Consider the following 144,179-nt stretch of genomic DNA (forward strand, 5'->3'; position numbering starts at 1 on the left):
GGTTTGGCTGGTTTTGGCTTTTTCCATTCCGCTGCACTGGCTAAAATTGGTTATGAAAATGTAGATTTTATTACTGGCTGTCGCCATTCGACGCTCGTGTTTATTTCGACTTTCATACTTTTCACACTCAGCATTTGGCAATGGCATTAAAGTTTTGATTAATGTGCCACAGGAAATGGCTGCCAGTTTGTATTTCGGATATGTTGTTGTGGTCCATTCTGGGGTCAGAGTTGTGGATTAGAATGCAGCAAACTCGATGCTGGATTCTATTAACAGCAGCCAGTAGCAGCGGCCTTCTTTCATCTTTCAACTACCACTCGCTTCTGCCGTCGTTTGGCTGCCATTTTCGTTGGGCCTTGTTCTGTCTCCCCAATTTCCTTGTGATGTCTGCTAGCAACACATGTCGCCACTTAATGTGCCAAGTGCATACACAATGAGACAGTGGTGTAAGTTTTATCTGTATTTTTTGCCGAGCGTTTCCCTTGGGGCAAAACATGTGGCAACATTGCGTAGCTGCTTCAAGTAAGCCAAGTTTTTGAGTGTCACATTCAAACCACATATCAAGATTTCACAATAACTATTCAATTATAGATCTTCTTAAATATTTAAAGAGTAATAAAAAATTGTAGGAGTAAAAAAGAAAATACATATTACATTTTTATTAACTTGATCAATTTTTCAATTTTAATTCTTTTTTTTGAACAAGATGTTCATTTTAAATACATTTAAGGACGTGTGGTATGTCTTTGTTGCTGTTTACAGCAGCTTAATTACGAGTAAGCCGTCGAATTGATGAACTGTTTATTGGCTTCAATGTAATTAAAAAAGAAAAAGTGCCAAAGAGGCTCAAGGCCTATCGCATTATTTGCTGTGCATGCAATTAATTTGAATTGTTTGACCTTCTCATTCGATTGCCTTCAGCCACATGAAACGCTGTTGGTTAAAAATGGTTTTGATTATTCTTAAGTTGAAATATTGATTTTAAATAAGTAAAATATTCGTAAATGTTGTTTGTCAACAGTCGCAAATTAATAAATACTCATGAGGGTGAAGAGGAAAGCTATTCATTTTAAAAGTCGGATTGAATCTACATTTCGTCTGAGCTTAAATATACTAAATAATTTTCTTTGCTCCTTTGATAAATATTGCTATTTATCTTTTTAGCCTCCCAATGCATTAATCAAAAGTATGATAGATTTTTCTGAACATATGCTGAAGCACAAATTTACTATGCGGTAAGTTATAAAAAAACCCAGCCTTATTGCACAATGAAATTGTTAAAGTTTTACTTTGTAAAAATGTTAGCTTTTTGACTCTTAGCTTTCGTGCTTTATGTTCTGGATTCGATTGTCAGATTCAGTACAGACAAGCAGAATGGATCTTTGTTAATTGTAAAAACAAGTGCTTTAGATGCGTCTCTTGTTAAGATCTTGCAACACTGCAAGACTTTGATCAACACTTGGTACTGGGAACTTCAAATTCAATTAATCGAAACGTCGAAAAGGGACAAACACATACTTCAAAACTCTCACGTGGAGTCAACACATTAAAAACAGCCAGGCCCCCAAATCGCTTTATAAATTGTTTGTGCGTGTGTGTGAGTATGTGAATGAGTATCAGTTTCGTATTGCCATGGACAACAATGGGGGACTGACTGCAGCTAGGCAGGAAATTAGAAATGGCCACTTGATGACCCTGCCACCTAAAAAAGACAGCACGAGCGAGGCACAACCTGAACTGTAAGCCGAGCCAATGTAATGGGTTGCATTTCCTGATCGGGGTGTCTGTGTTGCTCTAATGCCATGCATATGTGTTGTGTGTGGAATGGAGTCCATGCTAAACGAAATCTATGCGAATGCAGTTTGGATTTGGCAAACACGTTTGACTGCCGCTTCCGTTTATGTATTTGCCAGTATAAACGAGAACAACGATGCGGGAGGGAAATTCTGTTCTGTTTCGCAGTAGATTTTCCATCGACTGATGAGTGAATGAGAATGTGACAATTGCTTTGCAGGCACCTTGAACAGCATTGAGCGAGCAGTGCGATAGTTGAGCCATAAAACATGGAATTCAATTACAGCCAAGAGTTTTGTCAGCCAGAATTTGGACAATGGGGCGCCTAGCAGCAGGCAGCAGACAGCAAACAACCAACCAAGCAAAGAAAAATTGTGCTTGTCGAAGGAGGTGGCAAAATGTTACATGACGCCCCAGACGCGGCTGCAGCTGACAACAACAACAACAAGAAAAATGAATGAGTTGCTCCACATGTCGTCCTTTTGGTTTTCGCCACTGCCAAAAGGCGGCAATATGCTTATGGCAAAAGTTCAAAGACTTTTGTCGCGTTTTGTTTGTCTTTTGATGGGGTGCAAATTGAAATTGAATTTGGCCACGTTAAGCAGCTCCCCTCCAACCCCTTTGTGTCCACATCTTCCGCCACAATGCACTTTTTCACAGGCCTCAGAGCAAACACAAAAGTGTGTGTATGTGCGGCATAAAAAGGCAAAACATTCGCAGGAAGCGCGCCTGAAATATTTCTGCCCTATAAATCATAACAATGGCCATATGTAAAAGTGCATGTAGCATTGTGCTGGCTACGATGTTGCAGCCCATGTTGCAGTTTGCCGCAACAAACAAAAATCAAAATCAAATGTAAAATAAATCTAACAAACTGCCCTCCAGCCAATGCTTTGGAGTAGGGTCAAAGTGTGGCCATAAGGCAATTGTTTCTCTATTCATGCTTGCGATTAAATTTCTCTTTAACAAATACAAACAAATTTAAAAATATTGCACTAAGCAAACTAATGATACTTAGATGATTTTCAGTAAATTGTAAAATATTTTCTCAACAAATATAAAGAATACATTAAATAATCACACTTATTTATTCAGTTTATTAGTAAATTACCCCCAGGGAATAAAAAATACCCCTCAAGATACAATATGCATGAATGAAAAAATTAAGAAATTATTGCAGTTTATTAAGATAATTCAAAGAATAAATTAAATAACTACTGAACAAATGAAATCAAAAGTAATAATCTATTTAGAAGTTTTATTTGAAAAAATGAAGAAACATTTCTTGTTAAATTAAAAATATGCATCATTATGCAAACTGTAATATTGATATACTACATATTTTTTTATTAAATAAAATTTAAAAATTTACCTCGATGACTTACCTATAGCAACATTTTTACATCACCTGAACTTCAAATTCGAATCACTGTTATTTGTCTTTTGATTTTTTTTAACAGCCTTTTTTGTGTTTACTGTTCTTTTTGTTTTTTCGCATTCAGGCAATAAATTGTCAATTTTTGAAATGTTCGCCATGAACACAAGCAATTTTATGGCCATTTTGGAGCTGATTTAATGCGCTAAGCGCACGGGATTAGCCAGAGTCATAAATTTGGCGTTAGACGTGGCGTATGCGCAACGTGAAGAGCAGGCAGCGCACAAAGTGCAACGTGTAACGTGTAGCGACACTCGAAGCGGCCTTTTTCATAATTAAGTGTCGTCTTGTTGCGTTCAACGAGATGACACTGTAGCATCATTAAGACACGTGGGTTGTTGGATCATCATCTTTTTAACAGCCACTTGAACATCATACGAAATTGCATGCAATTTGCGCACCAACAACAGACAGAGCTGCAAGCGAAGATGCCTCTGCCACAGCATCTGTAACAAATGTGCCGGATAAGCCGCGAGCAATGCTATGCCACGATGTGGGGCATGCAACTGGGTTGCAGAAGCAGACGCAGCCGATGATGATGACGATGCGTCGCTTTGGCTTTGGGGGCTGCAAGTTTTTCTCCGCCGTTGAGCAATGTGCAAGAGCTGATGATGAGCGCAGCTCGTTAAGATGCTTGTTTCGCCAAGGCAACACCAGGTTGCGAAACATCAAGTGCTGCTGTTGCTGTTGCTGCTGCTACTTCTGTGTGTTGCATACGCTTAGGCGCGAGGCCACTCAAGTGGCCACAAAACCGAGCCAACCAACGAAACAAATCCCACACTACATAACCAGAGCGAGAGAGAGTGAAAGACCAGCATAAATGTCAAAAAGTTAAACAGCAAACTGCATAAAAGTCAAGTGCAGACCTTTTTTATCCTTTATACTAGATGCCACAATTAGAGTCCAGTACTATGTCATGTGATATCTGTGTGCCACATACAATATTTTATAACCATACACAAAATGGAAAAAAAAGAATATAGAACTCCGACAACAAGTGGTTAACAGTGGCATCTGTGACAAAGCACAACAAATGTGGACATGTGTAAGAGTTCACTTCCTGCCTCCACTGGGAAATAGACCGAAGAGAACCAAAAAAAAAGAAATAGTAACAAATTGTAAAGGGAAATATTGCAGTCAAGTTCTTCTCCGGTGCTGTCTTGTATATTTATTTTGGCTATTCAAATTTAGCACATTTAAAGCAATACTTGGTGATGTTTATTTTTAAAGTTGAAGCGAGATTACACTTGAAAGTATTCATTTGTATAGACTTCTTTCACTGCATTCAATATATATAGCAAGCTATAGCTGAACCCTGGGTACACTAAGTACAGAAAGCAGAATTTACAGCTTATTAGCGAGCTGTTCGCCGCTCAGTAACAAACGCATTACTTTTATACAAAACACACACTGTAAGCTGAGCTGACCAGCTGTAAGTTCAACTCCGCTCGGGCCAAGCAAGTTTGATTATTGCGCTAAGTTACCGAAAAAAAATAGATTAGCTATAGTTTTAGCTTTAGTTTTTTCCAAAACTAAAGCAGTGGCAGTTGTACTTTTCCTACCATTTAAAAAATACTTCTGGAGCTTGAAATTGTTTATTACAGAGTACATTCAAATATATGTTACTCAATTAAAATGGCGAAAATGTTGAGCGAAGTGTAAAATAGTAAACAGTAAACATAAAATGTTTTCGTTCCGTAGAGTGATCCAAAAAACCAAATGTTGAATTTGTGTTGTACTGTGTGAAGTTTGTCTGCTGTTATTCCTACCTAGTGTCCTACCTCTGAATTGCGAGATACTCGTCTGATCTTCGCTTACATGCCCAGACCACCCATACCGCCCATGCCACCCATTCCGCCCATGCCTCCCATACCGCCTAAGCCACCCATCCCACCAGCTGGACTGGCATCATCCAGCGGCATCTCTGTGACAACAGCCTCGGCAGTGGTGAGAAGTGAGGCGACTCCAGCCGCATCGATGATGGCTGTGCGCACCACTTTCGTGGGATCAATGATGCCACGCTCGATCATGTTGCCGTATTCACCCTTAAGAGCATCATAGCCATAATCCCCGTCAAGTATCTCCACCTTGGCCACGACCATGGCACCATCAACGCCCGCATTCTTGGCAATGGTCATACAAGGCATGCGCATGGCACGTTTAATAATCTCAATGCCCATATTCTGATCCTCGTTGGCACCTTTGATATCATTCAGCTTGTTAATGCAACGCAACAGCGCAGTGCCTCCGCCAGGCACAATTCCCTCCTCGATGGCAGCTCGGGTGGCATTCAAGGCATCGTTGACGCGATCCTTCTTCTCGTTGACCTCCACATCGCTGGAACCGCCGACGCGCAGCAAAGCAACGCCCGAGGAGAGTCGGGCAAGACGTTCTTGCATTTTCTCCTTCTCATAGTTCGATGTGGTTTCGTTGATTGCCTCGCGCAGATTCTCCACACGCTTCTCGATCATGGGCTTCTGGCCATGACCTTTCAGCAGCATAGTATCATCCTTGGTGACCACAATTTCGCCAACGCGTCCAAAGTCACTCACTTTGACATCTTCTAAGCGCACAAGATTGGCATCATCTCCAAATACAATGCCACCACTGGCGATGGCCATATCAGCGAGATTTTCCTTACGATTGTCACCAAAACCTGGTGCTTTCACGGCACACACCTGCAGTCCCACCTTCAGACGATTGACAACCATGGTCGAGAGTGCCTCGCCCTCAACATCCTCGGCAATGATAACCAAAGGCTTCCGTTGTGAGTTGGCCAACTCTAGAGCAGGCACAATGCTAGAGGCCGCCTTGATTTTCTTCTCGCAGAAGAGCAGCAACGCATCCTGGAATTCCACTTTTGCGCCCTTGGAGCTGTTGATGAAATATGGCGAAATATAGCCACGATCAAATTTCATGCCTTCGATCACCTCTAGTTCATCGTTCAGGGTCTTGCCATCCTTCACAGTGATCACGCCATCACGTCCCACCTTCTTGATGGCATTGCTGATCAGCTTGCCCACAGAATTGTCGCCGTTCGCCGATATCGTGGCCACTTGGGCAATCTCCTCGGGCGTATTGACGGGACGCGACATCTTTTTCAGATTATCCTTGACCGTGTCAATGGCCAGCATAACGCCGCGTCTAATCTCCACGGGATTCGCACCACGTGAGATCTTCTCGAAGCCCTCTTTGGCAATGGCACGAGCCAGCACTGTGGCTGTTGTGGTGCCATCGCCTGCTTCCTCGTTGGTATTATTAGCAACATCCTGCACCAGCTTGGCACCGATGTTCATGAACTTATCTTTGAGGGCAATTGATTTCGCCACTGTGACACCATCCTTGGTGATTTTTGGCGATCCCCAGCTCTGCTCAATGATTACATTGCGTCCCTTGGGACCCATCGTAACGGCCACAGCATCGGCAAGCACATCGACGCCCTGCAGCATCATCGCCCTCACCTCTGGGCCAAATTTAACATCCTTGGCATAGCTTCGTCTAAGCAGCTGACTGGCAATCAGCGCGTTGCGTCTCACTGAAGGGTTTCTGAACAGATGTAGCATTCTGAATTCTAGACAAATGCAAAATATTATCAGAATTTATTAAAGTATTAACAACATTTGACATTACGTACCTATATTTCAGTTTTTTTTTCGTTGGACAAAAATATTTGTTTTGTTTATGTCTGTATGAAGTTGATGCTGTGAAAGCAGAACGTAAAATGAAACTGCGTAATACAAAATAATAAACTCACATCAAAAGTCACTAAATAGCACAGCCTGCTCAACTTTGCGCCAGCATATTTTCTATATTTTTATAATTTTTTAAATATTTCAAAATCATACAACGATAAAAAAAGATTTTGTAAATTTATATTTTTTTATTTTGTTAAAGTTGCTTCAATATTTTATATTTCTTAATTTTGGTTTTCTATCGATTTGGTTAGAGAAATGTCATGGCTTGTATTTTAATATTGTTTACTTAATCATGTATATTCGTATAATTACATGGTAGAATATAATAGTATAAAATATTAAACCATAAGCAACTGAGGCCTTCAGACTATTTTACTAAAGACTCCTCTTTCGTTTTTGATTAAGCATTTAATTTGTTGTTTAAATTGTAGGGGTTTTACTCTTTAAAAAGACATATTTTAAGCTGTGCTCTTTCAGAAAATTATGTTGCATTTTTTAAATATTTTTTCTTAAATTTTTCTATATTATGAAAAAAATATATAAAAAAGAAGTTGCTACAATTTTTATAAGCAAACATTTATGATTGTTCCGTCGTATCGTTAAAATAAATCCAAAAATGGACAGTTATTAATAATTACAGTTAACGCAAATTGAAATTCGCTCGTTGTACTTGATTCAAGTACATGGCAAAGTGTCATCAATCTAATAATTAAAAGACAATGCTCTCGATGCCATTGTCGGTGGCATGATGGTGGCATGTGGCAACAAATTTCACTCAGCCAACAGCTGGCTGACACTTTGCAGGTAATTAAAAGACAAATATTGGCCAAGGGTTTTTCGCTGGCTTCTGGAAGAGAAAAGGCATTTGTGCAGGAGTAAAGTGAGGGTGAAAGGAGGCATCTCCACACCCACATTGAGCCCATTTTGCAATTTAAATTTTCATGAACAAGTGCCACCATTTGTCGCTGTCGTCTTCGTTGTCGCTCTCGTTGTTGCTGTTCTTGTTATTATCGTTGTCCTCACCGCTGCCTTTTACCATCGCGAATCCTTAACAGTTTTCAATTTGCCTGGCCGCTTGTAAGCGCAGCTGACAGCGTCTAAAGTACAAAAACATTGCGCGCACAGATATGTAAGAGAACGAGTATCAAATAATGCCGAGAAGGGGTTTTAGACATGGCCCAAAAGGCGGAGAAAGAAGGGGTCGCAACGCGATTTGCCTTTCATGATATTATTGCCCGCTTGTCGTCGCACATTTTTACGACTATTTAAATGGTTTTTCGCTTTTCAGTTACAAAAATTTGCCGCTCAGCACAATTTTGCAGGTGGGTTAGAACTGGCTTAGAAATGCTTGGCTGCATGCAAAGTAGCTGCCAAGCAAATGTAAGCCCCTCGAACTGAATTCCTTAACTTAGATCTTGTTGAAATACAGCTGCCACTTAAGTCATGTTAAGTTGCTCTCGGCAATTTTACAACTTTTCACCGATTATACTTATCGAAAAACTTTACTAAAATAAAATTTTAAATTAAGTTTTTAAATTGACTTTAAAACTTATTTAAAACCAAGTTTGTTTATTTTTCTCGATGTAATTTGACTTTTCCCTTTTTATATAAACTCTGCAATTTTGAAAATAAGTTTTTATATATTTCTTCACTTTTAAAAATTGTATTTTAAAACTGTTAGGGTATTACTATAATTGTATTACATAATTAAGATAACTAAAATAAAAAGTAATATCTTCATGTTTATTATTAACTAAATATATTATTATTATATTATATTATATTTTCTTCTAAGCTTAAGGCATAATTTGTAGACCATAATATATCAATTATCTTTTTAGTTTTTTACTCTCATATTCTGTTATCGTAAATCAACTTATTTTGAACAATTTAACAACTCTCTCAGCACACCAATATATTCAAAGTGATTATTGTCTATAGCTAAATCAGTTCTCGGCTTGTTGTTTGCTAAGTAGCCATAGATCAATTAACGGCAAACATTTCAAATTAAGCGTCACATTAGTCTCACTTTTGTTATTCACTTCCCAAGCTGGCTTTATTCTACATTCTCAGCACATTACCTATTCATTGCAAGTAGTAATTACTTTGTGGACTAACTTACCTTATCAATTAATTTCGACTTTTGCCCCTTCAACATACACTGCCGCTCAACTGAATAGGTTCACATAAATCCGCTTGCATTTTCACGATTTCTTCATCACATATTGATCGTACGCATTTTTTTTTAAATACATTTCATCATTATATTTGTGTCAATCAGTGTGTGCTAGTAAAGAACCGTTTGTGATGTACCGTTACTTTGCATTTTCTGTTTTTCTATTTCTTTCGCTAATTTCTGTGCAATTTTTTGGACCAACTGAATAGGTTCAGCTGAAAGATTTTTAGTTTGCAATTAAACTTGGCGGTTTAGTGACACATTTTTGATGCAAATTTTTAATTTCATATATTTCCTTTAAATTAATTGAAAAATGGGACGCGGAGAACAATTATCGGAGTATGAAAGAGGCCAAATTGAAGCCTATCGTGAAAGTGGTCTTAGCCATCGAAAAATCGCTCAAAAAATTGGACGAAGCCAAAATGTTGTTAGTAATTTTTTGAGAAACAAATCAGAATATGGCAATAACATGAAAGGCGGAGTCAAACACGCCACCTATGCGGCAGACAGGCGGCATATTGTGCGAGCTGCGTCCAACTCACATCTCTCAGCACCCAAAATTAAAGAAATTTGCGGTGTTAAAGCCAGTGTGTCAATAGTTAAAAGAGTGATTTTGTCGGCTGATCATCTAAAACGAATGAAACTTAAAAAAAAACCACCGTTAAATGATGCACGTAAAGTTTCACGACTGCTCTTTGCGCGTAAGCACATGAGCTGGACGAGTGAATGGCAGAAAGTGGTATTTTCCGACGAAAAAAAATTTAATTTGGACGGCCCCGATGGATACAACTATTACTATCACGATCTTCGAAAGGAAGAGCATTTCCTGAGCCGTCGCCATAGCTGTGAAGGAGGCGTAATGGTTTGGGGGTCGGTATCAGTCTTTGGCACTTGTGACCTGCAATTTGTTACTTCCAAAATGAACGCAGAAACCTACAAATCTATAATACAGACAGCCTTTCCTTATTACTCCAATATTTTTCACGTTATTAAATAGACTTACCAGCAAGATAACGCTCCTATTCATACAGCTAGGGTGGTAAAAGAATGGATTAAGGCTCAAAATGTGGACTTGCTCGAATGGCCCCCATATTCACCTGACCTTAATATAATGGAAAACGTATGGGGGTTGCTATCGCGCAAAGTATATGAAGGAGGCAGGCAATTTGATAACAAAACAACTTTAGTTGCGGCAATTAAAACGGCCTGGACAACAATTTCGCTGCAAATACTGCAAAATTTGTATAGCTCGCTTCCCGATCGTTTATATGAAGTTATATCGAAAAACGGCAGATTCACTCATTATTAAACTTATTGAAAATTACATTAGAAATGTACTTAAGTATAAGCCAAGTGCCAAAAATATGAAAATATCTTAAGTTACTTATATAATTTGAATTTTTTTAGGTTGAACCTATTCAGATGAACGAAAAAAAATCATTGATTTTGTTAAGCTTTCAGAAGAAAAAATAAATAAGGAAAAAATAATATGTTTTTGAAAAAAACTTTTACAGATTTTAATTTTAATATGATTTAAGAATTAAAGAAAAAAAAAATTATGTAAATCGGAAAACGGGTTTAGGAATTATAGATAAATTTCTACCACTGAGATGATGAACCTATTCAGTTGAGCGGCAGTGTAGATACCCAATCGATGCTTCCTTTATTATGTGCCACAAAAGCGGCTTAAATTTACCCTAAGCTTTCACATTCACTTTTACTCGCTTTCACTTTCACTTTGACTAAAAGCAGCAGCTCATTTTTAATTATATTTTATGAAGAAGCCTCAAGCCACAAACCAGGCCGTGCCCTATGCCGTTGCGATGCCTTTGTTAGGCAAGTTCCTGTGGTTAATTATCAATGAGAATGAGGCCAGGACATGGCCACGGGAATATCCATTTTTGGTTGGCCGCTTGTCTGCTCAGTTCAAGTCGGACGGAAGTTTAATGAAGTGCAAAGTGTTCGAGAAAACTTTCAATAAAGCTATTAAAAGCTGTGCATCAATGGGTTAATAACAGGCCAGCTGCTTCTTTGGAATTTTCGGTCGACTTTTGAGGCACACAATTAAGGCATTATTATTAAACGTCGACCATTGTCTGAGCCACCTGGCCAGAGAATAGAACTTCTTCTTGTGTGGTCCGATCTTTAAGAACTGATTTATACTTGTGCGTCATATGCGTGGCATCCACAACTAATGATTGCCGTTGTCCTAATTTATTAGATTTCTTTTGTCCGACACGCAAAGAGCCAAACAACTTTGTCCTTTCCTCGCCTGGTCTGGTTTTGGCCTTTTTCGTATTCTTTTTTCTCTGGACGGGTCATTTATTAATTGCGCCTCGTATGCGTGCTAATCTCTTCATTATGCGATTTCATAATGGTTTACATTCAAATAAATGCGCCTCATTTACCGTCTGGTAATTTCTATAATTTCGACGTCATTTTGCTAATGATGCGTGGGTCCTTTGCATTGTTTTCTTTTTTTTCTCTTCTTTCGTATTCCTTTCGTTTTGTGGAAGATGTGGAATGAGAAAGAGAAAAGCGACCGCTGCTTATATTAATGTCTGCTAATTTGAGACATTGTAATTGAATAAGATGCATCAGTTGGCCAAAGGTGGCGAGTGGCGGGGGATCTGAAATTGATAGGGCAAGGCGAAAGTTATCTCTCTGGAGCTTCTGTGGGCAATTCATAATTAAAGACTTTTGTTGGTCATTTTAAATGATAATTCCAATTAGCAAAGTGTGCTCTGAATTCTGATGAGCGCGGCAAGAAAGGTAACGGATTGATGATGCACAGTGGATTAAATTGGAAAAGTTATATGGAAGCTTATACATAGTATATATTATTTCCTAACTCAGAAAACAAACAACTTATTATATTAATTTAATTGCAATATTGTACTGTATTATCATATTAAATGTATATTAAGCAAAACTCTTTAATTATTCAAACCTTATTTTAATTCAAAATCCATGCTTAAATCATCAAGAATATTTTTAGTTTATTTTGGTTCCAATAACAATATATTTTACGTATCTCTAATTTTACCTTCGGGTAACATTATCAACATTCTCTTATTATTTCATCATTATTCTATCTATCTATCTATTCTATCTCTTTCATTGTCACTGGATTATTGTATAAAACAATAAACATTTTTAATTAATCTAAGTTTTATTACAGAGCATTCAAGTTATTTCATCAAAAGTTTTTTAACTGCACTAAATTAATTTTTAATGTAGCACTAGCTGAGACTTAAATTTATTTCTAGATATGCTTTGCAGCGATGTGGTCAAAAATAACCAAGTCAGAAATCTACCGTCAACTTTGAGAAACCCACTACGGATTTTTAATAAAAGCAAATCAGTGCGGTGTATTTCTTAATATATACAAATTAATGTACCAAAAATACTGAAAACATACCCAAGGGTATTATTAATATATCTATAAATATACCAAATAAATCCTTTCCTATATTTTAGCATTTTTTCGTATATTTTCGGTATATTTGTAGAAAATGCTTTTATTAAAAATCGGTAGCAGTTACTTCACAGTAGAGCACACACTTATGGAATAAAATGTACTTCAAAGTTTCTGACAGAAAGAATATTTAAATTGTCATAAGAGGCCAGACCTCCAGTTACAGCTTCTCACAAATATTGATTGATTTGTTATTTTTCAATCGTAAGAGTATTTTATATACGTAACTCTAAATATATAGAATAGAAAAAAGATTTAAACTAATTAATTATGACATCATTGCCGAAGATTGTAAAAATGAAAATGTAGCATTTTATCTCACAAAACACTTGACTCGACACAGTTGCTAAATGTATGTAAATATGTTTGTGTGTCTGAGTGTTCCTCTCCCGCTGGGTTACATGCAAACATATTTCGGTCATGCAACTGTTTCGGGTCGCCAATTGCCCCATTCTAACCACTGCGCGGCTGTTTGCTGCGGTCAGGCGCTGGCTATAAGCAACTGAGAGGAGGGGAAAGTCAGAAGCCGAACCACTCGAGCTGCCTAACCCCCAACCTCCAACTACCCAACCACCCATTTCTGCCAGCAGTGGCACCTTTACAGTTGCGCTCTGTTCTCTGCTCTCTGTTCACCGCTTTGCCGCAGTACTTTTTGCAGTTGGCTGCACATTTTGATTAGCCGTCGGCTACGCTGGGCTTGCTGTGGTTTGGTTTTTAACATTTGCCAACACGCTTCACACACAACCGCATGCACACACACGCACACACAGAGGCAGAGACATGTATAGACGCACACACGTGCGTTTTGACTGTCTGGCCGTCTCATATGAGCCGGAAGCGCATTATAAAGGGCATTTCCGGTATTTAGGTTGTGCTGTGTTTTTGGAACGGCGCCTTTCACATTTATGCATACTCGCAGTTCGTTGAATTTCGCCCTTTAAAGGTCTCTGCGCATTACGCATACGTCGTGTGGGCCAGCGTTCTTCTTTTGCATTAAGACGCGCATAAGAAATGAGCTCGAGTTTCGCTAAAGTTGATCTTGCTTTGCTAGTGAGCACTTTATCGCAAACTTTGTTCAATCAAAATTAAGCTGACTCAATATTTGAATCAACTTAATACTTTAAGATGCAGCATGTCCGAAGCAATCATAAGCACATACTATACAAAATAGCGGGGAGACAGTTCGCAACACAAAGCCAATACACGCTTTACCGAAAAACTTTGTTGGTCCTTTTTGGCGAAAGTTTTGCAGTAACCCACTCGACTTGACTCGACTCAAAGCGACTCGACGTCGGCGACTGTCCAAAAAGTGTTTTAGGTTAAGCGCAAACTTTGTGCCAAACGCTTTTGACGGCCATTTTAATAAATTGAAAAGTGGAAAATGCGAAAAAATGGTAAATCGATAAGGACACCAAAATAACAAAAAACACAAAGAAAACCAAACTTATTTGGTTGTTGTCCTCTTGTGCTGTTTGTGCAGGCTCATAAAATCTGTTTACAGGCTTATAAATAAGCGATGCTCTCACACCATGATGACCCCCTAACACTCCTCCCCCACTCAATGCTCTTGTCTATGGCCATTTGGTGTCGGTGCTAACGATTTGTTATGCTTATAAACAAAAAAGTGGGTAAGGCGAAAAACTTTCGCTTCCTGTTGTGTGCTCAACAGAAAAAAAAACTCAAAAAAAAGGAAAAGTTTTCTATAATGCCATATCTTATGCATGTCAAGGGCTAAACTAAACAAATCTGCTCAACAGCGTTGAGAATGCCGTCATGACAAAAGTTTTTACATTTTTATTGAGTTTGCTTTGTAATTTAAATTGTTTGCTCCCTCCACACACACACAACTTGTTGACTTGACGAAGCGCAGCCCTTGCTAACAATACAAGTATATGCTACGATGCAAGATAACATACGTATACTATACTATAAACCAATGGCATTTAATCTCTTCGGCTGACTTTCAATCAATCGCATCAATGTTCATTGTAGCGTCTAACAAATTGTTCGCTTGGCTGCCCATCGCACAACCGAAGCATAATCGCTTCTGATTTGTACCCCTTCCCATTCAACTGAGAAAAGGACAGTCAAAGGGGGTTCTTCATACATACATACATTTATATTACACACAACTCTGTGTGTATGTGTGTTTTGTGGTTTAGATTGCCAGTGAAAAGCAATATAAACGTACAAATACTGATATGTACATTAAATCACAACAACTTGTCATTGCTCGGCGAACAGCAAACGGCAAACATTTCTCTTTTCAATTTTTGAACAATGACAACATCATCGTCCTCATGGGGCGTATACGCAATATACACATAAACATGCTGTATTCATGCTGGCAGCGCCTGCGAGAGACCAAGAGACCAAGAAATTGAATCATATGCTAAATGTTGTCAGTTTATCGCTTCCCTTTTCATACTCTGCAATTGATGGTAACGAAGTTGCTTAGCTTTAAAAACAGAGTTAGATATTTTAGCGACTTTTGATGTTCGTCAATCAATTCGTGAACAATCCGTTAAAAGTAAAAATCTGTGATAAAGGTGATGATGATTTTCTATGATTTTAGTTATAAAGATGAATTAATTTATATACTAAAATTATATTTGTGATTAATATTATCTAAGTTGTAGGATTTTTAGTTATCTGCACTAGTGACTTCAACCAAAAACTCATAAATTTATCACTTTGTTGCTTAGTAAAATCTTGCTTAATTAGAAATAGGTAGTATTTTACAATAATACACGAATTCTTGTATTTTTCGGGTAGATTTATTTTGACGACAATTTTGTATTGCTTTAATTCAGATTACTAAATTCTTAATTTAAAATTTAATCAATTTAAACTGACTTAATTGAGCAAGTATTTTATGTCTTCAGTTTTGTGATTCTCTAATTCTCTATTAAATTAGTTCTTTTAGTTATTAATAGTTTTAAGTAAATGAAATGCAAATTGAGTAAATTAAGCAACTATTTCATTTATTTTAAAATGCTTACGTTCTTCAAGAATTTCTGTTATTAATTCTTTATTTTTTCACATTCCCATTCGAGGCACATGCCAAGCAAACAAATATTTTCCATCACTTCATATATTCCGACTAAATGCCTTCCCTTTCTTTCTCCCACTTGCATAACGATTCACACTTGCAATGTGTGTGTATGTGTATGAACAGCTTGAATAACAGCATAATTCATTTTGTCACTTGTATCTGCTCGTTATTAAATTGTTTTGTGTGGCAACTCTTAACCTTGCCACACTCATTCAGCATACTCTCCACTTCTGCAATCCTTCGTCGGAGTCGGAGACGGAGACAGAGACGTAGTCGGAGAAATTTATGCAAATTATAATACGCAAAAGTATATGCTATGCCCAGGCACAATAAACAAGAAATGTGCACTGCGAGTGAAACAAAAGAAACGACAGCCAGACTACGGCAACAACATTAACTCGACTCGACTCGGCTCAGCTTTGGCTTTGGCTTTCACTGCGAGCTCCGGCTGCCAGGATAGATGTCCTTGTTGCTTGGCATAATTGCAAGTGCTGCATGTCTATTTGTCTGACTGTCTGCCTTCACTGCCTTTACAGCCTTGCCTCTGCAACATATGCAGCTGGTGAAGGAACTCGAGCAGTTGTGTGGCATAATTGCAACAATTGCATTCTGTATGACAATTTCTTTGTCTATGCCTGGCAGCACACAAAATGCCTTTGTGGCAGCCTCAACACTCAACACTGTGGATAATTGTTATTACTTTATTGCAACTCACCGTTCCTTTAGTGTAATTAGTTGAAAATATTTTACTCCATTAAAAAAATAACATCACTCTTATCGCTGTTTATAATTTGCTTAAAGCCAACTCCGCTCACTTAGATTCAACAAGTCAATCAACTGCCGCTGTTCAAGTGGGAAGAGTCTGTTTTTAATGGCTTCAAATTGAATAATCGCTTGGCTGGCAGCCAAACAGTTAGCACTCGGAAGCCATTGCAACGATTATGAATAATTTTTTGCTCTGGAAAGCAATATGAAAATGCATAAATTGAAACTGAAACTTGAACTTTATACAGCTAATTGATGCGAGGGCAATTGTAGAAAGAGTCGGGCCGCGGAAAATTGATAGATGGCTGCAGAAAGCTGCCCAAAAGTACTCATATGAAATGCGTTAAGTTATACGATGCCAACAATTCTGTATATTTTTGGATTATTTTTTCCGCTTTTTGTCCATTTACAATTTTTGCATTTTGCAGTTTTTGCATAAAATTCAATTTGACTTTTGGCTGCCATTAAATGGCGTTGGCATAAACAAAAAAAAAAAAAAGAGATACAACTCTGTGGTGGGTGTTGACGCAATTGCAGTAAATTTTGAGTGGGTAATTTCGACACAACAATTTGAGAAGCAATTTAAAAGGCAGTGCCCCGGCAATTAACTGTGATGGAAGGCACAAGGGAGGCACAGGATGGGAATACAGAAAATGTCGAGACTTCAATCAATGTGTCTGAGTAAATTGGAGACTCGAATTGACCTGAAGTGCAGCAACTGTAAAAATGGATTAATTCAGCAATAAATTGGAAAGTGACTTACTCAAACTATCTTAAAGCGATACTCACTATTTCGTGAGCAATTGCATAAGCTATGCCCCAGAGATGCAGCTTATAAGAAGTCCAATTGCAAAAGGAGGAGGGGACAAAAAAAAGGGGAATAGAAATACTGTACTCAGCAAACAAGTTGCGAGCACAAAAAGAAGCCTTTGGATTTACCTTTACCTGGCAACAGAATTTATGCTCAATAACTTACTCAAATCACGTTCAGCAAATGCTTACAAAATGTTACAACAAATTTTGCACGATGCAAATCTTTTATTGACAGCACGTTTCACTTGTAGACAGGCATTTTGCACATGTTTCACAACTCATGCTTCCGCTGCTATTCGTGTGTATGTGCGAGTATGAGGGGGGAATTTTATAATAAAAGAATTCCTTAAATGCCTAGCAACAACACAAAAATCGGTAGCAAATTTAATTGATTCCACTTTTGAATGCATTGCCAGGAAATTAGACCGAATTGTTTGGCTTTTATTCCAGCAGTATGCATACGCTTTCAAAGGGCAGCTTGACTATTCAATGATATTTTACTTTAATAAAAGATTACCTTTACTGAAATTTTATTTAAATGCCAAGAGGTTCTTTTATCAGTTCAACAAATGGAAATGATTACCAACTATTTGTTTTCGTCCTCATAATAGAGCATTGTTAATTCGCTGTCGCAAAGGTCTCTTTGTTTTTTGCAGCACATCACACAGCTGCATTTAATTGAAAAACATAAGCTGCAATATGATATAAATGATATATACATATATACGTGCATATGTGTTCAGCAAATATGTCCAAATGTGTTTGTGCATTTTGTGGCGATTTTGATTGAATTCACGTGAAATGTTTGTTCGGTCATAACGTGGCAATAGAAAATGCATAACCAGGGCATGCTCAATTTATTGATTGATTGATTGATGGCCTGATGCAATGGTCCCGCTGGCATTCGCACTCGCTTTGCCAAATATTTTTTTACGTCTCACTCGCTTGCTCGTTATTTTTATGGCATACTCGTAATAACGAGCTCACACTCATGTAATTACAATTAATTTTCATTTGTGCCAAATTGCTTTGGAGCCGGTGCTCACAAACGAACGTACGAACTGCCAACGTTTATGGCGTCGACAAATCCGGCTTTCTCTTAATCATAAAATAAATATAATAATAAATATCAAAAGAAGCTGCAAAACGAAATATGTACATACACACATCAACGGTTGCCAGACGAAAACTGCCAGCAGCCAAAGCAACAATTCTTGGAAACAACTCTCGCTCAAGGGTCAAAGGCTTACAATCTGTGACTTTAGGGGACTGAGTGCGAGTGCGCTGGCATTAACTGCGATTTAAATGTGTATTAATTGGAACAAGCCAGTATAAAGCCATAAAAGCCAGGTTCACTTTCAATGCAAACGTAAAAAATAATATTTATAAATTTAATTGAAACTTTACACCGCAAACAAGTTGGGTCAAGAGCAATTCAATTCAATTAATATAGGGCATGGATTTGCAAAATAACTTAAAGTAGTTAAAGTGTTAATTAAAGTAACTATTTGCACTGATGACTCTTAAGTTTTATACCAACCACCCATAGGTTAGAAGGGTATTAAAACTTTGTGCCTCCAAGAAATGTATGTAACAGGCAGGAATAGGCATCTGCGATTGATCATTGTTAACAGCTGAGACGATATAGCCATATAGCCGTCTGTCTGTCTGTACGTTTTCTGTCCGTAAGAGCTCCTTGTCTCTCTGAGACTATAAGAGAGAGACTATAAGATAGAGAAATATTTTGATACGATTGTAAGCAGATAAAGTTTGTTTCAAATTTATAACAACCGTTTTGAAACTAGAAACGATTTTTGATACATTTTTGAAAATTTGGACAAAAACTCCTTATTACTGGTCTTAATTGCTTTGACTGACAATCTGGTATATTTTGCACTCTATAACAATTGGCATATTTTAAGAAACTTTTATTCAAAATAGGTATCGGGTATCTCACAATCTTTAAATTAATTTCACTATTTAAATTCATTGCAAATAAAAGTAAAAAATTACGCATACGACAAGTTGTATATAAATTAGAATACAATATATTTATTTATATTTATAAAAAAAAGATAATGGTGTAATGAAGTTGCCTTAAAGTTGCTAAGCCCAACCACAAGACCACATAATCTATGATATTCACGTTGCACGCTGTCGCTTAACTCCCCCTTCATACACTTATTTGCTAAGCTGATAGTTAAGCTACACACAAATCGCTTTTACTGCCAGCAAAACTATGTTGAGCTACCATGAATTTTATTGCTCTAACTAGGAGATTATTTCGCTTCACGGATTAATGCATTAAATGGCACTCGGCGTGCGAAAACATAAACAATAAACAATAAATGTATATTGAAAATAACGAATCATATATTTATTTATATTTGGACATGAAATTAAATAAATATTTATGCTGTTTTTGTATCAGCTAAAACTAACAAAGCAAGTAGCTTGCCAGATTTAAAATGATGAACTTACAAATACTACATAATTAGTAATTTTTAGATAATATTTTCAATAAATAGATTTATTTTTCATTTACTTCTCAGTAAAATATGAAATTTATTAGAGATGTTAATTATTTTTTATGATGAATTCATTTTTTTCATTTTTATTTTTCTATTATATACAGCGAAACAATTGAAAAAGGATAGATGGAATATGTGTTTTTATTCACCAAAATATGCGGAATTAATGCATCTCTGTCGTATACAACGTTGCGGCACTGTTGCGTTTAATTTAATTTACTGCTTGTACAAAATTCTGATTAAATTTGCGGCATAACAACAGTATTGATATTTTACTTGAATTTCTGGTTCAATGGCAGTGAAAGTTAATTAAAAATAAAAGAACTTTCCAATTATATGCGTAAACTTATCAAGTACATAATTTTGATATACTGAATTAAATTCATTTAAAAGCTCAACACTCTCAACAGCTCTGTTTGTTAATTGTTGATTTTTTGGGTGTATCTTAAAGTGAATTTGCCACTAATCGAGTTGCCATTCATTGCATGCCACTTGCTGCACACAAGGTATTTCATACAATTTCACAGCTCTGACTTTTGGCGCCGGATATTGCAGGTGTTGGCCTAAAGCACAGACAGATAGCTTAGCCATGGCCAACACCGAACAGCCCAGCACATCGCAGTTCCACTTATAATTAGTTTGGCTGCATTTCACGTTTCGTGCCTCGCAGCCAAACATGCGGCAGCTGCAACGTTTGTGGTCTTTGCTGAGATTCTTAATCAAAATTGCACTCATTCCGTGAGCGAAAGCTCTCTGTATCCGTTGGTGGCAGCTAATGAAAATGGCGTAGCAATGAACAACTGCATTAGAGTCAGACACATATGTGCCAATTGATTGACTGTAGCGTGTGGGTGCAGAGGAAAAGCGAATAATCTAATAGTAAACACATATAATATTCTATCTATGTAAGGAAATACGATTAATGGGATTAATGAACAATTTTTACAGCTACTAATTTAAATTAGAAAAAAAAGAAATTTTAAATATTTGCGTATATAAATTTAGAATTAAATGAATCATTTAAATAATGTAATTTATTGTTTATTTTAAAATTAAAAATGTATTTAAAGATCACATTTAAATTGTAAATTGATATAGTATGGAGTGCAGAATTATTTAATATGATAAACAATCTTAAATTTATATGAAATTGTAAAGTTACCATCATTGTTGCAATCGAGATTAAAATTTATAGAAATTCGATGAATTTTTTATTATAGCCGTGGCGGAAAATAAAAACAAGTAAGACATCTACAGCCGAGTTTGCTCAACTTTGAGATAGCCTCACATAAAAATTAAAAAAATACATAAATTGTTTTCAAGATACCATTTCGGATTCAACATTATCCATGCTTAATAGTCGAGTGTGTCTTAAAGCATACACACTATTTGCTCTTCTTTGAGTTCTCGTTGCAATCTTCCTCAATCTTCACTTTTATTTTTTCTCATTCTCTTTCACTCTCTCTCTCTCTCTCTCTCTTTCTCTCTGTTCTTCTAGCAATGTTTTCATCACCCGCTGGGCATTTTGGCTGCCTTATTAAGTTGGCGCCTTGACGGCAGCTAAACCTGCCCCCGTTAGACAAAAACTTTTTGCATGCCAATGATATTATGTTATGTATGTGTGTGCTCTTTTTTCGCATTCTTCTTATTTCTTTCCTACTTTCTGGTTCTTTTCACTTTGATGGCGTTTCGCGACGTCATCATTGCAACTCCATTGTCAAAGTTGTGTGAGTCGTGAGAGCAGCGTGAAAGTAGTTCGCAAACTCACAGCAACAAAAAACAGAAAGCAAAAAAAAAATAAAAAAAAATTACAGTCAGCTCCGTGCGATGAGTAAATACTGCGAGTACACTAAGAGAACGATGGATGCCTTGGCTCCGTTGTGGTCTTACAGTTAAGCGCTAATTATATGTAAATAGATCTAACGGAGCTGCGGCTCAAGGTGCCATATAATTGTCCCCCCATGTTGACAGCAAGATAGCTGACAAAACTTTCAAACGATTGACGGAAACTTTGGGTCGTTAAATGCAATTCAGATCTCTTAAATAAATTGTTGCATCAGGAATTTACTTCTTAATAGTTTTAAATGCCCGCAGGTAATCAATTGATTCATGGTGTTGGGATTGAATTTCAATTTAATAAATATACAACTAATTGTTAAGAAATTAAGATGGTGTCATTGTAATAAATAAAAGGAAATAATTTAAGAAACAGATAGTAAGCGTTCAATGTATCTGCTAACTATTAGGAAGGAAATTAAATAATTATTATACATTAAATAATATGAAGACTTACAGTAATCAAAGTTATTTGCATCTTAAAGTAATTAAATGAAAAATATTTAAATCAACAAAATATTTAAAATAATTTGATAATTTAATTAAGAACACACTATCATTAAGATATATATTATACATATTTTAATTGTAATTGAAAAACTTATTGAGAGCATACTGAATTATGTGATAACTGCTATGAATCTATTGGACTTAAGATTTTCAAGATTTCAGAGATGCATAAGAAAAATAAAATACATTATTTTTTACTTACAGCAAGATTTCAAATATTAAGTTGAAATATGAAAAAACCTTATAAAATAAAATTATCGGATACGTAATATTTTTTATAATGAGATTTATATAAAATATTAATAATTAAAGATTAGAAAAATAAAAATTTAAAATCATGTTCTACTGGCCTCAAAATAATCTACCTCCAGTCTTTCAAATATATTTAGACGATATTTTCAAAAATAAATATTTCAGTGTTCTCGTTTACGTAATATCTACGAAATTGATGAACCTTTTGAGACGATATTAAAATAAACAAAATTTTAATACATTTTACTGATATCAAAGTATCTTCACTTTTGACTTTCAAGATTAAAGATTTCCGATTAAATATTAGTATAAAAAATATATTTTTTTGATGTCGTATACGTAATGAGAAAATATTAACATGAATAAGTATAAAATAAGTAATATCTATTTGATTTACAATCATTGGAAAAAATTATTATTATATTATATGTGATGAAATCTAAAATATAAAATATTTAAATGATTTTATATAACTCATTTTTTTTATGTAGCATATTTATATCCTGTACTTAAGCACTCACAAAAGAGAAGCCAGTTAAGCGACAACTAAGTGTAGGCAACAAAATTTATTATCTAAGCATTTCGCTTTTAATCAAATGCCACTGCAATTAGCCGAAGACCATTTGCATAAATTCCTTTGCATTTGAGTCATTAGAGCCCCCAAAAATTTCATTACACTTTGTTGTGCGTGTCTCAGCGCAGCATTCAAAATTTGGCAACAAAAAAGCAAAAAAAAAGAAAGAGAGCATCGTACAAAATGACAAAATGAAAGCGGAAGGTGGCTGGGAAAGTGAAGTGAGAGTGGGAGAAACTGAGAGACTGAGATAGAGAGAGAAAGAGAGAAAGAGAGATAGATAGAGGGACAGAGGGGGTAAGACCATATGAGGGACAGAAACCAACACGTAGAAAACGCATAAACATTCTTGCTTAAGTGAGTTTCAACATAAATTTTCCAACTTGAGCTGCAGCAGAGGAAGGAGCTGGAGGAGCTGTCAACTCGGTACAAAAATACGCAAAATGTATTCGACTGTTTGGCCAGCTCAGTTTTTGGTTTCGGTTTTGGTTTTTGCGTTGTAGTTTCAGTTTCGTTTGCACTCGACTTAGCCACAGGCGCTGCAAATAAGGAAAACACATGAAACGAAGCAAAAAGCAAGTCAAATAGATTTTAGCTTAGTCCAAAATAATATTTGACTCAATTCTCAAAATACTACAACTAGTTCTTAGTCTCAAGTGAGTTCATTGCGAAATGCAGCAATTATTATCATGACAAGTTTGCTATTATGCAAGCGTCCATTGGGAGCCAAGCCAACAGCATAGCTTTCAATTTACTGTCAAAGAACTTCACTTGACGTCGTGCGTGCTTAAGAGAGCGCGGCGTCAAAGAGAGTAACACTTCACATTGGCTATCGAAAGAGGCAGTCAGTAATAGAGAGGGACAGAGAATAAGAGAGAGAATGCGAGCGAATACTCGCCATATTCTAAAACACATCACTGACCTACATTAAGTTGAAATTTATTTATGCCGGCTGCCAAATTGGTTCCCCAATGCGTTGGCAGTGCCCTTATGACTATGACGGATATGGTTGAGTTTTTGTTCAACTGCTCTGACTTGACTCTCTTGTCGTTTTTGTTGTTTGTGTTGTTTGAGCTATCCTTGTTGTAGTTGTTGTTGCTGTGGTTTGTTATTGTTGGCTTTCTTGTTGTTAGTCATTGGCTCTAATAATAATGGTTTGTAATTTGCATAAATAATGCTTGATTTTTGCATCGATGGCGTCCGCACCGAGTTGCTCCCTTTCATCTCCGTCCCTCTCCTTTTCGTTTTCCCTGTGCAATCCCTTGTTGTGTGTGTCTGCAGCATTTTAAATGATTGAACGCTTTCTGCTATATTTGGTTAGATGGACGCAATTTCGTCGATAAATTGACAAATTTAAATAAGGTGCAATTGACATTTAAATTGATAAGTTCTTAAAGAAGTACTCAACAATTTTAAAATTAATGTATAAATCATAAAAATCGTAAAGCGCTTTAAGAAGTACTCAAAAATTTTAAATTTAATTTTGCAACATATTTTAATAAGTTGTAGGAGTAATTGTATATTTAAAGAACACATGTTTATTGTTAATTTGTTCAATTGGAAACTTTTTAAGTGCTTTTGGAATTCAACCTGTTAATTATTTATACTTGACAATTTTGTTCAAAATTCAAAGTAAAACATTGTTGCTTGCAAATTCACAGTAGAACTAACTTTACAGCATTCTGTTAACTTAACAGTGCTCAGTGGAAAGCTCTTAAACGTGTTGACGCTCTCTTGCAATGGCCACGCACACAAGCACACAAACACTGGCAACTTCGTTGTTGTTTGTCGGCAACTTCGTTAATTCGCTTCACATCACGAACTTCGCGTTTCTCTCTAGCTCGGCAGCCGAGCGCATACGAACGAGAAGCAACGAAGCGCAGGCGACACTGACGACTTCAGGCTGCGAAAACGACTTCGATAGCAACTTGGTGTAATCAGTGCGTGCTGCTAAGTAAATTAGTTTAGTATGATTTTAGTGCGCAACGTTGACGGACGCGCCACGCGACTCAATTCTTGCTAACGACAGCGACGGCAACAGCACAACGAATACGACAACTACGCGCGCTCATCGGTTACGTGTGTTAAAGTGTTTATCGTTTTTGGTGGTTAGTGAGAGTGTTAAACATATCGCTACTTGGATTCAATTTTATATGCCTTGGCCATAAGTGTGGCCGTATCATGCCAAAGTATTTACCATCGCCCGCCTGAAACTATGCAACTCGCAATTTCCCAAAGTACGTAAGCCGAATAAATACTTATAAAAAAAAAATGCTATGTGCACGAAAACAAAAAAAAATGGAAGGCTTTGTAGAACTTTGGTGCCGCGTCAGCTTGAATTTTGTACTTCATCTTTCACACGACGTTTAACGCAAATTGTGGCAGCAGCGTTGTCGTGACTCCATTTGCTCCTTTCATGGCTTCCCTTTGGGTTTCCTTTTCCTTTCTTTGTCGTCGTCGTCGTCGTCGTCATGAAGAAAACTTAGACATTGGGTCCGCTGGCTGTTTACTTTTGAACTGCAACTCAAGTCGGTGGAGCTGATTGCATTTTGGGGCCCACTCGAGCGTGCCTCATTATGATGGCTGATAGTTTTCCTTTCTCCACTCACACACACAAACCACACTTAATATTGAATGTTGTATTTACTTTATGCAATTTAATTGCCGTCTTTTTTCGATTTTACTTATATTATTTTTATAACTGATTTAAATTGAATTTAAGAAGTGCATAATTTTTATATATCATTATAAGCCTGATTTATTACAAAAATGTAGACTCCTAATGTAAGAAATAATGCTTTCATATTCAGCCTCAATGTCAGTTCAGTCAGTCATTTAAAACGGATAAAAAACGTTGTACAAATTTGTACAATTTATCAATCGATTTACCTACGCAAACTAAAAGTAGAATGATTCTAAATAAATTTCATTACATTACTCGCTTACGCATTTTCGATGTGGATATAAACCAAAAATTACAACATTCTTAAGGTATTCATAGAAAAAAGATGGAACTACAGTGTTTACTTCTTTTAAAATCAGGAGCCGGTAAAACTAGTTTAATGGAGCTCCACAAAACTGGGCGATTTGTTGAGGAACGTATTCCAACTGAATGTATCAAGTATCAACTTTCTTTAGCAGGAATTTTGGAATCATACGCTTCATTGTCTGGGACGGAATATTGCAGAAGAATTTTATTGATTTGCAGCTAGATTGTGCAATCATTATGACGTATTCGACTTCTGGCTAGACTTTTGTTGATATTGAAAATAGTCTGGATTTTCAAATGTTGCTTTCTTAAGGTATTCCTCTAGCCATCTGCTGCAATAAAAAGGATTTGGGCAGTAGCATACCATCAAATTGGAGACAATCAAATAAGAACGATAAGATTTAGTCCTTTGATATGTCTGTTAAAGAATTTTATAATTGTCATTTACCTTTCAATTGGTTGGCCAGCAAAACTCTTGCTAATCCTTTAATTAAGGGTATGAGACAAATCGCTGTCGATCCTCCTTATGCACTAAATAACGAGCGTCAACTTACGGCCATCAATATTAGACAAATTAATACTTTACTTCTTGAAAATGACGATTGGTAAAAATCAAAACTTTTTGCTTTACATATATTTGGAAATTTATTTTTGTGCTCGGCATGCTTTAAATGGCTCTTGAATTCCAAAAATGAATTAAATATTTGAATTGTAATATTATAATGATTTAATCGGCGTAATTTATTTCTATTATTAGCTTTTTTATAAGTTTTATATATTCAGCTAAAATAAACCTAATAGAAATAATTGTAAATATTTATGTAATATATTCAACTATATTATATTTTCTTTCAATGTTCATTTTTACAATAATTTGTTATAAATGAAAATTATTGCTGGAATAAATGTAGATAGCATTGTTCTGGAAAATATTATTAGTTGCTGCTAAAAATAATGTTCAAATCGAAATGATAATTTCTGCAGCTTAAAGTTGATTGGGAACGCTTTGAATTTTCCGCTGTTGTTATAATTTTGCGCTGCACTGTCAACAATGCTAATGAATAGCTGACGAGTTTTTGCAAAACTAACAAATAGAACTGGTTAGCGTTAGCCAGCCACACGCACACACTCACAAATGTTCACACACACGCTTCGCAGCCCACAGCAGATTCCATCCACATACCATAAAACGAACACGAAATTTGGTGCATCCACTGAACGACCCTCGCTCTTGGCGTAGCCATTCAATAAGCAAGATAAAATATGCACAAACTACACACCAACGCATTCCCCCACATACACACACACACATGCACATTGCTGCCGCTGGCATTGTGTGTGTGTGCGTGCGCTGCAAATATGTATTTTATGCTTTTTGTGCGGTTCGAAACAGAGTTTTGTGGCAGGTTGATGAAGGGGAGTCTGCCCGCTAATTAGGCAATATGCACTCGATTGTGTTATAATCATTAAAACCGGAAAATGCATGGCTACCGCGTGCAGCGAGAAGCGTATAGCGTACAGCGTGCCGCGTGCCACATGCCACATGCCAAGCGCACTTCACTCACACACTCGTTGTCCTCGAACATTTTTCGTTGCATACTTTCAGGCACTGCCCAAAAAAGAGCACTAGCAAAATGGCAACGATCACAACAATTCTGCATAGCTGCTGGAGTACAGCAATGCAAATGAGAAACCGCTAACAATTTGGGTTGCTTTGAAATCTGTTCGAACTATTATTCGTTATGGTCAGCAATTGGGTCTGTAGACCGACGAGAATTCCATTCCAAAACACAATCCAATTGCAGGTGATAAACATAGTGTCTTTAAAACTCAGTTAATGGACACGACTCTTAAAAGATAGTAATAAAAAGTAAAAGCTTTAATATATTGCTCTGCAATTTACTGATTTTCCACGAATTCTCTTAAATAATCAGTATATCTTAAAAATAAAAATTATTGCACTAAATAATCAAGTATTAATTAATTAAAATATATAGATTAATTCCAAGATTTAATTGATTTGAATTTAATAAATTTACTTTTATTTTGTAAGGGTATTTCTTAATATTTTTTTTTAATATTGGCATTTATTTACTTAAATAGCCATGTAAGATTTTTATTCCCGCCATCCATAAGATGTGAGGCTATCATAAATTTAAACCGTCAGAAAAATTATGTCAAAGTCAGAAAGCTAAAATCACGATACGTAATAGTTACGACAATAACTACAGTATCTGTAATTCCAAAGTTGATTTGGTTACATTAGATAAAATTTGTAAAAGCTATTTTAGAAATAATTTCATATATAATTTTGTTTTTCTGTAGCCGGATCTTAGCTTTTTAGATAATCTGCCAGTTTTAGTACTTTTTGGTTTATTTTTAATGTAATAGTACATGGATATACCAAACATAACATTTTGTTTATTTTATTACATCAATTTCATCTATTTTACAAATACTGCTGCACTGATTGGCTTTTTTTTGAAAATAGGTAGCGGGTATATCTCAGTGGAGCAGACTCGATTGAAGCAGTCAACTGAAAATAATATAATAGAGAGAGATCAGAATAATTTAAACATTATAAAAACTTTTATTTGCATATTTTTTGTGCATACAGTACCAAAAAATTTTCTTAGCTTGCAAGCGAACAAAGTAAAATATGTTTTCCCCTTTACATTTTATGCATCTATCAAAATGTTAACTTGTTGCAGAAGCAGACATTTGAGATTCTACATGTCCAACTATTTTGCAACTGATTTACCGAAATATAGGTGCTGGTTGTTGCGATTTTATTAAATATATGTTTGGGGCAAGACTTTCCGGTCCGTCACGTAGGCAACTTAAAGTCAAAAACTTTGAGCTGCTTGGGGAAGGAAAACCAACAGGAAACGGAAGCAAACGAAAGCAAACACGTGTTGGGCAAAATCTTTGCTGCAACAATGTAAACACTCGTCTTCAAACAACCAGGCAGCCACACACATACACACATGTACATACACTTATGCGTCCGCTTACACACACACACACACACACACACACTCACGCATCCCCTTTGCTCATTGCATATGTAAACCTGCTTGTAAGCTGGCCAATTTTTTATGTATTTATGCATTTCTTCCTCTTATAAAAACACCTACCAGCCGCTGGCCCCTCGCTCTCGTTGCGCCCTCGCTTGCTATATTAAAGCTGCCGGTTGAGAAAATGCAGCAGTGCAATAACAACAAACTCGCCTCCTCCCCCGGTGCCACGGCCAACTCCCTTTGTAGGTTAATCAAATGCAAGGCGAACACAACACAACAAAAAAAATTGCAATACGCGTTTTGGTCTTTGGGGGAGGAATCGAGTTGCGTTGCATGGGATGAGAATAATGGGTGTGGCAGAGGAGAAGAGGGGTAAGCAGCTTCCTGTTGGCTAGTTAAAGTACGCGGGTGTCAGAGCATGTTGGTGTCGTTGTGTGCGTGTTATATTAAAAAAATTTCCAACTGAGAAAAGCTGCAACAGCTACAGCAGCATCAGAAGCTGCAGATGCAGCAAAATACAAAAGGCAACTGACAGCTGACGTTGAGACATGGACGAGGATGACGAGGATGAGGACGAGAAAGGGACGTCAAAGGACTAGGGACAAGAGCACAACCATGTGGACGTACCCTGGCTTGATTCTCTTTACTTGATATGCAACGAGCTGGCAGATATGAGATGAAATTATGTGCTTCAATCCAATTAATGGTCTACGTTCATAACTACAACTTGCAAAACCTTTTAGATGCTTACGTTAGATAATAGCAATAAGTGGTACTTAACGGCGAATTGCAAAGGATGAACATATAAAAGAGTTACATATGTCTGAAGGGCATGCGAATAGTATATTCTGTTGAAGTCTTTTACTATTATATAAATATATATTCCGTGTATTCTGTGGCACCTAAATTAAAATATCAAATTTGAACAGTCATCCTAATATTAACAATTCAGTGGAGTTGTATTTATTTATTAGTTTATTTTATTTATTTATTACATACTTAATAACATAAGTAAACTGGAGTGAAATTAAAAAGTTATCGGCTTTCATCTGATTGCTGGATACATAGATGAATTAAAAACCGTAACTAAAATTGTTAAGTTTTTCTTAAGATCTAAAATAAACGCTAAACATTTTTAAATTTTTGATAGATTATTAATTTTTTTTCTTTAATTTTTAGTTTTTTATATTAAATTATTTTAAAATTGTTTTTGTTCTCAGTTCATATATGAGAAAAATATTCATAGATGTAAAAAAATTGACTAATTTTACTGAATATATAAAATACTAGGTATTCAAATTAGCAAGGATTTTTGCTCGTAATAAGTACTTAAGATCCTTTTTACGCAATCTGACAATGCGTGAAATATAGATATTAAAGTCAAGTTGACATATGAAGCGAATTTACCCTTCTGATGTTCTCACAAAAATGCTCAGCAAAATAAGCAACTGTCTTGGCAAAACCAACCAGGAATTCAGATTGGACAGGGAAGTCCGTTAACTGTCAGTTATAGCTGTAAAAGTTGCTGTAGCTGTAACTGTTTTGTTGATTTGTTGGCAACAACAACAATTTGGTTGAGCCAAGTAGCTGCACACGTTGCCAGACAATGTTTATGGCCATCAGGTATTTGGCTTAATTTTTGACGCTTTATGCATATTATGAGCGACAGCTCCCTGGCTCAAGTATGAGCTGGGGCAAGTGGCAAGAACGATGCCTGAAGGTGACATAAAACAAGCCTTTTTATGTGGCAAGGTGCCAGAGGCGAGGCTGCTGCTGCTGCTGGTGCTGTTGCAGTAGGTGACACGCAAGGTTGGCCGCCAGGAATGTTGCCACATTGAGGGGAATGGAATGCAGATGGAATGCGACAAGGAATGAATAAGTGAGGCGAGAAACAAAAAACATCGCGTGAGAAATGAGAAATGTGAAATATAAGCAACAATGCGATGGAGTGAAAGAGAAAGGGAGTGGGCGAGAGACAGAGATCTTTGCGAGGGACGGGAAATCATTTGTTATTTCATTTCCGAAATAACCAAAGAATGCAGAGGAATTGGCGCAGAGGATTAGCGGCAAACGTCTGACAGCTGAAATCATTGGCCGCCATTTTGTTTTGTTGGACCAGCCACCTCCGCGCTGTTGCCACATTTCATTGTTTGTCATTTAACGATTGACAGTTGCCGATAAAAGAAGAGAAAGGAACCAAAACACTGAAACAAAACGAAGCCACTAGCCAAACACAAAACAAAGCACAAAAGCCAAACAATAAGCAATGTCAAAAACAAAAAAAAAAGAAACAAAAAACAAAAATAAAACAATAACAGTAAGAGCAGCAATGACTGTTACTGTAACAGTAACAGCTGTGACAATCGTAATGAAAATGTTAATGATACGGCGTCCAAAAAGGTGTCAACTGCTTAGCCCAAAAATTGCTTCCTGTCTCCACTCTGCCGTTGGGCCGCCGATGGGGCCAAGGCAGTCATTGACTTAAGATTTTTCGCCCTGGCTGTCGTTGGAGCTATTTATCATTATGACATTGCTTGGCTTTTGGGCTGATTTGCCGAGGGAGCGCCATCTGCGCCTTTTCCTGTCCCTAAGCTGTTAATCAAAGCTACCACAATGTTTCGAAAGCAAAGTTCAGCCTGGGAATATTTGAATTTGCCATAAAGCGTAGGATCTGCTTACAGCTCGTGTTTCTGGGAATCTCAAAGTACATCTTGTTAACTTTGTTAGCCTCTGTCGTCACACTCAAGTGTTATCCCTCTTCTTTTGTTGGAAATTTGAAGTATGAAGCTTTATAGCAAGGAAGAATAATTAAATAAAAATAGTCAATTTAGATTTAAACTCATATTTATTAATACAATTTATGAATAATAACATTAATATGGCTTAAACATTTTTTTATAGTTTTGTTTTGTGGAAGTATGCATTTCTTTCATAATAATTTCAATAGATCATTCATATTTAAAAGTTTACAACGACAATGAATTTAATTTTTGGTTAATTGATAAGTTAATTTAGCGAATTCAGTACATTATTCTTTCCAATATACAATGAAATAGTAATAGTAATATTAATTAGTAATTTTATTTATTGAAGCTGTAAACATTTTTCTCTTAACATATGCATATAAAATATGTCAATAAAAATTGCTGTGAACGTTGTTGCTGTGGTGACGGGTAAAAACTTCAAAGAATTTGAAGCCACGCCCGATAATCATTTCACATTTACTCAATTACGCCCATAAATGTCAGATATCTGGTTGCTGTGGGGTCAGAGTTCATGGGCCGTTACGGGACAGCCGGTTAAGCCAATTTATTAAATAAAAAACCATTTGTCACATTTTATTCAAGTTTTCAACGCGGGCTTTTCGGTGTGCGTGGCCTGTTGTTATCTTTATGACATTTCCAGTGGAGCAATGAAACAGAAACCCCAAAAGCCATAAAGCCCAAACAAGCAGAAACAGCAGAAGCAGCCAACTGGCCAAAATAAAAGGGGGTCAAAGAGCATGTCGATGGTCGAGGGTCGGTAGTCCGGCAAAAGGTGGACAAAAGGTCGGGCTGACGTTTTTCTTCATTAATTTCACCTGGTCAACTGATAAAAAGCCAAACGACGACAGCAGCGATGATCATAAAAGTAATATGTAATAACCATATAATAACAATGGCAAAGAAACCTTTCCTTTTATTTTCTGTTGTGTTTGTGTTGTTCCTTTTGATTTTCTATCCTTTACTATCAGCGTGTGAGTGTGTGTAGGTGTATGTTTTCCTTTGGTCCCAGAATCGAGACAGATTTTAGCTGTTGTTAAGACTTTAGAAACAACGCTCGAGACTCGAGAGTGAAGAGTCGAGTGAGCAAAAACAATACACGGCAAAGCCGCAACGTTCTTATGGGTACCGCAATTAGTTGATTGCAGGCTCAACTCTATCAAAGATTGTAAGTGCTTTCAATTTCATAGCTGTCCATCTCATTCCAGATATCTCGGTGGCTTGCCAACGAGTATTTTGTACTCTGCAGCTGCTCTCGACGGAAATTAAACTTGTCCAAAAGTTTAAATGCCTTTCTGCCGCTTTCCGTTGTATTTCGCTTGACTTTTGTTCTCAAGTTACCACTACAACTTCCCCACGGCTAGCATTTCCATTTCCATTTCGTTTCGTTTCCCTCTCGTTCTCTGTGAATAACTGTCCCACATAGTTTCCATTTTCCAACATTTATTGTGTGTGCTCAGTCTCTGAGTTTTCTAATTTGCGCGCTTCAAGCAATTAAACGATGCATCCGGTTTTAGTTCTCTCTCTCTCGTTTAAGAGTCTCCTTCTCCTCCTCCTCCTACTTGTATAGTCCCATAAATATGGACTTGAACGAGAAATGGCTTTGCATGTTGCTTATGCGACAAATGAAGCATGTCAAGTTACTCATACGCCCCATTGACCCGATGAAAAACATGTCGACATGTCTACGGCCTTGACTTCAAATGCCGAGATAAAAATTTCTCAACTATAAGTAGTTAATTATGTTTTAATTGATGATACTTCAGCACTGCGAGAGAGCTGCCACTTAATGCGAGTGAGTCAACACACCAAGGTTATCTAAAAGGAATATCAAATGGCAACTAAAATTAAGCCACAAAGTTGCCAACTATTAATGCCGACACATGATTTATAATTTAATCAGCCATAAAATGAGAGCGAGTCGATGTGGAGTGTTGGTGTGTTTGGTTATGCAAATGTATAAATAATGAAATGATATTTAATAATGCCCGGTTGAAAACTTACAGCAATGCAGAGTAAAAAAAACGTAATGGAAAAAGTAATAATAGTAATAATGAATGAGCAGCAGCATAAAAAAAATAAATAAAGATAAAAAAGAAAAGAGAAACAGATTATAACATGCCATGCATTTTTTATATTTACAGTCGCGGGCGACGTCAACGGGAGGCTGCTGCAGCGCCCCTGCTGTTATGCAATGGAAAATTCATTTTCCCACTCAGCCAAGGGCTGAACAAATTGTTTCGCGTAAATATTTAACAGTCGCAATGAATTGCATTCCCGGCAATTGAAAGTAAAAGCCCAGCTAAAGAATACATTCGTATAGATAAAGAGCAAACAAATAAACAAACTATGCAAGTGCCGGCCAACGCATAAACATTGACAAAAGCAAAACACAACGACAAAGCAGAAACGAGATACAGCACGAGAAATACAGCAAAAAAGAGTAAAAATAAAAAATACAAAATAAAAAAAAACGTACTTTACAAAAACGCATAAACAAATAAAAATGAAAATTAAAATATTTCCGCTGACAGCGGATGCAACTTTGGCGCTGCGACGGCGTCGCGTAATGAAACTGCAGCGGAAACATAAAATGCCGGAAATATGCTCATGGCTAATTGTTGCCGCTGCCGCCGCTTCGGTCACTTGGCTGACCCTCTGTCGGTCCCTCGTCGCCGCACAAGATGATGACGACAGCGAAATGCATCAGCATCACATGGATCTGCTTCACCACCAGCAACAGCACACGGATTTCATTATTGGTGAATCGGAAGAGCACGATCACATAGCGCATCACCTGGGTAAGAAATAAATCTAAAATGTAAAGCTAGATTAAGTCGACCTGAATGTAATATATGGCAAGATTATAGAAAATCGCACATCCTTAATAGAAATGAATAATAATTTATTTTGTAATAAACATAATATATTTTATTTAACCATTTTTTATTTGTCAGTCTAATTATGGAAGTATAAGAACTTCGATATCTAATATTTATAACATTGGCAATTGATTCTAGTGCAGTATATACTAACTTTTACCTTTACCAACGTTTAAATTTTATTATCAATTAACTTATCAATTATTTGAAATAAAATTTGAAACCTTAAACATTTATTTATTGTATACGTTAAATGTATTCGGGTCTTAGTTGCTTTAGTAAACAATCTGATATTCTTTGAACTCCATGGCATATTTTGAACGTAATAGTATATTGATATACTAAATATAGCCCTGAATTTTTATTTTCTTTATTTATTTAGTATATTTTCAAAATAATACTGAAACGTTTTTGATTTCTGTTTGGAAAATTATGCTTACTGAAATCGGGTTTTAGCTTCTATGGCCGGAAATCTCTTATATATTGACCCCGGCTTCAAAGATATACTAAATATGGATTTCAGTATATTTTAGTATGTTTGCGCTATATTATTTGTTATTTTAAGAATAATTTTACAATATATGTCACAAATTATGCTTACTGCAATCGGGTTTTAGCTTCTTTGGCCGAAAATCTTTTATATATTGACCCCGACTTCAAAGACATACTAAATATGGATTTCAGTATATTTCAGTTTGCGGTATATTATTTGTTATTTTAAGAATAATTTCAGAATATATGTCAAAATAGGTAGCGGGTATATCACTGTCAAGCACACTGGACTGTAGCTTTCTTACTTGCTTTTAATTTGTATAGTTGGAGTTTAATCTACTTTTATGTGAAATAAAGTATATTTATGCTTAGCTTATGAAAGTATCGATAAGTCTTTATGCTTATGGATTATGTGTTAGTATGCTTATAAAAATAGAACTTAACTTTATTTGATCTTTAATATTAAAATCATTTTTTTCTCTTATATTTCACATCGAGGGTAATTTCATTTATTTTTTATTTACATATTACCTACATAATGCATTTATTTATTTATTTTTTGACTGCCATTTTAAGCTTCGTTTGCTTCCTCAAATTGTGTAATTAAAAAATTGAAGCGTTGATAAATAAATACATAAAATTGTCGAAAGCCATTCGACAACTTCCTTTGAAATATCTGCCGCACTTCTCACAGTTTCAGTTTTTTGGCCCACAACGAGGCAACCGAAGACCGACAGAAGGAGGAAAGGAATGAAAGGAAGGGAAGGGAGCTTGTCACGCTCTATTTGATTTTGCCTTTGCTTAGCACAAGGTCAACTTGGCGCGGTTGCCAAGTGCCAACAAACTTTTGAGTGTCCGCCCCGGCTAACTGTGTGTCACTTGAGCGGAATTATGTGACTGCCACTAGAAGTGCTTGACAGTGTGTAGCACACACACACACACACATACAGAAACTGCCAGTGGCAGTGTCAAATCCCGAAAAACCAGTTTGGCTCATTGCACACTGAGGGCAGTTGGGAGCACGTGTTTGGTTTGCCTTAGTGGCCGTTTAGGTTTTTGGCCCCAGACTTAAGCCGTTCATAGCATAATTAAAGCGCCCACATGGCGTATGCGTATTCGTATTCGTATTCGCATTCGAATTGCGGTTGTGTCGGCACACACATACGAACAAAGCACACACACAAAGGAGGCAGCCACATGGCAGCCCACCAAATACCCGAGGGCAACCCAGGGCCCCATGTTTGTGGCCACTTAAGTTTTCTTTGTCCATGACTTGTGGGCTGCCGCCGTTGCTCCGTTGCTCAGTTGCTTCGTTGCTCCGTTGTGGGCTGCTCAACAAGTGGACAACAGTTGACATTGTTCAACAATGTTGAACCGCTCAAAATCCATGTCTACGAGGAGTGTTTGTGTGCGTGTGTTTGTTTATTCGTGTATGAGCATCTACTTAGCCAGCTCGAACAAAAAGTGATTGACACCCTGATTGATGGCGCTTTCGGTCGCTTGGGTCGTTGAGCCCGGGTCGGCCCATTTTTCGGGTTTATGACTTGACATCTTGACCAAGGCTTTCGTTGTGAATGCACTGGAATTTAAGCATCGCATTCAAGTGTCTCTCAAACTTTGCACTTTTTTTGTTCAACAAATTTACGACAAATTCATGGTTCATTTCAAGTGCTGTTGTGTTTAACCAAACGTTTAGAGTTACGAGCATATTTTACTACTACAACTAAATGCTGAGCAGATTGAGCTCATGATTGTTGAGAAAGTCGGCTAATAATCTAATTGAATTATTCAAAACTTTTGCCAGATTTGCTTTCATTTTGCGACACAACTTTTGCTTCCAAATAAACAGAGAAAAATTTCATTGAATCGTATTTTAATCACGTCGTAAAAACTTTTCCACTAATAAACATTTTTTTACCTTTCGCAGTTTCGTAAGTTTTCCAAAACGTTTTCCCATCACTTTCATACGTGAGCTAAATGAAATTTCTTTGTATGATTTCGCTTAACTGTTTTTGATGTGCATTTTGTCATATGTTTTTTGTGTGTGGGTGTGTTGCCTGTACCACGCCTCTTTTGTGAAGCGGCGTTAGAAAAGAAATTCCCAATGCATGTGGTGGCCATTACACTCCACTCCACTCCACATGACGCGTTTGCTGCAATTGTTTGACAATTTTTCAACAATTTCCCAACTGACTGCAAAATTGCTGTTGCCTTTCGCTTTTCCCTCTCTCATTCGCTTCCTATTTCACAGCATTCTTTCATAGTGTCTGTTGTGTGTGTGTATGTGCGTGTGCATCTTTCACACCCTTTAGCGCTGCTGCTGAAAGTATGCAACACTTTTTTGTGCTTTACATTGTTTAGCGCGTCGCTTTTGGCCGACGGGGCGGATGAGCAACGAGCAACGAGCAGGAAAACAGAGTAAAAAGAACGGCAATCACGGCTCCTGTTGGCCTTTTACTGTGGCGTTGTTGATGTTGCTTTTTTTTTTGTGTTTTTGTTGCTTTTCTATTGCTGTAATTTGTTTTTTATTTTGTTCTCCTCGGCTCCGCTCTGCTGTGTTTTGTTCTGCTTTGTTTTCATTTTGTTTTTGCTGTTTTTTGTTGCGCTTTTCGTCTTTGCCTCTTGGCGAATGTTTGTTTTTAACATCATTTCACGTTAGCTTCGTTTGTTCGCATCTCGTTTGAAGTCGCCTTTGTAGTTTTATTTTACACAAATTTAATTTGCCAGCATTTTGCATTTGACCTGACCTATGCTTCCTCCCCTTCTCTCTCCACACCACATCTCCATTAGCCTTAGGCTAGTCTTTGAATTTCGAATGCAAACTCGCCAGGCCGAGTCTCGAGAAATATGTCAGCAAACGCACTAAACTCAATTAACAAAAAAGCCACTGGTCTGTTGCACTTTTGCCCACCGATGAATGCAAAATGATAAAGTTATCGTGGTGTCTGGACAAGCTTTTAACCTCCGACACATGACACCGCAATGGGAATTTCCAAATGCTCAGAAATTTTAACACTATATTCGGGCTGTGCTAATTTGAAAGTTACACTATGCTAGGTAAATGCTGCCCTTAAAAGTTGACTGGCCAATAACTGACATTTTGGCAACTGGTAACTTGCAGTTTGCAGTTTGCTATCCGAGTCATGCCACAAAGTCAAGTCCCAGAGAGTCGCTGCACGCATCACTTACTTTTCTCTCACTTTGCACTCTCTCGCTATGCACTTTCTCTGCTCTGTGCTCTCACGTACGCAGCAAACTTGAAGTTTTACAATCATTTTGACCCACTGTGAATTTGCTGACCAACTTGGTCCACACAAAGTTGTCTTGAATGCAGCTCAGGTTATACCAAGGTGTTTTAAGAGATTGATGGGTTAGAGATTAAGTGAATAAAACTCTCCGACCACTTGATAACATCAAGAAGCAATCAATCCTAGTCCTTAAACGATGCTTTCGACTTCTTATAATTGACCAAACGAAACAATCTTTAATTTAAGAACTGATAACAATAATTTTACGTTCAGAATTAGAATTGAAAACTAGAATATAATTAGAATTTAATATATAAGTGTATTTGTTAGCATTCAAAGTTCATATGCAACTATTTCTGCAGTTATACAAGCACACATGCCGAAAAGCTAAAAAGTTCTGTGCTCCGCCTTTCTCATTTACTCTGCCTCTATGTCCCTGGGCTGCGTACGTGAGTTGCAAGTAACCGTCAAGGCTTTGACTAGTGCTCCAATTAAATTGAAAAAAAAAGGAATTGAAATCGTATGCCACACATTGCGTAATAAAAGTAATTTATTTAACAAATTAAGTTAAAAAGTGAAATTAAATTTTTGAATTGTAATATTAATTCAGAGAAAAGAATATAATTCGAATATAAATAAAATTATTAATTTAAACATTAAAAGATATAAGCATTTACAAAAAATACATTAAATATATGTATGAAAATGACTTGTAAAAATAGAATTGAATACTAAATAAAATTAAAAACCTTGGGGAGAACAGTTGTAAAAAAAAAATCAGAATGTTAAATGGATTAAATGACATCAACATTTCTTTAAATATTCAAATAGAAAAATCTGTCCTTTGTTCTACATCTCCCACCTAAGTTGAGTCCAATTTGCTGCTGTAACTGAAAATTTGTCGAAATTTGTCGTAATTATAATCATTAGGCGCAAACAAAAACAAATTGTAGACAAATTTGTGCAACTTGGAGGCAGTTGTTGACACCTACTTGAGTATTTGTGGAGATCCCATGCAGCGTTTGCTATACTCAGTATCTGTAACCGTATCCGACTGCGTATTAGGGTGCTAAGCTGTCTACAGTTTTTGGGCTAATAAATCATTGAGAGCTGACACGAAAATTGGCTTAAATGCGTTAGCATTATGGCTAAAATCAACAGCAGACGTCCAGGCGCCTCTCTCTTCCTCTCATCTCTCTCACTCTCTCAGCCTGCGGCTGTGGCAGCAACTGAGGCGCTGAACGTACGATGGGCTGTCTGTCGCAGCAGGTGCGTTGCTTCTCAAAGGAGGCGCCACAGGATGCGTAAATTAAAATGTTCGTGTACTTGCACAGCAAAAAAAAAAAAAAAATGAAGAAGAGAAAGCTCGAGAGTTTTTCCCATAAATGGCAATGCCAGGAGCTACAGTTTTTCTTCGGCAACTTTATTGTTTTTGTTGCATAATTTTTTTTTGAACATTTATTTTCATTTGTTTTCGTTTGTTGTTCGACTACGCCTACCGTGCGCCAAAACAGAAGGAATGAGAGAAAGAGAGAGAGAAGAGAGAGAGACAGGGAGACTGACAATGGTCTGTGGAAATTTAAAGCATATTTCTTGGCGAGCTGCCGCAAGTAAAATGGCATAATAAATAAATCTACTTTGAATTAGCGCCATTTACTTTACATTTATTTTTGCCGCCGTGCAATTTATGGCCTCCGACGTCCCAAAGATTCTCTCTATCTCTTTCTCTGTCGATTTTTCTTCTCTTTCTCCAATCTGCATACTTCTTTTGTTGTTGTTGCTGTTGTTGATGCTGTCGCTTCAATTTCGGCGCGTGCTTTTTGGCTAATGAAGTTTTGAGGTTCGCTTGGCCTACTTGCCTTCTCCTTCGCTCTTTCTCTGTCTCTCTCTCTCTTTCTTTTTCACTTTCTCCATCTCGCACTGCCTCACGCAAATGGAGCGCAGTGTATTGCGGCATTCCTCAAAAAGGTGAGTGCAATCAAGTGGCAAACAGAAATAGCTCAATTTGAAGTATGTTCATAAGCATTTCGAGGGCTTAATGATAAGGAAATGAAAGATGGCCAATTCCCAGAAACTTCGACTTGCCACTTTTCTTTGTTTGGTAGTCTAAATATACTTCAAACTGTCTAAAGAAATTTAAGAGATTGAAAATAACTTTATACAGTTTTTGAAGTCACTTAACTAAATGTACATATAATCAAACATTTATTGAATTATTATTATTATGTTTTATATTTTGTATAAAATGTTAGCACCAAAAACTTAAATTAATTTTGTAGTATATCAAAATATGTTTATATCGAAATTCAATATAATAACTGTTATAAATTATAACTGTCACATAATTGCAGGTTATTTTCCGGGAAACCTAACTTAGCCCACAATTTGCTATTAAAGTAAATTCCGTGACATTTACATACCAATTTCTTACTTACAACCAATCGTCACTTTCTTGGCAAACATTTCTCGACTCGCTGTGCGATTGCTATTGATTTTTACTAGCATTTACTTTTTGGCCACCTTGGCATATATTTCGCCTAGTTTTTTTTCGGCATGATGACAGCTAGAAAAAAAGAAAGTAGAGAAAAAAAAACACACACAAGTTATTTATAAGCGTAAAGGCCTTGGACTCTAACCGGTGCGTGCAGACACACTGTCAATAGAGCAAATGAATTGGAATTTGGCATAGCTCGCGAATGGGCGATTGGGCAATTTGGTGATTGAGGTGGTGAGTAGGGGGAAAGGTAGAGGAAGAGGGAAAGGAGAGTAGAGCAAGCAAAAGCGACGCAAATGGCAAATGGCAACATTGACATAAGAAATGTGAAACGAGAGAAATGAGAAACACAAAATAAGAAAAATAAGTAATTCATAGCAGACAGCTGCAGTTGAAGAAAAAGGACGAGGAGGAGAAAAAGGGAACGGACAAATGGCGGAAGAGGAAACAAATTTTCAATTAATTCTCATGCTCAACAATTCGGGCACAGTTTGCATTTTAATAAACGCCAAGCACATGCTAACTGCCATTGGTATGAGAAAAGTAAAAGGGGATGGTAAAGAGTGAGAGGGATAGGGGTAGGGAGAGGGAGAAGAGATGTTGCCTGCCCTATTGCATTCGCAGTGACTTTGGGAAAATGTCACAGCTGCCTGGCAGGGCAAATACATTTTGTGGCTGTTGCAGCGACGCACAGAAGTATGCAATAAATTCGATTTCACAAGCATTTGGGGTTGGTTTTGCTGCTGGATTGACAAAGAGCAAGAGACAACGGGGCTGGGGAATGAACGTTGTGCATTCTCAGCTAGCAAACATCAAACGCAGTAAAAAGCAAAGCCGATGCTGATGCTGAAGTTGGGCAACAACTTTGCGCTCGACTTGGCAGCTCAGCCTGTTTGTAATATTTTGTGTTGCATTGTTGCATACCACAGCCAACCCACTCCCCGCAATCACAAATCCCCCCTTCGGCATCACCATGCCAATCCCAATTCCAATCCCAATTTACATCCTCCACTCCCTTCGCTTTCGGCTGTCCAACATCTTTGCTGTCATATTGCATACAGCTGTTTTTGTTGCCTTGTGTCTAGTAGCTTGTGGATCACATGTGTGTGGAGGCAAAGAAAACGCATTCAAAAGGGCCACAAATGTTGCCAGTGAATGTTACGTGCCATCCCGACCAGACCTCACCACACCAACAGACCCCTGAATAGACCGAAACAGTTGTGCAACTTTTTCAGAAAAGTTCCTTTTACGCTTTCTTTCACATTTTGCTGCTCCGCATCGAATGACGTGATTTGCAGTCGACTCTTGACGTGACCGTGAAAATGGGTTAGCTCATAATAAAAATGCTGAAAAATGAATAAAAAACTAAGAAATCAGGTTGGCAGTTTCGTATAAAGTGTAGCCAGGTTTGCCAATGGCAATATAGATGTACGATGAAAGAATTTCAACAAGAGCCATAAAGTGAGAAATTCAAATATCTATGACTGCAAGTAAACTTTTTAGCAGAATGATATGAAATAAAATATTTCTTCATTTCAAAGCAATAAATACCAACTCAAATGATATTTATTTTCTTTACTATAATAAAATTGCGACACTCAATATTTTATTCGATTTAAGAAAAAGATCAATAATAATCATTCTTTGAAAATTCAAAATTTAGTAGAAATATTTTCTGTGTATATTGTCAACAGTTTCAAACAAAACAAGTTTGAAAGCTATAGTCGAGTATGCCTGACTGTGAGATAAACGGTAGTCATTAAACAAAAAAGTGCGGTATTGTTCTTAAAATATACTAATTTAACATATTAAAATATACCGAAGGCTGTATTTGATATATTGATAAATTTAAAATAAAATTAAAATACCAGAGAGTACAAAATATACAAGATTACCAGCCAAAGCAACAAAAACCAATACTAAGTAAACGTTTTTTCGCATTCAACAAAATGTGTTAAATACCTTCTACAATTTTTATCCGAACTTAATCAAATATTCAGCTACCGAATCATAAATAATGCAGTTTATTGTATTTATATATCTAATATCATTTAAATTCGAAGTAATAATAACATAATTGAATGAAAGGCACCACAAGAACATTTCAATAAATTTATCTTTTCTTCTTCGGTAACACTACATTCACAACCATTTTAAGCCAACACCTATTAGTTACAAAATTAACATGTAAATATTTATTTTAGTTATTTTATTCGATTTATACTTAAACTCTTTACTAAAGTTCTCTAAAGCTTTTCTATAGGTTTTCATGCCAATTTCTCCTGAATTCGTAAATGCATTTGGAATTCAACCATTTGAACTTTACTTCCGGTTATCAATTTATTTCCAATGAAATTCCCTTTATCAGCTCTACTGAGTCAATTTGAGCTAATAATAATTCTAATCAATAAGCCCATTACCTGCAAATTTACCTCTTCGATGCAATAATTTCACCAATTGCAAATTCTAAACAGAAACGCATACACATTTACCCCCATTTGGCTGAGTTTGGTAAATATTTTATGATGCGTGCACTGCATTATATTACATGTCTGGGGAAAGCGATGCCCAACTTCAGAGCTAACTCAAACCTCATGATGGTTCAATTATTGATTTCAATGCCAGACACTTCATTCCTGGCTTCGGTTTCTGCTGCTGTTGCTGCTGCTGCTGCACAGGAGTCAAATTGCACATTTTGTGCAACTTCATTTTGTGGTTTGTGAAAATTACAAGCTGCTCGTAAAGAACTGCTCGGCGCACAAATGCGCCAAAATATGGTAAAAAAAAAAAAAAAACAAACGAGACTACACCAAATGGGAAGTGGAGCATCGAACATCTCTTCACACTCTCATCTCTGTCTCTGGCTCTCTGCATATCTCCCTAGCGACCAAATATGTGGCTCTGTAGTATGCGTGTTGTGTGCGGTTTTAAGGGAAATGTTTGGAGAGGTTGCTAGTCGATTGCTGTGGAAGCTGTTTATCTGTTTATATGCTCGCCACAAATTGAATTTCCCGAGCAGAGTTGCGAGTAACTCGGCTAAAATTAACTACCTAATATCGGTGAATGTAACTGACTAACACTTTGTTATCTTTCTCTCTCTCTTTTTTCGCCTTCGGTCTCCACTTTCACGGGACACTTTGGTCTCGATTTCCATCAAAACGTAAACGAAAACGAAAACCTAAAGCGGAAATGCAAAATCACGAGGAGCTGCTGGAGGACATACGCGAGGATACGGCCGTCAATGCGATACCAGACAAAGGTAAGAAACCACCCTCTCAGCCACATGTTGTCGTCAGTTACTGTCTCTCCTTCATTTGCAAAACATTTTGAAGTACTAAATCTAGCTATTCTTTGCAATAGGATTTGTTACAGCTAGACTTTCATTCACAAAATGTGTCCCAAAAAGAGACAATTGTGACAATTTAAATTTCTACAAAACCTTAATCTTAATGAGCTGAAGAACTAATATATGTTTATTAATTTCTGACTATCGTTCTTACTCAAATGTCAATATTCGCGAATACACAATATGGAATTGACTGCTTCAGGCTGTTGCGCACATTTCGTACATAAAGCACAAGGATTGATTAAATAAAGGAATAAATTAATTAAGCTTGCAGATTCGAGTAAATTTTTTTAACATTGTGTAACAATCTTGTTGATACTCTAAATAGAACAATATAAGAGTCAAGGAAGTCATTTGTTAAAGTCAAAGTTCGCCTCACATTTAATTTGTTTAGATTTTGTCTGAATAAAACAGAACATTTTGTTTTGTGTTTGAAATAATAAATAATATGTTACTTTACACAATAACTTGCTCTATATTAAAAACTATGAACATAAAGCGATTGATCATATAATATATAATATATTATTTCATACATCTACATAATAAATGGAAATAGTTTTTACAATTTATTTTTTCTATGAAAACCTTAGCTATCAAATTACACATTCACTTTCTCAAAATTTAAACATATATATTTTGTTATGTTTGTCTATATTTAAAAATTAGTTATATATAAATTATAATCATTATAAACTTATGTTTGACTGACGCACAAGAAAAAAGTGTTTTTCTTAGAGCATTCACACTTCGTTGTGGTCAATTGAAATTTGTACTAACGTGTTCTCGTATCGTTTTACTTATCCCAAGCGTCACGTGCTCATATCTTGTCCCTGTTTCATAGTGCTGCCAGCGAGTGTTGCCATTACGAGTCGGTGTCGGTGTCTGTCTTCAGTTTTCTGCGCTGTATTCTCTGGCGCTGAGCTGCGCTGTTGTCGCAGCATTTTTTCTCGCTTTTAAATTTTATTTATTGTAAATTGTATTTGAAACGTGCTGAGGTTCCATTTCTGCCTTCTCCCGTCTAAGAAAAAAAAGAAAGCAACTAAAAAAAATATACATATATACACGAAATAAGCTCAAGCTAAAGCTGCCCTTGGCGTGAATGTGTTCTGTCGTCATGTGTGCGTGTGTGTGTATGAGAGTGAGTGTGTCGTGCAACTTAATAGAGTTGTTTAGCATTTAAATAGCGCCATTTGCTGACTGTTGTTGCTGCTGCTGCTGCTGCTGGCGTGCTTATTAAGTTGAAATGCAGAGTGGAGTCGAGGCGAGTCAAGTTGAGGCGAGTTGACTTAATAAAGTGAGCTTAAAGTTTAATTTGACAGAGAGACGGAAATACGCCTAGTGTACTTATGGGAGGCCTAAAAGCCACTCATGGATAAGCCAAAATGCTCACATAAATGTATTTTATAATACAAATAAGAAACCCCTATCATACGATATGGGTAAATAAACAAATGAAAGATTAAAACTGATTCACAAACATTTGTGTTTACGGTTTGTTTAGCTGAACTAGGAGATGAGAAGGGAGAAAACAATAGCCTGCAAATAAACAAATTAGAAACGATTTATACGTTATTTCTACTGTTTGGAAAATGCGGATAATTTACAATTCTTTTTCTGCCGTTTACATTCATCAACACTAAGTTATAATATTTACTATTCTTCATTTAAAAAGCATTTCTATGATCATGACAATTACAAATATGGAGCATAAGCCCTGTATTCCAGGCTAAGCCACTTGAAATCCACATGAAATAAGAACAACAACAAAGAATGGAGGGCGGAGCTCAAAAACGATTTGCTTTATTCGCATATATCATAAACATTATGTTAAGCACAGAGAGAGGCAAAGGATATGCATAAGGATATGCAATAAATCCACTCAAAGCACAAGACATATGCACATTAAATCCTAATTTCATGTGCCCATAAATCCACTAAACAATCACACCCAAGTCTCTGGGCGAATGATGTGCCACAAAACAAAATATGTTACGAATTTGCGAATTTGCACATATTTACACACGAACGCGCCGAAAAGTATGCCATAAAAATACACGCAACGCTCAGTGAGGAAAGTAAATGGAAGGGGATGGCAGACGACGAAGGAGAAAGTGAAAGTAAAAGCGAAAAGGGAAAGGGAGTCAGATATCAATATGAACGGAGCCAAAATCAAATGAGTTGGCAAAAGGCATCCGAGAGTAGCGACTGAGCAGAAAGGAAAAGATTAAGCCTGTTTAACGGGGTGGTGGTGGAGGGGGGAGATTTGAGGGAGAAAAGAGGACAGTCTGTGGCAAATTTTTATTGACGCGTCGGGAGCTGGGTAATCGAGCTTATTAGCAAGTGCTGTGGCGACGGGAAGCGTCGTTGTCATTGCCTACACTTGGGCACTTGGACTTTCTATCGCCATTATTATTATCTAGTGAAGCATACTTCAGGACACACAGAAAGCAAAACAAACGCCAAGCCGAAGATAAGATACTCTCCACGACATTGTTTATGGCTTTGCAAGATTAAAAGAAACTTTTCTTTTCGCGAGTATAAAAATGTTAGGCAACTTAAGGTAAACATTTTTTAAGTACTCGTTTATCTATTGTGACTGGAAGAGTATTTGAGTGCAGGGTGTGAAATACGATACCAAAATGTGGGCTGTTAACAGTTTAATGTTGCAAGTAATTTAATATACCGTAGTTGGCTTGCAAAAGCGCCGCTGTTAATCAGTTAATCAGCACTTTGATTTCCATAGAATATGCAGCATACCCCTTTGGGGATTGAGTACATAATAAGCGGCGCAGAACGTGATGTTTAGACGCAGATTAGGCGACAATCAGCAACATGACAACACACAAAGCAAACACACACACTTGCACACAGGCAAACAAGCACACACACATGTACACATTTACACAGTGCTAAACCAAAATACAAACACACAAAGTTGCCAGCGATGTTGGGCATTGCGCACTTTCGCGCTGTTTACCCCTTGCAAGTGAGATTTACAGCCACATCAATACACATCAAAAAAAAATGAAAGAAAAAAAAACATTCTCTTCCTCTGCCTCTCTAACTCTGTCTCTCACTCTTCTGTTTGCTTATCACATTGTTTACGCATTTTGAGTACAAGATTGTTATGTGTTGATTTGCTTTAACTGACGCGTGCCCCGCATGTAAGAAAGCATCACCAGCCGACGCGGCATGCTTCGTTTGCTTGGCATGTATGTTTTTTTTTTGTTCTCGTTTTTGTTTTTGCTTTCGCTCTTATTCTATGTAACGCCAACTTTGTTGAGGTCTCCTTGGCATGTCAACGGCATGCACAAACATACTCACACACACCCACGCGACAAGTGCGAGTGGGTAAAGTTTTAAAGCCTCCCACAAAAGAAAACCACAAAATCTGTTGCATACTTGCGGGCGGTCGCGCTTTTAAAGTCAACCCGCGCACTGTGCGCATCGCTGAGCATTGATTGACTGACTGACTGACGCATTGACTAACTCACTGCTAGCGAACTCAAGCGGCAGCCAGTCAGCATAATTTTGTGGTTGAGCCAAAGTGGTAAAGTGTGAGCTCAACTAGAGCTGCTTGTCAGACGAAAGTATATTTATCTGCTATATATGGTATTTGAAAGTGAAGTGCAGAACACTTCCTTAGAATGTGTGATGCAAATAAACATATCTAAATTCAATATAATTCTATTTAATTTAGATTTATTGAGATAAATGAATGTGCATTTTAAAGTGTGTTCAATTAGAAATTAGATCAAGCAGAAAAGCTACAATCGTGTGTGCTCGACTGAGAGATACCTGCTATTTGCTATAAACGCAAATCTGTGCGGTGTTAATTTCAAAATATACTAAATTAAAATACCCCAAAAATACTGAAAATATACCAAACTTAAATTTTTGGTTTATTGATATAGTACTACATTTTAAATATTCCATAAAGTACAAAATAGAATAGATTGTCAGCCAAAGCAAGAGAATTTCTTAAATAAATTCAACAATCAAATGCCCTTCTACTCAATGAGTATCGCGTATAAAAAATATATTAACCAAAATTTATTTTATTTATTGAATTATGTTATTCATATCTTAAACATTTCTTCAGAGTAAAGTTATTAATATACAATACTGAAATTCAAAACTCCTTCAATGTGCACTATTGATGTGTAAAGTCGTTTTATCTAAGAATTGAGGCTCTTAGCTTGACTCTATTTGGAAAGTTAAGCTCCCCTATTCTAAGATAAGTTTGACTTATGTTTCAACACATCAAATCAATTTAAGTTAGCATATGTTTCCACTTAGTCCATTCGAATTAAAGGTATATACAGAGGTTTCAATAGTCAATTGTTGGAAGAAACACTCTGATATGTACCTTGTTTTAGATTAGACTAAAAATATTAAAAACATTTTTTTTTAACTTTGCTATTTCTGAATCAATTTCATTCCAGATTTACCCAAATTCGGCGAACTCCTGCAGAATGTCACGATTCCCGTGGGACGAGAGGCTGTGCTCCAGTGTGTTGTGGACAATCTGCAAACGTATAAGGTAAGCAGTTTGTTTTCGATTGCCACGGCACTAAAAACAGGACAATGCTTGCTTGATAGTTTGACAATCAGTGTAGCAATTATAGGGGGGCAACACCTATCGCCAGGTGTTGCTTTTAATGGAAACAGCTCGCGGCGCTGTCATTCCAAACAGTTTACACTTCATCAAATAAAACGTGGCCTACTAGTTTTGGCTGGCCACACCCCGAATAGAACCCTTTTTTGGGGCCGTGCGTGCGTTCTCGTTAAACACATAATGCGTGTGCGCCATTTATGCTGACCCTTTTCTTTTTCCATCCATGCTCTCTTCTCCCACTCCTCTGAGATGGGTTCTCATGGCCTGAGCACGTTCTGCAGCCCCTTGGGCTCCACTTTGATTTCGTGACCCGATGGGTGAGAGCACAAAAAATGGTCCGCAATGAATTGCCAAAACGAAACGAAACGAAAATAGCAAACGGCTGGCCACAAATTTTTGTTAGTCAGCTTTTAGGCCGGGTGCAAAGGTAAATGGACCCAATGAAAGCACACGCAACAAATTGATAATCTTTTCGGTTCGTCCAGGTTCTCAGCGTCCTTGATGATATCGTTTTTGGCCAGCGTCCAATTGGTAAATGTGCTCTTATTATGTTTGGGTAATTCTGAATAATGTTGTTCCGCATTGTCTGTTGCATTAAAGCGTACAAATTGAAAGCTAGTGAATTGATGTCTCTCATATCAGCGTATATGAAAAGAAGACAACAATTTCTCTACCTTATAACTTGAGCGCTTTTTGGGTTGCCCTAACGAAAGGTAACTTTATTTCCGGTTTCCGGTAATTAATTTGTCTTCATTTAAATGTATCACTTTTGTGGGCTTGATTTGTATATTTTTGAATTTGTAATTTTACACATTTTATTTAACAATTTATTTACTTTTACAATTAAAGTTACTTTATGCTAAATTGCAAGTACGCCAGACTGTATAGTAATCAATTACAAACTATGCAATAAGGAATACTCAAAATTTGGCACAATTCAATGACACTAAATTAATAAATGCACCGAATCGCCTTGGACTCAACAGAACTGAACTCACCGTGACCCACTTAATGGGCTGCAACTTGTGCTTCAAATTTCCACTTTTGCCACCTTAAATCAAATTGTCGGCCGCCTTTTAGGCGACACTCTGTGTCTTTGGACTAATAAATGAGCTTGGGCCACGCTACCTTAACATTAATATTATAGCTAAATCGTTGAGCGTTTTAGTTTTACAATTTTCTCCATTTGCCGCTCAAAAAGTATTTTGTTCTCTTCCTTTGTGACTATAATATTTCCTTTCTTTTTTTCTGTTTTTTTTTTGTAGATTGCGTGGCTACGTGTCGATACACAGACCATTTTAACGATACAAAATCACGTCATAACCAAAAATCATCGTATGAGCATTACTCACGCCGAGAAACGTGCTTGGATATTGCGTATACGTGATGTCAAGGAATCGGACAAGGGCTGGTAATGTATAAACTACATCGACTAAAATACAAATATACGTTTTCTATCTCTGCACATATTTTTATTCAATTAGGCAAATTATAACATAATTAACATAATTATAACTACTATTGTTGCAATTCATTTAATTAAATTTGATATTTTATAATAGAAACTAAAGATTTTTCGTAAACTGTTTAGTATTTATTTTTGTTTGTTGTCACAATAATTTGTCATCCAATTTACCACACTTTGTGCTTTGATAATCTCATACTTTGTAGACAGCTCACATTTTCCATTTCGTTTCAAATGTTTCATAACTTTAAATACTTTTTATTTTTATTTGCTTTTCACAGTTCTCTCATACTAAAGTCTGTTGCATTTTGCACACATAATTTTTATGCCTTGCCATTCCATCATGTTTTTATCATAAAATGCCGCCACGCACGCTTGCCTATCGCATTTTTGAGTTCGTTTTTTGTTTTACAACATAAGCCCTATATACGGAATCAAGAATAATCTAACATGAAAATGTTCACAAATGGCAGGTACATGTGCCAAATAAACACGGATCCTATGAAGAGCCAAGTCGGTTATCTGGATGTTGTTGGTGAGTAGACTGAATTTATAATAAAGCTAAAAGCAGTTTCATACGTTTATAAACGACAAATAGTTCATATGCACATGAGGACTTTTATTTTAGTAGTTCATAAAACAACCACGCAGAAGTTATTATAATTATGTAAAGAATTTCATCAAACATGTTAAACTATTTATATAAAGTTTTGCTGCAGTGCTTCAACAGGTTTTAAAGTCTTCAGCTTATAATCATTAATAATTTATTTTAATGTAATTATCTGAAGAAAACAATTTAATTAGCAATTGTGACATAATTTTGCTACTTTTCTATGCATACCTATATTGACTTGCCACACGTAATTTGTTGTACAGAAGAAACAAGAAGTTAAGAGTCTAAAATTAATTGCAATTTGTCTTGACTGCTGGCTGGTCAATGAGTCGATCAATTGACGCCCTCAACTTGTGCTTCGTTTTGCAGTTGATAGTATTTTTTTTTTCTGTTTTCTGATTTTGTTTTTGTTTTTTCGTATTTGTTTCAAATCGCACTAATTGCTCAGCGAAGTGTTGAGCGGGAAAAATGGGAAAGTGGGCTAGTTTCAGTGGAGTGTATTGGGGGCTAAAGTTGTGCACAACTTCTAACAACTCACGATTGAGTCTAATTGCAATGGTTGCCGACTGCGCTTAGTGAGGGCGTTTGTTTGCCAGTTTTATAAACTATTGGCTAACTGAGTTGGCCACTCTTAAAGCCACGTCTGTTGGCACACTTAAAGCGGCTATCGACAAGTCCTTACTTTTCACTTAGCTGGCACATTAGTTGTTATTGTCGATTTTCCACTTCCACTTCTTCTGTCTTTTTTTTTAACCTAAATGAAACAATGAACCGTTAGAGAGCAGCAGGTAATGAAACAATTTACATGCTACGTGCCTTTTGCATCAGAGCTAGTCTTGTACACTTCTGCACACCTTTGCGTGTGTGTGAGTGTGTGTGGTACATATACGTCCATTTCCATGTCCGCTTTCAAGTCCCAGCTCGTGTCCATGCGCCCACGTTAATTATTCAGGCGGCGTACGAAAACCTCAGACAAGGAGACAAGCCCACAGACTGATTTTAAATGAATATGCCGCCCTCTTCACTGCTCCGCTCAGCTGGATGAGGGTTCACGGTTTTTGGTTTGCCTTGCTTCCGGCTTGCCTGGATTCCCGCTTACATCCCAAAAAAACCGCGGCATTTTGCTACGGTCGTAAGTAACCACTTTGGTTGATTGTGTTTTCATTGATGTCGAAATTCATTACAGCCATCTACACTGCACGAAATTTGTGCTGTGAAATGAAGCCAACAACAGCAGAATCAGCACCAGCAGAAAGTTGAAACTGCCCCATTGACTGACTGACAGTGCAAAATGCTTTTCGCTCAAATGAACTAAGTCTACGAGCAAAATTGCGAAACCACTTTAAATCAGCGCGGCTTTTGCTGCCACTGACAAAGTGTGTGATTCTCTGTTGCACGCTTCTCTTCACTCTTCACTCTCCTTCACTCATCCAGTGTCACGCAAAAACAAACACATAAACAAGCGACGCTCAACTATCTCTAGCGTCACATTGTAGTCATCATCAGCACCCTCAACATAAAATCATTGTTTATTTAGCAACGCCAGAAAATGTTTCCAAGCCAGCCAAGAGAATTTAACAGACACAAAGTTGAGGAAGGTAAAGAAAATGTATCACCAGAGACTCTTCTAGACGTTTAAATTGAAGTTCTTGAATTCCAAGCGAAGCTGCCATTCCTACAATTGAAAATAATTGCTTTAACTGGTTAATGCATAACTCACAATGAAGAGATAAAGATGATAATTTGTTAACCGCTCCGGTAGATAAACTTTCACAATAAAATATTAGTTTCAAAATAATAAAAAAGTAACCTGTTTTAAAAGCATTTTATTAGAATTCTTAGCAAATTGTCTTTTTTTAAAGTTTAAGGTTTTTACTAATGTAACCAAATTCTTGTTAAAGCTTGAATATAAATTCAATTAGGTTCCTCCTTTATCTTACACTCAATTGATATCATTTTCTACGACATTTTATCTACTCGCTTCAATTTCATACTTTAATTCAATTTAAATGTTATCAATTCAAATTTCCCCTATTTGTTCACAAGTCTATAAATCAAAGTGTGAATTTTTCATATTTTTCGAGCATTCAACAAATCGATTCATGTATTATTAGCTCGCAACAAAAAAATGCCATGCAAATCAAATAAAATGCATAAATGAAAGAAATTCGCGAATATCGAAAATGCTGTATCGAAAAAATGTGAGAAAACGCTACAGAGCCACGAACCGTGCGGACTTAGTTCAGACAATGCCTTTAACAGCATAAGCAAAACATCAATGCGAATATATATGATTTGAAATGAATTATTCAATGCCTGGCTGGCATCTAGATACGAGTATGTATATAAAAACAATCAACAATACAAACACAAAACACAACAAACATAAAAAAGGACCAACTTTAACTGCATCAGCAAATAAAAGCAACTAAAAACGTCGCCAATGCCACCGAAAATGTGTCCACAATTTTTATGGATGAGAAATTTGTTGTCCATTTTCGGGCAGCTTTGATGTATGGCAGTTTTTCGGGGGCGATAGTCAATGCTTTATTGTGCATATGCTAGCAGTAGGGTGGGGCAAAGTGGAACGCTTTGGGCGGTAGTGCAGTCAAGTGGCAAAGCTGTGAAAGTGTCAAAACGGCATCGGGTGACGTCGAAACTGGATTTGTTGTCTCAACGCGCAGTGGAAAATTGCTGAAAAATGGCAATTTAATGTAAAGAATTTATTACTCGAGGCTTCTGCACTTCAGAGAAACAAGATAGTGAGATACACTTTAAGCAATATTAATTTGAATTTTAAGCGCATTATGAAATTATGCAAACCGCTTAAAAAAATCCAATTCATAAAAATTGCTTTTAATCTTTATTTCCATTTGCCTGATTTAAGCACATTTGAAATTAATTTTTATCTCACATCATTTCAGTTCATTTCATAACTTATCACCCACTGAGCACGGCGATAAAAAACGTTTACTCCAACACGTGCCTCCTCCTCGTTGCCCTCACACGCAGCCCAAATCATTTGTCGTCTTGAGTTGGGCCTTTTGTATGACATGGTTGAGCCATTACTGGCAACTTACAAGTTAACCGAGGCCTCTGTGTGTGTGTGTTGCCTACTCAACTTGTTCAACATGACGTATACGCAATGTAATGTGTGCACTGAGCAAAGTGGAGTAAAAAGCAAAAGTACATTTTGTAAAACATGCCCATCATTGTTGACACGTCGACTTTTCTCTCTCAACTCTCAATATATGCGTCATAAGTTGGCTCTGTTTGCTTTTGGCTTTCGCTCAAGTGTTGGCCATTAAACGTGTGCCAATCGTTCTCTCTCTCAGTTCTCGTCCTTAGAACGAATGACAAAGAGAGTAAAGAAATCACTATGGTGAATGGATGTCAATAATTTCTTGGAAGCTGTCATTCTTATATAAATTACCAAATTGCTACCAGTTTCTCATTCTCACAATTTGCCCAGCATTCTTTTCTTTTTTGTGGCCAAACAAAATTGGGGAAAATAAAAAGAAAATCAACTTTTTAAACGCCCCAGTTATTAAATGCACATTTTGTTTGGTTTGCGATAGGACAGGGAACGTTCATTCATTAAGTGGCCTAGCATCATTCCCTCTTTCTGTTTTTTGTCCTCTCTCTCCCCAGTTTCTGTTTTGGCCAACTGAAAAATTGTCAAGCGTAAAATTATAATTAATTGCCCAGTAACACCAGAGACTGGCAGTCACAACAGACAACGGACGATAGACGACAGTTCCAGGTCCTGTCTCCGGTCCACAGTCTGGTATATGGAAGATAGCTCGCAACAGGCAAAATGTCAAAAATATTCTTGCAGGACATACATAAAGTCGCAACCTTATTTCTGGCTCTTGTCAGCTGGAGAATATGTTTTTTTCCTGAATGTGTGAACTGCCGCAAAAATTGTGATAATTGTAAAAGAGAAACACCCAAATTGTGTTTGAAGTGGCTTAATTGGGACAAATTAGAAACATTTAATTATCACACAGATAAGTTTTCAATATCAATTTAGCTTATTTTAAGCTTTGTGTCCAAAAAAAAAAAACTTTTTGAAAAGAGCACTAACTAAATAACAAATTTAATGAAGATTATTCAACAAGAATTTGAAGATATAATATTTATATTCAAAACCATAGAAAAAACTTAATTAAATTATACAAAAAAATTATATATATTAAGTAAAGAGACCGATTAAACTTCAATCTATACAAAATTTTAATTGTATTTAGAGCGTGTGAGAAGATACAAATATAAATTCAACTTAAATACATTTGTTGAAATATATTAAATACATTATTGCAAATTTTTAACAAGATATTTTAAGCTTCTTTGTTCAACACAAATGACTGCAAAATCAATTAAAGTCTCTTGAAATTGTCACTAACTGCTATTTGCTATTTTGAAAGCCACTCAAAAATATTTCTTTATTTCATTTTCTTATTTACATGGCATGTGAACGGCGACAACAACTGTAAACCAACCAAACAACCAACCCGCCGACCAACAATGTCATGCACAACAACAACTACAACACAACATCAACAACTACAATAACTATGCTATTGCCAACTGCTGACACCTGGTGAACAATCCACGGTCTACGGTCTGCTGTGCTCATTTCATTACCCCCACGCGGCGTATGAATAATATGTCGCTTGTAACTGTTGCCATAACTATGTCTGTGTGTGCGTGTGTGTATGTTGGCGTATACAGTGCCACCAGACATTCTGGACTATCCGACCAGCACGGACATGGTCATACGAGAGGGTTCAAACGTAACCCTAAAATGTGCAGCAACCGGTTCTCCAACGCCAACGATAACCTGGCGACGCGAAGGTGGCGAACTGATACCACTGCCCAATGGCGCCGAGGGTAAGCATACATACATACAAATACATCTATACCATAGCCAGAGAGCGAATGAAAGTGTGAGTGCGAATGCGAATACGAATGGAGGAGGGGAGAGTGGGGAAGTAGCTTGCTGTTTGCATGACAAATGGACTCTGGCGGAGATTCTGCGGGTTGGGCATGTAAATTATTTGCAGCAATGTCGAAGTCAAACAATGGTGCGTGCTCTCTCAGCATTAAATTTCCATGACAGCATTTTAAAGTTACTTTCACAATTCCTTATAATTAACTTGAAGCCACATCGAAGCACAGGCCGTCGCTCTTGTTTCAATAATAACAATTGCTAGACTGTAATTAATTCATATACCAAAGTCATCGTGAGTATTCGTGACTGTGCAAGGTGCGCAAATGACGCTAATAAAGGGCAGTGATCAACTTTTGATATCAAGGTTAATTGTACAGCTCTTAAGCACTCAAGTGCTTCAATTTTACGATTTAAATGCAAATTTTTTTAAAGAGTTTATTTGTTAGCAGAAAACTTGAAAAAAGTAAATGAACTATTATAGCAAATTAAACGAAAAAAAGCAACTGAGCTGGAAGTACTTAATTGGGGTCTTTTTTTCATCGCTAAATATAGAATTTATTTAATTTCTTTACGTTAATTAAAAAATGATTTTTAACGAATATTAGTTGTGAACAACATCAACAATAAAAATTTATAAAATAGGATAGAATATCGGTTGACAAAATTGCAATAAAAATATTTCTGTGTAAAATATATATAATGATAAAAACAATAAATTATTATTAATATTTTGCGACGGATTTGTTATAATTCTGCCGGAAATTCAATTGCTTAGACTTGAATTTAACATACATCATTTATTTATTAGATGTTCTACTTCCTGCATTTTACTTTCTTTGCTTGGTATTCAGTGTAGTTCAATAATAAGCCAGTGCTACAGTCACTCTCGACACAGCTGTCGAAATTGATCAGATAGTTGGAGCTTGAAGCACGGCTGGTTTTATTGATGCCAAAGAACAATATGCCTTCGATAATGCTGGCTGAAACTGTGACAGGTGCATTACTTGAAAGGAAAAGCATGGCAAAAGGCATTCTCAATTCAAATCCAATTGTAAATCTACATCGAGACTGTGGTTTTGGTGCTGTCAGCTTGTGCTGGGCCAAATGAAACATTCATTACACTTTTGCCACCACCCGGCAATCGATAAATCGCTCGACAGACTTTCCTATTCGTCTTTAGCTTCGATTTTGCCTAACACACACACACACACCAAATGAGATGGAAATAAAATGCCAATGTGCTTCGATAGGCAAGGAAAGAAAAGGACCTGTGAATTCGAATGTTTCGGAATTGTTCGAGGAACAGGAATCGTATGGAAATTTTGCAAAAAGAATTGCAAGTCTGCTTCGTCATAATGCTGAAGTTGATGCATAACCAAAAATATCAGAAATCAAAATACTGACTACTGCTACTAAGTACTGACTTGCATATGCAATGAGTAAGAAACTGACTGTTTTTCAACTGGAAGTCTATTTGAATAATACTAATGAAATATTTATGTATGGTTGAGAAATTTCTGAGATTTCGGTTTAATTGTTTGCTGTATTGTTATATGAATTTCTCAATCCCTTCACCAATTCCCACACAAAATAGTTCAAGTAAGCGAATGAGTAAATATTTGGAGGAATACAAATAGAGTGAATACACTCACAGTTGTGTTCACATTTGTGTGCCAGCAATTGTTGTTTGCTTAACAAATTTGTTTGATATCCTAATTAACCTATATGTTTCTCTCTTTCTCTCTCTCTCTCTCTCTCTCTGTGTATTTTCTTATGCTTGCAGCCATCGCGTACAACGGCTCGTTTCTGACCATTGCCAAAGTGAATCGCTTGAATATGGGCGCCTATCTCTGCATTGCCTCAAATGGCATCCCGCCAACAGTCAGCAAGCGTGTCATGCTCATTGTGCATTGTAAGTATGCGGGATTTGCAGTCTCTCCCAGAACTGGGAAAAATGGGGAGCTGAGGGGCATATCAATTTTGCATATTTAAATATTTATAGTTTTACGCTAGAGCACCGCATGGCGTCACTGCCGTTGTCGGTGTCGCTTGTCGTTTGTCGGTGTCCTGGTGTCGGAGTCGGAGTCGGTGGCGTATGAGCAATGTGCTCCAGACTGGAGCGGAGATGGCGCAGACAGCGACACACACAAAGCGCCACTTCAAATCTCACCATAGAAAATATGCTGTGCATTTTAATATTGCTCGGAAACAGAGGCAACCAGAGAACTGGCCAATCTCCATCCCTCTCACTCTTTCTCTCTCTATCCATCTCACTCTTTGGCACTTTGTCTGTTGGTTGCATACTTTTAGGTGCCATGCATAAAGTAAATAATTAAGTGTGCCCCAGCTAGTTAGCATTTTTAGCGCACTTTTGCTTTGGCACTTTCCCTCCTTCCTGCCCTTCTACCCGCTGCCAGCCAACACGCAACTACTGCTAATTAAATAAAAATTTAAGTTGCTGAGCAATTTGCGAGGCAAGTTTACTGTTAGGTGCGCTGTAAAGTGCGCTATATTCTGAATGGAGCTGCAGCAGGCGAGAGCATAAAGCAAAGCTCGCGGTTAACCATTTATCCTCTTGGCAAGTTTACTTACTTAACTTATTCAACTGCGAATATTAACAAAAAAAAAAAAGCAAAACGAAAACATCAGGAATTTGCTCTCTGCGGTTTTCAATAAAAATTAAAAAGCAATTAGTTGCACAAATAAAAGGCAACCGCAACAAATCGCATTGCAAAACGAAACAATAACAAATGGAATTTCATATGAATGCGAATACAATTTTTTTCTTCACACATGCCAGTGTCCAGTGGCCATTGCCATTCATTTAAGCCACATACCTGACCTGCCATTACAATTACATTCCGCCATTAAACGTCGTTCTCCGGTACTCAGTTAACTCCCATCCTTGCTCTTTGTTCTTTTTACGCATACTTTACTAGCTTTGCTGTTATTCCTCCTTTTATCCTTTTACAGTTCCGCCAATGATTTGGATACAAAATCAATTAGTTGGTGCCGCACTTGCACAGAACATTTCCCTGGAATGCCAATCAGAGGCGTTTCCCAAGTCCATTAATTACTGGATGAAGAATGATACGATTATAGTGCCAGGTAAGTGAGTACAAAAAGTGTAGAGACGATAAAGTCAAAATCATTCAATCAACTTTATCGTGCACTAAATGTCGCACCAAAAATTGCCAAATACAATATACGAAACATTGACTTATTTGTGTGTGGTTACAAATACAAATTTAAATAATTACCTTCTATCTTTACTGAATAAAATCCATTTTTATTCTGAAATGAATAAGGAAGAGAAATAAATCAAAAATAACTCTAATAAATAAACTCATATTTCATTTCCTTCAAGGAAATTCAATTTCTAGTCAGTAAAATTTACTGCAGGAAAAATGGGGAAACCATTTAATTATGGTCTTTATTTAATGTAGTAAATGATTTTTTTAATGAAATTGCTGTGCTGCCTTTCACTTGAGCAAAATGTACAAAATAAGCATAAAATTCTACAAAATGTAATTAATTTGACGCATAGTCAGAGCAATTCTTTGATTGCACTCTAACCCTTAGGCGCAATTTCAACTTAATTTCCTGGCGGCCATTAAAAAAGCTGACCATCTACCATCAAGCATCTAGCCATTCACTCAAACGCCCACTCATCTTGCACGGCAAATGAACTGCACGACAAAAAATTAAAAAAAGAAGAAGATAGAGAACGAACAAAAAAAGAGAATGGAAAAGGACAAAAAGCCAACATCGGACGCCCACTCAAAACCACAGTCTGCACTTTCCCCTCTCCCTCTCCTCTCTCTTTCTCTTTCTTTCTCTATCTTTCTCTACAGAGTGTAGAGCAGGCCTCAAGCTGACCAAGAGCCTAGCGAAAAAGTCACAGACATCCAGACAGTTTTTTCGCTCTCTCTCCTCGTTTTTCTCGTTTTGGTTTTTTGTCTTTGTTTTTTATCTCCTGTTGTTTTCAAGTTGCGCCGTGACACAAAATGGAAAAAGTGATTGAAAATGACCTCAAGTCAAAAGCAGTTTCAGTAGCCAGCAAACTGTCCTCCAGTTGGAAGTTCTTAATGGAGTTTTTTTTAGCCGAAGTGCGTTGAATTTCATAAGTACATAAAAGGGTTGCTTTTCAGAACTTATGGCCAGTAGAAGTGCCAAGTTTAAGCGGCTTATGAATTGGCCAGGAAAACGAAGTTAAAATCAGTTTTAGATATTTTTAAAGTTCTCTTCACAAAATCTGAAAACAATAGATTCCATGAATTCAATCCATTTCGAGTTTATTATCATGTATCCACAGATTTCGTTTGTGCTTAAATTAATCTTGATCAAAACTGGATTTACTCATATCGTATTAATTGCCCGAAATCTCGAGACTGAACCCAATTTCCATTTAATCCGAAACATAAGCAAATCTCTGCTTTTATCCATTTGAAAAGCATTTTGTCTAAACTAATCAGTCACTTAGCTGCCATGCATAACAATTACCTGTGGCCAGTTTTGCTACCCTACAAAATGCTCGACAAAATGAAACGACAAAGCTTAGTGCAAACTACTAAATCTAACCGACATCAAACGTAAATCAAAAGACTGCTAGCCAAGCTACCGAGAAACTCCATGGGGGGCAGATGATGGCAAAACGGGTTTTTGTATAAATTAAAATGAAACATTTGATATGGGGAAGACTCGAGGTTGCCTAAGATGACAACAATTCGAGGTAAAAGTTGATTTTCTTTTCGGGGAGGTTTTTTTTTGCTCAGTTTTATTTTTGGTAAGCCAAATTACTTTAACTCAGGACAAGGCCAGACAAAGGACACCAAGTTCGACAAATATACACATATGTCCAGTGCACGTGTGTGTGTGTGTGTATCAGCTAACCAGACTGTTGACTCGGCAATTCCAAATGCGAAAGTGACTGACTAACTGATTGACCGAATGGGGGAATGATAGAATGTCTGACTGCAGCTGTAGTAAAACGGGTTAAATTTCATTGCGGTTATATATGAGCTTCATCCTCACATAGCAACACACATACATCTATACATACATACATATATCGTGTACACAGAGCAATTACTAAACGTGTTTATCTCACTCTCCTTCTCCTGACTTTCTCTGTTTCTCTCTCTTCTCAGGTGAACGCTTTGTGCCCGAAACCTTTGAATCTGGCTATAAAATAACAATGCGCCTGACCATCTACGACGTTGACATTTCGGACTTTGGGGCGTATCGTTGTGTGGCCAAGAACTCGCTGGGCGACACAGATGGTGCGATCAAATTGTATCGTAAGTATTCTCAACAATACTAACAACATTCATTACAATAACCATAAACGTAAACGTAAATGTAGATGGAGCTGTGTAGTTGTAACTGTAACTGCAATTCTAACTATGTGTGTATAGTACATATTAGACGACTGTAGAACAATGGTCATAAGTCAGAGAGCCACTGGCAATTAGGGCCCAAAACTATTTGCCTGCCAACTGTAGCATTTAATTAATTTAGGCCAATGACAGAGCTCTTTGAAAACAATGTGCATAATAAATACCAAAGCATTGCCTCTCAAAACTTTACTTACGAGCCATTGACCCAGGCTAACGCTGTTGTCCTTTGACAATCCTCCACAGGTTGTGGAGTGGAAATGCATGACAATGATTGATTTATGACCAGGCAATATCAATCAGCGCAGAAAGTGCAAAGAAGTGTTCTTAAGATATGCAAAAGTATTGTAAATTTTTCAATTTCGAGTCACATTTGTTTCTTTTGATTTGTTAAAGTTAAAAAAAGGTTTTTTTTTTAATAAAATGTGAAAAAAAATCAAAAATTCATTAAATATTAAAAGAAAAGTTCGACTTTATATTCCTGTAACAATTTTTTTGATATAATCAAAGCAGTGCGATATTAATGGAAAAGTATACTAAGTAAATGTATTGCAAAATACTTAAATATGCCCAAGGGTATATTTGGTATATCTACTCATTCAAAATATATAACTCAAAATGTACCAGATTGTAAACCAAAGCATCTGCTTTTTCACCATATAAAATTATCTCTTAAAAAACTTCTACAATTTTTATATCCTTCTACCCCATGGTTAGCGAAAAAAAAACTCTGACCTAAGTTATTTGATTTGAGCTCCTCGAAAATGAAAATAATATATAATATAATATAGTAAATACTTTTCTTTTGTTTTTAAACAGATATTCCACAAACAACAACAATAACTACCATGGCGCCAACAGTATCGATCAATACAGTGCCCGTAGTGATTGTTAAATATAATAAAGGTAATTTTTAACAAAACTATTAAAATATTATATATTAATTATAACCTTTACTTCTCTACAGAGCAACGTTATAGCAGCAACACCAACTCGAATAGCAATAATCCATACAACTACAATAATCAGCAAAATAATAATAAGGCACAACGCCCAAAATCAAAGGCAATTGATCAGCCGCCGTCTTCGTTGAATACTGTTTATATGGGCGCCACATCGAGCTTATGGAACTCACAGGATCATCACTCGCAGGCCACAGGACGTGGCAGAGATCATCAGCAGCAACAGCAGCAGCATTTGCAGCCTCAACACCACGGTAAGTCTCTCTGCCTGTCTGTCTACCATATTTGGAGTGGCGAAAAACAATTCTCCTGGGAATACCCCTAATGCTGAACGACTGTGAGCTACTTAACGCGTCGAAGGACACTTCAAGTTGTTTCTTACCCTTCGGCTAATATTTTTATTGGCCCGACTGGCTGACTGTGTGCGAAGTAGCTTCTCATGACACAGCAGACTATAAATATTTGGCCATTTATTTTATGTTTATGACAAATCATAACGACTTTGGCACGGCTTAAGGGCTATGCCCTGCTGTCGACACTTGTTAGATACAGATACTTTGGCTCAACTCAAGAAAAATATTTTGCCAAAGCATATGGCAGTCGTTCACATTCCCACTTCCCCTATCCCAACCGCCTTTCTTTGACTGTCTGTCCAGCTAGCAATGAAAATATGACTTTCTAGCATGCAATTCTGCTCCCTCAGGCAGAAGTCTCTTGGGGTTTTGCTTCCACTTTTTCTCTCATCCTCTTCGACAGCTGACTGTTAGCGCAACGCTTGCCAAAGTATCTCGGGTAATGTGCTGCTAATGTGGCTCATCATAATGTACAATCAACATAAATAATAAAGCTTGCAAATCCCCATGTTTGTCTAAAGCATGTCCTTGAAATTATCATTGACCCAAGTAAAAAGTTTATTAACGCAGTCAAGCAAAACAGAAAAATATTTGTCGACTCTACTTATTGTACAGGACTTGTGGTAAATCATGAATTTCTGCATAAAATATTTAAATAAGTGTTCCATTTTTTCATTAAGAATACAGAAAATAAAGTTATTGCTTCAGCAAACGCATTCAAAAATATATAAATTTTGATATTATTTTCATGATTAACTATTTCTAATTTTTTTTTTCTTAATAATTTCTATGTACTTTAAACGTTTTATTTTACTTTTTATATCTAGATATTTTTAATTTAAAGAGCTTAAAATATTTTCAAGTATTGCTTAGTTTGATCCCAAGTTAAATCAATAAGAAAATTTCAATTAGACACTTTCGCGAATTTAATGCAAACCATTTGTTTTACATACAATATTTCACAAGTCTTGCTGCATATCTCCCCAGTTGGATTATAAAAAGTCAAAGTGTCATCGAGCTGGTTAGCTCGCAGTGTGGCAGCCAATCAATAAACATAAAATTTTATACAACTCCCCCGCCTAGAGTAGTTGGCTGCCCATGTTGCCAGTTTGCTTACAATCGATGACAATATCCATATCCTCTTCTAGGATAGGCGAGGGGAAGGACTGTAGGGGGCTGAACACTGTGGCAACGCATAAAACTTTAGAGGCGCCTTGTTGTAGTGGAAAATTTCTGCATACGCGTTTGAGTAAAATAAAATGCAGTCGGCAGAGCAGAAGAAGCGAATGCAGCGACAAAATCAAATCGAACAAATTGAATATGAGAGGGACGATTGAGATAGTATGAGCGAGAAGGCAAAGAGGTGGGGCGGAAGAGGGCACCAAAAAGCGCACAATAAAAATTTTAGACAAATTGCGCACACAAGGCGTCAAGGCAAAAAGGGTCCATGGTATGGATGCGAAGTCGAAAGGGGAAGAGAAAGCAGTAGAGCTAGTCTAACCGCCCGCTGGAGACCGAGTCTGAGACTGCAGCCATCTCATCTTGTGAACGCCTCCAGCCTGCAGCTACAACAATTTTTGGCAACGACAGCAGAAATGTTGCGTTGTCGCTGCAAAGCAACGGGGTCTTGGCCAGCAACATGTCAGAAGGAAGGAAGCAGAAGGAAGAGGAAAGGGAGTAGTTTGAAAGATTGAGGGGCCGCTACCCCTGGTAATGGCGGAATGGTGCTGCAATGACGACAACTTTCAAGCCTGGCATGCAACGTCGTAAGCGCTGCGTTTACAGTTAGATTTATTACCTGCTAGATGTTGCACATACTCGTATCGTGCCACATCGAGAGAGCGCCAAGCCATGCGGGCAAAAGGACTCACAGAGAGGAAGAGGAGAAAGCAACTTCAACTGCTGCTGCTGCCGCCTCTGGGAATTGTGAATAGAATGCGAATGGCAATGGCAATGGGCGGGCGCTTATCGCTGTTGAGCTTTGCATATGTCGCGACTGTTTTTTGGGCTCGTTCTCTCACAACTTTAAATGCAGAACAAGCAGCGACGACGCGCGGCAAATGAGAACATGCCAGCAGATATGTTATGAGGCAGCCATCACGCCCATTTAACATATAGTATAGTTTACTATATACCATACAAGTTCTGGTAGTGTTCTTCGTAAATTGAAATTCAATATGCAAATTTCATTACCAATTAGCCTAAACTATTCAAGTACTTTTTGAGATATTTTATGTGCGTTGACTGAGCACGTAAAATAGATTCAACATTTAAATTAGCTCCAGCATAATGTTTGTATTTAATTGAAACGAACTCACATGTGTATTGCCTTAAAATTCTACTAAAATATAAAAAACTGTCTATAATAATAAATGCAATACTATAGGAGCAGGTTCTCAATATTATTTTTGCTAAAATTCAATTTGATTCGAAATTGAATAAAATCAAACAAATATTTACTTTACCTCCCACCAACCTTAGAATATTTTTAGATTGAAATGGTGTTTTGATTTATGAAATAAATTTAGATTATTGTTTAACTTTAGTAGAGCTTAAATATTGTTTAATATTAGATTTAATATTTTATTTAGCTGGCAATAGTATTGAAATAAAATTACTTTGTTTTAAGTATTATATTGGAAACTGCCTAAATCTACTTTGCCTAATTTATATATTAAATAATATAAATGGATTAAAATTAAACTTTAATTTTTTATATAAATAGGGTATTCGTTTTTATTACAGTTTAAATATTTTTGTAATGTTGTATAATATTCAATTAAACTCAATATGTACGATGGTTATCGTTTTACTTTGATTTTAATGTGAAAAAAATAGATCAAGTACATCAAATTTTCAATTTAAAATAAATAAATTCTCTTAAAAAATAAATAATACTAAAGTTTGATATTGTTTAAATAAATTATTTGCTAAAAATTCGCTTTTTATTAATTGGATTAAAATCCAATTCAAATGAAATGAATATGTTGCCAAAATCTAATTACTTAGTTTCCAATTGGAGAAGCTGTAGTGCATCTTTTAAAAGTATACAACCAAATATTAAATGTAGCAATTGCATTTGGTGTGCACTTAAACTGTCATTAAAATGTCGCAATCAACCACAAAAGCTGCTGCAGTGGCAACTGCAGCTTTCATTTTTAATTTGCTCGGCCAACGGGCAACAATATGACACAAATTACAAGGAAATGCAATAAAAAAAATGAAATGCAACACCCGCAGGACGACTGGCCGGCCAGTCATGTCCTGGACTGTGCTGTCCTGTCCTGGCTGCAGTTGCAGTTCCATTTCCACTTGCAACTGTAGATGCTACGACGGAGTACAAGTGAGACTTCATGATGATTACTGGCATTCAGCAGGCCGCAATAATTTGCTTATAATTTGCCGACTTCTTCAGCCAGCCGCATCCTCCTCCCCTTAGCCCCTCGCATGGACATACAAAGCCAGAGTGAGAAATGATAAAGTATATGAAATGCAACAGACAGTAAAACAGTGCAAAGTGTTGTGCAATTGGAAATGGCATCGCGTGCCTCCAGCTCTTTTTTGTCTTTTTATGTACTGTTTGAAGCCGCGAAGTGTGCAACTGTTTCTGCCACATGGCGTTAAATGCATTGCCGCCAACAAAAATGAATAAACGCGAAAAAAACACACAGAGAGAAAACAATAAAAACCGAAATGTAACGCATACGCCGCGTTCGCCACTCAAGTGAGTCTCAAGTGCCGTCTGTTGCAAGCAACTCTACTGCGCACCGTGTTCTTTTTTAAGTGCAACAGGCGCTACAAACTGAGGTGTGAATAGCCTCGGTGTCGCGGTGAAGTATACCCCGCCCCCTCGCCCACAAAGAGTGTCAGTTGAAAGTGCGCTAATGGAGCGCATCAAAGGGCGGTTGACTGACTGTGGCAATGGGTGTGCCAATGGAATCACTTCAATGAGCTTAAAATCGAAATCGAAATCGAGAGAAAACCAATGAAATTACCTTTACACTTTAAGCGGGAAATCCATTTGATTGCATTAAATGAGAAAATAGTTATTTTAATCCAATCTATAGTATAAAGTTTATTGCCTATCGGAATCAATAATACAAATATGAGAGTTGCAATGCCGTTTATTTCTATTAGCTGAAGTTGCCTCAGTTTATCCTGATTGCACCCCGGGGTCACTGAGAGAATTATGCAGAAATTACTTAAAGTTTACTCTCAAGTAGTAGTTTGCCAGCCTATAAAAACTGTGAGAGCTAAAACGTTGTTTGGCCCCGGCGGCAGCGCTTTTCTTCGTTTTCCTTTTTTCTTTTCGTTTTCTTTATGGTTAAGCGCTTTAAAGACACCGCTGGGACTAACACACACGCATAAACACATGCTCAAGCGTCAATAAAAATCAGCCAGACACTCACCCACACACACACACACACATACACAGCAATCACACACATGGAGACCAGCACGGACAAGGAGACCAAGCGACAGCAGCAGCAACAGGACAAACAGAGAGCAAGAACTAAAGCCAGACAAGGCAAAGTGAAACTCTCGTTGATGGTGTTGGTACTTTTCACACATGGAATGGAAATGTTTGCAGACGCCAGCAAAACAACTCTGCCAAAAGGGGGTTGAAAACGCGGGGCAATACGGGGGGTTAGGGAAAAGCTGCTTATAGAAAAATAAAAGCCAAAAGACATACAAATAAATTTTCGACCCGGTGCAAAGCAATTTGCGCATTTCCGTTATAAAAATAAAAGGGTTCCTCGTTAAAAACAAAACGAACCGAACTCTGCTTGGCACAAAAATAACAAACAGCCAAAAAAGAAAAAAACCTGAAAACAGAAAAAGGAGAAAATATTCTCAATACGATATTTCACTGTTATGACAAACTTGGTTCAATGCAATGAACTTGGACTGACTGCCTAAGCAGTCTCAAGAGAGCCGAAAACAATTTGTCTCCTCTGACTCGAGTGGGAGCAGATGTTCGCAATAAACTACGACTTACTCAGTAGTGTATTCAAATGCCAATTAATAGCACATGTATGAAAGAAAAATATGTATTCATATTTAATAAAACATTTCTCGTTTTTGTATCTCGATTTAATTTAGTTTGCAAATGGTGCCTTTTATTGATATTTTTTAAATATTCTACAATCTCAATTAATCTAAACTTTGTATGTAATAGAATTATAAAATGTATTTCATTGTGTATTCTTCATTTTCTTAATGATGTAATTACTTGTGCTTAAAAAATTTAAAATACAATTTTATTTAAGTCAGAATTTCACTTTTGATTTTTTGAAATTAAATTAATTTTACGTTCCTACAAAACAGAATAATATTAAAAAAAAAGTATTTAAAATAACTGTGATTTATTTAGTGGAATCACTTATTTATTATTGATTACCAACTACATTTTAATGTGAGTGCTTGAAAATTCCAAGAGCTTGACACACATATCTTTGCAACTGGCCAAAGTTTAAAATGTAAAGTGCTGTTGAAGTGGAACCCACCGCATTCCAACAACCACACAACTCCAAACAATGTTCCTAATGACCAATGGATGCCTACAGCAAAGCCAAATAAAACAGAAAAACAAAACAGAGGAAGGGAATGTCCTTCCTTTTGGTTCCGACACCAATGGCAACCCGCTACATTTGTAACTGCAGCACACAAACAAATGTCCAATGAAACAGATTGCCAGGAAAACAAACAAAAACACAGCAACGCAAAAAAAAAAAAAAGGAAAGGAAAAATACAGAAATGTAAAGAAAAAACACAAACTGCACGATAAATTGATGGCAAAAACAATACACAGCCTCCCCCGACTCTCCCCTTCGCCAATCGAATCCAGAGACATCCCACCCAACGAGTTGTTCTTTATTTGGTGCCTCTTATTTTTTTTTCGGGGTTGGCTGGTTGGAGTGCATGTCGTGGCGCAAGGGTTTAACGCACTTAAGCAATAAAAATCGAAACAATTTTCGATGCTGCCAAGTGAAATTGAAACAAAATGCCAACTGAGGAAATACTTTCGATTTTGGCCAAAAACGGAAAACTGTACAAGTGAGAATGTTATAAATAAGTGGAGCAGTCGACAAATACAGCCAAAGTTGTGTCCCTTTATATGCAATACTTTCACTCTGCCCAGTCGTGTCTCGCTCTGCCCTGCCCCGCTTGTTCTCTCCATTCGCCCAGTGCTTGGCTGACAAACTGTTTGGTTTTGTGTGTCCTGTACGTCCTGTGGTGTCCTGTGTGTTCTGTGTATATATTTTTACTCCCTATTCACATTGCCTGCCGCTTGCTACAAATGACTGGCCATAAACGCATCCTGTCTATTGTTTATGCTTGCTGGCGTGTGGCAAGCGCATAATTGAAAAAGGACATTCGATTGGCAGCAATATGGCGGCCAGAGTTATGAAAGGACACATCATAAAAACCATGCACGTAAAATAAAGGAAGTGAACTTTTGATTAAGTAACACAGTCAGACCTGCCAAAACAATATCAATATCTATAAATACGAAACTCATCAATTCAATGGTTATCTAAATCTCTTTTTCTTTGTCACTCTCTCTCTCTCTTTCTTTCCAGCGCCCGATCACAGCGTCACCTATCGGGCAGATGGGAAGAACACAGCCCTGAAGCATGATGCCAAATCGCTAACCGATGAAATGGATCGCATGCAGGACCTCAAAAGCAAAGCGATGACTCCGATATCATTTTCCCCCCTGCTCATGGCCTCTGCGGTGACCCTGAGCCTCGTGTATTTGGGGACGTGGCCGATCTAATTGCATACAGAATAACTTTGTGTAAAATGTACAAATTAAACTGCAAGAGGAATGAAGCAAAATGATAGTTCTATTAAACCTATAGATTTAGCCTGTAAGCAATAATTTCACACATCGAGTTGGCCACACAAAAAGGAAAAGAGATGTTAGTTTGTAATTAAAATTGACATATGTGTATAAAGTTGTTGTTGCTAAGGGTCACTTAGTGCGTAAGTTGAAAAGGGTTTTTTTCGGATTCTATCCCCATATAAACTCACACACATACACTCCCATAAATAAGTTCTGAAAGATACGGAAATACAAAGTATTAGCATGTAAAGTGAAAGCATAAATCCGAATGCAAAGGAAATGGAAAAATCTCTTTAAACCTGGGATTCTCAGCAGTTTGTATATGGAAAAGATATTAGCAAATTAACTACACCTCTACTTTGTAACAAAAAAATAAAACAATTACCCAAGTAATGATAATCGTAATCGGAATCTAGCTCTAAGTTCAGTGGTCAAATGTTGCAAGTCTCATTTATTTTCTATCTCATTTATGCTTTATTTTTTTTGGTGCACCGCAAAATGTTTATAAGAAAATGATATACATAAATATAGAACATAAATGAATATATTACTGTAATTTTAATTTAACAAAATTGAAATAAAAATGCCGTCTTAAATAATTTAAAAAACGTTATTGAGTTTTATATTTTCTAAACTGCAATCAAAGGTAAGGCTGTGTGCGTTTATCAATTTACGTCAATATGATATTTTAAATTGTATATAATTTTATAATATTATTTTATTTTAAATAAAATGAAGATTTTATTTCACTTAAGTTAATCACATTTACAAGTTACAAATAACAACATGTAAATTATTACAGAAATTTTTTTCAAAAATATAATATTTACACTTCTTCTTTTTTAATTTTGCTAGTCAATCTCTTTAATAATTTTATTATATATGCTCCTCATAGAAATTCACCAAAATAAGAAATTTTATAAAGCTCCTACAATCCCCAACTTTGTATCTGCATGTAATTCTTCAATTTAGAAATTCTGCCGCAAGCGAATAAAATGAACTCAACCACAAAATATACCATATGAGCAACTGCTGCATTCTCGTGCCCCAAAATTGGCTCATGCTCTTGTCCTGCCCACAGTTTGTTTATTTTTACCATCAAAATTTTAACGCCATCGACCCACATGGAAACATTTTTCATTAAAAAGTAAACGAAGAGCAGCAACAAAAAACCAAAAGCGAAAAATGAGTAACGTTTGCGACTTTATAATTTAATTTAAAAAAACGCAACGCAACTGCAAAATAAAACACAGCAGAGCAAATAAAAAAGTAAAAGAAAAATATCACAATTATTAAAATAAATTAAATGTCTGCTGCTGCCCTCATAAACTCGCGAGCGGGCAATTAAAACCACGTCCAGTGTGGCCACTTTTTGCTCAAGAGTTTAAGAGAACGAACAACCGAAATAAGCGAGAAAACCGGAACTGAAAATGCGCTATGCTTAGAGACAACAGGTATTATGTGGACTAAACCATGAATATGATATGACAATTTTAAATAGAAAAAATATAGATTTTAAACTTTTTATAAATGTTGTTTTATTTAAGAAACAACATTTAGTTGAGAATAAAATTAAAATTCATAAAATAAATTTAGTCAATTTTATTACATGCATGTAAGATTAAAAGAGTATTTCAAAAATAATTGAGAAAGCATTAGCTAATATACCCCATTGCTAAGACTCAGTTGTAGGTGATAAAAATTGCTACCACGGCAATTTGGTTGCATTTTCACACGCGTAGCGCCGCAAATGGCAAAAAATCGGCATGTGTGTGTGAGGCTACGCAATCACCCATGCCCTTCAGGGTTCCCTGCCATAACTGTTCAACTGCATTGAGGCAACCACCTTTACTTTCACTGTAGCACTGTCCACTCAATACAAAGGGCAAGTTAATAAAGCCAACAGTGCATGTGGCTCGTGTCCAGAATGGAGATAAAAATCCTCGGAACTAGCCAGACGACGGCATAGACCGCACAGACACATACAGCAACACACAAAAGTGTGTGTTGGAACACAGACAGTCGCCAAAGGCAAAAGGCAAGAGAGCTGACAACTGGCTAGCGAAATGAGTGGAAACCACGAAAGCTGCTTTCGATCTGCCCAAAAAAGTAGGCCACATTTTTTGCCAGTCGTCATTGCATGTGTGTGTGTCTCTTTTTGCTAACTTTAACATAAATTTCAAATTTATTGCGGCATCAGCCTACCTACCCAGCTCATACATCTCCTTTGACTATATACTCAACACCTTTGGAAATATTACGTTTTTATTATTTAATCGTGTAATTGATAACGTCAATTTGCATTGTAATCAAATATGGCCCTGTCGATGTTTTATGGCGGTTTGCAGGGCCCTCTTTTTTTGCAGTTGACATTGATCAGTTTAATGATGTGAAACTGCAATTATTATTTTAATTAATTATTTGACAGCTTTGTAATTTTTTCTGCAAGTAATATTAATAAATATTTGTCTTTTGTAATACTACAATACTGCTTATGATGCAAAAAATTGGCACAGTTTAAGTTAGCATTGCTCACTTAGTATGAGTTCCTATCTTAAATTTTCCCTTTTAGCACATAAATTAATTTTCATCTAGAAAAATTATTGCATTTGACATTACCAATTGCTTAATTTTTTCTGATGGGTTTAATAATGGAACAGTTTGTGAAGTTGTTCTAACCAACATTTAGAAATCACCGAATGGTGAAATTGTCACATGCATAGGACTGGGATATTTTTAGTTAGAGCTTTCAACAAAAGTCCCTAAGAAAAGCTTGGCACATTCTGGCACAGCTTTAAAACGAACCTTGCAACCATTAAGGCAGACATGCGCAAAAGCTCTTCTTAAAGTTGGATAACCACCAACCAAACTGTAAAAAAAATTTAACATTATTGGTACTCCATAGCAGAGATTTAAACCCCAGAGCTTTCGTCTGTTTTTGAATTTCGAACATCTGCAAAACAAAGTTTAATAAGTATGAGAACATATACAACAAGTTTACAATCGTCTGAAATAATAATGCAATATGAATTCGTGAAATCCGATAAAGTATTTCAAATATCGCATGTCTGACTCTCAGTCCAGTCTACTCGTACAATTGAATACATTTAGTGCGTACATTATCAGAAGCCTAGGTTTACCCGATAAATCGTATACTAGCAATAAGTAATACGATAAATGTAGAACCCAACACACGAGCAAGATTACAAGTTTTTTTTCTTTTCAGCCTTATCGCGAAAATTCCGAGATAATACAAGGAAATTACAATATGTCAATACAAGAAATGAGAGAGAGAGAGAGAAATAAGAATAATAGCAGTGCTTATCAATTTTCCATTAACCGTATCAGTAAGCAAGTAGTTTTGGGTATATTTAATAGTTAATAATCCGTGAGTAGCTCAGTTCTTTCTCAGTCTTTGAGCCATGGGGTTCGCTATAATAGTTTTGTCCCTTCTGCTGACTTTTGTGCTAAGTTACTTACGACAATGCTACACATTCTGGGAACAACGCGGAATAGCTCAGCTACGTCCAAACCTTCTATATGGACACTTCTTCAAGTTAAACGCTGTACATCTAAACGACTTGATTCAAGAGACATACGATGCATTTAAAGGCAAATATAAAGTGGCTGGCACTTACATCTTTACTCGACCTATTGCTATAGTCACAGATCTCGATCTGATCAAATCAATACTTATCAAGGACTTTAGCAATTTCGTAAATCGTTCGGATCATCCTGCTCCAGAAAATGTGCATCGTAATCCGCTTTTGGGAAATTTGTTTAACATGTATGACGAAAAGTGGCGAGCGCTGAGAGCGAAACTGACTCCCACTTTTACCAGTGGCAAGATTAAATCTATGTTTAACACCATATCGGATGTATCTCAGCAGTTGGAAGATACATTTCGAACGGAAGTGGGATCCGGTGGAGTCTTGGACGTTTACGATCTTCTTGGTCGTTACACAGTCGATGTCATTGGAAGCTGTGCATTTGGCATCGAGTGTAATTCCCTTAAAGATCCTCAGGCAGACTTTCGAGTTATGGGTAGAAAACTTTTTACTGAAACCGAAACCAATATCCGCTGGATTCTTTTTAAGCTTACCTATGTAAAGTTATTGGCAAAAATACCATTTCGAAGTTTTTCCGATGACAATATTGGGTTTTTTGTAAATATTATTCGACAGACTGTTGAACATAGAGAGCGCGAGAATATAAGGAGAAATGATTTCATGGATCTATTGATAGACCTTCGGAAATCAGAACACAGCCAAGGATTATCAGTAGAGCAACTGGCAGCTCAAGTTTTCGTTTTCTTTATCGCTGGTTTCGAGACTAGTTCCAGTAACATGAGCTATGCTCTTTTCGAATTGGCTAAAAATAAGGATAGCCAGAGTAAACTAAGGACGGAAATTCAGAGTGTACTTCAAAAACATGGAAAACTGACCTACGGAGCGATGATGGAAATGACATATTTGGATCAAGTTATCAATGGTGAGTGTGATAATAATATAATATAATTACTCCTACAACAAAGAAGATAAGAATTGTACACATGTCTAAATACTTCAATTCAACATCTCACAATAAAGTACATAAAGATATATAGATAAGTAATCAAAGTTCTTGTTTTAAAGCTAAGAGAAAGATAAATGGCTTAAAGCATTTTTGACATCAGACTGATATAATTTTGATTAAAGAAAAAAGGCATAAACCGTTTTATGTTTGAGACTGGTTTTTATCACATCAGTAAAACTCTTATCTGCAAAATTAAATAAAAACAGTGGAGAGAGATATAGCCTAGTGTGCGCGGCTGTGAGATACCCCCTACCCATTTATTAAACTTAATATATACAAAATTATAAAAAAAAAAAACTATAAATATGCCGAAGGCTATATTTGGTATATTGATATAGAACTTCGTTCAAAAAATACCGTAGAGTGCTAAGCATACCAGATTGCAGATTAAACCCTAATGCTTTTGGCTTACAAAAGTATTTGCTAAATAACTTCTTTGATTTTTATCTGATAGCAATCGAATTTCGAGGAAACGATAATACTACAGGCTTAATAGTTAGTTATATAGTTGAAAGTTAGCTTTCAAATTAACTTGAACAAAAAAGTATATCTCTATCTGTTATAGTCTCTGAGATCTTCAGTTCATAAAGACAGACGGACATGACTTTATCGTCTCGACTGTTGGTCAAATCATTATATACTTTATGGAGTCATATATATTTCGAGCAGGCAGTTCTAATACCCTTCTACCATAGGTACCGGACATATTAATAACTCTAATTGTAGATTTATGATGAGAATACTTTGAAGAATACAAGTGTCTAATACGCTGTTAAATACTAAACAGTTATTATAAGTAATAAGTACAAAAAAAATAACTTGTGTTGTGATATTAGGTTGTAGCTAACCGACTGAGTTGTATTTTTCAGAAACGCTTCGAAAATATCCAGGGTTAGTTTCGTTAACACGAATGGCTGCGGAAAATTATAAATTTAGTTCCAATGATAAAGAAATTGTTCTGGAACGCGGTACAAAAGTGTATATCCCAGTGAACGCCATTCACAACGATCCCGAGATATACCCTGAACCCCACAAGTTCAAGCCCGAACGATTCGCACCTGAAGCTTGTCAGCAGCGTCATCCGATGGCTTTTCTTGGATTTGGAGATGGGCCACGAAGCTGCATTGGAATGAGATTTGCGCGAATGCAAGTAAAGATGGGATTGATCACTTTGCTGAACAGATTTAAATTTAGTCCAGCTCCCGGAGAGCCAACAGAGGTTGAAATTATAAACCATGATATTGTTAGACGTCCTCAAAAAGGTGTTAAACTATTTGTGAAGCGTGTTGAAACATAATCTGTCATTCGCAGAAGATTCTGTTAATGCAATTTTTAATTATACTAGAAGAATGTATTGAAATTAAAGTCTTTTTATAAATAAAAGAACTGTAATACAGAGACTCAACTTACAGGTATTATTGGAGAGGAAAACATGTAAGTAATAATTGATAATGCGAACATTTTTATGAATATTAATGTGTTTTTTAAAAGCATTAATTATGCTTAAATATATTTAAATATCAAAACGTAAAATCTAACCACAAATTAACAATAATATAATATTACAGAACATTTTAATTGCTAAAAATCATTGTTTTTAAAAGCTGGTGATAGCAGTTGAACATTATACAAAATCTCTAGCTAAAAATTAATTTAATGAACGGTTTTAAAAAACATATCATTATAGCGATTAGCTGATGTGCATATATATAAAAAACATTTTTCTTTCGTTTTCAATTTATAAACATTTTATGTAAAGACAATTTATGTTAAGGCTTATATATTATACTATACCTCAGAAATTTCAGTTAGCCGATTTTGCGACCTTATTATACCCAAGTGAAATTTTAACTCATCTCAAATATTATCAGCAATCAAAACAAGAAAAACATACATGCATAAAATCCACACATCTTATCAGGCTAATTTAAAACATCGTAATATATTATACTATACTTATATATTATACTATACCTCAGAAATCTCAGTTAGCCGATTTTGCGACCTTATTATATCCAAGTGAAATTTTTACTCATCTCAAATATTATCAGCAATCAAAACAAGAAAATCATACATGCATAAAATCCACACATCTTATCAGGCTAATTTACCACATCGTACAAGAAGTACAAAAGTTCGGTCATATAAAAGTGCCGCAAGTAAAAAATCGTTCAACAAAGCGCAGTTAGTGCTCTACCTTTCAAGAATGGGGTTCGTTTTTATCGTGTTGTCCTTTCTTCTCACTTTTGTGCTGAGCTATTTGAGGCACTGTTATACATACTGGGAACAACATGGAATACCTCAGCTACGTCCTCACTTTTTGTTTGGACACTTCTCCAAGCTAAATGCAATTCATACCAACGATCTACTGCAGGAGACATACGATGCCTTCAAAGGCAAATGCAAAGTGGCTGGCACTTATATCTTCACTCGACCCATTGCTGTGGTCACTGATTTGGATCTAGCGAAAAATATACTCATCAAGGATTTTAATAACTTTGTAAATCGCTCGGATCACCCTTCGCCGGAAACTGTTCATCGAAATCCACTTCTAGGAAATCTCTTTAATCTTCACGGTGAGGAATGGCGTGGACTAAGAACGAAACTGTCTCCCACTTTTACCAGTGGCAAGATAAAGTACATGTTCAATACAGTCACTGATGTATCTCAGCAGTTGGAGGATACATTTCGATCAGAAGTTGATTCCGGTGGAATCTTGGACGTAAATGATCTACTTGGACGCTACACAGTTGATGTGATTGCTAGCTGTGCCTTTGGCATAAAATGCAATTCTCTCAAAGATCCACAGGCCGAATTTCGTGTTATGGCTAGAGAGCTTTTCTCCAACAGAAACCTTAAAATTCGCTGGGTTCTTTTTAAGTTGAATTATGTAAAGCTTTTGTCAAAGTTACCTCTTCGCAGCTTTGGGCAACAACATCTTGGATTCTTTGTGAATATTATTCGCCAAATTTTTGATCTGAGAGAACGTGACAGTGTAAAGAGAAATGATTTCATGCAACTATTGATCGACCTTCGGAAATCTGAAGAAAGCCAAGGATTATCCGTAGAGCAATTAGCCGCTCAAGTTTTTGTTTTCTTTATCGCTGGTTTCGAGACAAGTTCGAGTAACATGAGCTACGCTCTCTTCGAATTGGCTAGAAATGAAGAAAGCCAACGCAAACTAAGATCAGAAATTCAGAGTGTACTTCAAAAACATGGAAAACTCACGTACGAGGCAATGATTGAAATGACGTACTTGGATCAAGTTATTAATGGTGAGTATGTAAAAATCATTTTTAATAAAGTAATGAAGTACATTTGACTAAGGTCCAAGGTCTAATTCACTGTGGTTACATTTTAAATGTTTCATTTTAAAAACATTCAATACGGTAAATAAAATGCATAAACAAAATTTACCCTATCACATAAAGGAAACTTGGAAAGCTACTGTCGAGTACCCTCAAGTGACCCGCTAAACTGTGTGATACCCTCAACCCATTTTCAATAAAAGCAAACAAATGCAGTAGTATTCCTAAAACATTAGTATACCAAAAAAATATTGATAGACAAATGCCGAAGGTAGTTGGAATATTTTATTATCTGATCGCAGCCAAAGAAATAACAGACATATACTTATTATTGTAGGCACTAATAATCGGAGGCGGAAATGGGATTCCTAAATATATAAATATTTAAAACAATTTTCCCTTTCGCAACATAGGGACTTTATTAATATTTGCTTAAACAAGCCACATGAACCCCAATTATATGTGTGAGGCTTGGACATACATAAATACTTATCGCAGAACAGAAAATTTTATGAAATTAAATTATGAATCAGTGTGCAATAAAAAAAGATGCAATATCCAAATTAGTCATTAACTGTTAATTGATTAGCATTTATTAAAAGTAATATTCATACAGTTTTACTGCAGCATAAGAATTTAGATAAGTAAATTGTCGATTTATTGCTAATAAATCTGATTATTTCCGTTGAACTTTTCCAGAGACACTACGAAAATATCCAGCACTTGTTTCGCTAACTCGAGTTGCTGCTGAGAGCTATAAATTTAATGATAAGCTGACTAATAAAGAAACAGTACTAGAACGCGGCACAAAAGTATATATCCCAGTGAATGCTATACACAACGATCCCGATATATATCCTGAACCCAACAAGTTCAACCCGGAGCGCTTTGAGACCGAAGCCTTTCAGCAACGACATCCAATGGCTTTCCTTGGATTTGGAGATGGACCACGAAACTGCATCGGATTGCGATTTGGACGAATGCAAGTTAAAGTGGGACTAGTCACATTGCTGAGCAACTTTAGATTCAGTCCCGTACCAGGCGAGCCAACAGAAGTGGAAATTGACACCAAAAGTTTAATCAGGCGGCCTCTAAACGGAGTTAAACTTCACATGGAGCGTCTTGAGTCTTAGGCTATAATTACTGATTGCTAAAAAAAAAATATACAGGATAAATTAATAAACCGAAACTAATTAAATAAATTTTGGAAATTGTATGATCGATTCAATCTCAAATCGTTTAAAAAAATACTTGGCTTTAGGCATTATTGTTAATTAATGCTGTGAATGCCGACTGCTCATGGTACAATGCATAATTCTATAAAAACCTGATTGAAAGCAGAATATATTTTTATTTTTATGTCTTTAATTGCATAATTAAAAAAGTTAAAGTGGTTAAAATTAAATATTTAGATTATTTGGGTAACCCTATCGAAGACCGGTCAGTAGATAGCAATTAAAATTAATACTTTTATTCCAAAGATTACATATTTTCATCCAAATATATCAGAGATGCAGTCGTCAACATTATATTTATGAAAACCGTAATTTATTTTTACTTACCAGAGAGAAATAAAGTGATTTGTACTATCTTATCAGTCTTATTACCCAGTTTTGAGAGTGAGAAAGATTGCAAAACCAGACGTTTAAGATTTAATATTAGATTGTAAATAAATAAATTGTTTTATAAATTGAAGAACTGAAGCACGCAATTGGATAAGCCTAATTCTCGACAGAAGGAGGCATAGCCGGCCCAATAATCTATATATTATATACATACATATATATAATTTATATTCTTGTCAACAGCAAAAACGTCTGTTCGTAGGAACACCTAGATAAATAAAATAATATATACAGCCTTTACGGCTCCAAAACATTTGGTTGCGATCAGTTAAATATTTTATATATTATTAAAAAAAAACTGTATCATATGGCAAAAAACAGGATTTCTTGCATTAACTGAAAATCTGATATATTTTGAAACCTATGGTATATTTTGATTGTTGCACTTTATAAATCATAAATACTGCAATTATAATTGCGTTTCAAGCTTCAAAATCACGATTTCTAGACGGATAGCCGGTCGCGAACAAATTATAATACCTTTTACTCTTTGGCCAAACAACTGCTGCTGAGTGAATTTTAAGATTATTAGTAAATTGGTTTTGAATTCATAAATATACATATAGTCAATCAGAAGAATCTAGACAAGCTTTAAGTACTATGACTCAGAAATCTTAATCTGCAGATTAACGACCTTATTATCTCCTAATAAACACTAAGCTCATCTCAAATATTATCAGCAATCAAAACTAGAAGTGACAGCTTTATCTTCTAACAGTTTTTTCATAACTAAATTACCGACTCATGGCGGATTACTCATTAAATCCACACCTCTTATCAGGCTAGTTTACCATATCTTACAAGATATACGTCATATAAAAGTGTATGAAGTAAAACTTCGCTCAGCATAGCGCAGTTAGTGCTCTACCTTTCAAGAATGGGGTTCGTTTTTATCGTGTTGTCCTTTCTTCTCACTTTTGTGCTGAGCTATTTGAGGCACTGTTATACATACTGGGAACAACATGGAATACCTCAGCTACGTCCTCACTTTTTGTTTGGACACTTCTCCAAGCTAAATGCAATTCATACCAACGATCTACTGCAGGAGACATACGATGCCTTCAAGGCAAATGCAAAGTGGCTGGCACCTATATCTTCACTCGACCCATTGCCGTGGTCACTGATTTGGATCTAGCTAAAAATATACTCATCAAGGATTTTAATAACTTTGTAAATCGCTCGGATCACCCTTCGCCGGAAACTGTTCATCGAAATCCACTTCTAGGACATCTTTTCAACCTTCACAGTGAGGAATGGCGAGGACTGAGAGCGAAACTGTCTCCCACTTTTACCAGTGGCAAGATAAAGTACATGTTCAATACAGTCACTGATGTATCTCAGCAGTTGGAGGATAAATTTCGATCAGAAGTTGATTCCGGTGGAATCTTGGACGTAAATGATCTACTTGGACGCTACACAGTCGATGTGATTGCTAGCTGTGCCTTTGGCATAAAATGCAATTCTCTCAAAGATCCACAGGCCGAGTTTCGTGTCATGGCTAGAGAACTTTTCTCTAACTCTAACCGCAGTATTCGATGGACTCTTTTTAGGATGAATTATGTAAAGCTTTTGTCAAAATTACCATCTCGCAGCTTTGGGCCACAACATCTTGGATTCTTTGTGAATATTATTCGTCAAACTATTGAGATAAGGGAACGTGACAGTATTAAGAGAAATGATTTTATGCAGTTATTGATCGACCTTCGGAAATCAGAAGGCAGCCAGGGATTATCAGTAGAGCAATTAGCTGCTCAAGTTTTCATTTTCTTTATCGCTGGTTTCGAGACAAGTGCCAGTAACATGAGCTACGCTCTCTTCGAATTGGCTAGGAATGAAGAAAGTCAACGCAAACTAAGATCAGAAATTCAGAGTGTACTTCAAAAACATGGAAAACTCACATACGAGGCAATGATTGAAATGACATACTTGGATCAAGTTATAAATGGTGAGTACTTATTCCCAATATGCTCAATGAGAAACTTTTTAAAGAATAAAATAATAGTGACGCTTATAAATTTCATAAACTAATTATTGAAAATAATTTAAAAAATATATGCCCAAATTCCAAAGTAGACATCATTTTGTACACAAAAAAAAAAAAAATAACAAATGCAATATTCAAATTCAACATTAGACACTTCATTCCCATTTATTATAAAATGCATATATTTTGATTGCAACATATGAAATTAGGCAAGTAAATTTTTCACTCTTTCAGAAACACTACGAAAATATCCAGCACTTGTTTCGCTAACACGAGTTGCTGCTGAGAGTTATAAATTTAATGATAAGCTCACTAATAAAGAAATAGTACTGGAACGCGGCACAAAAGTATATATCCCAGTGAATGCTATACACAACGACCCCGATATATATCCTGAACCCAACAAGTTCAACCCGGAGCGCTTTGAGACCGAAGCCTTTCAGGAACGACATCCAATGGCTTTCCTTGGATTTGGAGATGGACCACGAAACTGCATCGGATTGCGATTTGGACGAATGCAAGTTAAGGTGGGACTAGTCACATTGCTGAGCAACTTTAGATTCAGTCCCGCACCAGGCGAGCCAACAGCAGTGGAAATCGACACCAAAACCAGCATTCGACGGCCTCTGAACGGAGTCAAGCTTCGTGTGGAGCGACTTGAATCTTAAGCTAATTACTGATTTCCAAAAAAATAACTAAATGTAACATATTTACAAAATGTTGAAATAAAAAAATCAAGATACTGAAGTTAAATTATTCATCAATTAAATATTGTCAAAATATATATGGTTGAGAAAAAAATACTTTTTTGAATAAATAAGTTTTTATTTTGAATAAATTTTTAAAATTGCAATACTCTATTACAATTATATGAAAAGGAAATTTTTAAGTTAGGGCGGAAAAGTATGAAGAATCTGACTTATTCTCTTAAAATATTTAACAATAATAAAAAAAATGTAAGGAACAAAGAACATTTACGTAAAACCTTTTTTAAAGATGTCAAAAACATATAACATGAAATCCGTAATTTACTTACTCTTATAACAGAGAAATAAAGTGATTTGTATTATCTTATCTTATGATTGTACTATACTATCTTGTTGTTAACCAGTTCTGAATGTAAGAAAGACTGAAAAGCCAGCGAGTTAACTGAGCTAATTAGTTCATATTCAACCTTTACAGAATGGGGTTCGCTTTAATAGTATTCTCTTTAGTGCTGACATGGGTGTTCAGTTACTTGAGGCACTGTTACACGTACTGGGAACAGAATGGAATACCTCAACTGCGTCCTAACTTTCTATATGGACACTTCTTCAAGTTAAACGCTATACATCTGAACGATTTGATACAAGAAACATACGATGCCTTTAAAGGCAAATATAAAGTGGCTGGCACTTATATCTTTACTCGACCTATTGCTATAGTCACAGATCTCGATCTGATCAAATCCATACTTATCAAGGACTTTAATAAATTTGAAAATCGTTCGGACCCGCCATTGCGTTCCAATATACAGCGAAATCCACTTCACGGAAATCTGTTCAATCTACACGGCGAGGAATGGCGAGCACTAAGAGCGAAACTTTCTCCCACTTTTACTAGTGGCAAAATAAAGTACATGTTCAACACAGTCACTGAAGTATCTCACCAGCTGGAAGAGACTTTTCACTCTGAAGTGGGACTTTCCAATGAGCGTGGTTCAATCTTAGAAGTGTATAACTTACTTGGTCGCTACACAGTCGATGTGATAGCCGGCTGTGCCTTTGGCATTCAATGCAATTCCCTTAAGGATCCTCAGGCCGAGTTTCGTGTTATGGCAAACATAATTTTTGCTGAAGCAAACCATAATATTCGATGGAGTCTTTTCAAAATGCATTATGCAAAGCTATTATCAAAATTACCTCTTCAAACCCTTGGATCGGGACAAAGCGGATTCTTTGTGAATATCGTGCGACAAACTGTTGAGTTAAGAGAACGTGAGAATATTAAGAGAAATGACTTCATGGATATACTGATTGATCTGCGCAAGTCTGAACATAGTAAAGGTTTAACATTAGAGCAACTGGCAGCTCAAGTTTTCGTTTTCTTTATCGCCGGCTTTGAGACTAGTGCCAGTAGCATGAGCTACGCTCTCTTTGAACTGGCAAAGAACGAAGATATTCAGCACAAGTTGAGAACTGAAATTCAGCAAGTTCTTAAAAGACATGGAAAACTGACCTACGACGCTATGATGGAAATGACTTACTTGGATCAAGTTGTTAGTGGTGAGTACATGACCTTAGGATAAAAAACGCAACCTATTTTATGTTTTGCAGTCTTATTTTTTTCAAGAGCTCTGAATTGAAAAAAATTTATACACCATGTTTTCTGCTATATAATCTCAGCAAAAATTGTTTACGCTTTTAATTTTGTAGACAAAAGTTAAATTTGAAGAAATAAGAGAAATAACATATAATTTAAGATGCGTATTTTAAAATATTTAAGCGTGTCGTTCATACAATTATATCAAACTCGCATGTAGAGCAGACTATCTCAAACCATTTTAAGCCTCGATAAAACATGAATATAAAGATAAGACCAGAATAAATAAAGCAGCTATCCAAATAGAACTGATTCATATCTTACACTCCAAAGCCCTTAGAAACTGAAATATGTGACACAATATTGACATAATGAATTTGACAATCACAAATAAAACCATAAATAAAAAACTCACAAACTTTGAGATTTCTCACATCTTATCGGATAAATATACATTTTTATGAGCGTTTCTCGCATCTTATCGGAGAACATTAAATTAGTTTAATAGCACTTATTAGAAGCATTGAAACTTATGCATATTTGTTACCATATTTTACAGAAACACTTCGAAAGCATCCAGCTGGCGTTTCGCTTATGCGAATTGCTTCCGATAACTACAAATTGCCCTCCTATGATGATAAAATTTCCAATGAAGAGATTGTTCTAGAACGTGGCACTAAAATACATATTCCTGTGTATGCTATACATAACGATCCCGAGATATATCCTGAACCCCAAAAGTTTAAGCCTGAACGATTCGCACCTGAAGCTTGTCAGCAGCGTCATCCGATGGCATTTCTTGGATTTGGAGATGGTCCACGAAACTGCATCGGACTAAGATTTGCACTAATGCAGGTTAAAGTGGGACTAATTACTTTACTGAACAGTTTTCAGTTCAGTCCGGCACCCGGTGAGCCAACAGAGGTGGAAATTGTTAGACGTGGCATCGTCCGACGGCCCCTGAACGGTGTCAGGCTACATGTGAAGCGGTGCCAGACTTAACATAGGCTAAGATTACCAGTCGCGGCAAATGTAAATACAAATAAAATAAACAAAGCGAATTGAGAGGGTGACTGAGACTTGTTTTGCCGATCAGCAGTAAATTCAATCCTCAATCAAAACGAATCCATTTGGCGGTCGATTGAAAGACAAACCGAAGATTTATAGACGCCAGAAAAGCAGCTGCTGAGCGAACAGCCTCAGTCCAGACGATGGGCAAACCGATACCTCGGATACCTCTGGATAGTAAATCACACAAATGACACACAAAATGGGTGGCTGAAATGGAGCCCGAGGGGGAAAATGAGCTTGTGAGTTGACCAAAAACCAGTGTTGCACCGCACTTGATGAACTGCCTGAAGAGACGGAGAGCAACGAATACAGGAAGAGAGTGAAAGAGAGAGAGAGAGAGCATGTGTGTGTGTTGCACACATTAATCCAAACATTTACAATATTTTGCTAATTAGCAGGATATGTGTGAATAATGAATGCACTTGATGTGACATATTGAACAAGAAGAGAGAGCTGAGAGAGTGGGGAAGGTGTTGTGAGGCATGTGGCATGCAACTGGCTGCTGCTGCTGCTGCTGCATGGCATCTCTGGTAGGTGTCATATTAAATTTATGACTGCTTTCGGTTGCCTGCCAGCCCACAACCCACAAAGCTCACGATGTCCAGGCAACTCGGCATTTGCTGATTTTAGCGATTAGTTAAGGAACAGGCAGCGGGGAAAACAAGAGATATATAGAGAGAAAGAGAGAGAGAGAGAAAGAGGGAGAGAATACTGGGCGCTCGCACGAAGGTAGCGTTGATTGCCGAGCTAACGGTACTGTTTCACATTAGCAGCAAAGCTGAAATAATGTGCATGACATTAATCAATAGAGAGCCCAACCAAGGCGAAATGCCTGTCGTCAGAAAATGGCCAGTACACGAGCTGATAGGATGACAGCCAGCAGATTTCATCCTATGAGAAAGTTTCGAACTTCCCAGTAATTTAGTAAGTAATACAACATTCCTTATACAACTGAAATTATTATCTTCTTCACAAGCGAACTACACAACAAAAATTTTAAATTTTAGAAATTTATATACAAATAAATTTAAATTTAAAAATAATAATTCGCTCTGCTCTCTCAAAAATATAAAATATTAACAAATAAATAAATAAATAACAACGATCGAAATCAACAATTACAAAAGAAATTTAATTAGGAAGAATAATATGATTTGATTTATTTGGGATTTGTAACAAAATCTGCATAATATTTAAGATTTTGAATTAATAATCAATTTAATAAAATATGCAGAAATCGAATTTTCCAGAATTCTCATAAAACCATTTTCACTGTTTACAAAATAAAATAATTATTTGTACTTACAAATTGTCTGCAGATTTGGTACTCAAAAATATTTGTTTCAATTTTTATTTAGATAAATATATAAATATTATACTTGAAATATTTGATTATTTTTTCATTCATTGTCGCAATAATTGCCATAATTTATAACACAATGCACTGAAGAGTTGTAATAAATATAATAAAGCACCAAAAATAAATTGAAGATCGCGGCCAAGGCATCGCATTAATTTCACTGTGAAATGCAATATTAGGCAACACAGAATTAAAAATATTAGGAATGGTTCCATGTTATGAAAAGGCGAAGCGACGACTTTAAAGTGCGGAACAACGAAAACAACTGATCGAAGCTTATTCAATTGTCACTCGTCTTTGCTTAACACTCAATCGCTGAGTTACTTCGATTTTGATGAGCCAGCTTTATTGAGCTTGTTGCGGAGATATTCATATAAACAATTTCCGAAGAGAGCAATTTGCTTGACTCTTTATAATGAGTTAAAATACAACTCAATTGCTGAAATCAATTAGAGGCACAATATAAATATTTCGTTAGAATTTGCGGTGGTCTCAAAGACTTCAACAATATAGTATTTAAAACTGCAAACACTATTTAACCCATTGAATGGTATTGGAAATATTTTTAAAATTTGGTATTTCATATTTTAAAAGAAAAGAAAAATATTTAAGTGCATGAAATTAAAATGTTTACTAAAAATATATATAATACTTATGCTCAATCTTAAACTTACAAAAAGTAATAATAAATTACATATAAAATGGGATAGTTTCATTTAATTTTTAATACAACAATCTATTTACTTTGCTTACTGTAGTATTATATAAACTTATCTATATATATGTAGATAATTTCGTTAAGTTGGAGGTTCTGGGTTGAATACTTTCAACATTTCTCTACTTGATTGTTTCGTTCCATCATGACATTTCACTTCTGACACCATTTCATATAATTATCTTGTTTTATGCACTTTTAATTGCCAATTTCCCTTTTTTTACGACAACACAAAAAAAAACTGAAGGATGCGAGGGAAGAGCTAATGAGGCAAAGGTTGCGCCAATAACTCGCCATAACTTTGTCTATTAAACGCGGCGCATCGTAAAAATGCAAAAAGCAAAATTTAGAAATAATTTATAGTAGTTCAGCAAGACACACACACACACACACACACACATACTTGGTCGATTGGTGTTCTTAACTATGCTGAAACTTTGCATGTTCATTCACAATTACAAGGTGGCTTGATAAGGAGTGGAAAGGCGAGTGAGAAGAGTTGGCAGGAGTTGCTGCAGCTGTCGTCGTCGCATCCAGCACACAAAACGCGGAAGCGAGTGAAAAGCAATTATCAGGTGTCAAAATTTATATTAGTCTCCCCGAAAACGGGACCAAAAACAACAACACCAACAACAACCAAAACAAAAAAAGGAAGCATCACAAAAAGTTGCCAAGGAAGCGAAAGAAACTTGAAAACAAGTTACGACCCGTCGACGTCGAAGAGCCCAGCGAACAAAACCGAGTCAAAGCCCAAAGCCCAAAACCAAGCCAAAACGAAAACCCAACTAACCCTTCATCTTCTGTCCTACGACTTTCAGCCAAAATGATTTGTGGCGCAAGTGCATTGGCACGCAATGCATAACTTGAAGCAGCAGCAGCAGAACAATAAGTAGAGGGTAGAGGAGAAGGAGGCAGCGCTACTATCCAGGCAGCCAGGACAGGAGCGCACTGCGATGACGATGACGACGATGACGAGGGCTGCGACTGCGACGACGACGTCGCCGGACGCGGATATCCTTTTCAACGTTTTCGCTTCATAACAATAATTTTAACGCTGCAGACATTTTTTTTCAATTTTGTATACCCTGTAATTCTGATAAAAAGAAATTATGTTTTTCGCTACTTCAAATATTATCTGTTCTTAATTAAGTAATTTATAATAATAATCTAAATCCTCCTCATATTTATTTCCATTTTCAACATTATACAAGTCTCTCAAAACATTTACAATTTAAAATAGTATTTAAACTTTCAAAAGTATAATTATTATATAACATATTAATTTATGAGTTATATCACATTTAAAAGTGTTTTAAGAACGGAATCTGTTGGAATTTTCAATTATGAGCGCCTGTAAGCTTTTTTGTGACTCGACTATCGCTTAAAAATAACTGAATTCATTTTTTTGTTTATACTTAATATACTACATTTGCGTTTTTTCAACAGAATATTCTGAGCCTACTACATTATCTTTATTTCATTGCTTTTTAAATTATGTTTAAACAGAAATTATTTGAAAATCAATTTTGGAACCAAATTTTAATTTAATTAAAAATAAACTTTTAAACTTTTCACATTATTATTATATGATATTATATGAAATATCGATTTACTCTTTAAACATTTTATTAGTGGATATCTGGTAGTCTAGCAGTCTTAATGAAATGTAATTTTTACCTGCTTTTATTTGTTGCTTTTGTCGTTTTTGTTTTTCTATTATTTATTGGCCGTGTGCGTGTGTTGTGCGAAAATGATAGGCTAACCATGGCATGAATGAAGGCGTTGGGAGTGATGGTGATTAGCCGCCCGCTGGAAATTGAGAACCTGAAGGAACTAAAACTGATATATGTGCGCAATTAAGTTGGCAAATGAGGCACTGCGGGCACTGCAGGGACCTGGCTGAAGGGATCCAGTGGGTAACTCCATATTTCTAGTGGTGCCTGACACAATCTGGCACCGTTATTGAAAAGCGCCTACCAAGTATGTGTGTAGCAGTTAGTGTGTTGGTTTGATTTTCTTTTGTGGACTGCATGAAATTAATTAAATTTACGATCCATCAATGGAAATATTTTTTTAATAAATTTAGAATTATGATAGTTTTAATTTAAATTAATTTACAATTAGTTGTAAATATATAGAGCAGAAACTTGTAAAACAGTTGAGTAGTCTTCTTGGAAATTTTATAAATATATGTTGACATTGATTGCGTTTGTCACATTCTAACTGTACTGGAAACATTTTAATATGCATTATTTGCCTATATAGTAAGTATTCGCAAAAATGTCTTCCGTATTTATTAGGAAGTTTGATTTAAGCGAACAACATTAAACCAATTTCACTTAAGACATATATTTATATTTTATCATCCTTTAACTAAGTATACTGATTGTATGAGTTTGTAAAAGCAAATTCATTTTGAAATTCTTATTGAATACAGTAATTAGTAATTAGTAGTAATTAGTAAAACAAAAAGAATTAAAAAAATAGCTCGCATTATCAAATTAATGTAATAAATTAATAGCAATGATTGCAAATCCAGCAACTTTGGTCACATACGCTTTAAATTAACTAATCTACATAAAACAATTGAGTTTATTAATCGTGTATGCAAGTTTTACTGCCAGCAGCTGTGGCACCAGCCAATGCCATGACCAATGACAATCAATTTGTGCTTAACACGCACTCGCCAGTAAAAGCAACAACAATAGTAGCTTATATGAGCTCAACTCGGTTTACATGTCGGCACACATTGAACGAGAATTCATTCATAAATTCACAAACGCGACGCACCTAAAAGTATGCAGAGTAAATTTCCCCCGAAGGGTTGCTTTCAATTCAATTCCTCGTTCAATCTGTGTGCCATGGAGAATACAAGTGTGGTGAATTCGTTGCAGCCACCCCCCATTGGGTAACGCGACAGCAGACACACTCTCACAGCCCACACACACACACTAACACAAAGCGAGCAAGGTACAAATAAACCAAAAGTTAGAAAAAAGAATGTGAAACGAGCGAGCAGCAACAAAAAGCCAAATAAAATGTTGGCAGCAACAACAACAACAAAAATCACAGTTGTCTGATTCGTTCGCGACGCAACTGCCACCGGCAAAAGCCAGCCAGCCACCCAAACCACCCCACAAACCATATACGAGCAGCAGCAACAACAACAATAACAACAACACAATCAACAACTCCAACGACGACGACCGCCGAGGACTCGAGACGACGACGATTTGCTGGGAACCACCATTCACATGTCTTCGGCTCGGCTCTTTTGCTGCTTCGTGTGCCATTCGATTTGGCGGCCTGTTTCAGTCTGACGACAACGTTCGTGGCGCGCGGTTGTGCTTTCGCTCTGAGTGCGCAGTGCTGTGCCGTTCAAACTGTAAAGGCTGATCGTGAAAAAACTCGAGAGTTCTTCAAACTGTTGCTAACAGGTTGATGAGTTGCAACTAAACAAAAAAAAATATCAACATAATAACAATATAATTTGGGAAAATGATTACTATGTGTGTGAACTGCAATTTGATGTGATTAGCAATTTGGATTCCGCAAACATTAACAACAAGTTGCATAAATGCAACAACAACTAAGTGAAGAGCACAATTCGTCGCGTGTTTTGCAGCGCGCTAACCGAAAACGCGCGCGTTTTTAACCGCTTGTTGGCAATTTAGTTAGCGAGCAAACTAGCAAATGCGTGTTTATTGTAATTATATTTAAAAGTTACATACAAACACAAGTCGAAAATGTAAAGGCAGGTTATTTATACTCTACTTCAAAACCTGCCACTCCCCCTGGACACAACCCTCGCACACAAACACACATGAACCGCAAATGACCGACGAGACGGTCAATGGTCAACATTCGCGTTGGCATTTCATTTGTTGGGACGCGTGTGTTTTTGATGTATGCGGAACACACAAACACAAACACAGACATACTTAAACATGAAATTTGCCTATAAATGTGTCTGGGACTCTGGTGTTTATTGCCAGCTCGCATACTTATGAATGTGTTGCATAGTTTTAGGCGTGAACAATTGCAATTGCATATTTCATGTTTCATGGCGATGGCTGCAATTTAAAGTTCATTGATATCCATAAACCGCACACTAACGCACTAACGAAGCCGGCAAATATCAAACACAACATACACAACATGCCTACATACATATTTTTCGGAAATACTTATCCATATGTAAATCGGCTCGCACATTATTATTTGTTGCATACTCGTACTTTGATAGATTTTGTGTGAATGTGTGTGTGTGTGGGGGCCAAGCACTTGGACACATTTGGGAGCACATGTTTTTGCGACTATTTTCCCATTTTCGTGTCATTTGCATTTTACATAAAACTTTGTCTGCCATTGTTGTTTTGTTATTCGCTTTTGAGTTGATTGCGATTTCGGTTTTTGGGCCCATGCCAGGTGAATGAGATTGATATATGAAGCAAAAAAGGGGGCTGGGAAATGCGATTTAAAATAATCGAATCGTTCAGCATACCATCAACAACCAAGCGAACACACTGCATTATTCCATTATTACCCCAGCAAGCAAACAAAATCTTTAACGAATTTCCCTGTTTGCCTTTTGATCATTTTGACAGGTTTGATGAAAACAAACGTTGTGTGTTGACCATAAAACACTTTAATGACAATTCTAGGCCAATTTCTTAGGTGATTCGAATACAATGTTTTGTGAATACTGACTAGAAAATGCACTTTAAGAAAGTTGTGTCATATCATTTTGATATTGGGTTTTAAGTAACTAACACTTATTACCTAACTTTTGAGTATAAAAATTGATTTGGATTTTACTTGATGCAATGAAATTTTAATATAAAATATTCTCTTTTTCATTGGTAGTCCTGATTATAAATTTGACATAAATTTGTCAATAATAACTTTAAGAAAAATAGTGACACATGCAGATATTTAAGCTTCATTTGCATTTTTAGAAACAGACTAATTTGAAAGGCTTCATATTTAAAAGGTCTTGCCCAATAGTATTTATTTCTTGATCTGTCAAGTATACGTGAAGGTATTTTTGTTACAAGTTTTGCCGGAATACAAAACAAAAACAATTTAAATTTTATAACCAGATTATAATTATAGAATTAATTAATTACTAACAAACATCTACTTTGCAATTGCAGATAGAATTCAATTGAAAATTGCATTATTTAAATGAAGTTTGTCTTTCTTCAAAAGAAAAAGGAAATTGTTAGTGTCTTTGCATTGTCAATTTAAATTGTATATCCATCGAAAGTGGACACCATATGATGAGGCACTTCATTCTGCACTCTTAACTGAAAAGGACAATCACACAATTATGCCCACACACACACACACACACACAAAACACACACATTCGCATATCAATTGCAAATTTCCAAAGCTCAATTTCAACTGTACTACGTCACAACACCCTGAGTGACTAGTTTAATACCAAGATATAGATGAAGCTCAGCAAAAATCAGAATATTCCCCGCCCCTATATTTTGACATAATAGTCTCCAGACCCCTCCTCCCAGCCACACTCTTTAGTTCAGTGCCTCATTCGTTTGCTTTTGACATGAGAAGGAAAAGTGCAAGCCACTCACAAGACCCCTAAGGCTTATTATGCCTTTCCCAACTGCTCTTGTTGCTGTCGCTGTTGTTGTTGTTGCTGTTGTTAATAACAAGCGATAATAATCAACTTCCGTGCTGAAGGCGCTTATGCGAAAGGAGAAGTGGACGGAATGTGATAGGAGGGCAGAGTGCACAGCGAGGGCAGAGTCTAGAGCAAAACTTTGCATACTTGAAGGTGCCGCCAAGAACTGGAAATTATTTTGCCATACTTTTTGAAATATGCTAATTTTATGCAGTGACCCCGGCATAGCTCAAAAGTATAAAGCAATGCGAAAATATAATACTGAATAATGTCGAAGTTGCATCGCGATAAATGCGAAATATATCACGTGCTAATTAATGTTTATGTTGAAAATTGAAAATTTGTGCTACTGCAACCGCAACTTTGGAGAATAAACCTGGTCGAGTTTGTGTGTTTATATTGAGCATTATTTGCTCAGCATCTGCAACAGAAGTTTAGCAGTTTTGTTTGCAATTTTATGCTGCATAACCTCAGGCGAACACGCAGCGTAAACATAAACAACGCTTGACCTTGTGTGAGTGTGTAGGTGTGTGTATGTGTGCGTGGTTTTCACATGACAACCACATTCGAGTGAGCTGCGAGCAAGTTTTTATGACCATTTCTGTGGCACTCGCACAATTTGCACATCATTTAACAGCTGATTATACAAAGTGTGGACCGCACTTGTTTTTCGGGGCAACCCAGACAGAGAAGGAAAGAGAAAGAGAAAGTGAGCTGAGGTCGACTTTGCATGTCCGAAACTATAAACATAATATACGACAATGAGTTCTCACTGATGCGATAAACAAAGTTCCCTGAGTAGCGCTTATTATGAGCCATAAATTGAAGTTGCCAACAGCTGAGAGTGGATACAAGTAAAGCAGTCCTTGTCTTGCCCAAAAAAATTGGTGTCAAATTACCTTCTTTTTCGAGTTTTATGTTGCTGGAATGTTTTTGCATTCGTTTTTCATTCGTTGCATGTGAATCGGCTTGGCAAAAAATAAAACTCAAATAACTCTCAATGCGAATTAAAGTCCACTTTCTGGCGACCGCAACTGACAGAAACAATTTTAAAATGACATTTCATTAAAATTCTTTACTTTTTTGTTGCTTTCACTTTACTTGTGGCTTTTATTGATTTTTTACATTGTTTAGTGCATTTCAAAAGGTCTACTTTACCTGTGTCCTTCGCTCTGTAGTATGAACTCCGTAACGTAGCTAAAAGACAACACTGAAATGTGTAGCAAATAGGCATACCAATATTATTAATAATTTAGACCATGCGGGCTCATGTCGTTTTAGACGTCACTTGCCTTGGCTCTCTGGCTTCTACCAAGAACTATAGACTATCCGTAGGCGTATGTAAATCTTATTTGTTCATCGAAGCCCTAGCAAGGCTCTAGTTAGTTGTATATGTGTGAGTATTTTAGTGTTGGTGTTAACTATGATAGTGCTATTTGTATAACTAATTGGCACATATTAGGAGGGAGGAAAATAAGCTTACTTCACAAGTAATTTTTGTCAAATGTTTTGCTTTAAAATTAGTTGAGTCAGTTTAGCAATTGGTAAAACTATTTATAGAAAAGACTTTCATTTATAACAAGTAAAATCTTTGAAATTAACATATATTTCAATTGAAAGACAATTTTTTCTCTCTATAAATAAAAATATTCATGGTGCAAAAGTATGCATTTTTTAATTTAATAATAATATTTTGTTAAATATTACCTAAATCCACTTTTACCCTAAAAGAAAATCATACAAAATATTCAAATTTCAAATTGAAAGCAATCTATATTATAAATTGTTCGTCACAAAATGCGTGTTTAATTCAACTACATTCAACTCGATATTTTTTTTTAAAAAATATGCCAAATAGGTGAATATACGACATTTAAAACATACCATTGAGTGCAAAATATACCAGAATGGTAACTGAAGCAACTAAAATCTGACTGTAATATAGATTGTAGCTGTACATCTTATAGTCCCTGAAATCTAGGTGTTTATACGGACGGACGGACAGACACACTACCTTGTCTGCTGTTAAAGTTTATCATATATATAAAAAAAAATATATTACACCATTCTACCTGTAGATTGGAGTATACAAATAGTATCACAATGACAAATTACACTTTTTTCTAACAACTTCTTTAACTCTATTCATATTTAAATTATTAAAAATTAAATAATATTATTAATTATATAAATGTTGTTAACTACTGCTAGTACATACTTTATAAATTGAAATTTCTCAGAGCTCTTTCACAATCCAAACGATTGCAATAAACTTTCTTAGAACATTTATATCTTTCGACAATTGATCCAATTTTAGACTTAATAAAATGAGTTGCAAGTTGATCCTGGGCAGCAGGAACGCAATTACTACTGCATTGCGTCAGAGCCACGCTATCAGCTTACATGTCACATGCACTTCGCCTAATGGTAGGCAATAGAAATGGCGACTGCAACTATTTCAGACTGAGCAGACATATCCATCCGACTTCATACATCGGTGCTGGCTGCACGATTTTATGCTTTATTTACGAGCCCACACACACATACACTCACACATGCATACACTGACTCACACATAGACGATGCGGCAGGCACAAACGAAACATTTCATTTCCGTTCCATAAACAGTTTTGGCCCCGGGGCAACGTTTAAATGCCACAGCAAAAGCAAAATGAAATGAGCAGAGAGACAGCAACATACAACAGGCGGCAGAAACAGTAGGCGAGGGGGACAAGCGGCAAGTGCCCAAGGCAACATGCAACACCTTCGCCAGATAGTTGCAGGTTCTAGTTAATTTCTAGCAGCTGCTTCCCAATACAATTTACACAGTCTGAACACGCAAAACTCTTCGCAAAAATGCCGAGTACGCCTCGCGGCTATGGCAAAGAGACACGAGGTGGGGGACGGCGATTGTCGGGGAAAAATGCCGGGGCCCAATGGGCGCTTTAAACTTGAAACTTTTTAATTTAACGTATTTTCGACGGCATGATTATTGTTTGCCCTGCTGGGCCTGCTATTGTGCTTGCAGTTTCGATTCTGTTTTCAAGCACTTTTGTTGAACTTTCCACTGTTTACACGCACAAATAACAACAACAACCCAGAGGATAAGTTTGCGGCAATAGAGGCGCGCTAATGACTGCCAATTACCAGAAGCAGGAACAATCAACAATCGGGCACTGTAACTGAACCCAAACGGCATCTAGACCTGGTATTGGGTTCATTGCTCACTGAGCATTTTCCTTTGCATATATTTGCATTCCATTTAAGTTCAAGTTTGCGATAAATCATAATACCAGAATTTCCTGCTCCTACAGTTGCCAACTGACAATTGCAAAAAATGTGAATTGTAATACATCAGTAAAATAAAAAATATAAAATACAAATTCCGAAACGCAAGTGATTGAAAATGTCGGCAAAATACTATCAAAGACTTTCAACGAATTACGCTTGGACGTATTTAACAAATGCTTTAGTGCTAATTTTATTAATGTGCCAGAAATGCAGTACACAAAGGATCGAGACGCCAGCTGAAGTCATCGGTAAGTTTGAGTCAATTTTTCTAAAAATTATAACATAATTTTCATTATTGTGAAATATAATCTTTATTTAATAATTATGTATATAGGAATTTTGCCAGATACAAACTAAATAAAATTATTTCGAATTCTTAATAAACATTTACAACAAATAGCAGAATAAAGAAAAATTTTATCTCTTTTGCATATATAAATCACATATACAATTTTTGATTACTTTGAACCCTTCTTAACAACAATTGAATTCACAAGAAATTAATATTATATATAAAACTTAATATAAATGTTATATCTCGTGTTACAAAAAATTGTTGGTTTTAATGTAATTATTGAATGATTACATTAAAACCAAAAATTTGTAACACATTAATTAATAAATATACATAAGAAATTAATATGAAATATAAATTAAATATAAATGTTGTACCTCGTGTAAAATTAAAATTAATGTTTATACAGTAATTCTTGAATACTGTAAATAAATTCCACAATAAATAATAATAATAAATTTCTTATTTATGTAACTATTGAAGCATAATTTAAATATATAATCTAAGTTCAAATCGTATTAATATAATAATACTATTTCTAGAGTTCTAGAATAATCTGAATAAATATTATATTATTTATATACAAAATTTCACTTAAGTTAAAATTATTTTAATATATGCAGCAGTTTAAGCAGTGCAAAGCTAGAGTATTGTGAAAAAATATAAGCAGCTTGTGATATTTGTTAAAATTTACCAAAGTTTATAAAAATCGCATTACTGTAATCGTAATCTCTCAATAAAAGAAGGTGAATAATACACATTTAAATAAGTTATAAGCCACATTAAAGTATAAAGGCACAATTATAGAGTGCTTATATGATAGAAACAAAAACTGAAATCATAACAATAATATAAACACACTCATAATAAGCTTGCAGCTGGTATTTTTATCTTTTTTTCGATTAAATGCCAATTAACTTTGATTCAAGGATATTATTAATATGATAATATGACCACTCTGCTCTATTACAGTTGATCCAAAGTTTAGTTATCCAATCGCAAATGTGACAGCGCCAGTGGGACGTGACGCCTTCCTCACATGTGTGGTGCAGGACTTGGGACCGTATAAGGTAGGCGTAACATCCACATCCTCCTTTCACGAAAAACAAATCGCAGATACACCGTTCGCCCCTCTGGCTCAATTACACACTCAATAAGCAGCCGCACAAGAGCGAACCAACGAGCCAAGCCAGTCGCATTAATATTCATTAGCATTTTACCTGCCACCAGACGGGGGCGCATTCGTAATCTCAAAGACCAAATCTCGACACCCCAAAAAACAACGACAACAATCAGAGTGAAGCACACAATGGCAACAACAATCGCAAGAGGAGCATTGAATGGAAATGAAAGTGAAAATAAAAACATAAATAGGAATATGCAGAGCTTAGCAATAACAAAAGCGAAAATCACATAAAAAGTAATTGAAATATGAGTGAGTAGCAGCAGCAGAGAGAATGAGAATGTGTTAAGCGACTCGTCGGGCAGGCTCAATATACTTCATCATCATATTCTGCAACTGTCTGGCAGTTTGTGAGGGAGTGTGGGAAACAACAGGGGGAGCTATTGAAGCACAAAAGCAAAGCTTTGTTCTGTCACCTCTCACTTCTCATGCTCACAGCCCAATTAGGCGATGTTTTGCTAAGAGATAATTGAGCAGGCACTTGGGTGTAATTACTTATTTAATGCTGACAGCGGTACCAAAAGTTAAATTCCATTCACTGCGTGAATAATGCATGGAACTCACTCCACACTCCCTCTCCATTACACTTATAGATTAGATTTGTATATTTATAAATTGAAATTACTTAAATAGCTTGACGTGTTAACATGTCAGAACGGCTGAGCACCCAAATTGCTTCCCCAAGTCTGCCACATTTACACATGCAAAGTGCCGCAAAGGGGTTAAGGAATCTACTACTTACTATCGTATCGTGTGAGTGTGTTGGGGGATTGGTTATTATTATACCGCATATATATGTTATGTACCAAATATATGTAGTATGTCTGGCTCAGCTTGCACACTGCGTGCTTTATCGCATAATAATTTACCAGTGTAATTGTACAATTACTCTGCCTACTATATACTATACATAAATATATATTTGCAGCTGACTGTGTGCGTGACATGCAGCCAAAAGCTAGTTATGAGAATAAGTGAACACTTTTAAAATTGTTCTCAGAATAGATTCTGAATTGTATTTTTCCATTTTTTGTTTTTGGTAATTGTGAAACCATACATGCTTACTCATATGGTATTTAATTGCTACATCTGAACTATTATAACCATGCCATTTCAGTATTTGTAGACCGTTGATATTTTCATGAAATCACAGTCATTATTAATGCTCAAGTGTATAGAAAAACAGTACTATACACATTATTGACATTAAAATAGCCAAGATAAATTTCACTATTAAAGAAAATTTCTTAGTTTTTTTTTTTTTGTATTATTATTAATTATAAATTTTCTTTGAAAGAATATTAAACTAAAGCTCAGTTTATTTTCAATGCAACAGCTTTTTCTATTCTGAACAACTTTCTGTGTGAAGAACATTAAAATGTGTCAAGGTTATATTTGAATTTCAATATGTTGCCTATTTTGTATTTGATTTTGAATATATTTATACTAGTAATTAAACAACTAAATTTTAATATTAGCTATAAAAGTATATGCTCTATAAATTTGTATTAAAACACACAAAAAAAAATGTTGTATATTGACCCAAAAGTGACTAAAATTCCTTTTATTAGCATTTGTCATTGATGCAGAGCAAATGAAAATACTTAATTATGTTAATATTTGATCGAATGTTAGTTATACAGCTATATAATAAAATAAAAGAGCACATAATATTTTAATATATAGCTCGTGTCAGCTGTTAATTCCCATTTCCAATACATTTTCCTTTTAAATAAATGACTTTATTGGTATAAAATTATTACAGGTTGCGTGGCTGCGAGTCGACACACAGACGATTCTGACCATACAGAATCATGTGATAACCAAAAATCAAAGGATTGGCATTGCCAACTCGGAGCACAAGACCTGGACAATGCGGATTAGGGATATCAAGGAGTCAGATAAAGGATGGTGAGTGATATAACTGATCACGATAATAATTATTTCACTCACTTATGGTAATTTTATTTGCCAGGTATATGTGCCAAATAAATACGGATCCAATGAAAAGTCAAATGGGATATCTGGACGTTGTGGGTAAGTAACCAGAAGACAGGAATAAAGAGTCCGGAAGGCAGCAATAAAAAAATACAAACTTTTCCTTTTCCATTTGGTTTGTCAAACAATCATACGCCTCGTTGCCAGGGTGCAAAGGCATTGTTCGAAGCGGCATTCGCATTTGGTTCTCACGAATAAACGTCGAGAATGAGAATTAAGAGAATAACATTAAACGCGAATGCTAGACGAAAGATACCCTGTAATTCTCACACAATTTTTGAAGGAGATAAAAGTATTTTTAATATTTTTGAACTTAATTTTTTAAAAAATTGTGCACTGAATAGTCAGTTGCTTTCTTGCATATAACACTTCAATATATCCTTTGACTCTAGGAATTGCGGAGTATATAAATAAATCTGCCACGTTGCCAACAAAACGTTTCCGCATCGCAGCAACAAGAGAACGGAATTGAGTTCGCTTCGTGGTTTATGAAATTTCAGTGGCTAATGCACACAACGAACCGTGGAAGCATCGAGTGACCGACCCTGATAGACCACTCCAAACGTTTCTCCTCTCCCCTTTTCGCTCCCCACCACCAATTGTGACTGCTTAAACATGTTTAACCGTCCAGTGAACCGCGAAAATTGTTGATTTTGAATTAAAACGGTGCAGCGAAAGCAGACGTAAGAAATGCGTCCGGCCTAGGCTCTGGCCTGTTAGCCAGTTGTCCATTTGTGGTCTTCCAGCTGACCTCCTTACCCTCTCTCCCTCTCTCTCTCTCTTCCTCTCTTAGTGGCTCTCTGTTAGTTGCCTAAATACCTTTCGCTGGCAAATCTAAATCAACGCGCTAAATATTTTAGCCACCATTGCAGCCCGGAGCTCGAAGTCGCTGGCAAACACGAAAAAGTATAATCAACTGTGTGTATTTGCAGTGGATAATCAGCGCACCACAGCAACACACAGCAAGCACTCGACGAGTGAAATGGGAGAGATGGGGAAAGGTGTGCGACTCGTGCAGATGATTTTCGTGACCAAGTGCAGTTAAACAGCCGACGACAAACGGCAGCGGCCGTTCAGTTGGCAGCTCCGTCCGTCCGAATGCCATTTCCCACACACTCACACACATACATATATGCATAAATACTTCGACATAAATAAATATGGTATATACATACATATTTCAATACATGTATATGTATGTGCGAAAACACTCACAAATTGTGTTGCGCACCCATACAAGAGATACTCTGGTTCGACATTTAAGCTGATGAAACTCTTTTGTAGCGACAATGCGAGTTGCATATTGAGATTTTAGCACTCAATAATTTTCACTGAAGTGCGAGACACAAATTTGCAATCATTAGAATCACTTGAATTGCACAATACAAGTTTAATTGAAATTAATGTCTTAAAGGAATATATATAATTACGGACAGACAATTATGAACAGTAATTCAGATAACAAAAAGCAGAGCAAATTATCGCGCATGAAAAATAAAGTATACGATTTCCATACAATTCTTTTAATGTAATATATACAACTGATATATGACTAGTAGTAAAACGTGAGGTAATTATTATGGAGCTAATTTAAAAAAAAAAATTGAATGTATTATAACATAATGCCCCTTATGGAAAATTAAGTATACGCTTAGTGTAAAGTTGATCGTTAACCACTTTTAATAAGAACCGTGCGGCATTGTTCTTAAAATATACAAAAAAAATTAAAAAATCTATTGAAGAATATAAAGTTTATTTATTATAAGCGTATTATATTGAAAATAAGCCAGCACAAAGATATAATAATATTACCGGTAGCGGGTATACAAATTAAGTATACGTGTAGTAAAACTTGTATATTATATATGAGGAATATTCTGGAGGTATAAGAATAATCGTACTTATCTACAATTTAGTATTTTTCGCCTTAATAATTTATGGAAATATAAATAATCATTTCTGAAAATTAATCACATCCGATTGTTTTATATTTTTAAATTCATATTTAATACTGATATTCAAGTTTTTATAGAATTATTATTGTCTGGTTGTTCGGAAATTACATATTAGAAAAACATGTGTAGTTTTTTTAATTTAAGCAAAAAAACTTAATGTAATATTATCCAACTAATCAAATCAGAAATTGTTATCTTTATTGTTGGCATTTTAGCCACTCTTTACCTATGGTAAATGTCCAGTTCATCCCTTGTCCGTTTGTTGTCCCCTCGCCTTTGTTCTAACCTTGGCCACTTAATGACCGTTCAGTGGTCAGCCGAGTTCAGCATACGACTACAAATGTGTATAGCACAGAGCAGAGCAGAGCAGCGCAGAGCACAGCTGGTTGCCTCGGTTTGTGGCGACGGCACCTTCCCTTGGCATAACAAGCTCTTTGTCAACACCAGCACATTTTTTGGTCATTTACTGACCACATAATTGCGGCGTATTATATGCATATAGTACAAACACACACACATACATCCAACAGGCACCTATTTGGCCTATGTCCCACCCTCTGTTCGCATTGTTCATTCCCCCTGATACTTGAACGTCATTATTACATTCTCTGGTTCTGGTTCATAGGTTTTCCGCTGAGGTCGCCCACATTCAACGGCGTGTCCCTGGTCATATGCCATATAATATATATAATTTTGTTTTTATGAAAAGTTTGTCCTTACGAACAAAGGCGCCGACAAGGACTCATTTCGTTTGGCAGGGATATCTTTTGGGACACCGTGAACGAACGAATACGAATATGAATATGAATATGCTCAGCTTGCTGAGTGAAAAATGAATGCAAATTATTTAAATATTACAAATTTTAAATAATTATTTAAAAATGCGTGACAATGCTGCTCAACTTTCCATCTCACTCTACTCAATATTGTGTTTTCTCTCTTTCTCTTTTCATGGAATTTTTGCGCAAAAATAAACAACAACAAAAATTATTTGCTATAAACATTATCTGACAACAACAACTACAACGGCAAACGTCTGGTGGCGCCCTCGATTGCTGCTGCTGCTGCTGCTGCTACAGTACCGCCGGATATCCTAGATTATCCTACAAGCACGGACATGGTCGTACGCGAGGGCAGCAACGTGACGCTCAAATGCGCTGCTACCGGTTCACCAGAGCCGACAATTACATGGCGACGTGAAAGTGGAGTGGCCATCGAGTTGGCCAACGGCGAGGAGGGTAAGTCAGCAGTCGACAGTCGACAGTCGGCAGCCAGCAGTCTGCAGTCAGCAGCATTGCCAATGGCTTTGGGATTCAGTTTTTGGGTTTTTGCACTACATATCACTATGGCCATATGCATGCAATGGCTCACTCGATCTCTCTCTCTCTCTTTCTCTGCATCTCTCCAACTCTCTACTTCGCTCACTCTTTCTCTTTCTCGCTTAATGTGTGCAAGTGGTAAGTACTTTTTGCTGTTGTTGCCGCCTGCTGTATGAGGTTTGCCAGCCAACATTTTGGAGTACTTTTACACAAAAAGGCAAGCGTACAGCGTCAGTACTCCTGGCACCACCCACCTGGCAACCAGTCAGCCCGCCAACTGGGTAACTGGCCAGCCACTGGGTTATGGCCCCGCAGACAAGTGCACCACAGCAGAGCAGCGGGTACGTGGCCATCACAAGAGCACCTGTTTCAACCTGCATACTCTTTTTGTGCGAGTGTCGATGTGTTGCTGTGTTCCTCACGTCCTCTTCCATTCTCCTTCTCATCCTGCTGGGCTCAGTCTTGTGTTTGATGACTGCACTGGCAGAATTAGCGCGTGGTTAGTCAGCGTGTGGCCAAGTTGCTGCAGCAGTCCTAATTGGCCTTGAAGGGTCTGCGAGCGGGGTTAACAAACTGAAACCTTGTAAATCAAAGCTTGATTTAGGGCAATTTTGTAGTAAACTGTTTCTTCAAATTGAATTTGTGGAATCTGTTAAACTATACTATAATGAGCACTTGTGAATGCATCTTGGAGAGTACTTGTAAAGTCAAAATTAAACTCATAAACGCGTTTTTTATATTTATAAGTGTATTATTGAGGATGATCATTAATTAGTTCATTCATGAATGTATTCATTTATTATCATGAATACCTTTTAGAATGCACCTGTGAATACGCTTGTGAATATACTCATGTATACACTCACAAATGGATTCATGAGTAAACTAATGAAAATACCTACGATTACACTATTAAATATTCACAAAATAACTTATATGAATACACTTAAGTAATATCATGTAAAAATAATGTCAATGCATTTCTGAAGACTCCTAATTATGCAATTTTTATATACGGACAAGAACTTACTTTAATAATGTAATTAACAATCTAAGTAAGACAGTTATTTGCGTCAGTGTAGATCATTGCATGAACTATACCACATAAACAAGTCGAGTCCCATCAAAGTCCACACGAAAGGCCAAAATCAAAGGTTGCCTGAATAAAAAAAGGAGCACATTGCAAAAAATGCAAACCCGTGAACACGAAAACAGCCAAAGCGGTCAAAAAAAAGAGAAGCAAAACACATAAAACAAAAATCAGCATAAATAGTAGAACAAAAGTTGGCAGAATGACCTTTTCAGTATGGCTTAAAATGTCTGCCACCCCAAGCAAAGGCTTGTTCAGGAGCCATTGAAGTACCTGCAATGCTTTTTAATACACGATGTGTGTGTGTATGTGTGCTCCCATTAAGTATGATATTCGAGGGCCAAGCATAATCACTATATCGTTGTGTTTGTGACATAATTGAGAAATTAACTAATTAGGGATACAAAAAAGTTGAATTCTAGACAGTAAGTTCTTTACTGAAATGTTTTTAAAAACATAAGATTTTTTAACTTTTTAATCCGAACCCACAAATTACAATATAACGATTTTATTTTTCAGAGAATTATTTATACAATAATTATCTGTTTCATATTGATGGTCATCTAAAGTTCATTAAAATTTGAAACATCTTAATTTTATTAAATTGGTTCGAATAAATTATTTCATAAAAATATCCCATTGTTAGAGTACCTATTCTGTTTTTTGTTTTAAAATTGCGCATCTGTTTTGTGGGGCAAAAGTTTTTTATTTGAAATTTGATTATTCGTTGTGGGTATTCGTTTTGCTTCAAATGAAATTCTGGCGCCAGAGAGTAAAGTTTTTATGCTATTTTAGCGTGGCGCGACTTTGCTGTTGATTTCAAGCAAATTACACGTTTTTCGTGGCTATTACGTTTAATGGCCGCACAAAAAGAGTGTGGCTAATAAGCAATGTGGCCATATTTAGAGTCCGCATTAAAGCCACAGAGACCAACAACGACACCGGCCTACGACCCGACCTGGGCAAATCAATAAACGAAAAATCAGCTTATTACTCGACTACATATTCTATACGCCCGCTAACCTTTTCATACGTAACAATATCAAGCGCAAACTAGCCAGTACTTCCGTTTCCGGTTCACCCAAACAAACACACACACACACATCTGGAAACACACATTCGAAAGAGATAGAGAATATTCGTATCATCATCATCATCATTGGGCAGCGTGCTGCAAGTCTGTGCAACTGCCGGCTTAACCAACAACTATGCAATTTATATAATAAAACCCGAGTTCGACTATCAAACCAGGATGTTTGCGTGGACCTTTGCTGTGCCCCATTTATCCCATTCCAGCAACTAACGGCTGCACAGCATCATAAAAGTCGCTGAAAGTTTGGCGTTTTGTATGCAACTTTTTGTTGCCCCTCTTGGTGGGTGTAGTGCAATATGAAAGAGCTTAGGCGAATGTAATAACTATCATTACATGGCTAAACATTTTGTAGATACATTTGTAGTTATGGCTCTTTCGAAATTTCATAGGTGGCTGTTGCTTGCTGAGTTTTTATCTGACCGTTAACTTTTGCGAGCGCGTTTACTTCATGAATGGCTTCTACAAATTTTAAATTTTACTTTTAATCAACATATTTAATAATTCAAAATGCTATACAAAATTGTAATTCTAGATACTTTAATTGTGTTAAAAAATGTGTAAGAAAAAGAATATTGTTTCGTAGTCTGTAAAATTTCTAATTGATATCTATTTACACATTGTATTTGTGGGTTATTAACAATAATTAAATTATATGTATGTATTATAAAACAATATTCTATTTATTTGCAGTCCCCAGCATCGAGGGCACCGATCTCATAATACCTAGAGTTAAGCGCCAGCACATGGGCGCATATTTATGCATTGCTTCAAATGGAGTACCGCCATCAGTGAGCAAGAGAATAACACTAGTTGTACACTGTGAGTATAAGTAATATTTGAATAAAAAAATGTACCAAAATACTTTCATTACTTTAATTTGAAGTAATATAATATAATAAATATTAAAAAAATGAATAAAATAATAAGATCGTTTTTTGTTTTAACATCTTAAAAGTTATAAAATATATTTTTTGCACTATTTTTTGACAGTTCCACCAATGATCACTGTGCAGAATCAACTGATTGGCGCCGTCGAAGGCAAGGGAGTTACCCTCGAATGCCAATCAGAAGCTTATCCTAAATCCATTAACTATTGGACACGTGAGCGAGGCGAAATCGTGCCGCCAGGTAAATTATTAATTTTCAAATGCAAAAGGAACATTTTAATTCGCTTGAAAAGTTTTTCTCAGATTATATGCATTTAATAGTATTTTCAAATTTTAAGCAAATGTTTTGTTTGTCAGTTGTTTTTTTTTTGTTGCGCATGTTGACGAAAATTATCATTAACATTTCATAATCCATTACAAACACATTAGCTGGCCAGATCCCGCATTTGCCCTCACAAAGTCAGTATTTACCCGGCAACACTCAAAAATGAATGGCCCCGTATAGAGCCAGCAACAAACTAAACCTGATGACCGTAGAGTGCGAATAAAAAAAGTTTTTAATTAGCTTATTTAGTAATATGAGTGTGAATGACCTTCTCCCAACCCGATCCACAACCTAACCTAATCATGGCTGTCTGCCACACTGCTGTGGTTTTTACACTGTCTGCGGCATGCGTGTTTTTAGGTTGACTTCAACTCCATCCAAATCCATTTCGTTTCATTTTAAATTTGTGATAAATGCAAATAAATTTCATTTACATTTTGTTTCGGACACTTTTTAATTGGCAGCTCAAAACAGCAGCACAATTTCAGTTTCCCCTGTCCGCTGCTGTCTTTGAACTCAATGCGGAGTGTGATATGAGTTCGTGCATAAATTTCATGCCTGCCTGCCAGTCTGACTGTCAGCGACATTGTTCAAACTTTGCATATATTTTTTGGAGGCAATGCACATGACGTGGCTTAAATGATTTAATAATGCAAAAATTCAATTAAGAATTAATTAGTTTAATATTTTAATGAATAATACAACATTATCGAACTATATATTTACAGGCGGCAAGTATTCAGCAAATGTTACAGAGATTGCCGGATATCGCAGTTCGATGAAGCTGCACATAAATCCTTTATCGCTAGCCGAATTTGGAGCTTATCGTTGTGTTGCCAAGAATTCACTAGGCGATACCGATGGCACCATTAAGCTTTACAGTAAGCACATTTAACTAACACTTAATAGTTTAAAACTAAAACAAAGATCCCACAGGAATACCGCCCAATGCTGTTAACTATGTGGAGAATTTCGATGCGCGGCACAAAGGTAAGTGAAAACAGAAAGAGAAACATTTTTAAGGAAGTACAAATATAGGGTTCACTTGCGCAGAAAGTCAAAACACTTATAAACGAATTCAAAAGGAAGGCGCGAGAATTAAGCGAGATTTAATAGCCACTCGGCATAAATTTCAGATGAGCGGCAAATATTTCACTTTGCCCCGCTGAAAACAACAACAAGAAAAAAACGTGAACTGGGAGAAAAGACATAAATAATTTATTTGGCATGCAAATCCGTTTCGAAATCGTCAGGTGAACAGACAGTCAGGCCACAAAGAAGGGGACTGAAAATGGAAAATGGAAAATCAACAAAAACTGAATATGCATTAAGAATAAAATAGTATTTTAGTAGAAGTTTGCTCGGAGATGCTCTCAATTTTCATTTTTTTCCTTTGCTTGGTGAAAGCCGCAAAACTAAACCGCAAATTCAATAATTTCCCTCAAACACACAAACACAGGCAAAAAGCGTACGAAAAGCTCCGAAATGTATCATTCATCCAGGGCGCAGGAGCACAGCGGCGAGGACACCGAGAATCCTGGCAAGCGAAAAGGTAAGCCAAGTCGATGTGCTCATCCCCAGTTGGGTGTGCGTCGCACCGATTAGGGTTACGGGCCATATTTCAAGCATATATGGACGACCCAACACCCACAGCACACCCTTAGCCCTCAACCTACAGCTTAACAGGCCACTTGAGACACGACAAATGCCATAAAAAAGCAGAGAAACGTAACCTAGGTAGGGACATTGTGAGTTGAGCGGTTTTCACCGCTTGTTTAACAGATTTTCACACTAATTTGCCAGCCACAAGACCAATAAAAATCCACAATATAAGAAAAGGTTGTGCAAACAAGCTGAAAAAATCGTAGCATACTTTTTGGGGCAGGTAAAAGTTTTTCTTCGTTTTGCGGAGCCCGCATAATTGTATATCAATAAACACGGTCGGTTTGGCTTTATGGCAATTTAATGATTTGTAAATACTTTGGATACAATCAAATAAAATCTTTTGTGACCGAAATTCCAGCAGAGAGAGGCAAACCGCATTTGAAGAATGGGCAATAAAACTCAGTTTAAGTGCTTGAAGTATTTTTTTTTTTCGTTTTTATTTTGATTGCTTAATTGAGTTATGTATCTGTAATTGAGAAGTGTGCCCAAATGCAAGTTCGATTTTCTAAGTTTTCAAGTAGATGAATGAGGCATTTTCTGACTTTTTACTTTAAATTGAACGATTGTTAAAGAAGAGTCAATAATAAATATTTATTGTCAGAAATTCAATAATCTTTTAGTAGCAAACATACAGTAAATATCGTTAGTCTTAGGTCAATCTACCAGCTAACGAAATCACTACCTAGCTAAGCACAACAACTGCTCAATGCGTCACCCGAGCATCACACGAAAGCTTAACCAATTTCCGCTGTTAAACCGCCAAGTCCATAAACATTTTCCATCACTTTTCCACAACTCGTTTTCTCAACGCTTGCACCCTTAGCTGATTTGAGTCTCAGTGCGGAGAGCATTGACAGCATGTACGGAACATCCTCAGCTGCGTCGCAGCATCCCAGACGTCCCAGGCAGACGCTGAGTTGCCTGATCCCAATGCTGCCACTTGTGGTGATGTTGCTACTGATGAGGATGACGACATCATCGCCTTCGACGTCATCGTCGTCGTTGTTGACGACATTGACGAGGCAACTGCGAAAAATTCAGCTGACATTGTTGCCACAAACACTGACACATGTTTGACATAGACGCGAAGCGCTAACTGAGATTAAGCTGATGAAGAGTCCGGATGAGGATGAGTTCGATATGGAGATGATGCTGGCCATGCTGGCAATGCGATGATGGCGCTTGGCTTGATTGGGTTTGTCAATGCCAAAATGCCAAGCTGATTTATGGCAACTAGCTTAGTTAAAGTTGAACGATATATTCGTGCATATATCATATATATCATATATAGCATACGTTGATACGATGGTCAAGTCACAGAACATATTGTAGCAACTAATGATTAAGTCAAACAGGCTTCCTAATCCCTACGCGTGCATGTTCAAGCTGTTGAATTCTATGTATCGATAAGTGCAGCTTAATGTCAGCAATATTGTAATATAACACATGTACATTTAGTACATTTAGTAGCAATAATTCAATATAATCAATAATTATGCAAGTTGCATGAGACTTTATGGCACATGTACATAAGCGAACAGCAAAAGATATTTTATTTCTTTAAGAGAGAGCGTGACGAGAACGACGTCTATTGTAAATTTGTATAAACCATGTGAGACTGTATGTGTGCAAAGTAATATTTAATTGCAAGCAAATTCAATTGAAATTGAATAGTTTTTAAGGCATTTCGCGAGCCACAAAACTTGGAGCGGGCTGAATTCAATATGCTTCTCAAATTGTATTAAATAATTTTAAATTGTAAAAATGATATTGTATTCAAAATAGAAAAAAAAAACTAGAATGAAAAACATGCTCAGCAGCTGGCTGTGTATGTGTTGAAAAATAATTAAATACATTAAATGCAGAACTTAACCATATGCATTGAAAAATATAAATATCTAAAAGAACCGGATTTTTTTTTAATTTCTTCTCTGTCAACCGTTCCAAGCAATTTTAATTCAATGAAAAAATATGCATATCATTTACTTAACTTATGTATTTAATATAGCCAACATTATTGAAAACGAAACGAAATGAAAAAATATATATCAGATATATATATCGAGTTATTTGTTTGACAAGCAATTACAAATTTACAAGTTTATAGTGTAAATTATATAAACGTATACTTATTATATTAAAGGCACTAACAAATATTAATGAAACACAGCTTAAACGTATTTAATTTACTGCAAAAACTATTTAATCAATTCATTACAATATAAAACATATTATATATTGCATATTTATTTAGAGCAAAAACAAAAAAAAAACGTGTATATTAAATTGAAAAATCGTTATACAAAGGCATAGCATGAGTTGAATGTACGCAGACCTGTTTCCCTGCCACATTTTCCTAAAATGGAAATAAATGTCAATGAAATTCCGGCATCTACTTACTCTGTGGTTTTGTGTGCTATTTTTGTGGAATTCCGTCGATGTGGACGACAATTGAAAATGTGTATGTGTACGTCTAAATAGCAACTTGTAGTATTTAAGTGTAAGAAGCAACACATGTAAATGGCAAAAATCGACAGGAATATTTATAAAATAAATAAACGTTAATGCGTTAAGTGAAAGAACGTTCAGTTGATTGTTGTTGTTATTGTTGTTCTTATGTTAGGTGAATGGGTTTTATGAGTGAGTTAAACTGCTTACAAAACAAAACGAATGGCAGCTAAGTTGATTTACGCTCAACAGACCATCAAAATGCCAGGAATGCGCATAAATTTGAAATATATTCAAGTGAACACTAAAAAATCAAATTAAAACAAGCCAACTAATTCCAAATAAATCCAAAATTCTTTCATTAAGACTCCTTTAAGTGCAGGCCAGCACGCAAAAATACCTGAAACAGCAATGGAAACTGAAACTGAACCAAACACACAAAAACACAACAACACTCCTCAAACCCACAGCTAATAAAAAGCCAAGCACTTTGGCTGTGTGTGCGTGTGAGTGTATTACGAGTAGTTTTTATTACATTTGTTTCCAGGAATTTTCAAACATGGCAAAAGAGCTGCAACCACAGCGGCAACCATCTCTCCTCCCATCGACAATCGCGCTTCATATCCAACGCGTTTTTCACTGTTTTTCTTCTTCCTTATTTTTTATTTGGTTAACATGTGTACAGTGTACTCTGAGCCCTCCCCTTACCCTTGGACTGCTTCAATGTCCAGAGTGTTGGGAGCAAATGTCTGTCAGTTATTTTTGCATATATTACGTATAAATCTCAAGGTTAAAATGTAGTAAATATGCATCATAGATGCATGCATGGCTTACTAAAGCCCTTTTGCAACACTGACTACACGCTCTCACACATATACGGACGCTCAGGCTTGCATATATGTATATATGTAGTACGTAAGAGTATATTGACTCACTTACCCGTATAATGCGAATTTTAATCATATCAAACTGCAATGGGGTATTAATCCTTTGCATCCTGATTGCAAAATGCGAAGCACAAAAAAGTGAGCGGCCAAAGTGCCCAAAGAGATCAATTTTTGCTCGAAAAAACGTTCGTTGAAATATCGTGATTTCAATGTTATTATATTTACATATAAGTCACTTTCATTTTTTATTTTCAACAAATCTTTTTTTAGCAGAATTTCATTTATTATTAAAGAAAAGCGCATATTAATTCTGATATTAAATATGAATGCTTCCTGAAAATCCATCAAAATAACCAGAGCAGCAACAATAATAATAAGAGCCTTTACTCATGTCCACGGTAACCGATAGCTTGTTATCAGTTGTGTATTTCATTTGAATGAAAGTAATCTGCGAATTATCGAGGCATGCTACTAAAAAATAGTTGATTCGAATAAAACAAAAGAAATCAACAAGAGGACTAATTACACGAATATTGGAAAAGAATGGCATACTTAAAGCTACCCAAATTCAATTAGGAAAAGTATAAAACCTTGAACAACCTGCAATTTCTAAGACATTTATTTATTGGAACCTGTAGCACCGTGCTAATTGCTACCTGAGCGCGTCTCACTTGAAATTCAATTAACAACTGGCCAGCAATTATGTAACTCAACTTTTAGATACGCTTCCAACTACACACAAAATTAACATAATTACAACAAAAAAATGTGCCAAAAAGGAAGAACAACGAGGACACAGTGAACAGGAGAATAAACTGGAAGGGGAAGGGGAGATTGCGAAATGGAAGCACCTGGCGTCAGCTGGCGGCTCTACACACAATTAACATTACTTAAATACACATTAAGGTTAAAGACGCTCAATTTTTTCATGTTTTGGGGCTATTTTTCCATCGCCGAGTTGTTTATCAGAACTTTCTGGGGCTGCCCAGCTCGCGGAGGGGAGCTATAAAAATTGCGTGACGCAGCGAAAGAAAACATTTGAACAAAAAGCAAAAAAGAGAGTAACATTGATACAGTTGACAGTGATCAACTACAAGATATCCTGGTAAAGTAAAGTAATTATTTTATTTAGCTAAAATAAAAAATAATACATTTTGTTAAGCTAATTGCTTAGTTTCAAATATACTTTATTTAGTCATATATATTTTATATTTCAAAAACAATAGCAATACTTTTTTGGATCTTTATTTCTCTTCATATATTTAATTGTCTATATACATTAATGGAGGTGTCATATTTCATTATCAGCAGTATTATTTTTTCTTTCTTCATGTAAATTTTATATTCAAATATTGATAGTAATAGGATTTTATGCACACATTTTGTATCAAATTAATATTTTTACTACAAAATTTCATATATAATTTTTTTTTAATAATTTATTTGAATATAGTATTTTAGGATTAATATTAATCAGATTTTTTAATAACTAACGTAAGCTCTGAGATAATTTTACTACTCTGTTTTTCTCTCGCCGATTGTCCGCCAATTTTTATAAAGCTGAAAAACGTAAAGCCCTCTCGTGCACTCTTAAATCTACAGGGTATATGGAATAAAAATACAAAGCGAAAGCTGCCAAAACTGAAAGAGAGAAATCGGAAAACGGCGTCGACAACAACGTCAGCGGAAGGGCAATGAAAATAAACACAGTAATTAAGTTAATGAGCATTTTGAGATTTATTATTAATTTTCTTTGTGCGGCGACAGCAAACAGCACCGCAAGCAAATCATTTTGAATTTTCTGTTTTTTCGTGGTTATTTATTATAATTGTTGGTCGCCCAGTAATTGTTGTTGCTGTTCCTGTTACTGTTACCTTTGCCGTTGACTGCTTTTGATTTGCATTTAAAATGCGCAAATTTGCGTTAATCTGCATAAATTTCTTTTTTGTTTGCCAATGTTTGCATTATGCCATATTTGTATTTTTTCGACTTCTCCCTTCAGTAAGTCCTTAATTGTTATTTAAATGCTGCGATACAAGTATTTTTTCAAATGCTAACATAATTTTTTGCAAGCGCCAAGAAGCCTTCCGGAAATTGTTTTTTAATTTATAGTTGGTCATAAAAGTCAACCTATGCCGCACATTAACATTTTATCATTGTCATTGCTGTGATTATGGCATCATATGAGTTCCACATCCTCTTCTCCGTTTACTGGGTCTACAATGGGCCATTAGTTGTTTCTGTGCTTGGTCGTGCTCACTTTTTATGATACCGCATTAAAGTTTATAACGCAGGAAAAGAAAAGGAAAATGGCACAACAAAATGCTAAAATGTAAATAAATCGCAAAGCCGAAAAAAAGTAAAGCGAATTAAAGCGAAATTTCTTTGCCGTAAAATTGCTTAGTTTATAAGTCGGAGTACTCAATAGCCAAGCATTACCAAGAAGAACTATAATGATACTGATGATGCCTAAAAGCGATTAACATCACATGCTAGAGGTAAACAAATTGCCGCAACTTAGTAGACAATAGCAGACACAACAACTTAGGACGATAGACTAATCACCTAAAAGGTAGAAAAGACGCACAACAAATCTACTTATTACTATCTATTCTCTCTCTCCCTTTCTCTCCACATGTAAACAAAACTACAATTAATCAAAGATTTCGCCTCGCCGGACTTTATTACACGCAGCTTTGGTTAATTGCATAAATAAAAGTCCTAGCGGAGTAAGGAGCTTAATTAAGCCTCCGATGTCCAGTCGCAATCTCAAACTCCCCCACTGGGCCTGACAAATAAATAATAAGAGCACAAATTGACACCGGCAATACATGCCCATATCCTGATAGAAAAAGTTTACAATAGACAAGCACACAAACTGGTAAACAAGGAAATTTAGTCGTTGGAACGGTCATTCATACTAACATATACTATATTTAAGTTCGAAATGTTGTTTGGAAAAAGCCATTACAAAGACAAGGCCAAAGGTTATCGAAAAGCCCAGTGTGTTCAGCTTGAGTTTGGGGTCCCTGCTGAGGGTCGTCAAGGCAGGCTTTTATTAATAATCTGCGCTGCCAAAGGATAGAGGCAGTGAACAAGGTTGGAGATGGAAGGTGGAGTCGGAAATATCCACTTATATGAAATGTCCGTGGTCTGTAATTAAACCGATTATAATTGCTATTGCTGGGATATGTGAAAAATACACTGTGCGAAAAGTTCTCGTATTTTCAATAACTCGTACTTTTTACTCAAAACAATAAAGTGAAAATCAAAATGCTTTAATACTTTATTAGTATATAATTATAATAGAAAACAAGAAAGCTACAGTCGAGTGTAAAATTCGCGCTTCGAATTTTGAATAAATATACAGAATTAATATACCAAAAAATACCAAAAATATACCGAAGGCTATTTAACGTATATTTATGCAGAACAGTACAGATTGTCACCCAAAGCAACTAAGAGTAAGTATCAAAAATTTCAAGCCAACTTGATCTGCTTGCAAACATAACATTTGAGAAACAGTATATCTCGATCTCTTATAGTCTAGATAGATATATGTATATAGGTGCTGGGTGCTTATAGGAAAATATTCATGAAATATTCAAACTGCCACTTAAAATATCCAATTCCAAAAATCAGGCAACTGTTTGTATATTTACCGTGATTACATAAATTGAATACAAAATTCAAAAAGCAAATAGATGTCTTTAAAACCATATCACTTCTTTTAATCAGATAACCTCTAGATAGAAATAAAATTAATAAAGCCAGCTGTCATATCCAAAAGAACTTCACAGTTGTTTTTTTTTGCTTTTTTTGTCTATGTAACTAATTAGTTTATTGAAATATCGGTGCTCAAATTGTAGTGAGCCAACCAATATGTCAGTAAACAAATAGGAATATACAATGTATGAGTGTTTGTGGGTGTTTTATCGTTTTTTTGTGGATTCCATTATCACCGTCGGTTACAAATAGATCCATTTCATAGCAACTATTCTTTTTTTTTTTGGATTTCTTGAAATGCCAATGAAAACAAGACTATCAACGTTAAACTAGAGCCTTGGCCATCTTTCTCTTTAATTGGCTCGCGAATCGTTGGGATCAATATTCGAAACCCATTGATTTGGATTCACATAGATGTTAGAGATGGTGCCACGCAGCGTGTCGAAACCCTGATTCAATGGAACCGGTTTGGCCCGCTTGTTAACCGACTTCATCCAGTTCTGCCAGGCGCCCTCATTCCTCTGCTTACGCTGCAGCTCCAGCTGCTCCTTGCTCTGCTGCTGCTGCTGCTGGCGCTCACGCTCCCGCAGCTGTTGTTGCTTCTTCACACGCTCCCAGTCGGCTAGACGCTTCTGAATCGCCTCCTTGGTCTCTTTGCGCTGCAACTTTGTGCGATTGGGACTCAAGCCACCCGAGCTCGCCGTGCTCGATTGGCTGCTATAGCCGGTAGAGCTGCCGGCACTCTTAAGACTACTTGTTGCCGGCTTCTTCTGCTGCAACTCCTTTTGCCTGCACCACTCCTGGTAGCGTTCTTTGGCAAGACGCTGACGCATCGCATTCTCCGCATCGCGTTTCTCGCGCTCCATCTTGGCGGCCTGTTGCTTCTGCTGCTTCTGGCGCTCCTTACGTTTCACCCAATCCTGATAGGCCGCCTGGCCGTGTTGTTGCTTCTTGTCGTCGAACGTTCGAAAGTATGTAGACGAGCCTGACGACGATGCGGTCGACAGATTGAGACTAAGTGATGGTACAATGTTGCTGCGGCTCTCCGACTGCTTCAGGGCACCGCCATACATATCAGTCCAGCTACATGTGGATGCCGAAGAGCAATCGTCACGTCGCACTGTGGCTGACTTCACATTATAGGTGCGGCTTGTCAATTGACTCTGGCAATCAAATGTATTGGTGCTCACAGCGTCTTCGCTCGGCTTCACCGCACGGTAAACAGAAGCACAATTCATGGAGTCGAGACTTATTGTGTCATCCGGCTGCAACTTGTCTGCCGCACTCGGTTGGCAAACAGTGGCCACATCAAAAGAGACCATGCTGACGTCGTCAGTCTTGGCATCAGAATGACAAACTGTAGAAACATCATTCGAGACAATGCTCAGGCAATCAGCATCGCTATCGCCGTGCAGCATTGGACTGCAAACTGTGTCCTCATCAATCGAGGCCAGACTCAAGCTATCGTGCAGCTCTCGATCAGCATCGCCGCCACCTGCAACATAGCGACGTGGCATGAGCACAGTCTTCTCATCAACATCCTTCTCCGATATGATCGACTTGGCAGCCTCATCTCTGTGCAGATAGTCGCCACCTGCTCCCTGATCATCTATCTGCTGCAGCTCATTGCCACTCTCCTCCTCACCGCTCTCATACTCATCAGCATAGCGTGAAACGGAGTCAAGATCTCGTTGCATGCCACGTCCCTGAGTGTAGCTATTGCTGATATTGTCTTCTTCGTCCTTGGCCACATAGCGCACAGTGGGCGACACATAGGAGCGAGAACTGTAGCCATGCACAGTGCCGGAATCAGTATCGTCGTCACTCACATCGGACACAGACATCGAGCTTTTCCCTCGTAGCCCCGAAATCACCTGACAATCAACCAACTTGCCCTCGATGCTGCGTCGTGCCACAAATGCCATGATGAAATGATCAGCAGAGTTATCTGTGGATGAGTAGAGACAGTAAACTGATGAGAAGTTAATAAGAAGAGCTTTATGTAAATGTTAATATATTTAATTGTTTGCAGTCATCTGTGTTACAATATGTGGACTGTGACTGACAAGCGTGAAATGACAGATATATGTATATTTTGACAGAGACAATGCCTACTGAGAGTTTAAGATGCGATTTAATACAAGAGTTTCTCATTCGAAAATATAATTGTAAATAAGGTAGAACTAATTTAACAAAACATTTTTATGTTCAGAAGCAATTTTTAATGAATGAATAGAAAATAGATGAGCAATCAATAATATAATTTCAAAAAATCCAAATTATAATAATTCGTAATATTTTAGATTTATTGATTTTAAAATTTAAATGTATTTCTTAAAATAAGGTATAAATTAAAGAACTAAACAATAAAGCTATTGATAAACAGATTATATAGAATTATCCTTATTTTATCATTACACTTATATTATTATACTATATGCTCACGTATTACTTATATATTAAAAAAATATATAATTGATTATAAAAACCTTAATAGAAAGGTCAAAAAAAAAAAAATGTAACTTACTCGACTAAAAAAACATATCGAGTTAAAATACAATTTTTTTTAATTTCGTCTGAAAGTTAAAAATAATGAATGACTGATTTGAATATATTAAACAGTTCGGACTTGTACTTAATAGCAATACTATATAACTGGAAAGTATGGAGAATAAAGACATTAATTTGAATAATTTTAATTTTATAATACATGGATTTATATACAATAAAATTCAATTGCTAGTGTCATTAAAATTTAATTTAAATTTAATTTTTTTGCTCAGTGTATTGGCTAACACTATGCTACATAAAACGCGGCCCAATTGGCTTGGTGATACAAAATGAAAACATTTTAACTAATGACAAACAATTACTTAAACAACGAGTCGAACGAGCGACGCACACAACGACGACAGCGACAACGACAACGACAACGACGATGTCGACAGCACAAGCAGCAAAAGGTAATTAAAACTACACTACAACACATATATGTGAAGGTGTGAGTGCGTGTGAGTCTGGGTAAATATATATGTATGCGTGTGTTGGCTTGTATATATGTATGTGTGGGTGTTTAAGCGTAAAGTTGCCGACTCAAAAATCGTTTGTTGTTGCCTTGTTTGTTGGTTGTCTGTTACCTGGCACAGTTAATGAGTAGCGCTTTCATTTTTAATGAGACTCACCCACACATCACACACACACACACTCGCCTACACAGATACAGACACACGCAACCTCCAACACACACACATACAAATGGCCATATCAGATGCACACACGAGCTGAGGTGTAATAAAAAACTTATCGCTGCTTGCTTTTAGGCGCCCGTGTGCGACGTTTGATAGACATAATTAAATGATTTTTTATGTGCTTAATTGTTGTATCTTGTGCCGACATCGGCCTTATTAAAACAAAAACAATTAACTGCCCTTCATTTCCTCCATCTCTACGACCTGCAAATGACTTGTCAAATGAGCGACAGTCGCTTTCGGATTAAGGATGGGTTACCCAACCTTTTTTATATTTTGTTTTTGTAGTTTACACATTTTAGCCTTGGCGGGGATTATATATTGAGTGCGTGTGTGTGATTGCTGATGGGTTGGGCTTTAAAATGTGGCAAGCCTACTATAAATAGTTTGGGATTTACGAGCCACAAAAATAAAGCAAAACAAATCGAACTTTGAAAAATAAATGTATAAACATCGCAACTATCATTTATCGAAAATTAAAAATCTTTGTTAAAGGTTACTTTAAGTAACATTTAAAGCAAGTCTGTGAAGTGTCACAGCTGTGGTCAGATGGCAGTTGCCTGACAAACTGTAGACAGAATGCCCGCAATTGAAAGTGAGTTGTAAATTGAAAAGCAAAAAACAGGAACAGGAACTGAAATGCAGGCAAAGAGTGCGAAATAAATTAATTATTTAGGCTACAAGACAATGTCGTAGCCGGAATACTGAATAGGGAAGTTCAGAGCACTGCAGTTTAAAGAAACCTGCAAAATACAAATTTAGCTATGTAGCGAAATGTCTTGACGCTGCTTAAAATATAACAACTCATGCAACGCTACAGGTTGTTATTTTTGTCGCAATTATTAATTTCACACACGTACTCAAATCACTTTTCATTTTTTTAATTATTATTTCATTTCTCTTTTACTGTTTGTTGTTATTGTTACGAGAGTATTGGCCATTGATTATTATTGGCATTGGTTGTTGTTTGGCTAGGCGCACGTTTAATTAAAAACGTGACAATTTTACCTGTGGCCAATGCGAGGCATATTTCATCACGCATACGCCACATGTACGGGAGCTCTGAACGAGTCTGCGGTCATATCCATTTTGTTTAAATTATTTAAAACCTGTTCACAATATGCGCAACTCGTGTCCATTACATTTCACTTTCGCTGTCCACAAATTTAATTAACACAATAAATTCAAGCTTGGGGATTCCCGCACTTTACATTGCATTGGGTTGCAGCTTTGCAAAACGATGTGAAATTGTCAAAACTGTCGGCGTTATGCGCAATGCATTTTTTACAATTATGAACAGTTCGATAGCTCTGTTTCAATTACAGCAGATGTTAGATATAAAATATCAAAAATCAGATGTAAAAATTATTGCGTTGTTTAAATTTCCGTGTAGATACTTAAAATATAATAATCAACTAATACATATATATAGCTATACATATACATTTAATTATCGAAAAGTATATTAACTTACACTTACCAAAAGAAGTGAAACGACTTATTGAACAGTGGAAATTCTTGTCGTACAATAACTAGAAGGATGTGTGGAAAGTATACGTTTATATACTTCTTGAGAATGTAATTATTATGTTTGCATCAAAAAGTGTATGAAGTTTCAGAACTGAAGCATGATTTTAGCCTACTAAAAATTCCATTTGAAGTAAAATTCAAATTCCATTTTAAATACACCATTATATTTCTATTTGCTAACACTTTCGTGAACTTTACCTTTAGTTTTACGAATATTCATTAAATATCAGACAGTTAATTAAATGCAAAGATTTCAAGAATACTCGCACACGAACAAACTTTTAAAGTCCTCCAATCAGCATTCCACATCTTGGTTCCCAGCCAAAAAAAATATCGTTCCACATTGGCACCTCAAGAAGACTCAACACAACTTCAGTCAGACCACAAACAAATCAGTTAAGTGACCTCCCATTCCCATTAACGAAATACAAAAAAAAATGGGGGACAAAATAAAACGAAAGACGCGACAAGCTTTGCCAGAATGGAAGGTAAGTCAATTTACCTAATTGACTTATGGCCAAGCAGAAAGTTTGACAGTTGAATCTTGTTACTTGGCTGCTTCTCAAGTGGATGATTTTAATTTGCTGAAGCAGTTGCAGACTTTCGATACGATGAGCTAAGATTGAAGATAGCAATGATGAGGTATAAACAGTACAATTGTAAGAAATGTACCTAACATTGGAATTAATGTATATATAAAATACTTATTAAAGAGTCAGAGAGTAATAAAAAAAAATTGTATGTATTAACGTTTAGTTTCTACAGTATTACTAAGTAAACAAGCTACAGTTACAGCTTCTCATTTTCAATAGTACCATATTCCAAAAATAAATCAGTTTAATATACCGAACATAGTGGAATGTATCAAACTGTAAGATATTCACTACTCATTTTTAATAATACCACTTTCTAAAAATATACCAAATAAAAACTTATATAAATATACAAAAGATATATTTGATTTATTGATATAGTACTAAATTCAAAATATACCATAGAGTACAAAATATACCAGATTTTCAGTTAAAGAAACTAAAAACCTACAGCAGCATCAGTTTTCTTTGCCATACAAATCATAAAAACTGTAGTTATTATTGTTTGTATATAAAAATATTTATATATTATATATAAATAAACATCCTTAAGGTTCATTAAACTTTTTTTTTTTTCTTCACTCTTTATCTAGTTTTATTTTCCAATTAATTTATAATCAACATGTAATTTTTAATTAGATAGAAGAATATTTTGTTGCTTTAATCAAAACAACATCCAATTATTATGCAATGCAACGTGTCCACACATTTGGTAATTATGATTTTGTTTGGTGTATAATTTAGCAAGCTCACAAGTAGAATATTATTGTCGAAAGCGTTATGAACTTTTAATGGTTTAACAACTTGCAGCCACTAAAACTTTAAGGCATGCACAGAGTTTCAGTTTCCAGCCAGCGACTGTCTCAATTCAGAAGCAAAGCTAACAACTAGACAACGTCAACGACAACAACCAGTTTGTTAGCTAGTTAAATAAACTTATGTTGGGGCAATGTCAGTCACATGTTTGTTGCACATTTCCGCTTACGTGAAAATATTAATTACCAAAATTTCATTGCCTGAACCCGACCAGAAGCAACTACATCGAGAGAGGAGGTAGGTGAGGCATCAGGTCTTGTCGGCAATTCAATTAGTGGGCGACTTGCATTTATCCTATTTAAATGCTGCATACTTTCACACACATTCACAGACACACACACATACGCACAGTGGCACTTAGAGTGCTATAGAATGTGTGCTTGTCGTCATGACAACGAGCAGGACTCGAAGGACTGGAACGAACTCGTGACTTATGCACTGACGCAACCAATTATGGCTTGAGGGGCAACTGTAAATGCAACCTTCTCGCCCCTTGGCTCAGTATCTGAGTCTTCGAGAGTGTGTGTGCGTGTGCTTATGTGTGTAAGCTGGTGGTGTGGTTAGCTTACCGTGTCTGCATCTTCGTCTGCATCTAAACCTATTTTCGGTTTTAGCGTTGCTCAAAGACTATGTCAAATGAAATTTATGCGTTGCGCCCAAAAGGCGGCAATGAAAACGAACAAAACGTGTGCACATACATACGTGTCTGTCTACGTGTGTGTAAGTGTGAGTGTATTTGAGTGCTCCTCGGCTGTTAGCGTATTAGTTTTTGGCTCTTGTTTGACTTTTGCTACGATACTTTATTGCGTATCCATCATTGATAAGGCGTCAACGCGACGGCAACGGCGACGATGACGAAGGCAATATTTCATGAGAAATTGCTTGAAAAGTTTCTTAATTAAATATGACAGGTAACCAGCTCAGACTTTGAGCCAAACTAATTGAATTAGGCAAATTTACCGACACTTCAAGATACCAAATAATTTCTATAAACTTATTTAAGAATAACCTTTAATTTTTTTAAATAATATATTATGTAAATAATACGTTTTAATTTGCTTTTCTCGCTTTCCAAATCTGTCTGTTCCGGTTCTAAACTCTACTCACACTCGTACTTTATTTAATACTTTTAATTTCGAATATAAAAAAACGCCGTAACAGCTATTCATTAGAGCCGCAAGTAAGCAGACTGACGAGTCTCCTGTGGTTACAAACACAGACACACACAATCCCAAATGCCCTTAGTCAGTAAACACTTTGAACAAGCTGCTGACAAGCACACTCGTATCTCTTCATTTTGCATGCCCTCAAATGTATCTGCATCCCATCAACAATTCTGGAACTATGCAAAAAAAAAACTGTAATAAAACTGATTTCATTACCTTGATTAGCTGGTCTCTTCAAGTCCGCGCAGTCACTCAGTCAGACTGTTTGTCTGATAGTCGGTTTGTTTGCGAGGCTTTTTTACGTTTTTTATACACATTTCGAAAGTTCAACGCAGCCCTCGTGATGAACAAGGTAAAAGCTTGGCCATCGTTTGGTTCAATGCAAGCATTAACCTCATTAACTTGCCATTCTGAATGATGCCAATGTATTTGCTCATACAAACATTTCATATAAATGTATTTAAGGCAGTTGAAGCTGCTCTTTTTAATCTAATGGATTATATTTTATAGCTACAGCGATTTATTTATTCTCAGTTGAGTTGGAAACAGAAAAAGACTCTGCAGCGAAGTTGAACCATTAATTTGATGAGCCCTTAAGCAGTTACTTATGAAAATTGATCAGTAAATTTGAACTTAACAATTGTAGAAAATTAAATTAAAGGATTAGTGATACAAGATTTTTAAACATTTTTTGTATTTCTACTATTTAAATACAACATGACGCAATTGAAAGTCTTAAAATTATAATCCAATATTCTTTCCAGGCTTACAGCTCTCCTTCTAATTTCCTTTCCATATTATACCAGATTATCACTCTTCAATTCATAACAGTAGCTGGCTAACAAGTTTGCATCTTTACACTCTTCACTCTACAGTGCCTTCATTTATCCAGTGCACTTTGCGCCTCGAGTCCATCTCTTAAAGCAAGACTAACTGGCAAGTGGCTGAAAAACTTAATTAAGCATAATAGGGCTCTAGGACCTGCAGAGGATGGAATGCAGTGGAATTTCTTTTTGGCCAGCCAACTGTAAGTAGCTGTTGGTAATTTGCGCTTAGCCTTTTTCGCAGACCAACACTTCGGGCTGTGGAGAAAAGAGTCTGATCCTTGCACAATTTAATTGCATTTCCGCTATTTTTGATGCCTTTTGCATTTATAATACCTTCAATTGTGAACTCTTGCTTGCTGGCACGTCCTGAGAAACATAATTCAATTAATTACAAAGACGACAGGTGCAAAGGTAGCTAATACTAAATATTAATCATACGCAGTGTGAACCAGCAAACAAAAATAAAAAGCAAAGCAACGGATATGTGTTGCGGGGGCAAAGGTCTTCTGGGGCAGCATTTGTATCTAATAAACATGTTTATTTCATTAGCGCTACACACGCGGCCATTTCGAGAGTTTTCATGCTTCTCATTTTTCTATTTGGTTTGTGTTTTTTTTTTTTTTGACTGTTTCCTTCTTTTTTTGGGTACTCCCCCAGGACATCATTTGCCACGCCGATTGCCACGATTTCGACATGAAAAATGCGTTCGCGAAAAGTTGCTGTTGTCGCTCTTTATGATTGGGATTTGGGGCACTAATGTGCCATTGCTTTCCCTACGTTTTCTCTTTTTATATACGTTCATATATTTTGCCTAGTAACTACCCAACCAGGAGGTCTTACTTAGGCTCCCACTACACACATACTTTAGAGGCTTGTAAGCATATGCTACCCCCAGATCTGTATCTGACATGCTGTCGACATCATTACAAATAAATTGAGCGTGAAAGATACATTTCAACAACATTGCCCTGACGCAATGATAGGCATTTTCCTTCCTCTCTACATTTTTCTTCTTTTTTTCTCTTTGATTCGGCCCAAGGTGTGTGCTTTGTGGTCGTTTACTTTCACATACTTTCTTGACTTAAAAATGTTTCTGAGAAATGTTCTTGATGTACACTTATGGATAAATTTGCATAGGTCCAAAAATGTTCACATTTGTTGGCGTGTGTTAAGACTTATCTGATTTTGTACTCCAAATAAATTTAATAGTTAGATAATTTAAATAAATAAAGATAACATAAAAATACTTTAGTTTTTAAGTCCAAATCACATATTTACAAAAATATATCTATTGAAAAATATAAAACAACAAAAGTTAACAATTAACCCAACATACTAAAGCTATTAATGTATTTTTAAAATAGTGTTTAGTTATTAGACAAATAATTTAATCTAGAAGATCTCTTCTTAATTCAACTTTATTAATGATAACATAAGTATAAGTATTTTGAATGCGCAATTCCATATGAAATAAGATTGCTGTCATATTTATGAAATGATTGACACTGGAAATGAATATGTGTATGAAAATGAAATTCAATTTAATCAAGGTTATAGCTTACATTAAATTCTCAATAAGCCTTAAAGACTTTTAGTTAATTTTAAATAGCCTAGAGAGATGACAGTTCTTTAATCTCCTGCTACAAGAGGCAAATAGGCTTTCTCGTTTGCCAAAGCAATTGCCATAAAATGATTTAATTAAAACCGCAAACATAATGCAAAAATTCGATATAAATTCAAATTTTACCAATCATAAGCACACAACACACACACATACAATCACTTGCAGATATATATGCGTGAATTGCATGTGCCACAATTTCAAATGAGAGAATACAAAAGTCAATTTGCTGTAAGACGCTGAGAGCTGCACATAAACATAACCATGACAGGGAAGGGGATTGAGACAGAGAGAGATACATATTTGGTATAATAACATACGTGACCATATTTACAAATTCCAAATCAAAATATCTTGACTATAGACTGAAGGGGGGCACAGCTAACTGCTCCAACAGGCGGGGCGAGCAGCAACAGCAGCAGCAGCATCATTGTCTGCCGTTTTGCTATGCATGTGAAATGAATTTAATGCTCGGCTCGACGTTGTTCTATATGCTGACAAAGAGAATGCTGAGGGGAAAGTTAACTGTGCGTAGCATGCTGTAAAATTTGTTAACATATCTACATAATAATTTTGGCTTTAGGAATAATGCAGACAATCTACGATTTGATCATTATCGAATTGTCAGAGAACTTTGTGAAGTGTTTTAGGGCTTTATTTGTATAAATAATTCAAAGTGTTAACAATTAAAAGCAGGAAATATTACATAGTTTGTCAAATTGTGTGAATAAGTAGGCCCCGAGAAAAAAAAAATTTTTTTTTGTAGAAAAAAATATTTACACAATTTCTCTGTTGAGCATAAAAATAATAAAAAATTGATAAAGAGTTGAAATTTGTTTTTGTGTGATATTCAGATAATCGCGTGAAGTGTTATTAAGTGATAGAATTAACTTTTGAAATTAACCAGTTATAAGTATAATTTATTTCAAATGTAAGTATGAAAACATAGATCAATCTCCTTTGCTGTTTTTAAGAGAATTGTGGCTTAAAACTTGTTGAATAGTGACGCTTTTGACTCCCAGTAGTAAACTTTGTGCTCAAGGCAAATTGACAAATCGTATAACGATTTGGTTTGGCACCCAGCAAACCGCTTACAGAAATGTAATAACCTGCTGACGTTTGACAGTGTTTCGGTGGTTCAGTGGTTCCACTCTTTATGAATTAGTCATGTTTTTGCATGTGCAATAACACAACGGACGGTGTTGCCTTTCGTATGAAAAAGGGCGTTCTTTGGCAGGCAACATGGCGTATAATTAACAATAATGAAGTCGTAAAACCGCAATGCAATCAGCGATGCGCAAAACACACAAACTTACACACGCACACATATAAATACATGCATATGCATAGACACACACCGCACGGTCAGTTGAAAAGCCAAAATGTATATTTCGAGAAGGGTGAACAGAGATAAAGTTGGGCGAAAGGATGCGGCATTGTGGCCACAGCTTTTCAGTTCAGCTCCAAGTTATGGTCGGGCACTGGCATCGTAAAATATTTATAAACCATTTGCACGCATAATTAGGCTGTCATTAAATTTTGAGATTTTCGGCATGTGTGACACCCCAAAAAAATTTGTTTGGGGACATAGTATAGTGCAAAGTATATCCTCTATAAATGCCCTACAGTTAACGTGCATGCTATCATTTTAGATAATGATTATAATGCATGAAAATAGATCGAATGAAAGGCAATTTAAGCTTTGCATTTTCAGTAAAACTTGTATCTCTGCAAATTTCAAGCAATATATAAATCTAAAAAGACACATTCAACTATTTAATTTATAATACGGAAATAATATGTAATGTTCCACGTATAATTATAATGAATACTTAAATAGAAAAATATATATATCTTAGTTTCCATGTGTATGTTATGCTTATCATCCGTCTACTTTGAGTTAATTTTTTCTTAAAAATTATATTTAAATATTAAAAATTTATTGAACATTCTCCAGTTTTATAAGAATAAAATTCAAGAATATTTATTTTTTATTAATGAATAATTTATTCTTTTTATAATTAATGTATTTTAATGACAAATAAAACTTAAAAAATGAAATTTGTTTTCATATAAACCTTAAAACTATAAACTTATAACTTATAAACTCTTAATACTATTTTAAATCAATAGCTTTATTTCAAAAATAATAATTTTTTCTTTACAATTGAATTTAAATCGTAAAATTAAAAACTAATAGTCATATTTATTTACTATATATTCCATCACTATAAAAAATAATAAATAATTTATGTATATATAAAAGCAAAAATATAAGTTTTCTATTCCGCACAGAGTAAAGAGTACTCGCAAGTAGGTGTGAGTTCGTCTAGTGTCTAGTTGAACACACTACGCTCAGTTGCCGCTTGGCAAGTGGGCTGGCCTTTTGAGTTGGGCGTTGAAATGTCATGTCATGTTGCGACAGGCGTCAATGCGTTATGCCAGGGACTCTAGATTCGTGTGTGTGTGTGTGAGTGCAGGCTGGGGGAAATGGAGTGCATGTGTATGCGGCCATAAAGTAATCAGCGGAAATGTCAATGAGCCGCCGCCATTTGCTGATGTGTCGGCGGCTGAGGTTTACACGGGCAACAGCAGCAACAAGGTAGCATCCGTACACACTTTTTCCCGCACGCTCTCTGCTTCTATCTGCTTCAGTGTTATGCTCTACCCGGTTTTTCAATCTCTTGTTATTGTTGTCACCGTTGTAATTGTTGTTGTTTTCTGCACTGTAATTAAACATTTTTCGTTGCATATGAAAAACCGATTGGCAGCAGTGCTGCTTTAATTGCGTGTGTTCGAATGAGTGTCTGACACTCAGTGTGTGTGTGTGCGTGTGTGTGAAGCGCGGAATGACAAATATTTTATGGTACTGCATTGATAGGCGGTTAATATGAGACCCTGATGCATTGACAGCATTGTGAAGGGGTTCAATTAAAAACAAAAGAATCGGATATTAAATTATGGATATGCAATTATAACTTTATCTATGAAGAATATTTACAATAAACACTTTATTAATAACATCATAATCAATAAGGTATAAGGGGAATTAGGCGGTTTATACACAATAAACACCAACCAACTTTTTTCATAACCTATAAAAAAAAACTAGAAGTTATAAATTAGTATAAAGAAGATATAAGTACACAAGTATACACAGTATCCAATTACATTTAAAATAAATACTTTATTATTCTCTAGTTAGAAATTACTTACTTCTACTATCCATCAAGAATGGGGACAAAAACTAGGCGGGTAATAAGAGTAGTTAGTGCATTGACAATTCGAATGTATCGATTGTTAAATTAAGCTGCGAAAGTTATGAATATGCAATTATTACTCTAACTATAAGGAATATTTACAAAAACACTTTATTATTAGCAGCGTTTTTTCTCCATTTGTAAAGATACCTTAAATAAGATCCACAAATTATATTGAATCCTAACCGCATTTTCACGTCTCATAAAGACTTTTGTTATGGTTGTATGTACGAGAAATATATAACGAAAAAAAAACACTTTATTATTCGCTAGTTGGAAATCAATTCCTTTCTTAATTCATAATAAATACAATGAAAATAATGTAGCTGTTGATATCTTGTCAGAAAATAATAAAACATAATATATACATATCATACAGGTAATAAACATACAATACTCTTAAATAATCAGAGTATTATCTTAAAGGTATTTGCAAATTTTAATGATAATTATTTTGTCTGTGACTTGCAGTTACACAAATACATCCACACCACGATCAAAATGGCTTTCTGTGGACACATAGATCCTGATGGCAAGATCGTTTGGAGGGATGAAACATTTTCGGGCAGTACTCGCATCATATCACAATCCTCCGATCAATCAAACACAATGGAACAATCGGATAAATCGCGACCCCTTAGTGTAGATTTACAGAACTTTGATAGCATACAAGAATGGAATCGTTGCAGTCTGCAGGGAATTAATGGCGTTATATGCGAAGATCAGGCAGAATCGTCCTCATCATCGTCAACGCCATTATCCCTGCCGCCGGCAACGGACAGCAACTACATCTTCGAGAGGAGGCAAACTGCTGATTCACTTTACAGCTGGTCGGAGGTATACGGGTCGGTTAAGCCGAATGAGGCCCAGAGCAATGTAGTGCCATCGCTGGAGCTGCAGTCGAAGACGAGTACGCTCGACTATCTGCGTGAGCTGGATGGCCTGAAGCTGCATCGTGAACCGAAGATGGCATACGAGAATTGGATAGCGTCAAAGGAGAGAATACGCCAGCAGAAGTTGCAGCAGCAGAGATTAAAGCTAGAGGAGGAAAAGGAACGTAAGGATCAACGCAAATATCTGGCGAAATTGTGCTACGAGAAGTGGCTAAACGATAAAGCCAGACAGGCAAATCAGAAACGACGCATGCAACTACAGCAGTCAAGAAGCAGTTCGAGTAGCAGTTTAATTCGCAAAGTGTCACAGTCAGAGATCAGGCAAGAAGTTCAGAGTTGGTGGCACAAGAAGCAGGAACAACAGCAACGTCAGCGATTGGAGATACAACGACGTATGCAGTTAAAAGAACAAAAAAATCAGCATCGTAAGCAGCTGGCGGCAATGGCCTGGGAGAAATGGATGAGCAATGTGTTCGATAAGCCCAAACCTGTGCCCATGAATCAGGGTATCGATTCACTCCGGGGCACGGTCTCTGAAATCTACATTAATCCTAACCCCTGGAAGCATCTCCAGAAACCATCGGAGGAGCAATAACTTTTTGAGATTAATTTTGTAAATGTAAAAAGTCGGAATTGAATTTATGTAATTAGTATCATATTTAAGTGCAGTTCCTTTGCTACTAGTAGAGTAGTCTCATCAAATAAATTAAATACAAACACTAAGTATAATTTGTGTTCCTATTGATTGGATTTGCTGCTTGTGCAGCTGCCTTGTATTATAATCTGGTATGGTATATTTCAAATGATATGAATATACCAAATGTATTCTTCGATATGCTGTATTTTTTTGTGGTATATTAATTTGGTATATTTTAAGAATATTGTAAATAGGTAGAGAATAGATTTCTTACTAATTTTTTTTTTTCAAACTTACATTTGTTTTAGCATAAGTAATGTATAGCAGAATAATTGTTAAATTAATGAAAAGATTAAAACTAAAACTACTAAAAAGAATTTCAGCCTTGTAACACTTTTAATTGTAATCTTCATTGCACATTGATTACATTGATTTAAAATTTCCTAATTAACAGTAGTCTTAGCTTCTTAATAATATTTCTGATTTGTTAAACAATAGCTTAATTAATTTTAATATTCTATGATATTTCTATGTCTTTTCCATATTCTAAAAATTTCAATTTCATATCCATTCAAATGCTTTGTTGATTATATTGTCCACTATTTAAATTGTTTATGTCTGCCGTAATTAATAACACCTGATGGCATAAATTCGTTGCATTCCCTCAAGCATATTTCCATTTAAGAATGCTGACAACTTATTTTTATTATATTTCTATTGCTGATCCCTTGACTCGATTGGAATATGTTCAACTCTCTGTCTCACTCTTTCGGTTATTTGTTGTTATCTTTGGCCTGGCAAACATTATCGTCTAGGATTTCAAAAGTCAATTTAAACAATTGTGTCAACAGAGTTTAACCAATTTCGTAAACCAATACGATAAATGTGAATGGTTGGACGAGGGATGAGGCAGGAAACGCAAGGAATGATACGAGAAGAGTTCAAGGGGGAACGAGGAAAATTGTAAAACTGTGACAGATGAAAACAAAAAACAATTTGCAATAACAACGAAAATACAAAAGCAAACAAAATGCGAAGCGGAGAGTGCAGAGAACCGCACAGGACACTCAATAGGATTTCAATTGTTGTCAGTCTCAGTTCGTGTGCTCATGTCTCTCTATGTGTGTGTGTGTGTGTGTGTGTGTGTGTGTGTGTATGTGCGTGTATAACTTTGTGTGTTAGCTCGATGAAGCAGCAGCAGATTTGTAGAGCGGGGAAGGAGGAGAACTCGACAGGCTCTGCCTATTTTCATTAGAATTTCAACACTGCTGCTTTGCCTGTAAAGTCACAAAATTATATTGTCAAAAATAAAATAAAGCATGTTTTTAGGCGCAAACACACAACTGACCGAAAGAGACGCAATTCGTTAGATAGAGCGGAAAAGAGAAAGGGACAGAGAAAGAGATTGGTAGGCAGGATTGAGACATATGTAGAGCTAGTTGCAAAGCAAAACCGAAATGCAAACAAAATAAGCCAAAGGCCTAAAGTTCATTTGCACAATTTCCAAACCGCTTTTGCTTACCCTCCCTCCCCCTCCCCTTCCTCTTACCCTTCACCTTGTCCCCGCTCTTGGAACGCTGCAACTGAACAAAGTCAAAGGCCGTACAAAGCTTGGCAAACAAAAAGACCAAAAAGACGCTGGTAAATCCTTTTGATGAGGTCAACGCTAGTTTGGTTTCCTGCTACAAGAGCGCACACACACACACACAGACGGTAACGCATTGGTCAAGCCAATGTTTACTTTTTCATCTGTATGTGTGTGTGTGTGTGTGATAGAATGCCTTGATTATGTGCGTGTGCTTGTGGATGCGTTTGTGTATGTGAGCATTGGCAGGATTAAATTTGGTAGGTATTGAAGCATGTTATTCGTCATCAATGTAGTTTGCACTAACTAGTTGTTGTTGCTGCTGCTGCTGTTTGTTTTCCTGCTTGTTGTTGTGATTTCGCCACTGTTGCAACTGCAACAAGCTTCTAGCTTGCAGCTTGCAGCCAGAGCTCTGGCTGACTGATATCTTGTGCAGTTCGAGCCGTTTTCATGTTGTTTGCATTGTTTACGCACTTTCGCTTTGATATTATTGTAGTGTGCATTTCGACTCGATAGCCACACACACATGCAGTCTATCCCTGCTTTCTTCCTCCCTTATTCATCACTTCGCATTACACTTTGTTACTTGTGTGTGCACTTCACTGTAAGCAGGGATTGACTTTAAAACCCACATAACATAGCTGCCGAATGAGCTTTGCAAAAGGACGGATTAAGTTTCGTAAAATAACCATTGTTTAGTTAAAAGATCAATTATTTTTGTTGTTAATCTGAAATAGTTAAATTCAATTATTAACTTGCTAATACTAAACAAATTAATCTAATTTTTAATACTAGCAAATTACAAATCAGCTAGCTACCGTCTTTAAAAAGGAATCAAATTTAATAATTATCTTTAAAATTCAATGAAATCCGATCTATACAAAGTGTTGTCAATATCTGGATAATCCCGATTTTACTTAATTCAAGTACGAAAATTCTTAATTCCGAATAGCTTAAAATTTGCAATTGTATTTTAATGGCATATGGTATTTTGCAGACCAACTCTATTATTTTATATATGCGAATGCTGAAAATATGGTTTTCAATCCAGCTGAAAATGTTTGATTTTTTAAGCATTTTATGTGGGGATTGTTTTGTTTATATAAGGACAGTTGCTCAACTTAATAATTTAGTAAAGAAAACATTAACTGATTAAAAATAAATCACTTACTAAGCTCTCCAGGCAGCGTTTACTTAAATGGCCTGCTCTCAATCTCAATCCGACACGAGTGTGAACATTTTGCATAAGAACATAATACGAAAAACAAAAAAAGAAAGACAAAAGCTCCCACAGATAAAATACAATTGAGGAAAAAAGATAAATCGCCTCGTGTTTAGTGGTAAAAACAATGAAAACGACCTGTCCACATGGTTGCGGCGTGCTGGGTACATAAATAATGCAATGGCAGCAGTTGAGCAAAAGGGACCAAAAAGAGCAAAAGTCCCAACAATTGAGCAGAAGACAATGCATAACTGAATGGCGGTCAGGTGAGCAGTCGAGTGCAGACAAGGTTTTATGCCCAGACAATGGTCTCAAATATATCACTGTGATGATGAGTGATCAATAACCCAAAGGAAAAGAACTGAAGCCCAAAGGGGAAACGGAATAGCAAATAACGAGGTAGCAGACACAGTGCTTTGTCGAGCACAACATCTACGCGTACAAGTCGAAAGATGATGATGAGTGATGTTTGAAGTATTGAGCAATTGCTACAGAAAAAGTAAGAAGAAATGGTTCATCAACATACTATTTATTAATATTAGTAATTTTTATAGAGCACACTTGACTGCAGCTTTCTTTCTAGCAGTGAGTAGTGAGAGAGTGGGCAACTGAGAGAGCTGTGATTCTTTCATAGGATACTCTTTGCATAGTGGAGGAATATGATTTAATGGAACCTTAGAGTCAAAAACAATATTCTCTCCTTACCTCTTCAAATATATTAGAAATTACCTTAATATTTTAGCGGTTTGTGCATGATTTGCGTGACCGTTAATAATAACAATGCAAAAATGATAAGTATAAGAATATTCGAGAGAACCCAATAGAAAAATAACTAAATTTCATAATAAAATATGCGAAGACTAGTTAAAAAAGTTGTAATTGACTCCTAGAAAATTAGGGATCTTAAGTAAATACTCTCTGTTCACTTCTTTACTACCTGGCGCTAGGACTACATAGCCACTTGTGAAGTGTTCGATACTTAGATGACCCCAAGTTTATTGATGACAATCGATAAATGTGGTCTTAACAATAAGTGTCTTTTGAAGCAGCATCATTAAATAGCTCACATACGACACTATGTTATATATTTACTTAATTGAATAGGTAATATATGTATGTATCATAAGTATGTTAAGCAGATTATATATGCTTTAAGAAATCAAGAAATTATATAAAAAATTTTTTTTTTAATTTATTATATTCTTAATATTATTCTTATTTTTGGCACACTCTAAAAAAATTTTATTAGATTTTAGCTTCATTCTTAAATTTACATTTTATTCCTAACTCTTTTCAGTTCATAGTCTTGCATTATTGTGCATTCTTTTATAAGGCAAAAAGGTTCTCAAAGAAAATGCATTCTTAAACATTCAACAGTGTATTTAAAATACATGCCGTCAGAGGAACGCAATAATCTAAATACAATTTCAGCTGAGCTGCCATTTGCAAATGCTCGAACTTTAACGGTGCATTAATTTATGTGAAAAGCTTTCACTTTCAGCGCACTTGTGCAATTAATACACACGCTCTCACGCCCAGCAACAACACAGCACACAGCACACACAGACACACACACACATACTCATAGCACATACACAACTGGCGTCAGTCAAGTTAAGAGACGTCTATGACTTACTCAAGTCAAAGGCGCGTGTTAATAACTTTTTAGCCGAGGCATGCGAGTTTGCCATGAGAAAAGGAAGCTACCTGATTTGAGTGTGTGTGTTTGTGAGCTGGTGTCCTTCACATGATTTCTTTGCTGCGTGCAAGGCGCAGATTAAAGTGACAGACAGGCTACGCAAAAATAACAAGAGGTGGTTAAGTCCTTGTAAGTGTTTAAGTCGACAAGGCAGTACGTCGGCATTACAAGGACAACGTGCCATCGACTACATAGAAAATAAGAAAGAGAACTGGCTGCGTGTTTATTGCGCTGTGAAATGAGCATTTTGCAGGTGATTTAACAGTTATTAGATTTTTCTCTAGCCTAAAAAGAATGAAACTGCCCTACTGGGACCATAAGCTGGCGTCTGTGTAATTGTGTAAAGTTTTTATTTGATCGCATCATATTTGGGCTGCCAGAAAAGTATGCAAAACAAAATCTCAAACGACATTTGCCAAAGACAATGCCAGAAACAATTGCCAAGACAAAGTTTGTAGCCCAAAACTTTGAAAGCTACGAACTATGTCTGATTAAATAAAGATTTTGCTCTGGCAAAAAACTTGGTCAATGGGCAACGCTATCTTTTGCAAGAGCAAATATGCAGAAATGTTATCAAAAAGTGTTGACACTAGAGCGCAAAGGCACAAAGCGTCTTCATGTTGCATTTATTTACAGCTCACAAGACATTTTCGAAAAAGTTTTAGCTTCAAATTCGCTATAAATCTCAGAGGTCATGCTACAGCTTCAATTTCATGTATAAATTGTTTTTGTGAACAGCTGAAAATGTTAATATTTTTATGCAGCTAACTAAGCATGGCTTATGCCCAATTATTCAGATGCAAACTTAATTCAATTTGAGCTCAAGAAGTGTTTCCCACTTTATTGCGCATAAATATGCATAGCTCAGTGCCACTTTTCGGCTTTAAATGAATTTTGAAAAGAGTCAGAGCGATGGGTAGAGTGCAACTTTGGCACATTTCTTAATTAGCTTTATGAGTTTTAGGTACGACACCTGTCCGAATTCCCATGAGTGCGGTCATCCAGGTGTCTAAGGCTCTAGGCAAAACTTTTTTGTGGCCTGAGAAATTATTATGCAAAATTATATTAAAACTTTTTGAGTGATGCTTTTGTTCAACTTTTCGTATGAGCTCAACGCATGTGGGTCAAACAGAGAAACGGTGAGTGTGGAAAGGGGCGACGGGGGATGGAAAGTCGGCCTATCAATAGCAAAATGCAACAATGGCCAATTTGTAGCAAGTTTCTTGGGGCGCATAAATTACGCTTGGCCTCTAATTGGAGCAATGCTTGCATAGAAATGACGTTGACGACACTTCAAATCAAAATTCAAAGCAATATCTTCTAGGTACTTGAAGGGGAGGAGGGCAAGCAATACTCTCTCAGCCTGTTTGGCCGTTTGGCATAAAAGCGAAAGGCAACAAGGCGTAACATGCGATAAAATTGAGTCGAAAACGTGTTTCAAATCTAAAATTAACAAACTGAAGACGCAGGCAGCACAAGCAGACAAGCATTTAGTCAGCCAGTCAGTCATTCAGTCAGTTTGTCAATCGCCATGTCGCTGCTATCCGGCTAAATGTGCTGCGACATGGCCCAGCCTGCATGTAAATGACTTTTTAATGATGCCCACCCCGCCACACCACTGCCTGAGTTCCAATTCCCGCTCACCAGCTGTTGGTCCGCTCTACTGACCATGTCTACGATTCCAGATGCCTTTGCCAGGCTGCTCCTCCTACTCTCATTTCCATGTGCGTCTGCTTCAAGTATCATAGTTCGCCTGCCTAATTGCTGACATAATTTTGCGCTTTAATAGTTTCTCTCACTCAGTCGCTCTCTCTCTCTCTGTAATAGCGACCTGACCTGCCCCAGTGCCTGCTCCAGTTATGTATTCCCGCTGATATTGGTTTCACATGTAAATGAAGCTCTGATTAGCGCGAGTCATGAATTTCAATTTGCGTCTAATTAATTGTTGTTTTAAATTCTTTGCGTGCCAATGGAGCTTGTTAAACATGCACCTAAACCTGTCCATTTATCTGCCTTTTTTCCGGCTTCATAATTGACATTACGAGTACAATTGCAGGCGTGGCGCATACTTCGAGTGCCTAATTACAGTTGGGCTAATGATCAGATATTTCACTCGAAATGAGCAATACGTATTTAAGTAATCCGGTCAATGCAGATAATATCCGACAAGGCTGTCTATTAAATGTATATGTGGGTCGAGTTAACAAGATTGCACTGCGTATAAAATACTCAGATTTTCCTTTTCATTGGTCGCTAGTTGTAATATTAGTATTCTAATGATTTGATAGTTGTCATTAAATTAATGTCGAATATACGCGTTCATAAAACAGTTTAAGATATACAATTCAAATATAATAGTTTCTCGCTTGTCTTTAACTTTTCTTTTCGTAGTTCATTATTACAAGCATAAGCTTGTTTTAGCAACATATCAAACGATCCCAAAATTGTAGCATCAATAAGTGAAAAAAAATGGGGCATAAAGATGAAGTATACGCAGTAGCCGCAGTACGCAAACTATAAATACTGCAACAAATAAAGTATATTAAAGTATATTAGTATATTAAGTGCACTTTGTATTTTAAGAAAATTAAGTATACGCAATATTATAAAAAATTATACTTAGCTTATGGGTTATATGAAGTATACGCAGTGCTGTCAGTATTTTAAAATAAATAATCAATTCACGAAAATTTGTTAATGTTATTACAAATTGAGAACATGGAAATAATTACAATGTTAGATGAACAAAATATATTTAAGAACAATCCTAAATACTTTTCCTCCTTCATTTAACATCAAGTTTTTACAACTTGTTTAAAAAAAATGTGAAGTTAGTAAAAATATATATTTCAATTTTTAAATTTTTATACTGTTCATATTCAATTATCAGGCATTTTCATAATTAATATATTAAAAATATAATAACTCATGACAACAAAAATACTTTTCCCCCATTGCGATAGTAGGTTTGGTCTTGAGTTGAAATGCCAAATGGATAAGATCTGCGGTTAAGATAGCATCTTAAACAGTCGCTTGCCGTCTAATAGTATACCGTAAAATTATGCACTAAAGCAATGCCGTCGTGCATTCCAAACAATAATTTCGATTTCTATCAATGAAATTCCGTAATATGTCTAAAATCGAAAACAACTTTGCTTCCCCATCCATGCCCCATTCCAGTTTTTAAGCACACAGCACTAATGGAATTTCATGCTTAACATGAACCCCCCGTTCAAAATGCCGGCTTTGAGGGAAATTTTTCGTGTGTTGTCGATAAAGACAAATCGTGTAGTAGACGATGGCGTCGTGCGACTTGCTTGTAAATTATAAAATAATGTTGGTTGCAATGCCAACGTGGTCTGGCTTCTGTTTTTACTTGCAACGACACAACCCGAGGAAGCAGGCTGTGAAGGGACAACGACTGCGACTGCGACTGCAACTACAATTTTTATGCCCACACGGCTAAGTGGCACATTTTGGGCTTAGCTTTCAGACGGCGGCGGCACCGAAATGGCCGAGCCTGTGGTTAGTGCGGCGGCTCGCAAGGCGGAACTGACGAATTGTAGCGGGGAGGGATTTTGGGATGGATATCGTCAACGTCTCCGTCCCCATCTCCCGGCCAGTGCACTCGACAGTTGCACTTTCTAAAGGGAAAGGGAGGAGAACTGTCAAATAACTGACATTACCTCGTCGCAGCGTCGCGTCGCTCACATTTCGTGACTTTCAACAATAAAAAATTTCGATTAGAATGTAAAAGCGGCAGCCGCAAACTGCAACGGCAATCAAATTCTGAGCGGGTGTGGCACAAATGCCACAGACTCATACTCAAAACTCAAACTCACACATACTAACACTAAAACCTTTGCTTTGGGTAATAGCAAAAAATAGGTAAATTGTATATTAATAGAAAATGAAATCAAGAATGTTATTTTCTATGCAGTCCCCTGAAATTGTTACGCTCCAAATTATTATAATGAACTTGTTGGAAATGAATTCGCTAATGGGGAAATGTAGTTTATTTGAATTAAATCTAGTATAAAATAATTAAGTAAATTAAGTACTTTTTCTCAAAGTTTTGCAGCTCATGAAATTAAACAAAAACTTTTGTTGGATCACTAAAAATATTGATGATATATAGACGTATCAATATAATTTCTAAATTGCATAGAAATATTAAAGCTTTATAAAGGAAACTTTACATTTGATGAACTAAGCTTTTCTTAGTTACTTTAACTGCTGTTAATTATTAACCCACTGTCTTGTTTTTGTTTAAAATGGGTAGCGAGTATCTTAATGTCAAGCATACTCGAGGGTTGTTTAAAGATTATTGTTTTCATTGTTGTTCGTTAATATCGATTATAAATTGATTTTTTTAAGTAAGACAAGTCTACATTAATATTAAAATTGCATTGGATAGTTGAGTATTTTTAATAGGGACATTGAGTATTTTTAATAGGGACATTGGTCAAAATACTTTCACTTTTTTGAAAGAGGGTTTTAAAATTAAAATGAAATTCAAACATTTGAGCCTATCTTTCAATGCAGAATTAGAGAATCTTATACGATTTTAGTTTCTTTGAACAAATATGGTTTTCATTGAATTGGTTGTCAAAAATGTGGAAACTAGTTTCATTAGAGACATTTCAGCAATTCATTCTGATTGTTGTTGAACACACTTATACACAGTTTTATTTGCTTTACAATTTCTCTCCTTTTATTCGAATTTGCTAAGCGTGCAGAATCGTCAAAAGAAGACGACGTATTCTCCCCCATTTGGACTAATAGATTTGCTGGTAAGAAGACGGTTTAATTTGTGCAGCAATTAACATAAAGTGAACTCATTTGTTAGATCCATCGAAATGGCATTTGTTGGTCGCATGAGCTGCCGTGGCAAGTTTGCTGATTGTGAATTATATAAAGGAGGTCGTTCCAAGATAATGAATATGCCAAGTATTGGCGAGGACGAACCGGAGCAATCACAATCGCGTACATACATAAAGTCTTATGGCATGGAGCGCCATGAATTGATCTCTATTCCAAGCACAATACGCTTTGTGGCCGGCTCCGCATCGTCCTGCGAGATCAACTCGATGGCCGACACGGAGATGTCCACACTGCGCTATACTTCGCCCAGATCCCTGGAGCTGGAAACTGAAACGTTGTGTCAATCCCGCGTGGAGAATAGCAGCGAAAATAGCTCCATGTCGGAGAGTAACGAGTACACTGATCCTACGTCAAATGTCCAGCCAAGAATGAGCATCGATGAGGAAGAGCTACAGAAACGGCAACTCGAAAGGGGCTCCACTACTTCCATGTGCAGCTGGGAGCCAGAGGAGCCGATGTCGGTGTACGAAGAGACGCCAGACGCCGAACAGGATTCTCATAGCTGCGGCATACCCTTTCTTGAACTGGGTTCCGAAACGATATCCATTTATGGCGATCAGCAAGAGCAATTGGCACCACTCAAGGTACTTCGGCACTCGAACGAGGCGTACGACAATTGGCTGTCGGGGAAGAAGCGACAATGTCAATACAGGCAACAAGCAGCTCGACAGCAGCGGCAGCAGCAGCTAGAAAAAGATATGAAACGTCGACAACTCAGCGAACAGAGAGTACAGGAATGGTGCAAGAGAAAAGCGCAACAGGTGCAACAAATTGCGGCAGCCAAACGAAGCGCACACAATTACAAATCAGAGTCCAAGCTGGAGGAACATACACGACTGCGTCGACAAGCGTGGGAGTTGAGAAAAATCCGTGAGGAGGAGGAACGTCGTCAGCTACAGCAGCGAATGGCATATGAGAAAGAACTGCATCAACAGGAGCGAAAAAAACAGGCGAATCTTGCGTGGCAGCATTGGATGAAGAGTGCGGCTCAACGGCCGAAACCCGTGCCACTTAATCAAGGCTTTAACACGCTACGTGGCACTGTCTCTGATATCTATATTAATCCGAATCAATGGGTGCACTTTAATGCTAATCCAAGGACCTAAATAAATAGTAAGCAATAAGTCGATAAACTACGCTGACGATTTTTTTATGAAATAACTTTCTTTGCTTACATTCTATGTTACAATTAGAACGCTCTTACTTAAACTATTTCCGGCCACTGATCGCATAAATTATTCAGCAAATTACAAAGTATATTGGCAATGTAATAAGGCTTTGAATTAAACATTCTTATTACTTGTTTTATGCATAATTTGAATTTTCTTTCATTTTTCGATGGGGTTTCATTCATACATTGGCATAAATAAATTGTCGAAACTTTTTAAGAAATACTTTTGGATGGCTAAAAAGGCCTAACGTAATCGGGTCTTAGTTAACTTAACTGAAATCTGGTATATTTTGTACTCTTTGGTATATTTTGAATGTAGAACTGAATAGGTATATTTTAGTATCTCACAGTGAAGCCCACTCGACTGCAGCTTATTTGTTTAATTAATCTCGAAATTGAGTTATAATATTCTTTGCGTGAGTATTATGTATTATTTGTACTTTTTAAGGCAAACAGTTTCATATTATTTCTTAGATATTTTTAGTATACAATTTTTAATACACTCCTGCCCAAAATTATACGACACCTCTAAATTTTTTGTTTCGGCGCTTGTGGCAGAATGGGAAAACGAAACAGATCAAAACAAAGTATGAGGAATGATAGCACAAAGAGTAATGCACAAAATGAGATATTGTTTACTCTGTTTGGATCTCCCGTTTCCAAGTAACGGTAAAAAAAAGCACACACGCTTCAATTTTAGCTAGGCTGCACGTGTATCAAAACTATACGACACATTTCAATATTTCTGTGCACAGTCAATATTTTATTTATTTTTTGATTAATTATTAAAGATTATTAGTTAATAACAGCATTTTGATCTTTTTTAGTTCAAAAATTCTTTTAAACATTGAATTAATTAATTTTTTTTTAATTATTTGACCTGGGAAAGACCATTGCATCAAAATCTTACGTTTGAGACTATCGACGGTCTCAAATTTACTGTTGTCGGCATAAATTCGCCTGGCTAAGATACTCCATATGTTTTCTATTGGATTAAGGTCAGAAAAGCAAGCTGGCCAATTCAAAACATTTATGTAATGCTCCTTAAAACCCCGTTGCGTTGCTTTGCATTTATGAATAAATGCCTTATCCCACATAAAAACAACATTTTTTTCCTCGTTATGTTCCAAAAATGGTAGAAGACGATTCTCTAATACTTTTTTATATTCATTCGTGAGCTTGTGAAGCACAGATAATGCGTTTCAGACGCATGGAAGGCTCTCCAAGCCATTGCGGATCCACCTCGGAAATTGCGCCTTGAAAACATAAGGGGATCTCTATGCAAATCTCGTCAATAATGTCTAAGCCTATCTGGGCCTTACAGATTACATATTTTCTCATCAGAAAAAATTATCTTAGTGGGAAATATTGATAAAATCTTTATAAACAAAATGAAGGTGAATTTCCATACCGAGTAACCAGTTTATCTTCAAATTTTTTTTGAAGTCGTAATTTTTTTTGGTGTTTTAAGTACTAAGTCTTTCTTAAAACTTCTTTTACAATATTATCCGAGGTTTGGAGGTTCGCCAGATAGTCAACTGAGACGCAGGATTACTTAAACAAGCAGCAAGGGAGGAGTATGATGCAAATGAATTGGTCGATTTTTTTAATGTGCATCGATTATCACTATCAAACTGTTTGGGTTTTCTGCCGGAGGTACTTTTAAAACCGTTGGCATCCATATCACATACAAATTTGGTGATCACACATCATTTTTAACCCAACATCTTCAATATTTGGCTTATATTGAAGACGACATCGTTTTTAGCTTTATTTCCTTTATTTTCTTTTTAATTTAATATGCAACCATGCGGCATTTTATTTTAAACTTATTAAATGTTTCATAAAACTATAAAAAAATTAAATTCCCACCAAATTTTTCTCTCCAGGAGCAAAAATCGAAATGTGTCGCATAGTTGTGATACACGTGCAGCCTAGCTAAAATTCAAGCGTGTGTGCTTTTTTTACCGTTACTTGAAAACGGGAGATCCAAACAGAGTCAACAATATCTCATTTTGTGCATTACTCTTTGTGCTATCATTCCTCATACTTTGTTTTGATCATTTTCGTTTTCCCATTCTGCCACAAGCGCCGAAACAAAAAATTTAGAGGTGTCGTATAATTTTGGGCAGGAGTGTATATTTAATAAAATATTTTCATACAGATTACAAATAGCTCATTAATTTAATGGTAACTAATTTTAAGTACTGACTTGATTAAAATTTTGTATGCTATTATTTGTATTATTAATATTAACATAGCTCTTTTTTTTCCATTTAATATAATAAATAAAATATTCTTGCTTAATCTGAATAGTTTATTAAATTGTAAGTCAAATTTTAAATGTGATAAGGATTTCAAATTAAACAGTTCTCATTAAATCAGTTGCGTCTGTCAGAGAAATCAATTACACACACTCAAACACACGCACGCTCTCAAACAAGCCACACATTAAGGGTACGCCCCATATTCATGTAATCCCCGTAAACAAGAGTAACACTTACTATCAAAACATTTGCAGGCATCCTTTTCACAGCCTAACACCCTTCGGGCCGTTTACATTGGATGTCTGTTTGCCAGTCTTCACATTTCAACCTGGCCTGCTTTGAAGCGCCCTGCATGGCAATTCCCCTTTGATATGGCTTTTGATTCAGGACCAAAACGAAAACTAGAAGAACCAAGCATTGATCTTTAAGCTACAATATGTATGAATACAAAGCAAACTAATTGATTTCTATTACCAAAACTTGATTTATTACATGTTTAATATTAAAAGTAATCTAGAACAGTGAAATGTTTGTTGGGAACCAAGTTTATTATGTGGTTCTCTTAAAGCTGAACTGAATCCTGTGAATTTGTTCACCTGTCGACGCTCAGTAGAAACAAAACACAAACACACAACCAACACAGAGAAACAAGAAAGGAAAAAAAACAGAAACTGTGGGAACAACTCGTCGCAAGAGCACCGGAAATATATACAAAGTTATTTAATATGAAAATGGCGTGCAGCTGAAATTTTATTTGAGCTTTGGTTAACCTGGCTGCCAGCCATCCCTAAGCTATTTATTTTTGGCTACATTTCTTGCTCCACAGAACATGGAAATTAAATGTGATTTCATATAGAAATTGACGGACTGTGCTCACAGTAGGACGGGCATATTGTAGCCTTTTAGTTTGACCATTCAGCATATCGTCTAGGGAAATTCTCATCGAATTAGCGCAGAATCTTGATAACACTCTTATACACTCATTTGGGTATATTTATTTGACATAGAGGAAGCAAATACATTTTAAATAAAATAAAATAAAATAAAATAAAATAGCTTAAATATAAAAGCAAATGCAGTTTAAATAAAATATAATAAAAATACAATAAAATACAAATATTTATTTTTAATGAAAACTAAAATTTGTTTTTTAGCGATAGCTTATTTTTACGAAATTTTGTAATTAATTAGTTTTTAATGACCAAAAAATTTTTGTTCATTAAGGATAAATTATTTAAATTAAATGTTTTCATAAATTAATTAGTCCTACAAAGTTTTCATTTGTTACTTAATGATCAAGTAATTTATAGAAAAACTTTTTGAATTATTACGAAATCCTGTGCAAAGCCCTGAATGTTTTTTACAGATAGCTCTATGTAAATTCCAAGTGATCTTAAATGAACCAAGTGTATGCAACTTTTGAACTGAGGCCAATAACACAATTTGCGTAGCCGCACAATCAATTTAAATGTTAATCAAATTAAAGTATCTACGCGCTTTTTAACTGCGAAACATGGCGTATGCCACTCGCATTTCGTTGTTGTTTGTGCACTCGAGCAATTTTTTTAATAATTTAATCCACTGCAATCGAGCAGTACGGCGTGCTTGGACCGATTTATTGAAAATAAAAACAAAACATAACCACAGACACCCACACACACTCACACGCACACACAAAATAAACACGCAGCGGCCTAAGAGTGTGGAAAATAAGAGAAGCAAATATTTTTGCACAAACATTGATTGGCAACTCCTGGCAGGAGGAATGGTGAGTGGAGGCAAAAGGAAGTGAATGGATAGCAGGACATACTATATGCATACATTTACACAGCCACTCACACACATACATACACTCGCACACAAACATATATGCATAGAGCGCGAGTCAGTCATGTTTACACTGCAAAGTCGTGATGAAAAACCGACGCACACTTTCGAGTGCACGAGAACTGAAGTGAAAATCTGAAAATTCATTGAAAACTGATAGCGTGTGAAAAATAAACGAAATGCGCAATCTGAAAACAAAACATGAAGTATCAATGATTGAGCTCTGATGTTTGTAAAGATGCTCTTATTCAAAAGTGCCATCAGTCAGCAATCTCCTATGCGGCATTTACCCGGCTTATCAGTTTCTTACACTCATTCGATAAAGGTGATTTTATTGATAGTAATATGAGTTCACTTAATATAAAATTGAATTGCGTAATATTTTTGGATATAAATAAGTAATTTATGTGTTGAAGAATCGCGGTGATAAATTTAGTTAGGTTATGATTGTGTTTCCCTAAAAATGCCTTATTAAATACTTGTATTATACTATTATATTTCTGTATTGCTATTCGTAGTTAAATTAAAGCCATGCTAACCTAAACGCACTGCAGGTGAATCGACTCAATTACTTTCATTTCTATGCTAACACTTCACAAAATATGTCATCTGTTCAAATCCTTCGCAAAAAAGTGCCAGCTATGCAATTTTGTAGTGGCAATTAGCACTGACATCAATGGAAATACAGCCTTTGCGAATCACAACGAGGGTAACTCATGAATTGGACATGCAAAGATTAATTCTTAAACGAATGGAGGGATAATAAAGTAATGAAGCTGCCCTCGCACATGTAAAGCTATTCGATTCAGCATTAATTA

The 144,179-nt window shown here is 36.2% G+C and overlaps 9 protein-coding genes across 16 annotated transcripts; 7 read left to right on the top strand and 2 right to left on the bottom strand.

Annotated features, from left to right (window-relative positions):
* Window positions 1–4,805: 4,805 nt before the first annotated feature.
* Window positions 4,806–6,969, bottom strand: LOC117565148 (60 kDa heat shock protein homolog 2, mitochondrial). The gene is made up of 2 exons (XM_034244126.2): window positions 6,864–6,969; window positions 4,806–6,800 (listed from the first exon to the last, which is right to left on the bottom strand). The coding sequence occupies exon 2, from the start codon at window positions 6,790–6,792 to the stop codon at window positions 5,044–5,046; it is 1,749 nt and encodes a 582-aa protein (XP_034100017.1). The 5' UTR covers window positions 6,793–6,800; window positions 6,864–6,969; the 3' UTR covers window positions 4,806–5,043.
* Window positions 6,970–24,877: 17,908 nt separating this feature from the next.
* On the top strand, window positions 24,878–69,944 carry LOC117564504 (peroxidasin). 2 transcript variants are annotated; one of them, XM_034243321.2, is made up of 13 exons: window positions 24,878–25,151; window positions 33,830–34,486; window positions 43,986–44,060; window positions 48,596–48,693; window positions 50,034–50,179; window positions 50,707–50,768; window positions 55,581–55,739; window positions 57,584–57,712; window positions 58,774–58,908; window positions 60,951–61,100; window positions 62,016–62,102; window positions 62,164–62,412; window positions 69,096–69,944. In XM_034243321.2, exons 2-13 carry the CDS (start codon window positions 34,192–34,194, stop codon window positions 69,290–69,292), a joined length of 1,782 nt encoding a protein of 593 aa, XP_034099212.1. In that variant the 5' UTR covers window positions 24,878–25,151; window positions 33,830–34,191; the 3' UTR covers window positions 69,293–69,944. The 2 variants fall into 2 exon arrangements, with proteins under 2 accessions (XP_034099212.1, XP_051858037.1); XM_052002077.1 differs by lacking the exons at window positions 55,581–55,739; window positions 57,584–57,712.
* A 3,202-nt stretch (window positions 69,945–73,146) lies between these two features.
* On the top strand, window positions 73,147–75,233 carry LOC127565111 (probable cytochrome P450 6a14). Its single transcript, XM_052002257.1, has 3 exons — window positions 73,147–73,467; window positions 73,546–73,852; window positions 74,926–75,233. Exons 1-3 carry the CDS (start codon window positions 73,147–73,149, stop codon window positions 75,231–75,233), a joined length of 936 nt encoding a protein of 311 aa, XP_051858217.1.
* Window positions 75,234–76,103: 870 nt separating this feature from the next.
* LOC117564505 (uncharacterized) lies at window positions 76,104–85,153 on the top strand. The gene is made up of 5 exons (XM_034243322.2): window positions 76,104–77,211; window positions 77,944–78,374; window positions 81,261–81,500; window positions 82,016–83,117; window positions 83,714–85,153. Exons 1-5 carry the CDS (start codon window positions 76,143–76,145, stop codon window positions 84,154–84,156), a joined length of 3,285 nt encoding a protein of 1,094 aa, XP_034099213.2. The 5' UTR covers window positions 76,104–76,142; the 3' UTR covers window positions 84,157–85,153.
* On the top strand, window positions 79,695–81,596 carry LOC117563737 (probable cytochrome P450 6a14). The gene is given in 3 exon segments (XM_034242216.2): window positions 79,695–79,930; window positions 79,933–80,814; window positions 81,088–81,596. Coding segments are annotated over 3 exon segments (1,500 nt in total). The 5' UTR covers window positions 79,695–79,746; the 3' UTR covers window positions 81,522–81,596.
* A 4,476-nt stretch (window positions 85,154–89,629) lies between the features above and the next one.
* Window positions 89,630–109,629, top strand: LOC117565370 (limbic system-associated membrane protein). Of its 4 annotated transcripts, none has more exons than XM_052002698.1 (12): window positions 89,630–90,048; window positions 95,268–95,492; window positions 96,512–96,609; window positions 98,488–98,633; window positions 98,698–98,759; window positions 101,755–101,913; window positions 104,868–104,996; window positions 105,168–105,305; window positions 106,118–106,270; window positions 106,326–106,379; window positions 106,849–106,941; window positions 107,878–109,629. In XM_052002698.1, exons 2-12 carry the CDS (start codon window positions 95,360–95,362, stop codon window positions 108,129–108,131), a joined length of 1,419 nt encoding a protein of 472 aa, XP_051858658.1. In that variant the 5' UTR covers window positions 89,630–90,048; window positions 95,268–95,359; the 3' UTR covers window positions 108,132–109,629. The 4 variants fall into 4 exon arrangements, with proteins under 4 accessions (XP_051858658.1, XP_034100325.1, XP_051858660.1 ...); XM_034244434.2 differs by having other exon boundaries at window positions 89,630–89,737; XM_052002699.1 differs by lacking the exon at window positions 89,630–90,048 and adding an exon at window positions 94,918–95,161.
* A 4,467-nt stretch (window positions 109,630–114,096) lies between these two features.
* LOC117563740 (uncharacterized) lies at window positions 114,097–118,999 on the bottom strand. Its single transcript, XM_034242220.2, has 2 exons — window positions 118,844–118,999; window positions 114,097–116,063 (listed from the first exon to the last, which is right to left on the bottom strand). The coding sequence occupies exon 2, from the start codon at window positions 116,038–116,040 to the stop codon at window positions 114,469–114,471; it is 1,572 nt and encodes a 523-aa protein (XP_034098111.1). The 5' UTR covers window positions 116,041–116,063; window positions 118,844–118,999; the 3' UTR covers window positions 114,097–114,468.
* A 5,679-nt stretch (window positions 119,000–124,678) lies between these two features.
* On the top strand, window positions 124,679–128,792 carry LOC117565550 (coiled-coil domain-containing protein 34). Of its 2 annotated transcripts, none has more exons than XM_034244714.2 (2): window positions 124,679–124,847; window positions 127,648–128,792. In XM_034244714.2, exon 2 carries the CDS (start codon window positions 127,678–127,680, stop codon window positions 128,662–128,664), a length of 987 nt encoding a protein of 328 aa, XP_034100605.1. In that variant the 5' UTR covers window positions 124,679–124,847; window positions 127,648–127,677; the 3' UTR covers window positions 128,665–128,792. The 2 variants fall into 2 exon arrangements, with proteins under 2 accessions (XP_034100605.1, XP_034100606.1); XM_034244715.2 differs by lacking the exon at window positions 124,679–124,847 and adding an exon at window positions 127,472–127,555.
* Window positions 128,793–137,838: 9,046 nt separating this feature from the next.
* On the top strand, window positions 137,839–142,061 carry LOC117565365 (coiled-coil domain-containing protein 34). 3 transcript variants are annotated; one of them, XM_052002553.1, is made up of 3 exons: window positions 137,839–138,005; window positions 138,062–139,209; window positions 141,789–142,061. In XM_052002553.1, the coding sequence occupies exon 2, from the start codon at window positions 138,072–138,074 to the stop codon at window positions 139,200–139,202; it is 1,131 nt and encodes a 376-aa protein (XP_051858513.1). In that variant the 5' UTR covers window positions 137,839–138,005; window positions 138,062–138,071; the 3' UTR covers window positions 139,203–139,209; window positions 141,789–142,061. The 3 variants fall into 3 exon arrangements, with proteins under 3 accessions (XP_051858513.1, XP_051858512.1, XP_034100320.2); XM_052002552.1 differs by lacking the exon at window positions 141,789–142,061 and adding an exon at window positions 139,290–139,411 and having other exon boundaries at window positions 137,840–138,005; XM_034244429.2 differs by lacking the exon at window positions 141,789–142,061 and having other exon boundaries at window positions 137,840–138,005; window positions 138,062–139,411.
* Window positions 142,062–144,179: the final 2,118 nt, after the last annotated feature.

The sequence above is a fragment of the Drosophila albomicans genome, chromosome 2L, assembly GCF_009650485.2.
Source record: "Drosophila albomicans strain 15112-1751.03 chromosome 2L, ASM965048v2, whole genome shotgun sequence".
Lineage (NCBI taxonomy): Eukaryota > Metazoa > Arthropoda > Insecta > Diptera > Drosophilidae > Drosophila > Drosophila albomicans.

What these genes read in the sequence shown, in the direction of transcription:
- LOC117564504 (XM_034243321.2), top strand. Translation starts at nt 34,192, where the DNA reads ATGAAAATTAAAATATTTCCGCTGACAGCGGATGCAACTTTGGCGCTG. An exon ending in GATTGTTAAATATAATAAAG is followed by an intron (nt 62,103 to 62,163) that starts GTAATTTTTAAC and finishes ACTTCTCTACAG; the next exon opens with AGCAACGTTATAGCAGCAAC. An exon ending in TTTGCAGCCTCAACACCACG is followed by an intron (nt 62,413 to 69,095) that starts GTAAGTCTCTCT and finishes CTTTCTTTCCAG; the next exon opens with CGCCCGATCACAGCGTCACC.
- LOC117565550 (XM_034244714.2), top strand. Translation starts at nt 127,678, where the DNA reads ATGGCTTTCTGTGGACACATAGATCCTGATGGCAAGATCGTTTGGAGG.
- LOC117565365 (XM_052002553.1), top strand. Translation starts at nt 138,072, where the DNA reads ATGGCATTTGTTGGTCGCATGAGCTGCCGTGGCAAGTTTGCTGATTGT.
- LOC117565370 (XM_052002698.1), top strand. Translation starts at nt 95,360, where the DNA reads ATGTCGGCAAAATACTATCAAAGACTTTCAACGAATTACGCTTGGACG. An exon ending in GACGCCAGCTGAAGTCATCG is followed by an intron (nt 95,493 to 96,511) that starts GTAAGTTTGAGT and finishes GCTCTATTACAG; the next exon opens with TTGATCCAAAGTTTAGTTAT. An exon ending in GAATCCTGGCAAGCGAAAAG is followed by an intron (nt 106,942 to 107,877) that starts GTAAGCCAAGTC and finishes TTGCACCCTTAG; the next exon opens with CTGATTTGAGTCTCAGTGCG.
- LOC127565111 (XM_052002257.1), top strand. Translation starts at nt 73,147, where the DNA reads ATGTATGACGAAAAGTGGCGAGCGCTGAGAGCGAAACTGACTCCCACT. An exon ending in TTCTTTTTAAGCTTACCTAT is followed by an intron (nt 73,468 to 73,545) that starts GTAAAGTTATTG and finishes ATTATTCGACAG; the next exon opens with ACTGTTGAACATAGAGAGCG. An exon ending in TTTGGATCAAGTTATCAATG is followed by an intron (nt 73,853 to 74,925) that starts GTGAGTGTGATA and finishes TGTATATCCCAG; the next exon opens with TGAACGCCATTCACAACGAT.
- LOC117563740 (XM_034242220.2), bottom strand. Translation starts at nt 116,040, where the DNA reads ATGGCATTTGTGGCACGACGCAGCATCGAGGGCAAGTTGGTTGATTGT.
- LOC117565148 (XM_034244126.2), bottom strand. Translation starts at nt 6,792, where the DNA reads ATGCTACATCTGTTCAGAAACCCTTCAGTGAGACGCAACGCGCTGATT.
- LOC117564505 (XM_034243322.2), top strand. Translation starts at nt 76,143, where the DNA reads ATGGGGTTCGTTTTTATCGTGTTGTCCTTTCTTCTCACTTTTGTGCTG. An exon ending in CTTGGATCAAGTTATTAATG is followed by an intron (nt 77,212 to 77,943) that starts GTGAGTATGTAA and finishes GAACTTTTCCAG; the next exon opens with AGACACTACGAAAATATCCA. An exon ending in CTTGGATCAAGTTGTTAGTG is followed by an intron (nt 83,118 to 83,713) that starts GTGAGTACATGA and finishes CATATTTTACAG; the next exon opens with AAACACTTCGAAAGCATCCA.